Source organism: Megascapheus bottae, chromosome 12 (genome assembly GCF_031878675.1).
Source record: "Megascapheus bottae isolate mThoBot1 chromosome 12, mThoBot2.hap1, whole genome shotgun sequence".
NCBI classification, from domain to species: Eukaryota; Metazoa; Chordata; class Mammalia; order Rodentia; family Geomyidae; genus Megascapheus; species Megascapheus bottae.
Window position 1 is genome coordinate 7,968,708 of NC_143520.1, and position 136,293 is coordinate 8,105,000.

Sequence of the window (136,293 nt, forward strand, 5' to 3'; positions counted from 1 at the left end):
ATAGAATTTACTCTCATTCAAGACCAAATGAGGTAATACGGAAAAGATGCTCTTTAGAGTTAGTCTTTCCCAAAGTTGACATTTCCAGATTGGCTATAGAAAGTCCTCAGGAAAGTGAGAGAAGAATGATAAAATTAGAAAGGAGTAAACAGCAAGAGCCACAACTTTTTCCCCTCTTGCTACCAATGTTAGTTCATGTCATGGTTGGATAGCCTCTCACAAAGGCACCTAATGAATGTGTTTTTCTTAGCAGAGACTGGAGGTGGAGGCCTCCTGCATTCATCTGAGGTCTCATACCTCCATTTATAGGTAGGGTTGGGAGTCATAAAGGAAATCTAGGATCAGCTTGAATGATGAGAGCAGTAATAACTGCTTCCATTTATTGAGTGCTCACCATATGCCAGGCAAATGGTGCTTTGCATCAAGTAGCTCATTTATCATCATAACATCCTTTGGAGGTACAATTATTAGTCTCTGTTTTACAGGAAGGGAAAATGAGGCAGAAAGAGGTACCTTCACTAAGTTTGACTGGTAGGGTCAGTATTGTACACAAGTAATCATGTTCAGAACTCTGATAAAAATCACCACACCATTATGCTTCCCAAGCTCTCTAATAGCCTGGTATATGGTCCTGTTGTACTATGGAACAGCATAAGCTAAGTCCGTGGCTGCTAGGGCTGTCCACCTCGGCTGACATAAGAAGCTGGGCCAGTGGATTCTCTTTTATGCTACTGGTTAGACATGGTGCTTCCCCTCTAAAGGTCCTTTCTCTTCCTAGCACTGCCCTCACCGTGGGATTGCTTGAATTAGATAGGTAGCCACATACAATATGGCAAATGAAACCTATTTAGAGAATAGTAGTGATTTGTAAAGCCCTTTATCTTTTTAAATTTACTTATTTACTTTTATTACTTTTTCTGCATGTATTGAGTCTCAAAACCAGCTTGGGCATGTCCCTTAATTTTATCACCCAAACGGGTGCTCTGCGCTTGAGCCACACCTTCCACTTCCAACAGTTACCTTTTATCCAGGCTTTTTTCCCCATTTTTATTTTTATTGTAATTAATAGAAAGGTTACATTATATTTGTCAGATAGAAGGTGCATTATTTCACAAACATTGATTCCCTTTCTCATGTTTGGTCTCCATTTCCCTCCCCCTCCCTCCACCCCTCATCTTTTTTCCCCCCTTCCCTATCCTATTTCAAACCACTTTTTTATGGAAAATTTATAATTAAAATTATAATAACTGGGACTGGGAGTTTGGCCTGGTGGTAGAGTGCTTGCCTAGCATGCACGAAGACCCAGGTTAGATTCCTCAGTACCACTACCTAGAAAAAAGCCAGAAGTGGTGCTGAGGCTCAAGTGGTAGATCTCTAGCCTTGAGAAAGTCCAAGGACAGTGCTCAGGCCTTGAGTGTCAGTTCTGGCACAGGACTGACAAAAAAAATAATAACTACAAAGGATTCAGATACACCACATTTTAGCTGCATGAATTTATTTTAATAATACAGAAAAATTCCAAACGAATGGGTCACCACTGAAGAATGTTAGAGAAGCCATTATTTTACAATTTGGCAAAGATTTAAGCATTGGTCTCGCCTTTTAGAAAGCACCTTAATTGAGAAACCAAAAATTGCATATGTTCAGTGCGCATAATTTGGTGAGTTTAAACATATATATAAATACTGTGAGGACAACCAAAGTAATATATGAACTATCTCTCCAGGTTTTCTTATATGAGAACACTTAAAACCTCTAAAACCTTTCTGAGTGATGCTGAGGATTGAATTGGGGCTTCATACCTGCTACATCATCATCCTACCACTGAGATATGTTACTCCAGCTTCTCTTTAAACAAATTTTGTCAATATACAATATGGTGACAGAAACTATCTTTTAAGCAGATCTGTAGAAGCTACATAAAACTAAAACCTCATGACTGTGAACATTTCACTGTTTCTTCCACCTTGAGTTCATGACAACTGCTATTTGTGTTCTATGCCTCTATGAGTTTGACTGTTATAGGTCACTCAGGTAAAAAGCAAATTCATGCAATTTTTGTCCTCTTGTGATAATTTATTTCACTTAGTATAATGTCCTCCAGATTAACTCATATTGTTGTAAGTGGCAAGATATGCTTTTTTTCCCCCTTAAAGCTGAGTAATTCATTATGTGTATCCAGATTTTCTTTATCTATCCATTAGTGGATGATGGAGTTGTATCTATATAGCTTACCATGAACAATGGTGCAGTGAACATGACTATTCAGACATGTCTTTGAAAAATGGGCTTGCTAGATCATTTAATAATTGTTTTTAATTTTCTGATGAAACTGCATTCTGTTTTCCAAAATTTCTAAGCCATTTTGCATTCTTTTTTTTCTCTTTTTTTTAATTGTAATTAGTAAAAGGGTTACATGATATTTGCCAGATAGAAGGTGCATTAATTCACATACATTGATACCCTTTCACTTGTCTTGGTACCCATTACCCTCCCCCCTGCTCCCCCCACCGCTCTTGGTTTTCCCCCCTTCCCTATCAAATTTCAAATAACCAAATACAAATAAATTCAATATATCAGATAACAAAGTGAGATACTGTAACAATATGAGATAACCAAGGGACAGCAAAGGAGAGGAGAGACAACATAGTACATTAAGGACAACAATCATTCGTTATGCCATTTTGCATTCTTATCAACCATTTTTTTTAAAACAAGGGTTCCATTTTCTGCATTTCATGACTCCACCAGCACTTATTTTAAGTGATTGCCATCAAACAGATATAAAGTGATACCTTATTGATTTTGATTTGTACTTTCCTGATAATTATATTGAGCATTAATCTTTTAAAGGCTCAAATGGTAGAGTGTCAGCCCTGAGTAAAAACATGAGCAATCAAGGTCCTAAGTTCAAGCTTCAGTATTGGCACAAAACTAAAACAAAAAAAAATACAGATCTTTTGATCAGGCAGATATCTTTAGATAATATGTGTTCAAATTCTTTGTCCTTTTTAAAAATGAATTATTCTTAGTTTTGCTATTGATTTTCAGGTATTTCCTTCATAGTTTGGGCTTAAACTCTGGGCCTGGGCACTGTCCCTGAGCTCTTCAGCTCAAGGCTACCACCCTCCCCCTTGAGTCACAGCACCACTTCCTGTTTCCTGGTGGTTAATTGGAGAAAGGAGTCTCACAGACTTTAGTGCTGGGGCTGGCTTTGAACTATGGTCCTCAGATCTCAGCCTCCTGAGTAGCTAGGATTACAGGCATGAGCCACTGCACCTGGCTGATTCTTCTTTTTTTTGTTCTTGTCGTTTGCTATATGAATGGGGGTAATCTCTTGATGTAAGTATCCTTACATATACATGAATATAGAATATATTTGGATTGTCATTATTTTGGAACTCAATGTGAATTGACGATTTAGGCATTGAACATCAACATTAAAGAGAGAGACAGCAATCCAGTTTGCTTCCTGATGGAAGAACATAGTAATTATCAGATTTGAACTTGAACATGATTACAGTCATAGATCCATGTAACAATTACAGAAAATATGGTGAAATATTTAAAATTATCATTGAAAGTGCTAGCGTAAGTCCTGTAATTGATTTCTCATGAAATGTACTGATAGCGCATTATTGGTGAGAATATGAAGCTGTTGTCAATCTCATACATCACTGATGGACATACATAACCACATACCACTTTGGAAAACTCAATGGCATTTTCTTAAAGTATTAAACATGTATTAGCTCTAGTAACCAGACATTAAAGGGATATGTATTCCCCCCGCACCCCTGCCCCCCCGGCACTGGTGGCTCACGTTTGTAATCCTAGCTACTCAGGAGGCTGAGGTCTGAGGATTGAGGTTTAAAGCCAGCCTGAACATAAAAGTCCATGAGACTATTATCTACAATTAAACCTCCAAAAAACCTGAAGTGGCACTGTGGTTCAAGTGGTAGAGTGATAGCCTTGAGCTGAAGAGCTCAGGGACAGGGGCCAGGCCCAGAGTTCAAGCTCCATGACAGACAAGAAAAAAAAAAAAAAAAAGGATATATTTTGGGTGCTGGCATTGAATTGAGGGTTGCTCTGTTGCTAAGTAGCATCTTCAGTCCCAGCCTTAATTTCAAGAATGTTTTATTCATCTTTGTCTTCTCATAGATACAGCACTATTTAGAATGCTCTTATCTTCTGGAACATGTCAGTCTAAGTATTATTTTCAGGCCATTTTAGGGATCACTTCTGGATACTGTTCAAATCCTTCATTCTGTACCAGATAGACTGAATGTCCCTGCGCTATGGTTACCAGCTTGCTTGTCACAGAGTTCTAGAATGGACTGGAATGGTTCTATGCCTTCACGATGAACTTTCTGAGTACAGGATCAAGTCTCATTCATTTTGTGTCATGGCTGCAAGAAGCAAACAGGCAATGATTGGAAATGGGGGAGAGTAATAAAAAGGACAAGTCTGATCAAGGCACATTTTATGCATATGTCAAAAAGAAATTCCCATCTGGGTGGCCGTGGCTTTTGCCTGTTATCCTAGCTACTCAAGAGGCTTAGATCTGTGCATTGAAGTTTGAAGCCAGCCTAGGCAAGAAAGTCTGAGACTTATCTCCAACTACCTACCAAGCTAGAAGTGGAGCTGTGGCTCAAGTGATAGAGCTCTAGCCTTGAGTAATTAAGCTCAGAGATAGCACTCAAGCCCTGAGTTCAAGCTCCAGGACAGTCACAGAAAAAGGAAAGAAATCCCTTTCCTCTTGCACCAATAATTTTGCAACTAATGAAATGTAAGAAAAATAGTGATTTTGTCTGTGTTTTGATCTATTTTCTTCCCTCATTGATCTCAGAGGGCCAATCAGCATGATTTATAACTTATGCCTGAAAGACAAATATGGGAAATTTAAAGGCTGATTTCCAGTTGTTATTCATCATAGTTACACTTTTTTTTTCCTTTTTGGTGCTGGTCTTGGGATTTGAACTCAGGCCCTAGGTGCTGTCCCTGAGTAAAAAGCTAACACTCAAGCTGGGCACGGTGGCTCATGACTGTAATCCTAGCTACTCAGGAGACTGAGATCTGAGGACCAAGGTTCAAAGCAGCCCTGGCACTAAAGTCCATGACACTTTTACCTCCAGTTAACCACTAGAAAACAGGAAGTGTCCCAGTGGCTCCAGGAGTAGGATGGTAGCTTTGAGCTGAAGAGCTCAGGGACAGTGCCCAGGCCTAGAGTTCAAGCCCCCAAAAAACAAAAACCCAAACTAAAAAGCTAATATTCATTACCAGAGCCACAGCTCTGCTTATATCATTTTGGTTGTTACTTGGAGGTAAGAGTCTCACGAATTTCCCTGCCTGGACTAACTTTGAACCATGATCCTTAGATCTCAGCCTCCTGATTGATTAAGGTTACAGGCATGAGCTACTAGCACTTGGATTAGAAATGATTAAATTTGGGAACAAAAATTACAGGTGATCTAATTTGACTCCCCATCTGATGCTTGGAGATTCTTCAAACATCCTTCAAGTTATGTTCTGGAATCGTTCAAGTATGCTATAGAGGTGATAGAAGTAAAAGATGTGTTAATAGTATGGGAGCTTTGCCTTCTCCATTCTCCCTGATTTAGGATGTTGTATGTGAAAATATTGGGGCAGGAAGCTATTTGAAATAGAGCACATGTGTTTATATACAGGTGTATATACCAACATACTCTAAGTTTAAATCTGTAAGGTGTTCAAGATGTGTTCAGCAGGCTATTATCTAAAATGTTCATTCTGAACTGGGGACTAAGATAGTACCCAGAGAGACAATTATTTGTAATTTGAAGTTTAAACCATCTGTCAAAGCAAGGAACTGAGATAGAAATGTGCATGGATTGGTAGATTTCATGAATAGATGACAGGGGACAAGAAGCTGCCCTGGAAAGTGCCTCTCAGCTGCACCAGCAGTCTGGACACCATGATCAGAAGGAGAGACTACAAACTTCTGGTCAGCCATCCCCACCAGAGCAGATTCAAACAGGACATAAATTTCAGGAGTTTATGAGGTTCTGGTGATGAATCTATTAGGATGTGTTGAAATGTTATAAAAGAGGAATTTTACTCTGTTTAGAGACAATTCACTATATTATTGTAGATTCACTTTTGTTGCTTTTCTGAGTTGAGCTGACTCATGAGACCCCAGTTGTAACCCAGGGTCACATAGAACCAATTCAAATTATCTGCTATTATAATGTCCCTTTAATAGTCCAAGGCAACTTGGATTGTGTAATCAGAAGCTGCTGAGCAAGCTGAATGAGGTGACTCATTTTTATAAATCCAACTATTGGAAAGACATAGGCATGAGGATTATGGTCTGATGTTGGCCTGGGATCCTTTATGAAAAATAACTAAAGCAAAAAGAGCTGGAAGTATGGCTCAAGCAGCTGAGTGCTTGCCTAGCAAGCACAGGGCCCTGAGTTCAAACCCTAGTACTGTAAACAAAGAAAAGAGTTAGAACTCCATAGAGTCTATAATGATCTGACATTGGTTAATAGTATACCTTTGGTTAGAAATGCACATGACAGCGGGGTGCTTATGGCTCATACCTGTAGTCCCGCCTACTTAGGAGGCTGAGCTCTGAGGATTATGGTCAGAAGCCAGCCCAGGCAGAAAAGTGAAATTCTTACCTCCAGTTAATTACTTAAAACCTGGAAGTAGAGTTGTGACTCAAAGTGATAGAGTGCTAGCTTTGAACAAAAGAACTTAGGTACAGGGGCCGGAAGTTTGGCCTAGTGGTAGAGTGCTTGCCTAGCATGCATGAAGACCCAGGTTCGATTCCTTGGTACCACATACATAGAAAAGCCAGAAGTGGTGCTGAGGCTCAAGTGGTAGAGCACTAAGCATTGAGGAAAGCCCAAGGACAATGCTCAGGCCCTGAGTTCAAGCCCCAGGACTGGCAAAAAAGCAAACTCAGCTAAGTGTCCAGGCCCTGAGTTCAAGCCTCACAACTGCAAAATGTACATAACAAACTGCAGGGATTTTTCTGGATTTCTGAAATCCTTTAAGGTCTGGCTGTGGCCACAATGTAACACCTATGCTGAGTTATATTCTGTATGGAGCAGTAATCTGCATAGGTTCCTTTACCTCAAACAGGAATCCTTCAAATCATGGATCCTTGAGACTCTTGGAGTCACTCATATATCTAGTCCAGTTTTTCAAATCCATTCCACATCAGTGACATTAGATATATTTGTGGTACAGAGAGTCTATCATTGATGGCACAAAGTTCAGTTTACTTCTTTTTTTACATTTTATTTTATTATAAATGTAATGTACAGAGGAGTTACAGTTACATAAGGAAGAGCATGAGGACATTTCTTTTGGAACAGTGTTACTCTTAGTTTCCTTTTATGGAAAAGTTGTAAAGTTGAGGTTAGTGGGGCCCAGCTATGTATTATACTAGTAGAACATTTTCCATTCTTTATTTCTGTTGAGGTTTTCATTATTTTCTTTAAATCTCTGATCCCTCAGAGTCTCTCAGAGACTAAGTATCTTCTTTACGGCTACATACTTCCTTTCTATTGCTTTCCATGCTCCTGAATGGATGATAATAACTGGGAGATTATTTTTCTGCTTCTTCTTTCCTTCCTACCACCACTACCACTACCTCCTTTGCCTCCTCTTTTTCTTTAACTTCTATCTATCTACAAAGATGCTAGCATAATTGTTCTGGAATGTAGACTGGAGGACAAAAATTGTAAATATCCTGTCTTGGGTTGCAGAATCCAATGTGCAATCAAAGTAGAGGAATTGCTTCTGGTGAGGAAGGAGACTTCTGGAGAGCTCATGTGTCCTGCCCATGTGAATGGGTGAAAATGAGCATTTGTCTTTGGGTTCCTGCCACCTAAATGGTAATATTATTTATTTTTGCTTCAAAGGGACATGTTTCTCCCCTGGGTCATTAAGGACCAGCCCCTTATTCACAAAAACCCCAAAATTTCCTCACTTTTCAGTTTTAGGTCAAAAGGCTAAAAGGGAACAATCATAATTCTGCATGAAAAGTATCACCAAGTGGTATTTTGTATGTGTATATAAACACAATCACACATTCCTGCTTTTCATTTAAATTAATGCAATAATTTTGCTTTTTATGATATTTCTCATCTAGGGCTTATTAAAATGTTATTTTTAGAGAAAAAAAATACCTTCTGTAAACATTGTGATTTATGGCTGAATTGGCCTTTGTATGTCATGAGTATGTACCACCAATTGGGATGAAAGCAGTTTCTTGTTACTTCTGCCTAGATGAGGTAGACCAGTGTTGTATATACTCCAAATACTTCTTGAAAACTCCAAAAGTGTGTTTAAGCTATCATAATCCATGCCACTCTTCTACATATGGAGGAATCACAGGGCCAATTTATAGAGAATAGATGGAATAAATTTGGAATAAGTATATGACAAGAGTATTCCACACCTAGCAGTTCAAAATAGCAAGTATTTTATGTGTCATGATTTTGAGAGACAGACAGGTCTCATATGAGCCAGCCCAGGGAAAACATAAAAAGCTCAGGTCAACCTGGGCAAAAAGTAAGACCTATCTCAAAAATACCTGGAGAGCAGGGTACTGGTAATCTTAGCTACACAGGAGGCTGAGATCTAAAGACCATGGTTCAAAGGTAGCCTGTGTAGGAAAGTCCATGAGACTCTTATCTCCAGTTAACTACTAAGAAAGCAAGAAGTGGAGCTGTGACCCAAGTGGTAGAGCACCAGCCTTGAGCAAAAAAGGTCAAGGACAGTGCCAAGGCCCTGAGTTCAAGCCCCAGGACTAGCATCTTCCAACATAAAAACAAACAAACAAAAACAGAGACAAAAGGAATAAAAGTATAGTTCAAGCAGTAGGTTACGAGGTTAGCAAGCCCAAATCCTCAAGTTCAGATTCTAGTCCCACCAAAAAATATTAAAATGTAGAAAAATGTCTGAATGTAGAATTGATTGTTGCTAAGACATATTCCTATGTGTTTTTATTCATTATTCAGTGGTGTTTATTATAACGCAAATGAACACACACATAGCTGTGAGAGGAGACAAAAGTAGGGTGAAGAGATATCTTAAAGGCCACTGAGGTAGATGGACAAAGCATGAGAAACAGCTCACAGATTACACAGAAGCAATAAAATCAACCAAGGTCATTTTCTGCCTGGATCTGGTATTATATAGCAACAGAACCTCAAATAGTGGTCCAAGAGATACAGCAAAGTGTGTAGCAGGGGTGCAGTGGTGGTGTGAGGATAGAGGATCTGTAGCATATTTGTTATATGATTTTCATAGATCAGACACAGGACCATTTTTCACCTACTGGGCTCATTTGATTCTAACAGGCAACCACAGCCTGGGGTTACTTCTTTGTCCTTCTCATTTTACAGATGGGAAGACTGATGCTCAGAGTCTCATAGTTATACTTTGGGGATACCAAAGCTCATGCTTTTCCTCTCAGCTACCTTCATAAGCCTCGAAACCACATTTACAGGAGAACTATTTGCAAAGGATCCTTTTTAAATGAATTAGTCCTTCAAATTCTGGGACACAATCAGTTTGTCAGGTCCTCTTTGAAAATAAAGAGAAGATACCTTGTCAAGTTTCACTTAGAGTTGCTCATTAGTTGCTTTCAGCTACTCCCCAAATTCCAAAAAATAGAGAAAAATAACCCTTGGTGGAAGAGATAATTAGAGTAATTTAAGTAAATTAGTTAAGAATCAGGCCGGAAGTTTGGCCTAGTGGTAGAGTGCTTGCCTAGCATGCACGAAGACCCGGGTTCGATTCCTCGGTACCCCACATACATAGCAAAAAGCTGGAGGTGGTGCTGAGGCTCAAGTGGTAGAGCTCTAGCCTTGAGAAAGTCCAAGGACAGTGCTCAGGCCCTGAGCTCAAGCCCAGGACTGGCAAAAAAAAAAAGAATCATATAGATGGTCAGCATCTGGAGGTACAACTACGTCATTAAGAGGATGCTAATGCTCAAGTTCAAATATCCTGTCTCTCTCTGTCTCTCTGTCTCTCTGACTCTCTCTCTCTCTCTCTCTCTCTCTCTCTCTCTCTCTCACTTACACACACACACACACACACACACACACACACACACACGGAGACCTTCAGCTTTTTTCCATTGGCCTCAGACTAAGAATTCCTCTCACTATCATCCACATAGCTGTGCCACCACTGCCCAGCTACATTTGCATATTTTGATGAGGTGCTATAACATACTTCAAATCCTGGTAAGAGACAAAATAACTATGATATCAGAATTTCTTTGATGTCCTAAAGACATTCAGGCAACTGGCGCTGATGAGTCATTAAAGAAGGTGTAGACACTTCTTGGTAAGCCCAGAATCAGAATCCAGTATTTCTTTGCTCTATGACCTTGGAAGTTTGCCTGCACCCAAGGATTCCATTATGCATCAGGCTTATATGGTGAAACAAATTTGTTTTGCCTGTTTTTGAGGAATGCATCCAATTCCAAGTATAGGGAAGTAACTCACTATAGCGATAACGAGACCATGCATGTTTAATGTAGAAGGGTCAGACTTACCATAGAACTCAGGAGAGTGTTTAAAGATGACAACAATGTGGTCATTGGAAAAGTGTTCATGGAGGAGTTCAAAGAAGGAAACAGGCATCCAAACTGCCCCTCCAGCCCCTTTTAGCCACAGGGAACCTCTTCTGGAGATGCGAAAGATCAAGGTGCTGCCATGGGCAACCACACTGGCTATGTTCCCTTCAACACTGGCTATGTTCCCTTCATTCGCTTTGAGCTGTTCCCTCCCCATGCCAATGCAGCTGTTGGAGACAGTGTTAACCGGACCATATGTCCTCAGACTACTGGCATTGCCACATCAAGTGCTATATGGCTATGTTCACATATTTAATGTGGGGAAAAGCATGCGATTTTCTTAATAGTTCCTAAAAATGTTTTAAATGAAAGAACTCCACTTAATCAACCTTTCTTCTTTTTACCATCCATCCTCCATTCATTTTCCCCTTCCACTGTCTTTCTGAGACGTTTGCTTGGCAATGTGTTGGTAATGAGTTTCAGGGTAATATAATCTTGTTTTCTTCTTAGTATTAGAGTTTTGGACTCTAATATGGTTGGAGCCAGGTGTTGGCGGCACATGCCTCTAATCCTAGCTACTGAGCTCTGAGGATCACAGTTCAAAGCCAGCCTGAGTACTAAAGTCTTCGAGACCCTTATATCCAAATAATCAGCAGAAGAAAAAAAAAACTGGAAGTGGTGCTGTGCCTTAAGTGGTAGAGCATTAGCCTTGAGCTGAAGCACTCGGGGATAGCATTCAGGCTCAAAGTTCAAGCTCCACCACCAAAATAAATAAATAAATGTGGTTGGAGTCATTAACAAAGAAAATTTATTTTAAAAATAAATTATTGGCAGATCTCAAGGTCATTTTACTGAGTGAAAAAAAAACCCTAAGATTGTATATATGTCTCAGAATAACACCATTGTAAAGATGGGGAAAAAAACCCAGCATTTTCCAGGGATGAAAAACAACGAAGTTTAGGCAAAGGAAGGCTATTATGATGCTAAAAGCATACCATGAAGATGTTTGTAGTGCTGGGATAGCTGTAACTGCTGATTTTGATGGTGATTCCATTCATGTACATGTGATGGATTGCATAGATGTCTATAATACATACATTCCCTGTGTTGTTGTAATACAGTTATTTAAAATGTGAGACTGGCACAGTGGCACACATTTGTAATCTTAGTACCTGGGAGGCTTTGACAAGAGGATCTTGAGTTCCAGGCCAGCGGAAGCTATAGAGTGACACACTCTTTCTTTCTTGTTTTACTCTTCTTTGTTTCCGTGTCTGTCTGTCTTTGTGTCTCTCTGTCTGTCTCTCAGTCTTTTTTTCTCTCTCTACTAATGATTCAACCAGAGTCTTCAGATGACACTAAGCACTGAGGTAAACACTCTATAACTAGAGCCATTCCTCCAGTCTTCTCTTAAGATATTCTCAATTCTGGACAGAAGTAGAGCTCTTGATGACATTTTATAAATCTTTTATTTTGGGAATCTTCAAACATTCAAAAAAGTAGAAAGAACAGTAAGTGCTCACCGTTCAACTTCTGCAAGAATTAATCTGACATTCTTTCATAATAATAAATCATAGAGTCACTTCATTCTATTTAGTTGCAATGCAACATCTGAAATATAAAAAAACTTTACCTAATGTAATCATTTCCATATAGGTGAGTTTCTGCGTTATTTTTACCCAGTAACAAAAGATGGCATAATTTTTTCGAGTAGGGTATCACCATATAGAATAGTCTAATCTCAAGCCTAAGCTCCTCCTGCTGTTGACTCTACTTCCTGCCTGCAGAGGGCTGAGATTTCAGAGGTGTGCTATTATGCTTGGGTATTTTTTTTTTTCAGTGTGGGGGATTGAGCCCAGGGCCTTATGCATCCCAGGTAAGCATTTTACCATTGAGTAACACCCCAACCTTGGATGAACATGTTTTGTGCGTATTTCTTTGTACTCTTGCGTGAGTTATTTGGAATGGGTTTCTAAATATGGCTTACTGAATCAAAAGTTAAAACTAGTTTACATTTTGATAGTCCTAAACTGTCCTTCAAAAAGTTTGTATCATTTATATTCCAATCAGCATTGTACAGGTCACATAAAAAAAAATCTTAGCCTGCTAGGTGCTTGTGTTTCACACCTGTAATCTTAGTTACTGTGATCTGAGGATCACAGTTCAAAGCCAGCCTGGGCAGAATAGTGAGACTCTTAACTCCAATACACTACTTTTAAAAGCTGGATGTGGCACTGCTGTTCAAGTGGCAGAGCACTAGACTTGAGTAAAAGAGGTTTAAGGACAATACCCAGGCTCAGAGTTCAAGCCCTAGGACCAGAAAAAAAAAGATTATCTTAGCCTCGGCGGGGGGATGGGGAGGAGTGGGGAGTGGAGGGTGGGTCTCCCTTCCAAATGAAAGGGAGATTGACTCTGACCCCTTTGGAGGTAAGTAAGGAACAGAGAATAAGGTATTACTGCTGATTTGTTTGGAAATTTAAATATAACATTCTCAAAGAGAAATGGCCATTGGATGCTTTGCGGTCAGGTTAAATCTCACATTGTGGAAGAAGCTGAATATAGTATCCTAATTAATATTTAACGAGTGCACGCATGGACATCAAACTGAAAACTTTATTTCATTTTGAAAAAAGCAGTGCCACATAGTGACCTGGGTATGTGGAGCTCCAGATGAGATTCTCTCTTCTTTCTTATGGCTTAGAAACCATTCCCGTAGTTTTGAGACTTACTGAAATCTGATTTATAGAGTGAACACATTCTAGGTCGTAAACTGACTATTCTATAAAGTTGAAGTTAAGTGAAAGTGACTCCAGCTCCATTGTGACTAGCAAAGGTATTCTTTGTGTCTCAAACAAAATCAAAGCCACAACGACCTAGGAGACAGACCAATGGAGAATATTTGACCTATTAGGTTATTCTCAAGAAACAGTACAACTAAGCAAGTTTATAGCTTCACTGATTTATTTTTAATTAAATTAAAACATTTAGTTTTATTTTGGCTTATTAATTAAGAGCTCACTAAGTAGACCTCAAATTCTGAATCTTCCTATCTTAGCCACCTTAGTGTAGGTTACCTGAATGTGCCACCTGGCCCAGATCAATGTGTGTGTGTTGTGTTGGTCCTAGGGCTTGAACTCAGGGATTGGGCACTGTCCTTGAGCTTTTCTTACTCAAGACTATTGTTCTATCACTTGAGTCACAGCTCCATTTCTGGCTTTTTGGGTGGTTAACTAAAATTAAAGTCTCATAGACTTGGACTTTCCTTCCCAGGCTGGCTTTGATTAGCTAGGATTTTAGGCTTAAGCCATGCATGCCCAGCTTCTGATTCTTAAATGAAAGAGGTAGATAGGTTGAAAAGAAGGCAGCAGAAAAGCTATCTCAGTGAAGAAGGGATCACCACAACGTTAAGACTACAAAGAAAATAAAGGAAATGGAATTTTGGTGTTTTCTTAGAACAAAAAAAAATGTATATAGTGTTCCATAAACATTTAAAAGACATAAAAACATAGAAGACATTTTAAATTCTCTTTCCCCGCTTTCTTCAAAAAAGAAAAAGAAAGAGAAGAAAGAAATCCTGCGATTCAAGCCAGTAGGCAGCAAAATACTAGGTTAATCCAGGAAGCCTCTCATATGTTATCTTAACACAACTGCGGTTTCAATGGCTCTCAACACACCTTATGGCTCCTTAGCATTGGATGACAGTACCTTTCTGGCTTAATTCTGTCTTCTTTGCTTCTTTAAGTTTCTATATGTGAGAATAGAAATAGTTTAGTGCTGATGTATACAAATTTATAAACCTTACTAGTTAATGAACTAGTTAATGATACAAAAATTCAACATGCTTTAAATATTTATATATTTATTCTTGCAGTGCTGGGGTTCATACAAAGACCTTTCACATACTAGTCAAGTAAGTGATTTACTATACAGCCCAAGCCTTGAAAACTCCAAGCCAAGCACATAGGAACATCTACATAGCAATTTATTTTTTATTGTAATGTGTAGAGGGGTTACAGTTACATTTGCCAGATGGCAGGTGCATTACTTCTTACACATTGATACCCCTTCTCATGTTTTTGTCCCCATTTCTACATAGCAATTTCTATGAAATAATTTGCCTCCTAAACTAGAATCAGAGACAGAGGTTTTAAAAGTTATTCAGGCTACTTACGGTTAATCTCATATTGTTACTGTATCTGACTTTTGTTACTTGGTATATAGTATGTGTTTATTTCATTGAAATAGAAAAGGGAAAGGGGAAAACAAGATGATTAGGAGGGGGTGGGAGAAGGAAATAGGGAGAATGTGCGAGAAGTAATGCACCTACTACCTGATGAATGTAACTAGAACTCCTATACATTATCCTGACAATTAAAAAAAAGTGATTCAGGCTATGGATTATGCATCATTTATCAAAACATGTGAAAATGGAAAAAACTAGATCTGAAGAGATTAAAAATATTATATCAAAATGAATAGTATTAAATTGTTAATTCATAAGACTGATTTAAGAATTCAATGTATACTTATGATGGCTCAGCAAAATCACTTTTATTCACTGGAAAGTATTTCTTTCTTGTACAATAACACTTACACTTATTTCAAATCATTGTATCTACTGAACGTACAATGTCCACAGAATAAAACTCTATTCAGAAAATGTTTGAGGCCGGGAGTTTGGCCTAGTGGTTGAGTGCTTACCTCGCATGCACGAAGACCCGGGTTCGATTCCTCGGTACCACATACATAGAAAAAAGCCAGAAGTGGTGCTGAGGCTCAAGTGGTGGAGCTCGAGCCTTGAGAAAGTCCAAGGACAGTGCTCAGGCCCTGAGCTCAAGGCCAGGACTGGCAAAAACAAACAAACAAACAAAAAAACAAAAACAAAAACAACAACAACAGAAAATGTTTGAGGGGTTGAGAATGTGGCTTAGTGTCAGAGTGCTTGCCTAGCATGCACAAAGTCTTGGGTTAGATTCCTTAGTACTACACAAACAGAAAAAGCTGAAAGTGGCCCTGTGGCTCAAGTGGTAGAGTGTTAGTCTTCACTAAAAAGAAGCTCAGGGACAGTATCAAGGCCCTGAGTTCAAACCCTAGAATTGACATACAAAAGAACAAAAACAAAAACAAAGTATTTGACATTAGATGGTATTTTTGAAATTAGGAAAACTGAGATTATGATAAATAGCTTATACTTTATACTTTAAACCAATATAAATTCTACTATGCTTAAGAATGAGAACAAAGTGATTTGTTTCTTATAAACTTAGACAACCCAGACAAGACCTATAAATTTTCATTACAAGTCCTCTTATTTCTATCTTAACCTGAAAGGAAAGTTTTGGAGGAATTTAAAGGTAATGAAGTAGTATGATTGATTTCACATTCTGAGTAACTAAAAAAAAGTCACATGTATGAAATGTTCAGTTGAGGGACATGCATTCAGGAAGTACAATATGACAAGATGACCTTAATATCAATATCATGGCAGACTTGACTTTCTGCTCTGAGGCAGAAGCACTCTTCATCCCCTAGGTTCCTCACGCTCTCCACAGGAATTCCAATAATTTGGGTCTCATTTGATAGAAACTTTTGGTTTTTACTGTTTGCTTCATATATATGTGGCACCTTCAAACAAAATGCTTTGGAACTCATAACAACCGTTTTATCACCTAGTACACCCCTCATACTGGGTATTACCTTAAAAAATAGTGAAAATCACAAGCTAAAAATCATAGTAATTTATTACCTACTTCTAATCTAAGACTAGAACATGAAATGTAGTATGAAATAGTATTATCTATATTAAAGTAAAAGTAAAAATACCTGTCTCTCTTTCTAAGGCTTGATGTCGATATAAACCATGAGAAGTTACATTTATATTGTGGTGACTGAATAGTGCTTTTACAGTTAAGAATCATTTAATTGGAAGATTAGTGAAGGAGCAATATCCTTTGGAACTTTTTAATCTTTGAAAATAAATTCATATAATACTATTTCAAAAAGTGACAGCAAACGAGCCTTTTACTAGGTTCAAAAAGAGGCAGTAATGTTCTATTTGTTTTCAGATGGTTCATTTTGTTTAAGATGTCTATTGTAAGATGGTGCATTTTAGAAAAGTATCTTGAAGAATCAGAATTTTAATTTCTCTCAATTCTCTCTCATTGCTTTTTTCCACTGGTAATGTTATTTGACTTACAACAACTACAGATTGAGTATGCCTAAAAATAGATTAAAATCATCTCAGAGGAATGTTATGACTAAGATTAGAGATTTCAGAAAAAGTACCTTATGTTTTTGGAAAAGCACAGAGCAGATAAGAAAACAACATTATGCTTAGGAAAACCAGCACTATGTTTAGGAAAATGTACTTTGAGGCCAGTATCACAGTGATCCTTTTAAAGGAATCTATATTTTCTTTACTAAAGTATGGAGAAAACAGGTGTGTGGCTGCAGGGGAGTTTATTTTCCCAGTTGACCTAATAAAACTACAAGTAATAGTTTAAGTTTAATTCTTAGAAACACATAAGACATGTATACTATTGTTGATTTTAACTCAGAATAGTTTAGGACAAAAGGAAGAACCAGTAGTCTGGTATTTCAGTGGAGTTATGAAGACAAAATTATTTTAAATATTTAGATCTTTTTGTTACAAGTTGAGATTTGGAAACCGGTAGCATCTTATTTATTATTTTGAATTTCTGGCTAGATAGTGTAAGTTAAATGCCAAGTCCCACAATTCTATGTAATTATGTTTCTAAGTTTATTAGTGACTTATAGTAAAAATAGTACATTGACTTCTCTAAAATATTAGTTTATAAGATGACTTTATGTTCTGAGTCTTCTAAATGTTCATTTGAGAATACATCATCTCAATAGTTCATTTTTAAGTAAATATAGTGTACAAAACTTTTTACGTAGATTCAATCCACAGAAAAGCTTTATAAGCTAAGCATTATTAATATTTGTACTTTATCAATAAGGAAACAGACTCAGAAGTAAAAAAATCTTTTTGGACCTCTTCATAAAGTCACAAATGTAATTAAGTCAAGTCTGCCCAAATTTAAAATCAGAGCTCTTTCTATTATGCCACTGTCTAGACAGTAAATTCATAACCCGTTAGTCAGCCATGCTAAAGCATACATGTTTATTCAAGATTTGACATCCTAAATGCTCTGACACATTGTCCTTAATTCACTGTGCTAACTGGGCCACATGTTTCTTTTGAGGATTTTTTTCTGACCATTATTGTTTATAGTTCTTTATATTATATATTTTATATTTATATATATATATATTTTGCCAGTCCTGGGGCTTGAACTCAGGGCCTGAGCACTGTCCTTGGGCTTTCTCAAGGCTAGAGCTCTACCACTTGAACCACAGCACCACTTCCAATTTTTTCTATGTGGGCGATACTGAGGAATGAAACCCAGGTCATTGTGTATGCTAGGCAATCACTCTACCAATAGGCCAAACTCCTGGTCCCAGTTCTTTATATTTTTACAATGCTGCTCCAGATTTGTGTGTGTGTGTGTGTGTGTGTGTGTGTGTGTGTGTGTGTGTGTGTGTGTGTGTGTGTGCGTGCGCATGGGTGCATGTGCATGCGTGCCTTGTTCCTGGACTTGAGTTCAGGGCCTGAGCTGCTGTCCCCTAGCTGCTGCATTCAAGGCTAGTGCCGTACCACTTGAGCCATAGCTCTATTTCTGACCCTTTTGGAGTTGCGTTGGAGATAAGAGTCTCCTGGGTTGACTTTGAACTGCAATTCTCAGATCTCAATGTCTTAAGTAGCTAGGATTACAGGTGTGAGCCGTCTGTGCCCAGCAATGCTCCAGATTTTCTTTAAAAATTGACTGACCATGGTAGTTTCTTTCCTCCTCACATAGGATCTAGAATTTCATCCATTTGCCTTTCCAAAATTCCACCCACTACTTCAAGATGCCATTCACATAAAAAGAATTAAAATCTGCATTTGTTTTCACAATAAATCCACTAGCAACATGGAGAAAATGTTTCTAATGTAAGAAGTAAATGAAGAAAATAAAGCAATAGCTAAGGTTTATGAACATCATGATTTACCCTCTTGTACAGTCCCTAGACACTTGCAGTTTCTGTTGCATTCTTTTCTATTGATTCAGTCTTTGGTTTTCACCATTCCATAATTTCCTAGTTTATTTTATTTTTTTGTAATCTCATCTATTTTAATTCAATTGGATTAAGATTCTATCATTGAGTTTTTGTGTATTTTAAAAATATGATCCTGAAGATCTTGTAAAACAAGTCAGTTCTCAATGTCATCTGAGGCATATTGCAACTATCTTTCCCGTATAAAAAAAGACAAATAAACTCCAAGAAGAAGAAATAGTGTTTGTTTACTTTTGATTTTGAGTAACAAGGTGAAATTTAGCATATAAGTGTGTGTGTGTGTGTGTATACAAATAAAATCATGGTATATTTAAATACGTGTGCTTTCTCAAGAGCAAAAACAAAAGGATTAGGCTATCCACAAAGTTAGTTTCTCATGGAAAAGTTTCAAGGGAGAAAATATTTATTAAATTTTATATTAATAGTGGGTATTTTGGTGTGCTGTAGTGGATTGTTACAGAGAATAGTAATGAGTCATATACTTAAAAATGCTAGAAGTCTGAATATTTTTACTATGAAGAAATGACAAATAGTTGAGAAGATAGATTTTTTTACTCTGATTTATATACACAGGCATGTGCTACATAGATATTTACACATTTCATGATTTTATCTATCAGTTTAAAATAAATTTAGATAAAAGTCAAAAGAATTTTTTGAAAAATAAATATGATGCCTCAAGCTGTAGGTTAGTAGGCATTCATGAACCTTGGATAGAGTCTTAAAAGAGGAAACAGCACTGTGCCTGGCTTAGCATAATTTACTTCTATGGGGGAAAAAAAAAAGAGGAAATAGAAAAAACATAGAATATTATTGTCTTGTCTTGTGGTCCTGAGCAGCAGACTGGCTGCCTGCCTGCAGAGTTATTAGAGTGTTGCTTTGTAGGCATATTTCTCAGCCTATTATTCTTTCATTAGCAATTGAGGAAAAATGGTTTCAGTATGTAGTTTGTCTTTATGTATTAGATTTATCAGTGATTATTAGCAAATTATTTTAGATCTATTTAAATCTAGAAAAATCTGTACTAAATCTTTTTTTTACATGAGAAAAAAAACCTGTGTATATAAATGATGAGTGACTTTCCTGATTCATAGAATTGGAATGGAATCTTTATTAGTTTCAAACTTATACCTCTCTTACTATTTATATTACTTATATGCTTTCTGTTTTAAAGTAGCTATGTAAAGAACTGGAAGTTCTTTCTGGTGATACTAATTTAGGTTGGCAGAACTATCTAAGAAGTAGTTTGGTGTTTGCCTCATATGTGGATAGAATTTCTATGTGACAGAATAAGTAGATGAAATTGTTTTAAACAACTTGTGATTATACCTCAACATTTCTACAAGTATGGGATATGCTATTCTGATTTTTTTTGTGTGCGTCATGGGACTTGAACTCTGCCTGGGCACTGTCCCTGAGCTCTTCAGCTCAAGGCTACTGCCCTACCCTTGGGCTTGGACATTGTCCCTGAGCTCTCCAGCTCAAGGCTACTGCCCTACCTTTGAGTCAAGCCCCACTTCCTGTTTTCTAGAGGTTAATTGGAGATAAGAGTCTCAGGTCCTTTTGTACCCCAGCTTTCTTTGAACCCTGATCTTCAGATCTCAGCCTCCTGAGTAGCTAGGATTACAGTGTTACTTATAAAGGGAACCAATCATTAATTTTTGATGACAAAATCGGATCTTTTCTTCTCACTGAAGAAAGATATAAAGTGACCTGCTTGTTGGAATTTCATTTGCTCACTGAATATAGAAATAATTTTGACAGTAAGACCATCAGATGTCTGTTTTTCCCTGGAAGAAAAAGTGATTTTTTTTTCCTTTACAAGTTCTCTGGCTCCCAGTAGCTGAATTTCTTTGTTTAAATTTGATCTTTTTCTTCAAGATAAACATCAGGTACAGTTAGAAAAAAATATGACTCTTAAGGCCACAAGATGCATGGTTTCTGTAGGTGTGTGTATAATTTATAACTGGGTCATCGTTCCAGTTTTGGATATCAATGGGAATGAGGTCTTCTGAAATTTCCCAGGTTATTCTTAACTCTTTTGAAGATCCCTTACCCCACACCTCAACAAAATACTTGCTAGATTTCCTGGAGCTGGGACAGCAATTAGGCTCATAAAAAGGAAGTTCATTAATGAAAACTAATTGAAAATTAATTCACCATGACTCCAGGGAAGAGCTTGCATTTCAAATGTTGTGTTGTTAGCAAGGGAGTCGCTAATCAACAGAGCATGGCAAAATACTTCATAATGACACATAGGTTAATGAGGTGGTGAAGCATCAAAAAAACTAAGTCTTGTAATATTAAAATAGTCACCATGCTTAAAATGCTGCCCTGCTCCTCTCTTCGGCTTCCCTTTTTGCCTCATACTATTTTCTTATTGCATCATCACCAGATAGACCAGATGCCACCCTTCTCTGGGTAATCCTTTCTTTTTCTTTTCTCTTAGTAATCTTTTCTAGAGAAGAAATTCTGCAATAACTCCCAAAGTTTTGACTACAAAATACAAACTTTGCAAAGTATATCTAGACTCCAAGCCTTAAGAAAATCTGTCTCATTTCTATTGACACTTGATCTTAGTCAAAAGCCTGAGAAGTCATCCATTTATTTTGATACTTTTGTCGAACTGAGAATTGAACCCAGGGTCTTCCAAATGCTAGGAAAGGACTCTATAGCCCCACCCAATTTGTCTTTTTTTTTGGCGGAGGGAGTCGTGGGGCTTGAAATCTGAGCCAGGGAGCTGTCCTTGAGCTCTTCAGCTCAAGGCTACCACTCTACTACTTGAGCCACAGCACCACTTCTGATTTTCTGGTGATTAATTGGAAATAAGAGTTTCATGGACTTTTGTGCCCATGCTGGCTTTGAAATACGATCCTCATATCTCAGCCTCCTGAGTAGATAGGATTACAGACATGAGTAATAAAGTATATACAGAAGAGAGAATGGTACATTTTCTTAGTTACTTTTCAGGAAGGTATTGTAGACTATATTTTAGCAAATAGATACTGCTTCATGGTTCCCTCTATTTTCTTCTGTTTCAGTCATCTAAAATTATTTATTGGGCTGGGGTTGTAGCTCAGTTGACAGAGTATTTGCCTAGTATGCCTAAAGTCTTGGATTTATCTCCAGCACCATAAAATGAAAAGTAAAAAGAATTAGAGCTATACAAGTTGGAATGTAAGAGCAATGGAACATTTATTCTTTTGAAAGATCACTTATCCTGACTTCAAGCCCCACTACTGACCATAAGAGAAAGAAAGAAAGAGAAAGAGCGAGCGAGTGAGAGAGAGAGAGAGAGTGAGCGAGCTCACCTATATCTTCCCAAAGCTTATCTAAGGTCCATTAAAAGTCTCATTATATCTACACATATGGATTTAAATCTTTTGTCATTAAAGTTTTACTGTTTTGGTCATTTGGAGTATGATTTTTTCATGGAGATATGAAAACATTCATTTTTAAATTTTGCTCAACACAATTTATAGTAATATATGATATGAAAATGTTGGTATTGCTCATCTGTGAAAGAATTTGATGCGTTATCATTGTTCCTCTTTATCTTACTATTTTTACTACTAAAATTGAGAAATTAAGAAAGAATTTTGAAGACAAATCTTTATTGCTGTTATTTCCTTTATCATCATATTCATCTCTCAACACGTCCAAAACATATTAAATGTTCAAGCTTCGATCTCAGTTCCGAAAAAGTATATACATTCTTTTTGCTATATTTTTATTTGTTATTGTAATTAATAGAGGGGCTATGGTTACATTCACCAGATAGAAGGAGCATTACTTCTCACATATCAATATCCCTTCTCATGTTTTTGTCCCCATTTCCCTACCCACCATCCCCTTCTTTGCTATATTTTTATAAGGTTTTATAAAATTATCCTGGAATTTTTTTGTATCATTTTTAAAGTACATAGTTTTTTTTCTTTTTTTCCATGCTGGAGTTTGAGCCCACAGGTATAGAGTTTAGGCAGAACTTCAGGATAGAGTCAGAATGTCTTAAGACTCCTTTCTTTACATTTATCTTCTGTCTGTGAATTTAATTCTCTACTTATTTTTGAAAATAATTTTAGAACAATCATGCTTTTATATCTTTTTAAACTTTTCTGATTTTTTAAAGGCGTTCCTCCAAATGACATCATTTCGATTTTTCAACTAAGCTATTAGACAAACACGTATTGAGGTTATTTCTGTACTGTTACAATGTTTTGAAACAAAGCATTTTAAAACAGAAAGTTTAAAAACCTGGCAAAGCAAACAGTTAAATAGTTGATGTAAACACCTAGCACCGTCCCAGATGGGTAAGAGATTAGTGTTGGGGCTCAAATTGTGATACTTGTTTTAAGAAAAGTTCCTGTGAAGTTCAATTTTTAGAAGACTGCTGTAATAAAAAAGGACTAGCACCAGTTCCACAGGGGAAACTGATACATGAAAAGGATGTGTGAACCACATCAATGAGCAAGCTGTCTATTAAGTTTATCTGATATTATTGGCCAGACATTTCCCTCCCCACTTTTCCCCTCCAATTTACACTTGTAAGGAATATGATGCCGTCTATTTTGGGGTCCTTTGTTGTCCTATTCTGGAATGTACAAGAATGCTATACTAACTATAAAGCATAACTGGTGAGTTAGCAGAAATCAGGAACAGGAAAGAGACTTATTAAGAGTCCAAGACTGAGTGCAAGCAGCCATGCAGAAAGCTGTCTTCTTCTCCTTTGTATAACTATTCAAAGATAATAAAACTATAATAATAAAAGAAAGTTGTCAGGGTGGGGGAGGGAAATGGGGACAAAAACATGAGAAGGGGTATCAATGTATGAGAAGTAATGCACCTACTACCTGGTGAATGTAACTGTAACCTCTCTATACGTTATCCCGACAATTAAAAAAATGTTGTCTTCTTTATAGAAATACAAGCATAAACAGAGGACAAGTGGCCCCCCAAGCTTTGCCAAATGAAATACATGTTCACAGCATTTAAGTCACTTCATGAATCTTTTTATTCTGAATGTCATACTCATTTTCTGTGCATTAGAGTCCTTGGCAGTTCCCAATATGAGGAATTTCAGAACATGAATGACAGTAGGAAAAAAAATATAATATTTTCCTTTGCTTAAATTCAACAATAGTTAAAAAAGTATTCTCATTTTCCTTAGATAAGTGACTATGGAACTTATAGTTGAGACTGGGTCTTGTAAAAAATTTTTAACTCATAAAATTATGAAAAAATTCTTTACTTAATGTGAGTTTGAACATTTCAAAGCTGGTATTTGCAAACTAAAAAAAAAGGAACTTTTCATTAATTCATGATTTTGGAAACAGTTACTCTTAACCCATAACCACATACAAATACAAAAATCCTAATGGGACTATTTTCTTTCTAAGCCTGTAACAGTTTACATTCGCCTAATGGCCTCAGGTTATGAGCAAACTACTCAATTAGAGAATTTCGGCTGGTTGCCCACATATTTTAGAGCAAATTATCCTTTCACAAATGCAGAACCCCCTATATAAAACGCCTAACCAGTATTTCCTGTAAAAAAAATACTATTCCCTAAATTCCCACCTTGAACCTACTAAGAATTTCTCTTTTTGCTAGGCAAAGATTTTATGGAAATATTTGTTTTTATATCGCATACCTTACTGTTGGTCTTCCTGCTGGCTTGTGTCTTGACCTTAAAGCAACTAAGAAATTATAATCAACACACTCCTAAATAAGATATTTCTTTCCTAGGTACTTTTGCTCTGTACCTACACTGAGAATCTTAAATTGGAGGGAATAGGTTCCTGCCAATTCTTTGATAACAGATTCTTCTGCTTGGTGGGGAGGGGGGGCGGGTTCAATGAATTTCATGGTTGTCCTTAACACTTACTATTTCTTCTTAGGCGTCTTTCATTTAAAAAGAGAGTCGGTGCTTCCAATCTATAAACACCCATTAAAAGTTCTCCACCCTTTTATACTTGGCTGCTGGTTTAATTGTCTGCAGATGGGTGGATCACTGTATTTTTGTTTCAAAGGTAGAGATTTGCAAAATGTAAACGGACCTATTAAGTGGTCTAAATTAAGACTCACAACATCCATTAAGGGCATTCATGTGTAAATGGGAGAACTCAATGGGACAGTGTCTTTTGCTAGCAAACATTTTCACTTCCACCTATGAAAAAGTGAATATCATTACTAATACACTGTATCTGTAGTCAACACAAACAGTACTCTATTTTAAAAATGTCAAGATGGAAATAAGAAAAACAAGTGTTTACAGAACAGTGTTTTTATGACAACTGATAGATTAGAGATGCTATGCAACTTGTGCTATCTGATAAATTATATATACTACATTTTACATAGTGAGTTAAATGTCAATGTGGTATAGACTGTAGAACGGTTGCATTTTATTGTATTTAATACAAATCTTAAAAATGTGACTCTTCAGTTTGCCAACTGTGTTTTTTCCTATCTTGATAAAATACCTTTTCAAGACACAAATTTCAATCCACTGGTCTACTTGTGACTGAGAACTGAACCCAACTACTGTTCCTGTATCTGGTGTTCTGGTTTGTCTTGCCTAAGGGATTGACAGTTTATCTCAGCTTCTACAGTTTCTTCCAATCCTTCTTTCACTAGTTTTTCCCCTTGGTCTTCCTTTCATTAGCCCACCCTGATGGCTGATGACTTCTAATCCATAAATTAAACTGATGGAAAACCACAAAGCCTGCTTCTTTTATCTTTGGAACTCAAACCCATCACAAATTTAATTTAGTTAGATATTCCTGGGTCTAAAATAAAATATCTCAAGTAACATAGTATAATGCTAGAATCTTTTGCTTTTAAATATCAGCCATTTATATAGTCATTTTACAGCAAAGGATGTAATGAAATTGCATCTTTTTATTGACATTGACTTTGAGCTCCATATGTACACAGTAGTCAAATTGAGATTTGAACATCCGACATCCCTCACCCTTCCTCTAAACATATCTGCACAATTTATTTAATTATAGGAAAACTGTGTTTTCCCAAATCCAACAGTGACAGTATTCCAGTCTTTGAGGCAGTATTTTCTTTGTTTGTGTCCTCCTCCCCTCATCCCCACATACTTAATTTGTTTGGGTGTGTCAAAAAGAGAAGTAGAAAATGGGTATCTTAGCAAAAACAAACAACAACCAATTTAAATTACTCTCCTTCAGCTTGCAAAAATACTTGGACAATCTCTCAACAAAATTTTAATTTTAAAAGACACTTTCCTATCTATTATCTTTTTAAGGCTAAAATATGTTGATACTCTTACATGTGGATTGTATTATGTGAATAGCTGTCTATGCTTGCCATTGAGCATAATCATATGAGTTATGAACTGTGACTTTATTTCTTTTATAATCTTTGTAGTTTTTGCCATTACTTTTACATGTCTATGTCTGGCATTATGTAGCTTTGAAACTAGGCCAAAATATTTATTGTGGTATATCTGGCGTTTTCATACTATGTGGTTGAGTTTGGTTTCCAAACTGGCTAAATATTAGCAGATATAGTTCTTGGCATTTGTGTGAAAAAAATTTAAAGGTAATTTTAGTATTCCACTAAACTAAAACCTTTTGCACTCCTTGAAATACGTATGGAGTAAAATTTCGATATCTGAGTTATCTCTTCTAGTTTAGGTAATCCAAATTCAGTTAGAAAGTAAGAGAATAGAACAAAATAAAAGCAACAAAAGGAAAGAAAGTAAAAGAGCAGATTTAACTACAAATGGGAACATTTGAAATATTTGCATGGGTGGTCTGGGTAAAATATTTTGCTTTATACACCATCCCAGAGACTTGGCCAGGTACTGTGTCTTGTTAGTACTTGGTTCATCGAACCAAGAATAATGAAAAAAAAAAAAAGCAAAATGCCCACAAATAATCTTTGCTGATTTTTTTATAACCTGACCAGTAAAATGTTTTGTAAAAGTATTATGAAGATACCCAGTTCCTGCCTGTGGTTTTATAGCCCATACTGCATCACCAAATTGCTGTTTATTCTGTTCAGGCACAACACAGGGCTCTTCGTGCAGTTCACTCTCAATATACTTCTGTGTACAGGGACTCAGTGACTAATTACTTAAGGTATTATTAACGGTTAATAGTTATTTTTGGAAGAAGATAAAGTAGGGCTCTTATAGAAATACACAGCGAGCCATATCAAATATTTCAAAGAATAATGAATACACCAGCATAATGTTAATTCAATTCAAAGAAAAATTCTAAATGCCATATATCTATGGGCAATAAGGAATACTGAAAATGAATGCAAGAATGTTATTAACAGATGCGAAATTGATCTATTCATATTGTAATAATTGCATTATGCTGGATACAATTTACTTGCATGTTTATAGATAAGAATCATTGCATTATTCATTTTCTATAGTTTACAGAGAATTAACATAATATTCCATATACTTTAGGTGGTAAACACTATTATTTTGAGAATTAATATAAAATTTCCTATATTTATATGCTCATTAATTTATTTCAGTCATCAATTTGTTTTTGAATATGGATATCAACACTGTATTCAATACAGGGAAAATAAAATGATCCTCCAAAATAGATGTACAATTGCAACTAGGAATAGAGTCATATAGAAATCTTCAAAACTCTTGAGAAGATATACTGTAATTTCAATGTAACCGGAATTCTACTTATTTATTCTATTTGATTTGTATTTCTTGCTAATAATCTATTGTACTAGCTCAATAACATAAAGAAAACTTTTTAACTGCATAACACACAGATGAGTCTAAAATCAACATATTTCAATACTATTTTAGATAATGTGAGACAAGAATTGGAGATGTGGCTTAATGGGAGAGCCTTTCTGATCATGTATACTAGCCCCCAATTTGATGTCCAGTGCTGCAAGAAACAAAAGCAAAAGCCAAAACAAAAACAGAAATTCTGATACTGTAAAATATAAACTCGTGCTAATTTCTTTGTATTCTAGATGGTAATTCCATTGATTCGAATTAGTGATGTTCATGTGTAATCAGCTAATTTTTGCCCATTGTTTCTTCCAGTTTTACTCACCTCTCCCATCTCTTTTCAGGTTTCATTATGGTTCAGTAGTTAGTAATGCCAAACACCTGTGGTGTGATATCCTGAACCACAGGAAGGTGTGACAGTTCAGTGTTTCACACACTTCAGAACCCAGGATAGCCTGCATTCTGAAATGTCCTAGGTACTTGAGATTCACATTTGCTTGGTTATCTACTCCTTCCTGTCTTGCTTCCCACATTCCTTCACTGGTTCCCCCAAGAAAGTTTTCTCCCTCCTCTTTTTTTTTTCTCTTTTTTTTCCCAATGCTGAGAATTGAATCTAGGGCCTCTTATTTGCTATAGCTACCACTGAGCTACACCCAACTCTTAATATGTCAATTGCACATAAATGCTCATCTGATGGTATGCTCCTAAAAAAAATAAGACAAAAGATAAAACAAAAGAGGTTAAAGGTTCTGAATTCTACGACTTACACATAAGATCAAAGGGATTCATGCTTATATCTACATATTCAACAGTCTGATATACTTAGGATTGCAGTTCAAAGTCAGCGTGGCCAAAAAAGTCTCAGAGACTTTTGGTACCAAGTGTTACCAAGTGATCCCTGCCTTAGTCTGCAGGGATCTCTAGAATAAAATTCATTGTGTCAAGCTCTCTTGACCAGAGAGTAAGGAAGCTGGTCTTTCCTACTCTGTACCCATCAATCCTCTTGCAGGAAAGTAATTCTTGAGAAATTTCCAGTATTGACAAATTGGGATCCAGGATCTCAAAGGCAGCTTATGAAAAACAATGTAGTGTTTGTGGCTAGAAGCAGAAACACACTAAGAGGTAAAAATGTTACTGAAGTTATTGCAAAGAAATCTTACATTTTTGCAATAGTCTGTCTGGGTCCCCTGGATCCATTGTTTCTTTGGGGCTAAGATTAGAATACATTGTCCAGGCTTCCCTGCCCCATGTAGCCCCATCACTGTTCTTTCCTCCTTCTCCTTTCCCTCTTTCTTTTGTGGTGGTGGTACTGGGGCTTGAACTCAGGGCTTAGCACATGATTTACCTTACTGGTTTTTTTTTTTTTACCTTACTGATTGATTTCCCTCCCACCACAGCCATGTTTGCTCTATTTTTGAGATAGAGTCTTACTTTTCTCCCTGGCTATTCATCCTTCAGACTGATGCCTCCAGATGAGCTTTGATAAGAAATGTTGGTCATTGGTGCCTGGTCTGTCTTCTCTTGTCATGTGGAGTGGAAATGATGGGGGAGCCACTTCTGAGCCTGGGTAGCTTCATCTGTATTTCCTTTCTCCTCTCTTCTGGCTAGTACTCAGGGTGACTGCTCAACTTATGACACCTTACCTTAGAAATAATGATGTGGTTTAATGCACACACTGGCCTCCTTGAATTCTTCATAAAGTGGAGTTTCTTTTATTTTATTAAAAGACTTTCTAACACTGATTTTTTTTACATCATATTTCAAATGTCACTTTTTTTGTCAGTCATGGGGCTAGAACTCTGGGCTTGGGTGCTTTCCCTGAGCTCTTTAGCTCAAGGTTACTGTCTACCTCTGAGCCACAGCCCCATTCCCCATTTTCTAGCCATTAATTGGAGATAAGAGTCTCATGTTCTTTAGTGGTTCTTTAGTGCCCTGGCTGGGTTTGAACCGTGATCCTCACATCTCAGGCTCCTGAGTAGCTAGGATTACAGGCATGAGCCACCATGCCAAGCTCAAATGTCATGTTTAACAAACAAATATTCAAGAACTGGATCTCTATATGTATTCATTGGCACATAAATTTAAGAATATAATTAATATTAAGCTGAGTCTTTGTATATCATAGATACATATCTATCCATATAATATATCAATATGTTGATAGAATATCTATCCCATCATAGACTTATATGTCTATATAGATGTATTTGTATCTCCAAGTTCATGTCAGTGACCTTGAGTACCCAAGTATTCATCATCGCTCTTGTACGGTTTAGATCTAATATCCACATATCAAGGAGACCATGTGCCTTTTGTTCCTTTGATTTTGGCTTATCTCACTCAACATAATTTGCTCTCGTTCCATCTACTTCCCAGCAAATACCATTATTTTAACTTGTATGGTAGAATTCCATTGCATGTATGTACCACATTTTTTGTATCCATTCATCTATAGTGGGACATCTGGTTTGTTTCCATCGCTTGGCTATTGTGAATAATGCAGAAATGAACATGGCTGAGCATGTGTCCTTATCATATCCTGGGTTATGGTGCTCAGGGTAAATGCCTAGGAGTGGTAAGGATGGGTCATAGGGAAGGCAAACCTCCAGTTTGCCTTCCAGAGTGGTTGTACTAGTTTACATTCCCACCAGCAGTGCAGTAGGGTTCCTCTTTCTCCATATCCCTGCCAGCATTTATTGTTGTCTGAATTCAGAATATTGACCATTCTGATTGAAGTAAGATGGTATCTTAGGGTTGTTTTTATTTGCATTTCTTTTATGACCATGTATGATGAGCATTTTCTCATGTTTCTTTGCCGTTTTTCTCTCTTTCTCTGATAAGTCTCTCTTTAGTTCCCTTGCCTATTTAGCGATTGGTTTCTTAAGTTTTCTGTAGACACTGGATATTAAGCTTTTTGTGTGATATATTGTTGGTAAATATCTTTTCCCAGTTGGTTGGCTGTGTTTCTATTTTAGTAGCTATGACTTTAGCTGTGCAGAAACTTTTTATTTTTTTGGTAGTCCCACTTGTTGAGCCTCTCTCCAATCTGTTGTGATCCTGGGACTCTTTTCAGGAAGTTTCTGTGTGAGCCTATGAGTGTCTCTCAGGTCTGATATTAAGGTCTTTGAGCCATGTTGATTTAATGTTCTTACATGGTGACAGACTGGGCTCAATTTTTATTTTTCTGCATATGGCTGCCCAGTTTTTTTTTAAGGATGAAATTTCCACATTTATTTTTCTTTCATGTGCATAGAAAATGGCAGTGATGTGTCCTGTGAAAGAGGCAGGGAATGGGCATGGTGCTGCAATACCAGCCTAGACTTTGTGCTTCCAAAGTACGCTATTCATTGTGAAAACAAAGGATGTCCATGTTTGTCTTAAACTGTTAACTGTTCCTTGAGTTACCCATTTGGTTTTAAGCTGTCATTTTCCTTCAACTCTTTTCAAATGACACACTCATTACAAATGATGGCTGCCTAGTTTTTTCAGCACCAATACTTGAAGAGGCTTTGTGTATTCCGAAGTGGAGTTTTTTTTTTCTCTAGCCCTTGGGCTTGAACTCAGGGCCTGAGTACTGTCCTTAGGTTTTTTTCCTCAAAGCTAGCACTCTGCCACTTGAGCCACAGCACCACTTCTGACTTTTTCTATATATGTGGTACTGAGGAATCGAACTTGGATCTTTGTGCATGCTAGGCAAGCACTCTACCACTAGACCAAACTCCCAGCCCTCGAAGTGGAGTTTTTTGATGGTCCAAAACATCCAACTTAGGCTATTAGGAGAGATACAACTCTCTTTTCTCAAACCACTGCATTAGTTTTGGGACTTTGTTGCACCATCTTAGCTTTTTTATAGTTACTATTTTGATATTTTATTTTACTGTAGCATTATATTATAGATTCCTTTTAATAGTTTATTATTTCTTCTCCTAGAGTACACACAACAGTATGAGATTTGCATAATACATATTTCTGGCATCAAGTAAGTATTTATTGAGTGACTTAATGGAAGTATAAAGCTGAACATGTAGGTCAGTGGTGAAGGGCTTGGTTAGCACAGAGGCCTGAGTTAGCTATCCCACATCCCAAAACACAAATCCCCCAAAGTGTAGCTCTACCTTGCTCTGCACTAATGGAAATAAAATACAGGATGAATACAGAACTTACTATAATGCCATGGTATGAGTGATAATAAGTGAAAAACAATGAAAATTAACACAAATGATTGAGACATTAAAAAATGGAAAGGAGATACATGCTCTAGGGGGAAAAAAAGGTGGAAGAGCACCTTGGAAGGTGTCTGGATATATTGGAAAGGTGATTAGAGACAACTTGATGGCTGTTTTCTATGTCCAAAGAGAGGAAGAAAATACTAGCAGGAAAGAGCTTAACCTGACCTGACAGTAATAGTGGTTAAACATTAGAAAAGGCTCTAGAATAATACTGTAGAATCTGTGCCTGGTGAATTTTAAGGTCAGCCCATCCATCTTAGACATTTATGGTAGGGTCTTGCAGGAAGAGAAGAGTGAATTAATTACCCCTTAAGCCAGTTTTCTTTCAATTCCAAGAGTCTGTGATGCTATATGGAGCATCCAGGATATCTGGTGCACATCTTTCACTTCATTGACCAGTATCAATGAATAAATCTAGAACTTGAGAGCCTTATTTCTCTGCGACAGACTGGTGAGTTTAAAAGTAGGTACAAGGAAGACTGATTGCTAGGTGCTATTCACTCACACCTGTAATCCTAGCTACTCGGGAGGCTGACATCGGAGGATCAAGGTTCAAAGCCACCCTGGGTAGGAAAGTCCATGAGATTCTTATTTCCAGTTAACCACCAGCAAACTAGAAGTGGCTGGGGCTCAAAGTGGCAGAGCAATAGCCCTGAGAGAAAAGCTCAGGGACAGCACCCAGGTGTTGAATTCAAGCCCCATTACTGAAAAAAGAAAAAAGAAAGATCAGTTCAAATAAAATATTAAAAACTATCCTTCATATCTAAAATTCTTAAGATGCCACATAACCAATAAAAAACAACCTGGAGAACTAGGAGTATGGCTCCAAGAGTAGAGCCCTTGCCTATCACATACTTACTGAAAGCATAATTGCATGTGTCTTTTCAGTCAACAACCCTAGTTCTACCAATTCTTTGTTATTAATGATGTGTGTGTGTATGTGTGTGTGCGTGTGTGCAAAACTCTGAGTTCAATCCCTTGTACCATAAACAATAAGACAAACAAAATAAAACAAACAACAAACCCCAACTGGAAATGTCCTAAGCCTTTTCCAGGATCCTCCAGATTTTAGCCTCCTGAATAGCTAGGATTAATGTAAGTGTGAGCCACCTGAACTCAGCTTCAGTGTTGGAATTATTAAGTGAAATTTAATAAAACAGAAAAAATATATCTGTCAATAGACATTTTCAAAACTTATTTACATGGATGTTGAAATTTATCAACAATATAATAATGTTATTTATGGACACTATTTATGGACAAATTACATTATTTGTGTTCTGTTAATAATCCCAGTTTAGATTTTACATTTCTTTTTTAATTTTATATTGTCGGGGTAATAGATAGAGGGGTTACTTACAGTTGCATTTGCCAGGTAGTAGATGCATTACTTCTCACACACTGATATGCCTTTTCATGTAGATTTTACATTTCCATAAGTATAAGAGAACAACTTAAAAGGAAGAAAGATTTCTTTTGGCTCATGCTTTTAGATATTTCAGTTTGCAGATATCTGGCTCCGTTGTGGACCTGTGGGGAGGAAAACATCATGTCTGCAGGAAACATAAAGAGACAGGAAGACTCCAGGGAAAAAGTATGTATTTGCAGACAAGCTTTCCTAAACTACTTCCTTCCACTTGGCCTTCCTTCCTACTTCCCACCACCTCTCAAGCCTGACGACATATTCTGAATCCATCCATCAGGGGATCAATCCACGTGTGAAGTTAGAGCTCTTATGATCACTTCCCCAAAGTCCCATTGCTGTGTTGGGAACCAATTGTACAAAATATGAGCTTTTTTTTTTTTTTTTTTTTTTTTTTTTTTTTTTTGCCAGTCCTGGGCTTGAACTCAGGGCCTGAGCACTGTCCTTGGACTTTCTCAAGACTAGAGCTCTACCACTTGAGCCTCAGCACCACTTCCGGCTTTTTTCTATGTATGTGGTACCAAGGAATCGAACCCGGGTCTCGTGTATGCTAGGCAAGCACTTTAACCACTAGGCCAAACTCCCGGCCAGAATATGAGGCTTTTAAGGGGATACCTAATATTCACACCTTAAAAATTATGTTAGACACTCCCTAATGAAATTTTGTTAGAGAAATTTCCTGGATCTTAGAAGCTTGCTTTTTATTACTGAATAATACCACAGCAATTGTGCTGAAAGCAAATATTTTTTTGATCAGTATGTTTATATTTTGACATCTTGTTGTGGGAAAAATTAAACCTGAATATTTATATATTGAAGTGATTTCCAATTGTATTAATATATAATTCCCCCAGAAATGGTGGGGAAGTGATCTAGCTTTTATACTCTTCTTCTTCTTCTTCTTCTTCTTCTTCTTCTTCTTCTTCTTCTTCTTCTTCTTCTTCTTCCTCCTCTTCCTCCTCCTCTTCCTCCTCCTCTTCCCCCTCCTTTTCTCCTTCTCCTCCTCCTCCTCTTCCTCCTCTTCCTCCTTTTTTTCCTTTTCTTCTCCTCCTCCTCCTCCTCCTCCTCCTCCTCCTCCTCCTCCTCCTCCTCCTCCTCCTCCTCCTCCTCCTCCTCCTCCTCCTCCTTCTTCTTTCTTCTGGGTCCCGGGCCTTGTCCCTTAGCTCTTCAGTTCAAGGCTACCACCCTACCCCCTCAGCCACAGCCCCACTTCCTGTTTTCTAGTGACTAATTAGAGATGAGTCTCACATTCTTTAGTGTCCTGGCTTGCTTTAAACTGTGATCACCAGATCTCAGACTCTTGAGTAGCTGTGAGCCACTGCACCTGGCTTAGCCTAAATATTCTTTGTCTGTCTGTCTGTCTGTCTGTCTCTAGTAGATGCTATAAAGTTACAATCCAGTAGGAAGTTTTATTCATTGGGAAGGAAAACAAATTCATTGACTACTCATCAGGCAATGAAGCTTGAAAGTAAGTACTACATGTTTAAATTCACAAAGTGTTCAATCTTACTCATAATTTCAAAATGCAAATTAAGAGCTGGGTGTTAGTGGCTCATGCTTGTAATCTTAGCAATTCAGGAGGCTGAGATTTGAGGATTGTGATTTAAAAGTCTGTGAGACTCTTAATAAACTACTCTGAAAAATTTGAAAATGGCACTGTCGTTTCACTGGTAGACCACTGAGCAAAAGAAGCTCAGAGATAGCACTCAAACCTTGTGTTCAAGCCCCAGAACCAGCATGCACGGGCGTGCACATGCACACACACACACACACACACACACACACACACACACACACACCCCTATAGGATTTTTTTTTTTTAAATCTGCTATTGAGTAAGAAAAAAAATGTAAATTGTCTTACCCAGAGTAGAGACAGAGACACATCTATCTGTGTTAGGAATGTTAATTTAGTATGACATCTATGTATGGCAGTATTTGCTGAAACCATAATTGCACTTATCTTTTAAGCCAAGAATCCTAGTAGTTCTCGATTTTTTTTGCTACTAATTTATATGTGTGTATGTGTGTGGATATGCACACGCACATGTGCATGTGTGAGCATGTGCATGCATGTTGGGTTTTAAACACATGTCCATACACTTGTTAGGCAATCAACCATTTGAGACACACAATAGATTTGGACATATAAGAAATGGCATATGAACAAGGTTACAGTCTTGTATTATTTCTAGTAGTAAAAGACCAGGATTAAGTTTATTGCTCATTAGCAGGAAATGAGCTAAAAAATACTACCTCCTTTCAGTTGGATGTAGTTGAATTACTACAAAGAATGAAAATAATTCTTAAGATATTTTCAAAACAGTGCAAAGGATGAACTGTGTTAAAAATTAAAGAAGTAAGAGGCTGGGAGCTTGACTTAGTGATAGAGTGCTTGCCTAACATGCATGAATACCTGGGTTCGATTCCTTGGTACCACATACATAAAAATAGCTGGAAGTGGTACTGTGGCTCAAGTGGTAGAGCTCTGGCTTTGAGAAAGCCCAAGGACAGTGCTCAAGTCCTGAGTTCAAGCTCCAGCACTGGCAAAAAAAATTAAGTGTTGGGAACGTAGGTCAATGGTGCTAGGAGTGTTTACTTAGCATATAAGAAGTGCTGGACTTTATCCTTAGCACCTCCCCAGTCCCGTCGTCCCCCCCCCATGCCCACTTGTTTCTCTGAAAAGTTCTCAAGAAGTAGGAATGTTCACTGCCTCCATGGAGGGGAACTGTGAGCCACAACGTGGGAATATGAGTCAATTTTCACTTACACACAACTTTTGCAACTTTGGTATTTTGTGTCAATATGAATGTAATACTCATTCAAAAATAAATGATTTAGGGCCGGGACTTTGGCCTAGTGGTAGAGTGCTTGCCTAGCATGCATGAAGACCTGGATTCAATTCCTCAGTACCACATACGTAGAAAAAAGCCAGAAGTGGTGCTGTGGTTCAAGTGGTAGAGTTCTAGCCTTGGGAAAGCCCAAGGAGTGCTCAGACCCTGAGCTCAAGGCCCAGGACTGGCAAAATAAATAAATAAATAAATAAATAAATAAATAAATAAATTTAAAAATAACATGATGGATAGTATGATAGCTTATTTGTTCTTTGAGGTATTATTTACACTTAATATTATGTATAAAATGTCTTTGCTGGGCACTGGTGGCTCATGTCTGAAATCTTAGCCACTCAGACGGCTGAGATAATTTCAAAGCCAACCCAGGCAGAAAAGTCCAGGAGACTGTTACCTCCAGTAACTACCAAAAAGCTGGAAGTAGAGCTGTGGCTCAAATGTCACAGCTGGAGCCTTGTGCACAAAAGCTCATTGACAGAGCCTGGTCCTGTGTTTAACCTCCAAGACTGACACACCCATACATAAATTATCTTCAATTTCAAAGTGCACAATTTAGACAATTCTAAACAAGACAGTGATAACTCTTTCTGTATGGGTTACAATTGGCATTTAAAATATGGCAGCACATCTAACCTTGAGAAAAATCCAAGGACAGTGCTCAGGCCCTGAGCTCAAGCCCACGACTGGCAAAAAAAAAAAAAAAATATATGGCAGCACATCTCAAAACATTAAGAAAATGCCCATTATAAATAATAGTCATTCTGTTTTCCTTTCCTTTTAACATGACTCAAGTAGAAGAATATGTGCCTAGCATGGGAAAAGTCCTCTGTTCAACCAGGAACACCACTCCTCACCACAAAAAGTAAAATGCAAGGTCTTTGAAACTAGGGACACTGTATGCTTTCACCTAGATGAAAGACCAGAAAAATGAATACTTTAATATAATTCAAATTGTTAAAGCAATATGTGCTCTGTCACTGAGCCTATCCTCAGCAGAGTTTACCTCTCCGCTCTCTACCTTGTTCCTCCTCTCTTCTTCCATCACTCCTTACCCTCCCTCCCTCCCTTCTTCCCTTTCTTCCTTCCTTTCTTTTCTCCTTTCTTTCATCTTTTTTCTTTCTTTCTCTCCTTCTTCGCCCTCCTTCCCCCTTTCTTTCTTCTTTTCTTTCCCTCCCTTTCCCTTCTATCTCTTCCTTCTTCTTTCCTCTCCTCTCCCCACCCCCGCCCCCACTCACACTAGCTAGCAATCATTCTACTATTTAGACCATGCTCCCAGTCCTGTTTTCCATAAAGCTAAATTAATAGTTTATTCTTTCAGCAACAGTGTATCAGAGTACTATAGATAGTATTTAAAGTAAAACATTCTAATTGTCTTATTCCATTATCTCAGGAAGTCATAAATAAATTTGTCTAAATAATTTATATCGAAAATAGGAATGACATGATATATAAGTGGAATGTCTAAAAGAGATCACAAACTCTCTGAAATATGCTGAACAAGCCATTTTATGAAAGGCTGAAAATGGAATTTAAATTGCTTCAGTGTAAATAAAAATGGAGCAGATCATTTTTAGAGTGATTTTGTCTCCAATAGAAACTGAAAGCTACTTTTCCATACCAACAATAATTTGTGAGATAAAAATAAAGATAATACGTTCAGATTCATCTGTTGAAAGGTTGTAAGATTAACCTTATGCTACAAAATTAATACTAGAATTGTTGAAAGATGACATCAATAAGATCATCTGAAAACAAAGAAAATAATTTAAGTACTTTTCTGATAAAAGGAGAAAAATGATTCTAATTTTTTCCACCAATTCTTGATTGCTACTAGCAAACCAACTCATATCAAAGCTTGAGGCAAAGAAAAAATGGTCATAATATAAAACTTTTATACAGTTGGTTTCCTGGTTTTTTTTTTTGCATTGGTTTAAACACATTGAATTGTACTAGTATTTATATTGATGACTAAATGTTTAAATACCCTTCTATTTTGTGCCTGAGGCAAATGCCTCACCTGCTTCATCCTACCAAGTATGAGTCTTTTTTGTTACTCAAATAAAATCATTGGGAGAGAAACAAAGCTTCTTAAGCATTTTTTATCAATACTATCAGTGTATTTTTGAAATTAAAGTGACAAAATATTGCATTTCTAAAATACCAAATTTAAAAATTTCTGACAATACAGAAAAAGTATTATCATTTATATTTTGTAGATGCAGAAGGGGAGACTCAGAGAAATTAGTAATTTGCTTATGACTCGTAATAGATGTCATACAGTCAACATTGAAATCCTAGATTTATCTTTTATCAAAGCTCTAAATATACTATCCTTCCTTGGGGAATTATTGACATCTTAATGAAACTCTGAAAGAAGTTGTTAAATGTGCCAGAAAGAGAAAAAATAAACAAACAAAAAACCCTGGGACATTCTAGGCACATATAGATAATGTAACTAACGACTGGAAATAATCTCCTGAAGCAGATTTACCCAGAAGTTAAAAGGTGGTTAAAAGCTTTGAAGCAGGAACTATAATGTGTTTAAGGATCTTGCATTTTGCAAAATTTGCAAAAAAGGAACTTTAAGTACAATGAAATAAAGATTGCTGTCTCTTGCCACTTTGTATTTCCTGTCATCATATTTTTCCGTGTGTGGGGGTAGATTTGGAATGGTTCAGGTGATGTGTAAGAGGTAGCTAATTTGGAGATAATGATATTTGATAATGATATTTGCTTTGAGGAAAGCATTTGTATGGTTTATAGTCACTTCGGTAACTACCACCTTGCTTTGGTTAAATGTAACTCCTAGGGATACTTGAATTGCACATTTTACCAACTTACCTGGCATTGTGATGTGCTATGATTGGTACCTAGAAAACAGGAATAGGTTGGTAGTGGATAAAATCAATGTCTGCAATGTGTGGAGCTAGAAGCCGGCTTGTGAAGAATTCTTTTAATCATAGATGAGTAAAAGTATAAATAATAGACTGAGTTTCCATTAACACCTAGGGAAGTCAGGTTTATTATTGTCTTGATAATACTTGATAATAAAACATATTCAATTATTTTTACATTTTAATAGAAACAATATAATATACTTTATATTTCCTGTGTTTGTAGGACAAATGCTCGAAAAAGCATTTAAAAACTGAACAGCCAATATGATCTATGTATCCTAATGAGGTATTCAAACCTGTCTAATATATATATATGTATATATATATATACACACATATATATATATATATATAAATGCTGAGAAATTCTGGTAGTTCAGGGAACCGGCATACAAAACTGCCACCAATAGAGTAAAATAGCCACAGTTTTCCATGAACGAGATTTCTGCACATATTCATCAATAAATCAATATATGTAATATGGGTGTATGGTAACACCATTCTCTAGTTTATCACAATTCTGGAACAAATTAAATATTTTTCCTTTTCATGTTTTAATTGTATTTTTTTTTTTTTTTTGCCAGTCCTGGGCTTGAGCTCAGGGCCTGAGCTCTGTCCTTGGATTTTCTCAAGGCTAGAGCTCTACCACTTGAGCCTCAGCACCACTTCTAACTTTTTTCTATGTATGTGGTACCAAGGAATTGAACCTGGGTCTTCGTGCATGCTAGGCAAGCACTTTAACTACTAGGCCAGACTCCCGGCCCCTTAATTGTATATTTTTATTTTATATAATTGTATATGTTTTATTTGTATATTTTTCCAGTTAACAATTATAGTAAGATTCAGATACATCTAGAAGAAAGTATCCTTTTGGAAGTCAAAAATTTAAACTGAAATTAAGAAAACTCACAAAAAGATTTAAAATAAAAACAAACTATTAGATTATACACTAAGACTCTATTAAAATAATAAAGAAACCATTAATGATGGCCAAGAAAATATAATTAAAGCAATAAGGATTGGAGAATCAATATACACCTAAAGAGGAAATGAAAAAAGCCAAAGAAGTATCAAATTAACTAAAATTAATTAAAAATTAAAGTTAAGCTGGGCAAGGTGGCTCACGCCTGTACTCCTAGCTGTTCAGGAGACTGAGGTCTGAGGATTGAGGTTCAAAGCCAGGAACTAAAGAATGGGAGACTCTTATCTCCAATTAATCACTAGAAAATGGGAAGCCAGGCTGTGGCTCAAGGGGTAGGGTGAAGAGCTGAAGAGCTCAGGGACAATGCCCAGGCCCAGAGTTCAAGCCCCATGACTGACAAAAAAAATAAAATAAATAGAATAAAGTTAATTAAAAAGAACAAGCAGTAAGGATGAGAGAATCAAGATGCCACTGAAGATGAAGTGAAAAGCAAAAGAAGTTTCAAAGCATAAGAAACTATAACACAATTTGTGTGGTTCAAAGGTAAATATCAGTTTTACATAGAACTTTTTCAATTTTCAAAAGGCTTTTCATGATAACCAGATGCAAAAAGCAATAATATCATTCAACATTTACATTGTAGAGAATATTTTTCTTTAAACCTATGATTTTGGTTATATAGAGAAAGTAATATACAATCTATATATTGATCTTCTATGGCTACTGTAATGTAAAGCCACTGATTAAGTGGCTTAAAAACAGAAAGTCATTGCCATCCATTCTGGGGACCAGAAGTCCAACACAGACACTGTATAGACTGTTAATTCATTTTTTAGGGGGAGATATAATTTAGTCCATAACAGTGAGCAATACAGGTGTTTTCCAAAAGATATTTTAAAAATAATCACTATGGGGGGGGGGGGAAATGGGTACCAAGACATGTGAAAGGGTATCAATGTATGTGAATTAATGCACCTTCTATCTGGCAAATATCATGTAACCCTTTTACTAATTACAATAAAAAAATTAAAAAAAAACAAAACAAACAAACAAAAATAATCACTATCAAGGGATTCTACCTAATGTATTCCAAGACAAAAATGTTTACAAATACTGCTTTATTAGTAAATTATTTTCAAGACAGATGTTACATACATTTGTTGGGTTTTCAGACTAAAATAATATTGAGAATTCTCCAAATCTTTTGACTATTGTATGGAGCACAAGAAAACTATGCTTTTTTAGACTATACAGAAATTAAAAAATATGGAATGTTATCTGTTCTTTAAAGTACTGAAAATAATACTTGAGGTGATTACATTTAAAGAGAACTATTAGAGATTGATGAAAATATGTTTCAGATAAAAATTTTGATTACAGGGCCGGGAGTTTGGCCTATGGTAGAGTGCTTGCTTAGCATGCATGAAGACCCGGGTTCGATTCCTCATACCACATATACATAGAAAAAGCCAGAAATGGTGCTGTGGCTAAGTGGCAGAGCTCTAGCCTTGAGAAAGCCCGAGGACAGTGCTCAGGCCCTGAGATCAAGGCCTAGGAGTGGCAAAAATTTTTTTTCTTGATTACAATCTTAGAATCAGTTAATGAATTTAACTCATTTATTATGTGAAAACTTGGAAAAATGTGCTGATTTTTTAAAATATTTTTTATTGAAATTAATAAAAGGGTTACATGATATTTGCCAGATAGAAGGTGCATTAATTCACATACATTGATACCCTTTCACATGTCTTGGTCCTCATTACCCTCCCCCCCACCCCCACCCCTCATCTTGTTTTCCCCACTTCCCTATCCAATTTCAAATAACCAAATATAAATATATCCAATATATCAGATATCAAAGTGAGATACTGTAACAATATGAGATAACCAAGGGATAGCAAAGGAGATGAGAGACAACATAGTACATTAAGGACAACAATCATTTGTTATATGGCTTTTGTTTCAATATCCTGGAGGTCCTTTCAATTAGCTTCACATTATATGGCCTTATGTATCAAGGTTTTGCTCTATTGCAAATCTCTGCTAGTAGAGCCCAAGGTTTCTACAGATTATGACAAATGAGGGAAACCATTGAGCCTAAGTTCCTTTGAGTCTGGCTTACTTCACTTAATATGATTTTTTCTAAGTCTTTCCATTTCCTAACAAATGGGTTGATATCGTTTTTTCTGACAGCAGCATAGAATTCCACTGTGTACAAATACCACATCTTGTTGATCCACTCATCAACTGAGGGACATCTAGGTTGGTTCCACATCTTTGCTATGGTGAATAATGCTGCAATGAACATTGTTGTGCTAGTGGATTTAGTATGCCCTTAAAACAAGCTTATGAATGAATGAATGAAACAATGGGAAATGTATACATATTGAAAGAGCTAGCAAAATGAAAGCCACTAAATATTATTTATTATTGTAGGGTCTATGTCAGATGTGACCAACATGATTAGTTTTCTCCTATGATGCTCCATTAATTTTCTATTATGATGCTTTTTGTTATGATAAAAAAAAGCTTTCAGGCCTGGCACGGTGGCTCACACCTATGAACCACCTACTACTAACTACTAATCCTAACTAACTACTAACTAATCCTACTAGCACCAAATCCCAAATACTCAGGAGGCTGAGATCTGAGGATCGTGGTTCAAAGCCAGCCTGGGCACCAAAGTCTGTGAGACTCTTATCTCCAATTAACCACTAGAAAATAAGAAGTGGTGCTGTGGCTACAGGGGCAGGACAGTAGCCTTGACCTGAAGAGCTCAGGGAAAGAGCCCAGGCCCAGAGTTCAAGCCCCACAAACAATGAACAAACAAAACAAAACACTGTTCTTTAATTGAAACTAACATATAGTTTTATTTAATAATTTGATAAAAATTTTGGATAATAGTTGCTGCTAGTGGAAGTTATTCATGAAGAATCATCTAATAAACTGACTGCTAGGAAGGAAAAGAGCTCCCAGCACACTTTAAAGATATTAATATGTGTGTAGGATGTACACCATGTACAGTGAATTCCTTTAGAGTGGTGAGAGGAAAAGCTGTGTCAAGTTATTAAATATATATTTTACCGCAAATATTTTTTCCTGTTTCCTCTCATAAATGGTATATCTTAAATGTGTGTGTATACTTGGATTTTTATTTTTTTATTTGTTTTATTTTATTTTTTAATATATTTTTATTGTAATTAATAAAAGGGTTACATGATATTTGCCAGATAGAAGGTGCATTAATTCACATACATTGATACCCTTTCACATGTCTTGGTACCCATTACCCTCCCCCCACTCCCCCACCCCCATCTTGTTTTTCCCCCCTTCCCTATCAAATTTCAAATAACCAAATACAAATAAATTCAATATATCAGATAACAAAGTGAGATGCTGTAACAATATGAGATAACCAAGGGACAGCAAAGGAGATGATAACATAGTACATTAAGGACAACAATCATTCGTTATATGGCTTTTGTTTCAATATCCTGGAGGATATTAGCTTCATACTATATGGCCTTATGTATCAAGATTTTGCTCTATTGCAGATCTCTGCTAGTAGAGCCCAAGGTTTCTACTGATTATGACAAATGAGGGAAACCATTGAGCCTAAGTTCCTTTGAGTCTGGCTTACTTCACTTAATACGATTTTTTCTAAGTCTTTCCATTTCCTAACAAATGGGGCGATGTCATTCTTTCTGACAGCAGCATAGAATTCCATTGTGTACAAATACCACAACTTGTTGATCCACTCATCAACTGAGGGACATCTAGGTTGGTTCCATATCTTTGCTATGGTGAATAATGCTGCAATGAACATTGTTGTGCTAGTGGATTTAGTATGCCCTAGATTCTGGATGGTTGGGTAAATGCCAAGTAGTGGGATTGCTGGGTTATAGGGGAGTGCCTTTTGAGGCACTGCCATACTGCTTTCCATAGTGGTTGAATGAGTTTGCACTCCCACCAACAATATACTTGGATTTTTAAAAACAGTTTAAGTATAATCTAAAGCTGATCAAACCTTACAACTGGGTTTGAATATATTTTAAAGACTCTAAAATGCATTTTTTGAAAGCTTGTATTAAAAAGCCCAATATGAAAAAGCAAAGTTTATTTGAAAGTTGGTAAAATCCATAGCTAAGATATGAAACCAACCTAGATGTCCCTCAGTAGATGAATGGATTACGAAGATGTGGTATATTTACACCAAGGAATTCTATGCTGCCATCAGAAAGAATGGCATTGTTTAATTTGTAAGGAAATGGAAAGACTTGGAAAAAAATATCTCATTAAATGAAATAAGCCAGACCCAAAGAAACGTAGGCTTCATGGTTTCCCTCATTCGTAACCCATTAGTATACATTTAGGATTCTGCCAACAGAGGATTATAATAGCTCGAAAGCTACGTACATATAGGATGAGGATATGTGAAATGAATTCCAGGACAGGGAAAACAAGAGGTTTAGCTTTGTGATAGTTCTTAATGTATTATGTGAAGCTATTTCTTTCTTCTTCTTTTCCCCTTAAGGTTTATCTCATGTTGTTACTGTATCTGACTTTGGTACCTGGTATATTGTATGTATGTTTTATTTGTTCATTTGAAAAAGGAAAGGGAAGGGGGAAAACAAGATGAGTGGGAGGGGGTGGAGGGGAGGAGAAGTGGGAGAAAAACATGGGAAGGGGTAACAATGTTCAAGAAGTAATGTACCCACTGCCTGTACACTACCCGAACAATAAAATTAAAAAAAAAAAAAGAAAAATTTTAAAAGTTGGTAAAATTGGGGCTGGGAGTTTGGCCTAGTGGTAGAGTTCATGCCTAGCATGCATGAAGACCCAGGTTCAATTCCTTGGTACCACATACATAGAGAAAAAAAGCTGGAAGTGGTGCTGAGGCTCAAGAGCCTTGAGAAAGTCCAAGGACAGGGCTCAGGCCCTGAGCGCAAGCCCAAGACTGGCAAGAAAAAAAACAAAGTTGATAAAATCAAATATGCAATCTTGGTAGCAACCCAGAGAAGCATTTTGGAATTTTTTCAGTGAGACAGTTAAGATATTAAAATCAATTTACTCGGAATTATATGAAGTGGATTTTCCTTTGTCATCTTTAAGTGTATTTGTAAGAAAAATTTGATTATAATTAATCGAATATGAAATAGCAGTAGGCAATGTAAATAAGGACTTCAATAGAAACAGGATAAAAGGAAATGTTGAAGACAGGTGATGACTATTGAAGTGTTTCATATAAATATGTAAAAAGAGAAGAATTACCCAAAAAGAGAGATCGCAACAGCAAGTGTAAATTTGATCAAAGTACATTATTTTTGTATATATTGATATTTCACAATGACATCTTTTTGTATAATTTAAATATAGTTTTAAATGGGGAGAAATAAAGTTAGGAACATTGGTGTCAAAGAAAAAAGGAAGTAAATTTCAAACTGTAAGGTTTGCTGAAAGGAAACTCCACGCAGTTCAGGAGAAGAGGATTTGTTCTATGAGGAAAGACCAGTCTCCTGCCACCCAAGATGGCGTCAGGCAAACAAAGAGAGCTTATGGCGGGAAGTGAGAGATTATATAGGGGGAGAGGTACAGCCACAGCGGAACTGGATGTGATCTCAGAGGATGGGGACCTCGCATTGCCCCCCAGGCATGCTGGTTGCCAGGGTTACAGGTGCTGGGCGGGGATTTCCAGGGTGCAGGAGGAGAGAGCCAAGGACAGAAGTCTTTTGTTCCAGGCAGACCTAACCTTCCCACCTGATAGTTGTAAAGGGGCACCGACTCTTTCTGGCTACTTCCTCCTGACAAGGGGTGTTGACATTGAGGGGAGAAGGTGGGGATGATGTCCATCCAGAAGGAGCAGTAACAGTTCCATGGTAGTGAACGTGCATATGTGTCCTTGGAAGAAATTCAAAAGAAGTCTTAAGAGGCAGGGGTCTCATCTTCTTCAGGGATGTGAGACACCTTGGAGTCATAGAAGGGGCAAGAGCAGGAGCCTTTTTCACTCTTGGCAGAAGAAACCCATATATTTGGATATTTCATAACATAACCCAATTTCTAAATCAACCACGTGTAAAAGAGTAAGTTACAAAGAAAATTAGAAATTTCCTTCTTTCCTTCTTTCCTTCCTTCCTTTCTTGTAGTAGAGGGGATGGGAGTCAGGATCTTGAATAGATTAAGCAAGTGCTTTACTACTGAACTGTATCTTCAGTCCTATGTTTTTGTTTTGAGACAGGGTCTTACTAATTACTTAAATTGATGTTGAATTTGACTTTGATCTTAGCCCTTATCAGGCTTCAAATTTGTCAGACTCCCATTTTAGATTTTGAGTAGTTTAGGATTATACCATTATGCCTGGGTTGAAAGTATTTTTACTGAAGCAAAATGCTTATTAAAAATAAGAAGATGAGGGGCCAGGAGCTGATATAGTAAAATACTGTCAACAACTTTATGCTTACAATAAACTGATACAACTTAGATGAAAGGGATCAATTCCATTGAATAAACTACTAATGCTTACTAAAAAACTAGATCTTCTAAATTGTCTTAAATCTTTGAAGAATTTGAATATTCATTAAAAACTTTCCAATAATGAATTTGGTTTTACAATGAATTCTACTAACCATAATGATAATATTTCATGGTGTCTGCCAGAATAAAAAATAACAGGGAAGATTTCCCAACTCATTTATCAAATAAAAACATTTAAAACAGGAAATAAGAGCAACAGAATTATGAACAAGAATGCAAAACTAGGATCCCAACATTATATAAAAATGATACCATCGGGGCCGGGAGTTTGGCCTAGTGGTTAAAGTGCTTGCCTAGCATGCATGAAGACCCGGGTTCGATTCCTCGGTACCACATATATAGAAAAAAGCCGGAAGTGGTGCTGAAGCTCAAGTGGTAGAGCTCTAGCCTTGAGAAAGTCCAAGGACAGTGCTCAGGCCCTGAGCTCAAGCCCAGGACTGGCACACAAAAAAAAATGATACCATGTCCTGATCACATAAGCTAATTAGGATTTATCTTAGAAACTCAAAGCTGGTTTAAAATTTGAAAGTTAGTATCAATCATTCATTATATTAGCTCACCAAAACATACATTCTCTTCTATCATCTATTTTTTTTCTGTCAGTGTTAGGACTTGAACTCTGGGCCTTGGCATTGTCCCTGAGCTCTTCAGCTCAAGGCTACCACCCTACCCCTCAAGCCACAGTGCCACTTCCAGTTTTCTGGTGGTTAATTGGAGATGAGTCTCAAACTTTAACGTCCTTGCTGGCTTTGAACGGCGTTCTTCAGATCTCAGCCTCCTGAGGACTACAGGGCTGAGCCACCATGCCTGGCCACCATCTTCTTTTTTGAGTTTTCTTTTGGGGCTTGAACTAAGGACATTGTACTTGCTAAGCAGGCATTCTAGTACTTGAACTATACTTCCATCCTTTTACACGTTATTTTTCAGGTGGGATCTTGTAGTTTTGCCAAGGGCCAGTTTCCAATCTGTGCTTTTGCTTAGCATTTTTGCTCAAGGCTGGTACTCTATCATATGAGCCATGTCTCCATTTCTAGCTTTTTCGGGGTTAATTGAAGATAATAAAAGGTCTCAAAGACTTTTCTTCCTGTGCTGGCTTTGAATTGCGATCCTCAAATTTCAACCTTCTTAATAGCTAGGATTACAGGTATGAGCCACCATCACCAAGTTCGTTCCACTTCTTCACCCAAATAAGTTAATGAATGTCTGTAGACTATTGTTGTGAAAAAGAAAGAGGAACTGTTAGATAAAGATGAAAAGTGGGAGGCATAAAACATGGCAGACAAAAGGCTTGTGGCTCACACCTATAATCCTAGCTACTCAGGAGGCTGAGATCTGAGCATGGAGGTTCAAAGCCAGACACTAAAACCTGTGAGACTCTTTTGCCTAATTAATTACTAGAAAATGGAAGTGGTGCTGTGGTTCAAGAGGTAGGGCAGTAGCCTTGAGTTGAAGAGCTCAGGTATAGTGCCTAGGCTCAGAGTTCAAGTCCTTTGACAAAAAAAAAAAAAAGGCAGATAATCCTAATCATGCTTCTTGTTTCTATACTATCTCAGGTTCCCACAGTGACCTGAGTGCCTGCTCAACTAATGAAAAGTGCCAGCGTGTCACATGCATAAGCCAGCAGGCAATCAGTGCAAAGTGTAGTGGAAGGCATATGGAGGAGCTCCATACTACAGTAACTGCTCTCTAAGAGGACTCCACTGGACTCCTTTTGGGGGATCTTCTCTTTGGAGAGTCTACTTTCTCATAATTTTCCTTTCATTTTCAAATAAATTTGCTCTGCTTTAAACACTTAAAAAACAAAACGAAACAAAAACACTTTCCTGCCTTTTACATCTTGAATGGGAAAAGAAACAAATCCATGCCCTAGTCAGCATCAGTGTCAAGTAATACACTTCTGTTCTATGAAATTTTCTGTATGTTTGCTACCACAAGTAATAATTCTAATTTGTTTTCTATATTCATCTTATTTTTTTCCCCTAGTAAGCATCTACAGGGCCTCCTAAAGATTTATGAGTTGTTACAGCAAGGCTGCAAGGAGAAAAAATGAAGGGATGCAGAATAAGCTACTGTGGCATAAAAATTTGGGTTCTTAAAACCCTTTATCTGCTTAAAAGTAAAGCTTTTTAAAAGAACTTAATTGTCGTCCTAAATTCCCTCGTGGGAGCTGCTCTAATATGCTCTTCTTTGATACCTCACCTAGACATTGTTCCAGTATTATCATACGTTTTTTTTCAGAAAGTCACTCTTCTTAAGTTTCATTTCTATTCCTCCCCCCTGAACAAGTCATTTGTTTACCTGTAAGTGTTCCTCTGTCTTATTCCAAGCTCTGTGAAGATGGCATATAAGCCTTGTATTAACTCTGGAGTTACATTTTTTGTGACTATGTGTATGTAATTAAAGATAATTTCCCTCTCCCATCTGTCTTTTGTCAATTTAATGTGTAGTCCCCTAAAAATGGTAGAGACAGTTTTTCTTCCACATACAGCTAGTATTTAAAAGCTAGTAAGTAGGTTCTCAAGAATATAAAGTTGGTTGGGTGAGGTGGCTCATGCCTGTAATCCTAGCTACTCAAGAGCCTGAGATCTGAGGATTTTGATTCAAAGCCAGACTGGGTACTAAAGACCATGAGACTCTCATCTCCAATTAACCGGAAGTGGTGCTGTGGCTCAGGGGTAAGGCGATAGCCTTGAGCTGAAGAGCTCAGGGACAGTGCCCAGGCCCAAAGTCTAAGCCAAAAGAAATAAAAAAAGAAAAAGAAAGAATATAAAGGCATTGAATAGAAAGACAATTGCTGTACCATAACCATGAAAGTACAGGAAGGAAGAATAGGTCATAACGGGAGTGGTGAAGAGAATATGTGAGTGATCTCAATGTCATTTTAGTGGATGGGGCAAGAGGTCTGCTGCTTAAATATAGTACATATCCAGCCAAAGATACTTTCCTTGTGAGCTACCTAGTATAGAGGGCCTAGGAAGCCTTTGTCAATGAAAAATGGGAAAATCTTGGGCCACTTGGTATGACACCATCTTCCTTTCCCCATCCCTTTTAACTTATTCTTATGAGATTTTAGTGTGTAAGGCATAAGAATCTTAATAAGCACCATGGAGACATTCATGTTGCTAGCCTCTGAAGCTGGACTAAAAGCAAAGTTAGCGATAAGAATCACCTGTGGCACCTGTTAAAAATCTGAATTAATAGATCCCCATAGAGGAACCTGTCACTTTGGATCTTTTTAGTAAGGGCCTCAATTAATCTCAGAGTTATGGAGGTCTGGAAAACTGCTCTAGAAATGTCCACTTTTTGTTTTCTGCTCTTATAATAAAGCTAGTTACATTTGAGAAAAATAAGTATCTTGTAGAATATGACAGATTATAAGTTCCTAACATCTTTTATCTCCAGCACAGACTTTAATGCTTAAGACCCATAAATTGGAGTGTTTATACTTCCTCTTGAAGTCATAAAAATATCTTAAACTCAATATGTTCATGCCAAAATGATCATTCCTCCTTCAAACTGCCCTCCTCAGTGTTCCTCAGATCTCATTACTGACATTAGTATCTGTCTACTTGATCCAGCAGAAATCCTGAGTCATCTTTGATTCTTTTCTTTCCTTCAATTCCTTATCTATTTTGAAATTCATCACTAATATCTCCTATTTACTTTTTTTTTTTTTTGCCAGTCCTGGGCTTGAGCTCAGGGCATGAGCACTGTCCTTGGACTTTCTCAAGGCTAGAGCTCTACCACTTGAGCCTCAGCACCACTTCCGGCTTTTTTTTTTCTATGTATGTGGTACCGAGGAATCGAACCTGGGTCTTCGTGCATGCTAGGCAAGCATTTTAACCACTAGGCCAGACTCCAGGCCCTCCTATTTACTTTTGAAGTTATTTCTCTCCTTGCTCCAATACCAATTCACTTGAAGTACATCCAACACATCTCCAGTTTAAATCCGATCTGGGTCTAACACTAGCCATGGTTGTGTTTTCACACTGTAGCTAGAATGGAAAAAAAAAATTAACTTCCTTTCCAATCCTTTGGCCTGAAGGATTAAGCTTTTCAGTATGGCCAATGAAGATCTTGCTTAGTCTAGGCTGTAGCTTCCCACTGCACCCTTTCCCTGCAATCTATGCTTAGGTCACAAGGGCCTCCTTTCACTGCCTTAGGCTTGACCGTGCTTCCTCCCGACAAAAGGCCTTACAAGATCCTCTTTCCCTTTTTTACATTCAGATCTCTATTTGAATGAGATATGCTTAAGGAGGCCTTTCCTAACCCCTGTGATCAGGTCAATTAATGTCTTCCTATAAGCTCTCAATGCATCTACATCAATTAAATGTGTTGAATCAGACCATTTAAGATTAGTTTGGCTACAGCAGTTTACTATCTCAAGCCTGACCTTAGCTATTTCAGGATCAGCAGGGCATAATTCTTAACATTTGCATGTTCATTGACTTTCCTGAATCTCCCAATGGCTGCTGTGTTAAAAAAAATCTTGAATATATTAACCCTGTAGTTTTTTTTTTTTAAAGGTTTTCTTTCACTCTTGTCAGATGCTCTTTTGTGTTATGAACACTTAACAAAATATTTGTCTTTTTTTTTTTTGCCAGTCCTGGGCTTGAGCTCAGGGCCTGAGCACTGTCCTTGGACTTTCTCAAGGCCAGAGCTCTACCACTTGAGCCTCAGCACCACTTCCGGCTTTTTTCTATGTATGTGGTACCGAGGAATCGAACCCCAGTCTTCATGCATGCTAGGCAGGCACTTTAACCACTAGGCCAAACTCCCGGCCCCTTAACAAAATATTTGGAATCAACGTATACTTCATAGTCAGCCATTTAGAACATTTTGATTTTGTTTTGTTTTCTTTTGGTGCTAAGGTTTGAATCCTGAGACCTGCTAGGCCAGTACACTGAGCTATAACCTCAGCCTCAACTCTTACTTCTTGTTATACAAGAAACAGTGGTATAGTGTCACCTTTAACAATCTTTGTATTATCAGTTTCCTCATTTGAAAAATGTTTATGATTAAGACAATGCTTCTTTCCAGCTCCTGGTCAGATTCTCTCTTTCTTAGAATAATTCCTTAGGGACTGTAACTCAGGATGATTATTTCTGTTTTGGAATCTCTTGCATCCCACTATCTCTTCTTAGTCTCCCTATCCCGTTTTTCACCCATTTACAATAGACCTTAATGTGCCAATTAAAAAAAAAAAAACAATATACAACAGTAGCAAGTGTTAAAACCACTCCTTCTTCTTTAAGGAAAGACCTTCCCAAAGTGAATGTTAGTGTGCAGAAGCCCAGGATTTTAACCCTTGAAACAAGAAATGAAAACGAAATGGTTAAATTTCCATATTAAAACAGGTGAAACGTTTCTGTCCATTTTTCCTACTTCAACCCACAATTCTTTTTGAGTCATTCAAGTTTACTGAACTATAACTGGGGCAATTGTCAGTGAATCATCTGGTAACTTCTAGTATAATAAATTCTACCTACTGACTAGAAACTATGTGAAGTACTTGCTTCTTCCCTCTTGGCCCAATCTTTTTTTTATGGGTCTTGGGGCTTGAACTCTAGCCTGGGGCTGTCCCTGAGCTCTTCAGGTCAAGGCTACCACCCTACCCTTGAGTCAAGCCCCACTTCCTGTTTTTTCTAGAAGTTGATAGGAGATAAGAGTCTCAGGTCCTTTTGTGCTCAGGCTGGCTTTGAACCTTGATCCTCAGATCTCAGCCTCCTGAGTAGCTAGTATTACAGGAATGAGCCACCGAGCCCAGGTTTTGGCCCAATCTTTTTATGTATCTAAAGATAGAAAATGAAGGATTGGCTCCTGCCTAATCAAGCAAAGCACCAGGTAGGTGCCCATGTGCTAGTTCACTGGCAGGTCATTCTGATCCTGGCCCAGGAGACAACGGTTCTTCACCCGAGGTGGAACATTGCACAGTGGGCCTGGCCAAGGACATGGCCCTTGGTCCCAAAGAAACTACAGCCAGTTTTTTTTTTTAATGTTTCCTTGTTAAGACCTATATAAGCCCACTCCCAAATCCAGTCACCCACAGGACGTCCAGACACCATTTGGAGGTTGTGTTCCCCTAGCTGACAACGAACCACCCAAGCTTGTGGACAATGGAGTCTGGCCCATTCTTTTTCCTTTCTCCTCCATTTTCCTAACACTGTATCTTTTTCTTTTTCATTACTTTTTATTGTCAGGGTAATAGAGGAGTTACAGTTACATTTGTCAGGTAATGGGTGCATTACTTCTGGAGACTTGATACCCCTTCTCATGTTTTTGTCCCCCTTTCTGTATCTTTTTCTTGTTCTTGACATTTTAGCAGCATATTAAACACTAACAAGCTCTTTGACAAAGAAACTTTTTATTTAGAAATATGTGCAACGTACCCATAAAAACTGCTAAAGGGGCAAAATGTCATAGGGGCAAAACATGATAAAAGCCTTCACTGAAGTTTCTCTACCCCTTCAGGTAATCATGTGCACATCACTAGATTTTATTTTTCCCTGTCTTTTAACTACCATTTTGTTATTGAGACTTGTCCTTTCTCCAGGCGATCAGGAATCCTAACTTTCTTTAGGCAATGTTTCAAATAAGCCCAGGTGGTCCTCTCTCCCCTGCGAAGTAATCAGGGCCTGTGGAGAAAATTTTTGAGTTTTTAAGAGAAAAAGTCCAGTTTTTTTTTTTTTTTATTTACCACAGGTGTGCAATTACCAGCCTTTGGGAGTTTAAAACTTACTTCAATGAGATAGGTGTGCAATCACCAAAGGACCCTTTATGACGTCCATGAGAGAGAGAAGTTTCTAGCACAGCTCTACCTCCAGGCTGCCAATCCGGACTGACCCGCTGGGGAGCTGTGTAAGGTGAACCCGCCCGAGGTAGCACCGAGACTGCGTAGCGCGGCGCCGACTCCTCTCCGGACACACCTCTCCTCTGCACCCCACTTTTTATCCAGTCTTGCCGCCCACCGAGACCCATGTCAGGGTGTTTCTCCCACGAGATGTGGAAGAAGAGGTTTTTAAAAGGAAAAGAGACGAGGAAAAGTAGGTTCGTGATGATGGTGGGCTACTTCTACAACCCTATAACGCCTACCTAGGGCGCAGAGGCCAACAGGGCCTGAGGTCCCCGGGAAAAACGCGGAGCTCCTCCGTCCCAACCGCCGGCCCGCCCCGGCCCCGTCACGTGACAAGGGAGCGGCGCGCGCCGGCTGCGGCGCTGATTGGCTGGCGACAGGAGCGCGGGGTTTGATGGGAAGGAATTGTCGGGGCCCTGCGTTCTGTCAGTGGCGGCCGCAGTCTGCTTGTGAGAAGCCAGCTGCGCGGCCGCCCGCCGAGGCTGGCAGGGTGAGCGCCCGGGCCGGGCAGTGCCCGCGTCAAGCAGGTAGAGCGCTCCAAACGGAGGGTAGCTGGGAGGGTTCCGCGGTGGGGCGGCTCGCTGGGCTCTGCCAGCGTCCCGGGTGCCCGCGCTCCTGGCCTCGGTGGCCTAGGCGCCCTGCGGCGCCGCCTGTTAGACTCCTGCGGCGGTGCGCGCCGACCCGCGGGCGCCGCTCCCCCTGCTCGGTTCCACAGCCGCGGGGCCGGGGCGGCTCCGGAGGGCTTGCCCTGACTCTTCAGAACTCCATTCTGAGAGGTTCCGGGGAGCGACCGGCTTGAGCCTCACCCCTTGGCCCACGGGTGTTGAAGAGAGCAAGAACGGGTTCCACACTAGCACATCCTTCGCAAAGTCCTAGCCGCCTGAGTGTTCGAGTTGTCCTGTGATGCCCGCGTGAGGAGGGCGGGAGGGGCACCGAAAACTGTCAGTGTCATTCTGCTCGGCCCGCGTGTGGGCCAGGGTTCCGGGCTACCTGGAGAGGCTACTCTGCGCCCATTGTCCTTATTTGTAAGGAGACTGGGCAGCGTGCGGGCGGAGGGGAAAGGGGCGCTGGGTCCTAGGCTCAGCAGGAGGAAAGCAAATCTCAACTGCATTTGCCTTCATCCTGGATGTGCGAACCGACCGAGGAGGCACTGGGATTGGTGAACTTGCAGTTTTGCTAATTGTGATCCAAACAGTCCCGAGCAAGACCCGTGTGTGACTCACCGAGTTTTCCACGTTCCACACTTCCCTCCTGGCTTCCAGTTGGTAGGCCTTCGTCTACTGTTTTGACCTTTTTCTGTGGCCTGGATCGCATTATAGACACAATTGATCAGGCACGTGTTCAGACTGGCAAGGAAGGCTAATCCTTAGTTCTCAGTAATGCCCATAGTATTTTCTTAGAACCAGGTAATACAAGAATGATACATTTAAACTTAGAAATTTTAAATTCCCTTGTTCACTGTTGATGGTGATGCTCTTCATGGATTTATGTCATATTTATATGTTAACTTCAAAGAATGTAAGAAAGGAAAGAAGTTAGATGGATACCCAAAAGATGAAGGATTTCTATATGAAATATAGAAAGTCTATATGAAATAGAAACAGTCATTTTTGGGTGGTATTTGTTTCAGTTGAACATTGACTATGAAAATAAACACTTCATTATCACGCCTTTAGAAATGTGCTTTTATTGTGGGGCAACAAATGTGGCTTGTGATTATCTCTCTTTTTTTTTTTTTTGCCAGTCCTGGGGCCTGAACTCAGCTGACTGTCCCTCAGCATTCTCAAGGCTAGTGCTTTACCACTTGAACCACAGCACCACTTCTGGCTTTTTTTCTGGGTGTGAGGTATTGAAGAATTGAACTTGGGTTCGTGTTTGATAAGCGAGTACTCTTACCACTAGGCCATACTCCCAGGCCCCTGATTGTGGTATTTCTGAATTACCTTTTCAACTAAGGACATTGAGTGCTAGAGTTATAGAAGAAATTGCTTTTAATTATAAATTGAACAGTGATGATATTTTGAAGGTGCTGTTAAGGATGATTCATATAAGTTTGGGACCTGATAAACATAAAATAAATGTTTCCTTGTTCTCTGAACACTACAGGTTTATTTTTTAAGTTTATTATTATTTTATTTATTTATTTTTAACCAGTCCTGGGCTTGGGCTCAGGGCCTGAGCACTGTCCCTGGATTTTCTCAAGGCTAGAGCTCTGCCACTTGAGCCTCAGCAGCACTTTTGGCTTTTTGCTATGTATGTGGTACCAAGGAATCGAACCCAGGTCTTTGTGCATGCTAGGCATGCACTCTACCACTAGGCCAAACTCCCAACCCCTATTATTTATTATTATTATTTTGCCAGTCCTAGGCTTTGAACCCAGGGTCTGGGCACTGTCCTTGGGCTTTCTCTACCACTTGAGCCACAGCTCCACTTCTGGCTTTTTCTGTGTACTGAGGAATCAAACTCAGTGCTTCATGTGTGCTAGGCAGGCACTCTACCACTAGGCCATATTCTTGACCCCTACAGGTTTATTTTAATGGAACTATCTGCAGAATATTTTGCTGTATTTTTTCATGCTAGAGTAAATGAAAGTGATGAAGTATCTGTAAAAACATGAACTATCATTTAAAAATTTAAATTGCAGTGTAGGTCTTTTACAAGAAGTTAAAGAAATAGGCTTATTTAACTACTACATGGGTTTTCTGATGGTAGACCAATAATGGTTACAATTTATTACGGATGTATTGTCTGTTGGACACTGTGCCAAGTGATAATTACATTGAATCCAAACAATAGTTATCTGAAATGTAGGTAGTTTTGCCACTTTTTACAGACTGCTGCTTAGAAAGTTTAATTTGGCCAAGATCATGTAGTGAATTTGTGGTTGAGTTATGTTTTGAATTCAGGTCAATGTAAGTAATGTGTTTTTTTGTGGGTCATGGGGCTTGCTTCTCGGCCAGGGCACCGTCCCTGAGCTCTTCAGCTCAAGGCTACCACCCTACCCCTGGGCTTGGGCGTTGTCCCTGAGCTCTTCAGCTAAGGCTACGGCCATACTCTGGAGCCAAGCCCCAATTCCTGTCTTCTAGAGGTTCATTGGAGATAAGAGTCCTCAGGTTCTTTTATGCCTGGGCTGGTTTTGAACCTTGATCCTCAGATTTCAGCCTCCTCAGTAGCTAGGATTATAAGCATGAGCCCGGGTGTCCAACTTCAGTGCTTTTTTCTTTCTTGTGCTGGTCCTGATACTTGAACTCAGGACCTGAATGCGGTCTTTCGACTTCTTTGCTCAATGCTAGTACTCTATTACTTGAGCCACAGGACCATTCCTGGCCTTTTTTGGTGCTAAGTGTATCATAGACTTTCCTGCCCAGGCTGGCTTCTAAATGTGATCCTTAGATCTCAGTCTCTTGAGTAGCTAGTATTATGGACATGAGCAATCAGTGCATTTAATTTCTGATGCTCAGATCTGAGTGTGAATAGCATTTAGTGGGTAGCCTTCAAGTAATATGGTGGACATTATTGCTCATTACAAAACACATTATAATGTACCCAGCTCTTAAGGTCATGTAGTTCCCATTGTGAGTGGGAAGAGACTGTACATGTTCATGGAAGCCACTTGAGGATGAGCCTCTTGCTTACTCTAAGACAAATGAATTCAATGCTTCAGAGAGAAATGTTGAGGAAATTGTATAACAGAAAGGTTAAGTAATTTGTCTGCTTCATAGTAAGTGATGGGCCATTAAAATTGTTAACATGTTTAAATAGAAAGGGGAGCCAGTGGTTGAAAGTAAAACTGTGAAACTAAAGCTATAGAATCATTTATTTAATTTTGTTGTGCTTTTATGTCTGTTGAATTATCTACTCATGTGGATTATAGTAAATCACTTCCTTTAATAAATAGTATTTGATAACAAAATCACTGCAACAATGAAGGTTGGGTATCTCTTTGATTATGAATATGAAAGCATCAGTGGCATTTAATGACATCATTCTAAAGTTTTAGAGGACAAATTTTAAAGACAAATTCCTTGTTTTGGGGGACTTGGAGGTTTTTCTTTCACCAAAACATTGTCCATGCAAATAATTCATGCCAATTAGTGTTAATTGCAGCAGTATACATGTATTTCATATGCTCATATAAAAAAGTAATGTGGCTAAATAAAGGCTATATTTCCAGACTTATAGTACCTGTTGTTGTTCTAGCTGGAGTTGATGATTTTAAGTGAATGTTTTAGCATTTCTTTAATGTAGATTTAAGCATTGAAATTTAGTCAAATAAAGAATTTGGGGTACTGACTCTTGTGTTTATAATGCCGACTCTTGTGTTTATAACTCCCTTTTCATTTTATTCTGTTTTCCAAGTATCTGAGAGAATCAGAGGTATGTTTATATATTTTAAGTATTCACACCTAAATGATATAAAACAGCCTCAATTTCTGACTTTTAAGTTGGAAAATGTGTCACTTTTTTAACCTTCAAACTAAACTAGTAAAACTAGCTACTCAGGAGGCTGAGATCTGAAAACTAATCAAAGGTAGTGTGGACTGAAAAGTCTACCAGATTCTTTTCTACAGTTAACCAGTGGGAGGCCAGAAGTAGATAAGGCTCACCAAGCTGTGCTTCAGCCTCTAGTGAAAAAGCCTAGCTAGAATGATAGGACTAGAATTCAGTCTTCGATGACAGCACAAAATCAAACAAAAACACTAAAATGCTTTGTCTGTTCCTGCTACTTAAATGCCTTTGGGGCTTGGCATATTTCTAAAGTCCTCTCTAGGAATCATTATTGATAGTCTAGAAGGATCATATTCAAATGATAAAGTTTACAAAACAAGTGTGCCTTAGGAACCTGTTTACTAAATGATATGGTGATTAATTTCAAATATTAAAAATTTAAGCTAGTTAGGATAAGCTGGGAGTCATGGCCTAAACCTTAATTTTAGTATTCAGGATCTGACCTAGGAGTAGTTAGAATTGAGACCATTCTAGGTTAAAGCAAAACAAACAAAAATTTACAGTCTCTGGATGTGATAGCTAAAAGCTTGACTTGGAAAAATACATATTTTCTTACACATGAAAATGTGCATACTTTGTATATGGAATATTCTACTAAATACTATACATAATATCCCAGGTAGTGGGATAATACATTTTGAGAATACCAAGTTAATTGATTCATCTGAATCTACACCTTTCTTGATTATTTTTAGCATCTTACAATGCTTTGAGATTTATTTAATATTATGGCCAGAAATTTATATTTTTGTTCATTAGAGTTCCTGGTTATCCTACAACTTTTAGAAATTGGAATACTGAGCTAATGTTGGATTAATAATATTTAGTTTCCAACTGAAACGTGGCCTATAATGTTTGCTATATTGGTATATATATATATATATATTCATGCCAGTATTCCCAGCTACTTGGGAGGTATAGATTGTGGTTCATTACAAGCTAATCTGGAAAAAATGAGATCTCAAAGAACAAGCCTGGTATGGCAGTTCATTTCTGTAATCCCAGGTACTTGGGAATTAGAGATTGGAGAATCATGGTCTGAAGCCAATCCTTAAAGTGCAGTTTCCTGTTTGAAAGATAACAAAAGCAAAAATGGAGGTATGACTCAAGTGATATAGCACTTTAATGTAGCCAGTATAAGACATTGAGTTCAAATTCTAGTGTCACCCAAACAAAAGCAAAACATTATATTTATAAACTGTACTGTTTCAGACTAGATTATAGATTTTTATAACTAGGCTTTTTAATTTCAAACAAACTCTTTAAGATATTGTTTATGTTAATTCCAGTATACTAATAATATTGTAGTTCTTGCTTGTTTCTGATATTATTTAATGATGATATTTATGGCTAAAAATGTGTTCAGCAAGTGTGTGAATATAAAAGAAAGCCTCACAAAATGCCAAGTATATTCCTGTAACTTGGCAAAAATAGATTAATTTGAAAGTATACTCTTACCATTTGAAGTAAAAAAGACAAACATTGATGTAGTATTGACTGATAAATTGACTTAGAATACAATATTGCTTAATCTACAAAGTATTTGAGAATCATAAATAAAATGATGCACAATTAGCTAGTTGACATGAAGATCAACTAGTGACAGAAACTTAGACAAAATTTCAGACAGATAGAAATGTAAATTTGGAGTGTTGAGCATAGTAGTGTTTGTAGGGATTAGGAACCTGAAGGTGGAAGGGCTCAAGGCTAATTTTTTTTTTTTCTGTACTATTGGGCAGATCATTAAATATCTTTTCTATTAAGCTTCCTTATTTATAAGTGATACTAAAGGCTATGCTGTGAGAAAGGGCTGATATTAACTCTCGATTTACAAAAATAAAAAGACTCAAAGTTATTAAATGATGTGTTCAAAGCCATCATCGAGGCTTGTGCCTTTTTTTTTTTTCCTATTTAGAATTCAGTTGGTCTAAGGTTACTTATAAGATGATGTTATTCTGAGCATTATAGAAACTCCCCTTATTCTAAATGACTAGGGTAGATGAGAGATAGTTGAATGATAGAAATTGTTTGAAGTATATGTGTATATATATATATATATAGTGAAAGTAGTGTAGTAAAAGTTATGTTACAAGGATGCATAGAAAAACAACTTTAAAAGACCAAACCATTCAATTGCCTATATACTTTGAAAAGGTTTGTCATTTGTAAAACTGTTTAAATTTCATTCTTTCTATTGAAGAGAGAATTGTAAAAAGGTGGATGGACTCTCCCAATTGTAGGAACCTGAATGCTGAGCAATGAGGTCTAACAAAGAGAACTGAACTAAAAAGAAAAAAAAAATTGGACAAGTTAAAAGCCAGTAATAACTGGGGCCTTCCAGATTGGCTTTCCTGGCTTTGGCCCCTTCTGGACCTGATAGCTTCCATTGTAAGAATTGCTCTGCTGGCTCCTTGCTTATTTCAATATTTGTCCACTAGCATCTTGCATATACTAGCTCAGACAGAAATAAATTATGCTATCATAATAAAGAAGGGAGAATTGGGGGAACCTGAGGTAAAACCATGAGGTCCAACAGAGAGAATTGGAACACCATTCTCTTGACTCCCAGAAAGCTGGGAGTGGCCTGAGAAAGAGCAATTGCTCTTAGCATTACAGGGACCCAAAATTCTGCCCTTAATGTGAGTTAATCAAAATCTAACAAGCCTAAACTCAGAATGAGTCTCCTAAGTCTGTCATTCAGTCCTGACTTGAAGGACCTCAGATTCCTATCCTAGGTGTAGGCTAATCCCATACCTAACCTTTTGGGAAGTTAGTGAAAGACTTAAGCCTGTGCTAATTGTTCCTGCTCCTTAAAGTAAGTGTTCCTGGAATATATCACTTGATTGTTGCTGTAACTTCAAGGTTGCCGTGACCTCACTCTTTCTGTGTGCACACTTGTGTATCCTTCTCAATAAATACTTGGCATTATGGAGCCAGGACACCTAAAGCCAGAAGAAGACATAGGCCCCAGGTTCCCCAAACATTAATTCCACTGTCTGGTGTCTGTTATTGTCTGTTCCCCAGTCGCCACGATTTGCAACACCCAGTGGCTATCTTAATTCAAATGCCATGTAAGTACAGTCCAATGAAAATATTTTAGAGTATTTTGAGATAGAATACAGTGTAGGCATTTTATAATGGATATACTGGTTGGTTAATTTAAAATTTCCCATACTTTATTTCTAGCTGTGGCTTCCTGTGAACAACTGATGATTTATATCCTTGTGCCAAGTTTCTCCAAATAAAGATGGGTGGATTATTTTCTCGTTGGAGGGTAAGGAATACTTATTTTATTGGTAGTTCTTAAGTCCAACATAAATGTATTACATAAAGCTATTTGTAAAAGTCTCCTTTGTATGGTGTAGCCTTTTTTGTTATTATTGTAGTTTGATATCTATTAATTTCTCTTTAATTTTTTTCACTTTTCTGTCAAGATTACTTTTTACTTTGGATATTAGTTTAGTACTACTTGTAGTAGTGTGTATGTCTTTTTGCGTGTGTGTGTGTGTGTGTGTGTGTGTGTGTGCGTGTGTGCAAGCGCACGCGTGCCAGTATGAAGACTTGAGAGAGAGAGAGATCAGGGCCTGAATGTGTTGTTCCTTATCTTTTTTGCTCAAGGCTGGCACTCTACCACCTGAACCACAGCTGTACTTTCATTTTTTATTTTTTTGTGGGTCATGGGGCTTGAAGTTGGGCTGGTCACTGTCCCTCAGCTCTTCAGCTCAAGGCTACTGCCCTACCCCTAGGTCTGGGTGGTGTCCCTGAGCTCTTCAGCTCAAGGCTACCACCCTACCCTAAGCCACAGCTGCATTTCCCATTTTCTAGAGGTTATTGGAGATAAGAGTCTCAGGTCCTTTTGTGCTCAGGTTGGCTTTGATCCTCAGATCTCAACCTTGTGAGTAGCTAGGATCGCAGGTGTGAGCCACTACACAGGCTTTTTTTTTTTTTTTTGTGGCTAATTGGAAGTTAAGAGTCTTGTGGACAATTCTACCTGGTCTGGCTTCAAACTAAGATCCTCAGAGCTTAGCCTCCTGAATAGTTAGGATTACAGGCATGAACCACTGATGGTCTAATGTGTGTATAAATGGTTATTTTAATTTTTTTCTTTCATACTACCAAAATTTCAAACTTCATTCAAAGATGATTAAAATTTGAGTGTTCTAGGAATTACTGTGGCTTGAACTCAAGGCCTCATATTCTTGGTTGGTTTCTAATTGCTCACAGCTGGTCGTCTATCACTTAAGCCATACTGCTAGCTCAGCTTTTTGCTAGTTAATTGGAGATGGAATATGAAGGACTCCATCTGCGTTTTTTGCCCCAGTTGGCTTGGAACTGAGATCCTCTTATCTCAGCCTCTTAAGAAGCTAGTATTACTGGTATAAGCTACTCCGAGCTGGCCATACTTACTTCTTTTTTTTTTTTGGCCAGTCCTGGGCTTGAGCTCAGGGCCTGAGTACTGTCCTTGGGCTTTCTCAGAGCGAGAGCTTTACCACTTGAGCCATAGCACCATTTCCAGCTCTTTCTGTGTATGCGGTATTGAGGAATTGAACCCTGTCTTCATGGATGCTAGATAAGCACTATACCACTTGGCCAAACTCCTGGCCTTTTTTTTTTTTTTGTAAGCAGAAATCACTCAGCTATATTTATTGACTTCATTCCACTAACCTCAAGTCTTTCTAAGCTCAGAAAAAGTTTAATAGTTTACTTCTTTTTAAAATTATCTGTCTTGGGCCGGGAGTTTGGCCTAGTGGTTAAAGTGCTTGCCTAGCATGCACGAAGACCCGGGTTCAATTCCTCGGTACCACATACATAGAAAAAAGCCAGAAGTGGTGCTGAGGCTCACGTGGTAGAGCTCTAGCCTTGAGAAAGTCCAAGGACAGTGCTCAGGCCCTGAGCTCAAGCCCAGGACTGGCAAAAAAAAAAAAAAAAAGAAAAGAAAATTATCTGTCTTAATAAAAATATAATTTTGTTAATTAAAGTTTTTTGTTCACTGAGTTTTAGCTCCAGTAAACTCCACAGCATAATCAAGACTATAGTCTCTCTGTCCCAAGATTTTGGTTGTGATGGTATACTCCTGCTCAATAAATCCCTGTCTCTCCTAACAGACTTAAGTGGTCCTGATGAGAGCCAAGAAACAGTACTGTACACATCTAACCATGTGCTTGCCAATTCTACACTTATTTATTTATTTATTTTTGGCCAGTCCTGGGCTTGAGCTCAGGGCCTGAGCACTGTCCTTGGGCTTTCTCAAGGCTAGAGCTCTACCACTTGAGCCTCAGCACCACTTCTGGCCTTTTTCTATGTATGTGATAGTGAGGAATTGAACCCAGGCCTTCGTGCATGCTAGGCAAGTACTCTACCACTAGGCCAAATTCCTGGCCCCCATACTTACTTTTTAAACAGATTATACCCTTTTACTAGATCTTGTCACAGATGTTTACTGAATTCATACTGAATATTCTTTTAGGAATTATATATTAAGCAGAATTAGAAATTAGTGTAATTATATAGGATAAGTTCAAAACTAGACAAATACAAATTTTATTGTATTCTTTTTTTTAGAGACTTTGTTTTCTATGTATGTGGTACCGAGGAATCCAACCCTGGTTTTCGTGCATGCTAGGCAAGCACTCTACCACTAAGCCAAACTCCTGATTCCTAAATTTTATTGTATTTTTTAATCTCTAAAATAAGAGATAATGACTTATCTCTTAACTCCTTATTACTATAATAATGAAATCTAGTATTACTTAGTACATAGTTTAGATTTTGACTGTTAATCAAATAATCCATATTTTAGATTGGTGTTATATTGATTTCCTTCTTTATTCGTTTAAATCAGCAGATGAAACTGCATGCATGCATGCGCACGTGTATGTGTGTGTGTCTGTGTGTGTTTTGCCAGTCCTGGGGCTTGAACTCATGGCCTGGAACTGTCCTTGGACACTTTTGCTCAAGGTTAGTGCTCTGCTACTTGAACCACAGCCCCACTTCCAGTTTTCTGGTGGCAATTGGAGATAAGAGTCTCATGGACTTCCGTGCCCAGGCTGGCTTTGAACCACGATCCTCAGATCTCAACCTCCTGAGTATCTAGGGTTACAGGCATGAGCCACCAGCACTGGACTTGGTTGTCATTTTTATGGTGAGAACACACTAATGTGCACACTCTCAGCAGTTTTCTCTTTTCTTTTTGTAGGTCATGGGCTTTGAACTCGGCCTGGGTGCTGTCCCTGAGCTCTTCAGCTCAAGGCTTTCAACCTACCCCTGGGCCTGGATGGTGTCCCTGAGCTCTTCTGCTCAAGGCTACTGCCCTATCCTGGAGCCAAGTCCCATTTCCCATTTTTAGAGGTTAATTGGAGATGAGTCTCAGGTCCTTTTGTGCCCAGGCTGACTTTGAACCTTGATCCTCAGATTGCAGCCTCCTGAGTAGCTAAGATTTCAGATGTGAGCCACTCTGCCCAGCTTCAGCAGTTTTGAAAAATACAGTATATCACCCGGTGCTGATGACTGTAATCCTAGTTACTCAGGATGCGGATATCTGAGGGTTGCGTTTGAAGCCAGCCTAGGTAGGAAAGTCTCTTATCCCCAATTAACCATCAGAAAACCTGGTCTGTGGCTTGAAGAGGTAGAGTGTTAGCTTTGAGTGGAAAAAGCTTAAGGGTAGTGCCCAGGCCTTGAGTTCAAGTTCCATGACTAAGCAATAATAATACTAATAAAATACAATATATTATTAGCTATAGTCACCATAGGTATGAGCCATTTTGGCTGATGTTTGTTATAGGTGGTATAAAATACCTTTGGGAAGTGAGCTATGCCATAATAAAATATTCTTTAATGTATTTTTTAAAAAAATCTGATCTTCTGGCCCAGAGTATTGTATAGTGGTAGAGTACTTGAGCAGCATGTACAAAGCCCAGATTTAATTCCTCAGTACCACGTACACAGAAAAAGCTGGAAGTGGTGCTGTGGCTCCAGTGACTGAGCACTAGCCTTGAGAAAATTCAAAGACTGTGTCCAGGCCCTGAGTTCAAGCTCCAGGACTGATCTTCAGAAAAAAATACATACTTTTAGGAATTCAGAATGAGGGTAACCTATTGATTTTGGCCTCCAAGCTTTTAGGTGAACTTTTAGAATACTGAATTAGACCATCCTTAGTCCATGAATATAGGTGAATTTTTTTTAAAGTAGTCTTAAAAATTCTTGGAGCCAAGTTAGTTTCTGCCTATAAAGTATGTTTTCTTGAGGTTGAGAATGGTAAAAGTTAGCCTGGTCACTGATGCTCACATCTGTATCTTAGCTACTCAAGAGGCTGAGACTTGAAGGATTGAGGTTTGAACACAGCCTGGGCAGAGAAGTCTGCAAGACTTCATCTCTAGTTAAAAAACAAAATGCCAGACTGGAGGCATGGCTCAAATGGTACAGTGCCCACTATAAGCAAGCAAGCTGTGAGAGATACCCTGAGTTCATGCTCTGGTACTGGCACAAAATAGAAAACAAAGAATGTCAAAACAGTAGTAAAATCCTAACATGCAGTCAAATAGAGAAAGGCTTATGTAGGCTGGGAGCATGGCCTAGTGTTAGAGTGATTGCCTACATGAAGGAAACCCTGGGTTCTATTCCTCAGTACCACATACACAGAAAAAGCTGGAAGTGATGCTGTGGCTCAAGCAGTTCAGGACAGTTCAAGTGAGTTCAAGTGCTGTGATGGGAAAAAAAAGAAAAGAAAAGAAAGAAGGCTTAGGTTTTAAATGTCATTTTATTCGTAATTAAATCTTCAGTTACAAAAGATGCATAGTTTGACATTTGGTAAAAACTGATTTTGAATTGAAATGTTCTTTTATGATTATATACATCAAAGTATTTCTAAGTTTGCAGCAATGAGTTTAAATGCTGTCTCATTTGTTTCCATAATAGGCAAAACCTTCAACGGTAGAAGTTCTAGAAAGTATAGATAAGGTATGTTTTGGCATACTTGAATTCATTTTATGTGTTAATATTTTAGTAATTGTTATTTTGATGAATAGATGTAATATAGGAATTTAGAGATGGTATAGAATATACCTGAGAACTTTAAAATAATGTATTATTTTCCTGAGAATATTGGAACTGTTCAAGAGATAGAAAGAGATGGAGTACAGATTGCTTGTTTTATTTTTTATTTAATTTTAAAATTAATTAGTTTATTTATTTTGGGTCATGGGGCTTGAACTCTGGCCTGGGCACTGTTCCTGAACTCTTCAGTGCAAGGCTGCTGCCCTAACCTTGAGCCACACTTCCTGTTTTTTAGTGATTAATGAAAGATGAGAGTCTCTGGGCTTTGTAATGCCTGGGCTGGCTTTGAAGCGTGATCCTCAGATCTCAGCCTCCTGAGTAGCTCGGAATACAGGCGTGAGCCATCCACAGCCGGCTTATTTAATTTTTGTGTGTGGGTCCTGGAGCTTGAATTTCTGGTCTGGATACTGTCCTTGAGTTTTTTTGTTTGTTTTTTTGCTAGTGCTCTGTCATTTTGTCCTTTCTGGTGCTTAATTGGACTTAATAGTTTCAAATATGTTCCTGCTTGTGCTGGCTTCGAACTGTGGTCTTCAGATCTCAGCCTCCTGAATAGCTAGGATATAGGCATGAAGCACTGGCTCCCAGTGATTACTTTTTGTTAGTTGTTAGAGTTTTGAAGGGCCATATATATGCAGAAATTACTTGATTGATTCAATAAATATTAGCTGATGCCAGTTTCATTCCTTTAATTTTTGCTAATTTGATAGCAAATAGTATTTAATTTTTATTTTAAAAATGTTTCTTTTTTAATATTAGGCATAAAATTTTATCTTTCTTTCCATGTTCTGTTTTAAAATATTAGGATATTACTTTTACTAACTTTTAAATAATTCTACAATTGTTTTTCCATTATCTGTAAAAAGCATTTTTTAACCTTTTAAATTTTACAGAAATTTGAGATTTAATAAGGTGGGTTATTTTTCTTTTTAACAGGAAATTCAAGCATTGGAAGAATTTAGGGAAAAAAATCAGAGATTACAAAAATTATGGGTTGGAAGATTAATTCTCTATTCTTCAGTTCTGTATCTGTTTACATGCTTAATTGTGTACTTGTGGTATCTACCTGAAGAATTTACAGCAAGACTTGTCATGACACTCCCATTTTTTGCTTTTCCATTGATGTAAGTAAATTATTCTTTTTACTGATGTTTTCCTTTTCTTACCAGATAGGTTTAATGCATTCAGTCTTCTTATTATAAAATAGTAATATCTTAGATTGGTGAAATTTGATTTACTTTTGCAGCTTTTTAAAGCATTTTTTAAATTAGTAGAGAAATTGTTTTATAGCTTTATAATCCAGTATACCTAAAAATGTTACCTAGTGTTAGTAATGGTAGCTCTATATGGCAATGTTTTGTTAGTCTCTAGTAGATGGCCATAATATTGTAAAGGCTTTAGGTATGGAGCAGGGAGAAGTAGTATGTGGGGGGAGGGTTTGTAAAGTGAAAGTAACTATGGAAATAGATCTGAACATGTATTTCATACATCAATTTTCTTGTTTTCCTCCCTTTTTTAGTCACTGCCATAGTGACTAAAAGTAAGTTGATCCTTAAGTATTTTATAATTTAGCACTTTACAAAAGGTATCTCAAGACTGAGAATTTTGGAGACAATTGAACAAACGTTTATTTATTTGGTCAAACATTTATGGTTACTAATTGTGTAGATACTGGATTATAGTGTGTATAGTGCAGAGATCCACAAAATCATTGTCTAGAGGTCTTAGACTGCCTACATTAAGTAATAACTATGATGAATGTCCTGTCATCGGAAAAAGTGCAGAATGCTATGGGAGCATTTAACAAGGATCATAACCTTGTCTGGGGTGAGACAAGGGGTCAAGGAAGAGCCTTGATGTTAGTTTTTCATTGCTGCTACAACTTAAGCAGCTTAAAACAACTATATTATCTTAGAATTTGGAAGGCTGTAAGTATAGGCAGCTTGACTAGCTGGATCTCTGTATAGAGTCTTATAAGCCTAACTTATGTATCAGCTGGCCCATGTTCTGGAATCTGCTTCAGCTTTAGGTTGTTTGCTAACTTATATATCTCTGACTTACTTATATTATACCTTCCAGAATAATTCAGGAGAATCTTATTTTACAATCAACAAATAGCTAATTACATCTGAAAATTTTCTTCACATCAGTGTTAGATAACTATGTGATTATAAAACTAGAAATCCCTTTGAGACTAGAGGAAATGCATCTTTAAACTCTATTTACGGCAAATTGCTGAAAAAGTGTTTGGATTTGATCCTCTGAATAAGTTCATTTACAGTTTTGTGACATGACAGAATATTTTAGGCCAGAGGAACAGCATACTTACGGGGAGGCTCTGAGATAGGCTAGAACATGGTGGATTTAAAAAGTTGAAAGCAGGACACAGAAAGTCCGGATTAGAAATAAAAATCTTGGGTAGCTAGGGCAATGATGTTTTATGTGGCTGTTATAGTCTATGGAAAAAATTTTAGGTTTTATTCTGAAAATAGAGGGGAGCCATTGTGACCACTGAGCGTATAGCAGAAGAATAAATTAGAGGAGAATAAGATTGGATCTAGAGTAGGAAGTTAGGAAGTTAGTGTAGTTGATGAGAAAAATGATGAAATATAGAGTGATAGGGTTTAAAACAAGCAGGAAAATTGAATGAAGAGGATAGAATGAAAAAATTTAGGAGATAGAACTGATGTGATACGGAGAGGCTTTTGGTGACTGGTTTAATATGGGTAAGAAAGAGGAATCGCCTTAAAGATAAAGTTCAAGTTTATGTCTTAGCATATTCACACATTCATCTAAATAGGGAAGGAAACAACATGAGCAGGTTTAGTGACCTAGTAATAGTAAAATACCCATGGGTTTTCTAGATCCATCAGTCAAATGAATGGTCAAATAGAAGTATGAAGCTTAGGATAAAAATTTGAGAAAGATTTAAGATCTTCTAGTTTATAAATGTTAAGAATGAAGCCCTCTTTTAATGGATTACCATTAGGCATCTGCAATGAGTTAGATATTGGGCTAGATGCTTGTGATGGCACCATCCTTGGGCTTTCTCAAGGCTAGTGCTCTGCCACTTGAACAACAGCACCACTTCTGGCTTTTTCTGTGTGTGGTAATGAGGAATCAAACCCAGGGCTTTGTGCGTGTGAGGCCAGAACTCTACCACCAGAATACGCTCCTGGCCAAGATACACATTTTTACTAAAGTGGTTTCAAGTTAGTGTACTGGAGTCCCAGCCACTTTCATACCTCAGCCCATTTTTAGGGAGAGTAAAAGCCTTTCTTCATATGTTATGCTGGGGGAGGGGCAAGAAGGGGGGAGGTCATCCTGGCTGACCCTTCAAAAGAAAACAAAGTAAATGTTAAGGTGATTAAAGAAGTTTTTGTATTACATCATGTACATGAAAGGAAGTTGTTTCTCCCCTGGGTAGACTTGGCGAGGGTAATCCATTCTCCTTCCTCAGAGGGAATAGGGTAAAGGCCACTTACTCACCTTCCTAAGAGGGAGAAGGCTGAAGTGGGTTTTGAGAGGGTGAGACTTTCTGTAACAACATATCTACAGTATTTCGAATGACTTAAAGGAAAAGAACTTTGTGATCAATCTGGTGGCAATGCAAAAAAAAAAAGAAACGAACAATGTACTATAAATTTACTATCATGAAATTTGGGATCAGAAACATAAACAAGTAGATACAAAAAAACTATTTATTTGCAGTAGGTGATGTGATTAAAAAAATGGCTACTTTAGTTTGGTCCTGTTAGACCTCTTTTGAGCAGGTTTTGAGTTGAGAAAAAAAGCTTAGTGCGGCAAAAGTTAGAATTGATGAACATTATATAATATACAGTATTTAATGACATATATTCATGGAGATATTGTGGGAAAGAATCCTTAATGTAATCCTGTGTAGTAGTTTTTTCCCCCCTGTTGTTCATGAGGCTTGAACTCTGGGCCTGGGAGTTGTCCCTGATCTCTTCAGCTCAAGGCTACTGCTCTCCCCCCTAGAACCACAGCACTACTTCCAGTTTTCTAGTGGTTAATTGGAGATTAGAGTCTCACTTTAGTGCCCACGCTGGCTTTGAACTGTGATCCTCAGATCTTAGTCTCCTGAGTAGCTTGGGTTACAGGCATGAGTCATCAGCCTGGCCAGTTGACGGTTTTTTAAATTAGGTATTTCATTCCATACATTTTGGGCATCATTTGAATTTTTTGTTTCATTCTTCATATCCTTTGTATCAGGAGTTGAGGGAACATCTATGAACCTGACGAAAATATGATTTGCTTGGGAAAAAGAAAAATTTCATTTCCTTAATTGTGTAATTTCTCCTTTTTTTTGGGGGGGGGGGTTGGTTGTTGGTGTTGAACTCTAAGCCCAGGTGCTGTTTCTGAGTTCTTCAGCTCAAGGCTACTGCTTTACCACTTGAGCCATAGTATCACCACTTTCTGTTTTCTGGTGGTTAATTAGAGTGAATTCTGGTGGTTAATTGGAGTCTCATGGATGGGGCTGGCTTTGAATCGAGATCCTCAAATCTCAACCTCTGAGTAGCTAGGATTGTAGGTGTGAGCCACTGTGCCTGCTTCCTCAAGCTTTTTTTTCTTTTTCTTTTTTTTTTTTTTGCAGGGGACAAGGCTACCACCCTGCCCCCGGGCCTGGGCGCTGTCCCTGAGCTCTTCAACTCAAGGCTACTACTGTTCTACCCTTGAGCCAAGCCCCAGTTCACATTTTCTAGAGGTTAATTGCAGATAAAAGTCTTAGGTCTTTTGTGCCCAGACTGGCTTTGAACCTTGATCCTCAGATCTTAGCCTCCTGAGTAGCCAGGATTTCAGGCCTCTGATCTGGCTTTCTCAAGCTTTTGACCATGTGTCCTCTAATTTTTGTCCCTTCTTCCCTCCCTTCCTTCTTTCCTTCCTTCCTTCCTCTCCTCTTTCTTGTTGCCAGTCCTGGGGCTTAAATTCAGGGCCTTATTTACATTTGTGACCTTGTTCTCAGCTATTGCAATTTGCATTACATTGAGCTGTTTATTTTTGAAGTCACAGATCAGTTACCCAACAAATAATAAAATTGTCCTGGTCAATGATAGTCAAAAAGCATAAAATAAAATAAATATAAAAGTAGATGTGGTAATAACTAGAATGAAGACAACTACAAGATATTTTCTTATTTATTTATTTATTTATGTATTTATAGATTTATAGATCATGAGGCTTGACCTCGTCTGGGCACTGTCCCTGAGCTCTTCAGCTCAAGGCTATTGCCCTACCCTTGAGTCAACCACTTCCCATTTTCTAGAAGTTAATTGGAGATAAGAGTCTCAGGTCCTTTTGTGCTTTGGCTGGCTTTGACTCTTAATCCTCAGATCTCAGCCTCTTGAGTAGCTAGGATTACTGTCATAAGCCACCCGGCCGGGCTTATTTTCTTTTTTATGTAATGTGCTATTATTTGAGCTTACCCTTGACTTTGTTCTTTGGAAAATAGTTTTATGTACCTGGCCAGGATTAAAGTATTAAAGGTAGAGAGAGTCATGAAACATATAGTTTTATTCTTCACAGTTTGCATTGATTTTTTTAGTTTAGAAATATATCTGATGTTTCTACAATGTGGCAGCTATCTCTATATTTTCATTTCCTAAATACTTTGGAAGTTGTTTCAATTTTTTTTTCTTATAAAATTTTATTTTGAGATAAGATGTCTTGTTTTTCAGGCTGGCCTTGAACTTATGAGCCTTCTGCCTCCCACAGGTGTGCTTCACCAGGAACTAAGTTGGCTTATTTATTTATTTAGCCAGTCCTGAGGCTTGAACTCAGGGCCTGAACAATGGCCTTGGGCTTTCTCAAGGCTAGAGCCCTATCATTTGAGCCACAGCACCTCTTCCAGCTTTTTCTTTGTACCAAGGAATCAAACCCAGATATTTGTGCATGGTAAGCAAACACTCTACACTAGGCCAAACTCCTGGCCCTGTTTTTCTTTTTTTGCCAGTCCTGGGCTTGGGCTCAGGGCCTAAGCATTGTCCTTGGGTTTTCTCAAGGCTAGACCTCTACTACTTGAGCCACAGCATCACTTCTGGATCTTTTCTATGTATATGGTACCGAGGAATTGAATCTGGGTCTTTGTGCATGGAAGGCAAGCATTCTACCAGTAGGCCAAACTCCCAGCCCTATTTTTTTTAAGTGAAGAACCTTTAAATTTTATCTCTACCATTAACTTTTTTTCCTCCCCTAGGGATTGGATCCAGGGCCTTACACATACTAGGCAAGTGCTCTACCAGCCCATTCTAGGATTAACGTTATGTTTTTTTTTTAGACTTTACTAATTTTTAACAAATTATAATTTCATTTTTTGTAGTTCTTGAAATAAGTTATAAAATGCTAACCATCCTAAAGACAACTGTATTTTTCTGTTTTCTTTCCCCCCTTTTGATTTCTTTTTGTTTTCCTCTTATAGTGGGAGAGAAATTTAAGCCTCTAAGGATATGACTTTGTGGATAGACCATTTCTGTGCTTAGTTTTGTTTCTCATTACAACTACCATGTAGTAGATATTTCCTCATTCCACCTAGAAGGTTAGAAAACAACATTTTGAGGGAACTTCTCAATGGGCCAGCTGGGTATCATTGTATACCTGCCTCATTATGTTTGTGAGATCCATCTACATTGTATAGTATATTAATAGCTTCTTCCTTTTTATTGCTGAATAGTGTTGCTTAATCTATCACTTTGTTTGGCCACTCACCTGCTGAAAGACATTGGATTGTTTCTGGTTTTTGGTTATTTTAGATGGTGTTGTTTTGTAGGTTTTTGTATGAAAATGGTTTCACTTCTCTGATATAGAAGTACAGATGCTGAGGTGTAAGGTCTGTGCATGTTTAATTTTGTTAAGACATTGCTATAACTTTTTCACAGTAAGTATACCATTTTATATTTTTACTAAAGAGTACAGAAGTGAACTAGTTTTCAGCCTTATGAGCATTATCACAAATATTATCACTCTTTTCTATTTTGACTGTGTGTATGGGCTGGTACTGGGACTTAAACTCAGGACCTTTGAGCTCTTGCTTGTTTTTTTTCTCAGATGGTACTCAACCACTTGAACCATACCTGTAGTTCCAGCTTTATGCTAGCTAATTGGAGTGTCCAAATTTTATCAGCCTGGGCTAGATTCAAACTGAAGTAATCAGATCCCATCTTTCCTAGAAACTAGAATCATAAGCATGATCTGTCTGGTGCCTAATGATTATTCTGGGTAGTTATAGTGTGTGTGGTTTCAGGCATCCACCAAGGTCAGGGATGGTATATATTTTGGAACTTTTGAATAAAGGGGGACTACTTAATGATTTTTCATTAATAAAGGATCTTGAGGAACATAAACACTATGCTTAACTTCTCTCCTTACTTTCTTTCCCTTGACTAGGTAATGTTAGTATCTTTACTGCTTAGGTAATTGACCAAATACCATGTAGGAATCTGGTGCTAATTATTTGTTTTCATATTATAAAAATGAAGCATCAGGGCAGGGAGTGTGGCATAGTGGTAGAGTGCCTGCCTAGCATGCACAAGGTCCTGGTTGTATTCCTCAATACTGTATACATAAATAAAACCAGAAGTGGTGCTGTGGTTCAAGTGGAAGAGCTCTTGCCTTGAGAAAGCCCAAGGACAGTGCTCAGGCCCCAAGTTCAAGTCTAGAACTGAAAAATTAAAAAAACAAATGAGGGACCAGACTTAAAAAATTATACTAATTATTGCCATGCAACAAATTTCTCTAGAATTTGACATAAAGCAACAAGTATCTGTTATGTCTTTACTGTTTTTGCTCAGAGGCAGGAGGCAGTGGGAGTAGCTTAGCTGAGTGACTTAGAGCTACTGTTATGTAAATTGTAGTTTAGCAGTTGGCTTTAAGGTATTAAAGGCCTACCCAAATCTACACACTCCTAGAAGATAGTCATTGCTGTAACCTTTATTACCCCTGTTATCTAATTCCAGTTTACTGTTAAATACTTCATTTCTTTTATCTCAGGATATGTCTTTTTAAGTCTTATGTTGGACTTATGTTTCTTTATATAATCCAAAGAGTCATAAATTGTGCCAAAGTCAGTTGATTTGCCACCTCCAAAGTGGGTTCTGAATCCAAATACAAAGATAAAATCTGACTTAGTAGTATGTAGTTTTTTTACATATAATTTATATGATTTTTTTTTTCTAAGCTACCATCTGTATACAGTTAGCAAGTTTCAGGCTTTTTTTTTTTTTTTTTTTTTTCTGAGTGTTTACACTAGCTCTTTGTTTCTTACCACACAAACCTTCTCTGATTGTTGTCATATTATCCCAGCTAACTTCTCTCAGAGTGGGTAAGCCAAGGAAAAGAAAGTCTGAGTAAAAGGAAGAGGCTGTAAATGGATGCTGTAGTCTTTTATAACTTTGCTTTGAAGTGACATTCTATCATTTCCGACTGTATTATTGGTTGTATAGACTAATATTGTTTATGAGAGAAGAAAACTTGAAGGTCTACATATGAGGAGACAAGCATTGCTGGTTGTCTGCCTTGCAGATTGACTCCCTAAAATAGCAATGCTAGTTTCAGGGTGAAAAACTTATTTTCAGGCTTATATTCTGAACTTTTATCCAGATACAATGTTTTTTATTTAAAATGGTGAGTAATGTTTGTAATGCTTGTGTATTTTTGCCATTTTTTATGGGGGGAAAAAGTATATTGTTATATTTACATTGAATTTGAGATGACTTTAATAAGCTTGTAGTTAAGATTATTTTTTTGTTTTCCTTCTTTTTTTTTTTTTTTTCCAGTTCTGGGGCTTGAATTCAGGGCCTGAGCGCTGTTGTTAGGCTTACTCAAGACTAGAGCTCTACCATTTGAGCCATCGCACCATTTCTAGCTTTTTTTTTTTTTTTTTTTTTTTTGTGTGCCAGTCCTGGCGCTTGAACTCAGCTCCTGAGCATTGTCCTTGGGCTTTCCTCAAGGCAAGTGCTCTCTCTACCACTTGAGCCACAGCACTACTTCTGGCTTTTCTATGTATGTGAAAGAAATCAAACCTGGGTCTTCATGCATGCTAGGCAAGCACTCTATCACTAGGCCAAACTCCCGGCCTGTTTTCCTTAATTATTTTAATATGATTTGCTATCTTACTAATAGAGAAAGCATACAGAATTATTCTAATAAAATCTGTAAAAATTATATTTTATTAGTTGAACTAAGGAATTGCCATTCAATAAATTCATAAAATATTGAAAAGGAGGTATGTAAGAAAATTTTCATATCAGATTGTTTGAAGATGAGATTTAAAAAAAAATTGTTCATGTCCCAAGATGAGTTATCTGGTAAGTAGGTTAAGACTCCTTAAGTAAGGAGGGGGATACATTATATTTTATAACGCTGTTACATTTGTAATAGCATTGTGCTTGTCCATTGATGCATGAGAGTACATAAGAAAACTTTTTGGAATTGATATATAGTAAGCGAGGATTCCATAATGTTGTTTTTAGCCCTCTGGTGTCAGTGAAAGCATTGGTTTTTGTAGAGAATTGTACTAATGTACACAAAGGCAATTTTGCAATTTAAAGGACCCTCAACAGCTTAATGGCTTTTAAGTGGAGAGCTTCTCCTTTAAGAGTTCAGGTATACTTTTGAGTTCTCTGGCATGAAAAAATTGGTTTAAAATATTTATAATAAAATAATGTGCTTAATTTTAATTTAATCTTTTAATATCCTTTAATTCATCTATTGTAATGATGGTTTTGTTTTAAATTTTCCTTCCCTTTCAGCATCTGGAGCATAAGAACAATGCTTATTTTCTTCTTTTCGAAGAGAACAGAAAGAAATAGTAAGTTTAAGTTCCAAATTTTAAAGTAAACGTGAATACTAAAATATCTTACATCTTTGGTTTTGTTTTTTTTTTGTCAGTCACAGGGCCTGAACTCTGGGCCTGGGAGCTGTCCCTGAGCTTTCCAGCTCAAGGCTACCACTTTACCACTTGAGCCACAGTGCCACTTCTGGTTCTGATGGTTTATTGGAGATGAGTTTCATAGACTTTTGTGCCCAGGCTAGCTTTGAACCATGATCCTCAGATCTCAGCCTCCTGAGTAGCTAGGATTATAGGCGGGAGCTACTGGAGCCTGGCACAGCTTTGTATCTTTATGGCATGGTGTATTGAAATGACAATGTGTGATGTGGTAAATATGAAGATTTTCTCATGATAAAGTATGTGTGAAGGGTTATGAAAACAGGATAGAATTATTTTTAACTTCTGTTTTTTTCTGACTTTTTAAAAATTTTTTCCTTTCCTGTTTTTTTGTCAGTCATGGGATTTGAATTCTGGACCTGGGCGCTGTCCCTGAGCTCTTCAGCTCAAGACTACTGCTTTATCCCTTGAGCCACAGTGCCACTACTGGTTCTCTGGTGGTTAATTGGGAATAAGAGTCTCAGGGACTTTGTGCCTGGGCTGGCTTTGAACCACAATCCTCAGATCTCAGCCTCCTGAGTAGCTAGGATTACAGGCATGAGCCGTCGTGCCCTGGCTAAAGTTTTTTCACGGGAAAGCATTTGTTTAAATTAAGATGTCATTTGGTAAATTTATCTTTATGCAGAACATTACACAGAGGAAAATATGGTACACATCTTTTGATTGTTTTTGCTAGTTGTATCAAATTCTTTAACTTCATAGCCCCATGGTTTTTATTTTGAAAGGAAAATCATGGTAAAATCTATTTTTGTATAAGTTCTAAAAATTTTGGGATTTTAAAATTATGAATTCTAATTAACCAGAGATGTACACACTTCATTTTAACTGAACTTTCTATATGGTACAGTTTCTTCTTGCTTTAATTTTTCACTATTTACGAGTATAACGAACTGTCATATACCTATTACTTAACTAAACAATTAATCTTTGTTTGATATTTACCTTCACCGATATTTAAATTTTTTTCTCACTTATTTTGAAATATATACCAGATGTTATGTATTTACAACAGCAACAAATATTTAAAAAAAAATTTTTTTTTTTTTGCCAGTCCTGGGCTTGAGCTCAGGGCCTGAGCACTGTCCTTGGGCTTTCTCAAGGCTAGAGCTCTACCACTTGAGCCACAGCACCGCTTCCAGCTTTTTTTCTTTATATATGGTACCAAGGAATCGAACCTGGGTCTTTGTGCATGCTAGGCAAGCACTCTACCACTAGGCCAAACTCCCGGCCCCACCATTCATTTTTATAGAGTTCTTTTTTTGTTTTGGTGTGTTTTTTTGGTCAGTCTTGGTGTTTGAAGTCAGGGCCTAGGCACTGTACCTGAGTATTTTTTTGCTCAAGGCTAGTAGCGTTCTACTACTTGGGCTACAGTGCCACTTTTGCCTTTTTCTATTTGTGTGGTACTGAGGAATTGAAACCAGGGCTTCATGCCTGCTAGGCAAGTACTCTACTAGTAAGCTACATTCCCAGCCCACTTAGAATTCTTATATCAAGTACTATAATATTACACTGGTGTCATTTGCCTTTTTTTTTAGTTGGGGGTAGGTGGGTTCTGACTCATTATCCAAATAAAGTTTGTGCTACATATACATGTCTTTCAAACTGACAACCTTTTTCTGTGTATGTGGTAACGAGGAATAGAACCTGAGTCTTTGTGTATGCTAGGTAAGCACTTTACCACTAAGCCAAATTCTGGCCCAGTATGCCCTTTTTTTTAATGATATTCTGGAAGACTGGCCTTGATCCTGTCTCGGGCTAGATCTCATTTATGCTGTACTTTTTAGGTATTCTGGCCATCTGAAGTTTTCTTTTTCAATTACTCCCTGTAGTAACTTTTTCTTCTCTGTTTCTATTGAATTATTCCTACTGACAAGTATTTTTGCCATAATAAAACCATGGTAGATGGGGGACACCTAACTCTAAACACTCTTATTTTTCTCTCTTTCAAATTAAAAGTTGTCTAGCTGGGCTCAGGTGGCTCATGCTTGTATTCTTAGCTCCTCAGGAGGCTGAGAACTGAGGATCGAAGTTCAAAGCTAGCCCAGGCACTAAAAAGCCCACGAGACTTTTATCTCCAATTAACCACTAGAAAACAGAAGTGATGTTGTGGCTCAAGGGGTAGGGCCGTAGCCTTGAGCTGAAGAGCTCAGAGCCAACGTCCAGGCCCATAGTTCAAGTCCCATGACCGACAAAAAAAAAAAAAAAAAAAAGATTGTCTAAAGCTGGGTTCCTCTGAATCATGCCTGTCATCCTTAGCTACTCAGGAGGCTGAGATCTGAGGATCATTGTTCAAAGCCAGCCTGAGCAGAAAAGTTTTTGTGAGACTCATATTTCCATTAATCATTCAAAAACTGGAAATGATGCTGTGGCTCAAGTGTCTTGAGCACAGAGAATCTCAGGGACAGCTCTCAGGCCCTGAGTTCAAGCCCCACAATCAATTTTAAAACATCTCTCCCCTTGCAACTTCAACTTCATCTTCTGCTCTTTCTGTCCATTTCTTTCCAGCTTGCTTTGTTTAAGTTTGTTTCTACCATTTTTACTACAGTGGTACATTTTAAATGATCTTTCTTATTAAAGCTAATGGTGAGTTCTCATCCAAGTTTCATTTCTTAACATTTAAATCTATACTTGTTCTCTAAACATTCGCATTTTTAAACTTCCATATTTCACTGGACTTTTAAAAAGCAGGGTTTTGTTTATACACCTACTAGAATTCTGCCTTCTTTTGAGAATCATTTAGAGCTATGTTGTCCTACTAGAACTACCTATGATATGAAAAAAGAAGTCTGTATTTACTAATATATCATTTTTTAACTATTGAACCTCTGAAATATGGCTAATACACCTGGATTGTAAATTTAATTTGGAGTTAAATTAGATTTCCAGTATAGCTGAAGGCTACTGTACATCTCTGAATGATTTTATTCGCCGCTCTCCATTAAAATATGTTTGTTTTTTTTTAAGGCCAGGAGTTTGGCCTAGTGGTAGAGTGCTTGCCTGGCATGCACAAAGACCCGGGTTCAATTCCTTGGTACCATATACATGGAAAAAAAGCCTCAAGTGGTGCTGTGGCTCAAGTGGTATAGCCCTATCCTTGAGAAAGCTGAAGGACAGTGCTCAGGCCCTGAGCCTAAGCCTAGGACTGGCAAAAAAACAAAAATAAAAATCAGATTAAGGAAATTAATTTAGATAATGGGAGAATAGGAAGAAATTTAAAATAAAGTGCTGTCTGACTTCCAGGAATAATAAAATAGTAAAACATTATTTCCAAATAATCCTTAGAAATGTTTCCATAAGGAAATTATGTATATGAGTATTTTAACTTGTAAATAGGCAAGTCTAGGTGTGGTTATATAAGTTTGTTTGTTGGTTTATTTTTTATTTTCTTGGTTGTGGAACTTGAACTCTGGGCCTGGGTGTTGTCCCTGAGCTCTGCTCAAGGCTTCTGCCCTACCCCTTGAGCCACAGGGACACTTCCAGTTTTTTGGAGAGTAATTGGAGATGAGTCTCATAGGCTTTGTAGTGCCCATGCTGGCTTTGAACCTCGATCCTCAGATCTCAACCTCCTGAGTACCTAGGATTACAAGTGTGAGCCACTGCGCTCCAGCATATAAGTTTATTTTTATGTTTGTTTCAAGCTAGTGCTGGTGGCTCCTACCTATAATCCTAGCTATTTGGGAGGCTGAGATCTGAGGATCACTGTTTGAAGCTAGCCCAGTCAGAATAGTCCCTAGGAAACTTTTATCTTCAATTAACCATTCAAAAACCAGAAGTGGCCCTGTGTCTCAAATGGTAGAGCACTAGCCTTGAGCACAGAGAGGCTCAGGGATAGCACTTAGGCCCTGAGTTCAAGTCCAACAACAACAAAAATCCATGATACTTGATGCTGTTAAATAAAATTCAAATTTCAGTTTTTATTTGGTGCACAGCCGTGATATTCACTTCTGTATTGTCTTATATATGTATTTTCATTCTATAATGGTAGAGTGTTAAGTAGCTATTGCCATGATAGTTATAATTTTACAATATTTGAAATGCCATGTATATTGTGTTTCATTGATTTTTTTTTTTTTTTTTTTTTTTTGCCAGTCCTGGGCTTGAGCTCAGGGCCTGAGCACTGTCCTTGGACTTTCTCAAGGCTAGAGCTCTACCACTTGAGCCTCAGCACCACTGCCGGCTTTTTTCTATGTATGTGGTACTGAGGAATCGAACCCGGGTCTTCATGCATGCTAGGCAAGCACTTTAACCACTAGGCCAAACTCCCGGCCCCAGTTTCATTGATTTTTATTTCCAGTATAACTGAAGGAAAAACAACAAGAAAAAAAGTGAATTTTATATGTTGCTCTTTTAGGATACAATGAAGTGCAGATCACTTTGTTATCAGAATAGAAATATACTAAAATAATAATATCCATGCATATGTGTATACAACATATGTAGAGAAGACAGAGAGGAAAAGTATTAGTGAGGCCCAACTCACCAAAAAATAAGGGTCTTAAAAATCAGAAAATTGCTTGACACTGGGGTCTCACCACTGGAATCCTAGCTACTCAGGAGGCCAAGATCTGAAAATTGCAGCTCAAAGCTAGCCCAGGAAGCAAAGTCCGTTATCTCCATTTAATCACAGAAAAAGCCAGATGTGCCAGAAGTGGCGCTGTGGCTGAAATGATAGAATAAAAGTGCTCATAGAGCACCCAGACCCAGAGTTTAAGCCCCATAACCTAAAAACAAACCCCCTCAGAAATTTAAAGTCGAATATGTCATCATTGTAGAAAAGCTAAAAAAGTGAAAATGAGACTTCATCCCAAAAAAGTTTTTGTGTGGCTTGTTTGTGAAGCAAATGAAGGCTGTATCAAAGATAAGTTAAATTGTATTTGTTTGTTTATTTTGTGCCAATCCTGAGAATTGAACTCAGAACCTGAGCACTGTCCCTGAGCTTCTGTGCTTAAGGTGCTTAAAGCTGTTGCTCTACAAGCCACAGCGCCATTTTGGGCTTTTTTTTTTTTCTTTGTGCTTAATTGGAGGTAGGAGCTTCATGGACTTGATTCTCTGGTTGGCTTTGTGTTGTGATCTTCAGATCTTAGCCTCCCAAATAGCTAGGTTTTAAATAATATTGGATTGAAGCTTTAGAAAAGGTATTCTGAGGGAACATATTCATTTAGTATAAGTAGTCTTTCAGTAAGAATATTTGCTTGAAGAATTGAGTAATGCTTGAAGAATTTAGGAGTAATGTGAATAATAATGTAAATGATTTCAAGTTGTCTTTTTTGGTTCTCAATGAGTTGATAGTTATTGATACTGTTCATTTAGAATCTGCCAAATCTCAGCTTGAAATAACTGAATAATTAGCTTTTGAAAAATTATTTATGGAACAATTTCTACTGAGAATGTTTTCAAAGTTGAGAAGACACTTGAATTCCGTTCATCCTGAGTGTAACAATTGTGGTAAAAATATTTGTGAAGCAGAAAATGGTTTAGCTAAACAAAGTTTATGAAACTACGAATTATTTATTTATTCATTCTATTACTTAACAGCATGTTCTGTGCAGAGCTTATTCAAATCTGTCAGCATCATTAAATTAATAGTTCATTTGTTGTCATAGACTTTACAATCAGCAGTTGTTTCAACCTTTATCAGAAAATAGAAGCTGAACGTCTTGACTTGCTTCATTACATAGCTTTATAGAATAGTGGTGGGTGCTGGTAAGGCTTTATTGTGATAGCTTGAACTTAGAATCAGATTTCCGTTTTTTTTTTTTTTTTTTTGCCAGTCCTGGGCTTGAGCTCAGGGCCTGAGCACTGTCCTTGGGCTTTCTCAAGGCTAGAGCTCTACCACTTGAGCCTCAGCACCACTTTCGGCTTTTTTCTATGTATGTGGTACCGAGGAATTGAACCCGGGTCTTCATGCATGCTAGGCAAGTACTTTAACCACTAGGCCAAACTCCTGACCCCCCCCCCCTTTTTTTTTTAAATAGTCTCATTTTGTAGCTTATGCCTTGAAAACTCTTGGTCTTTTTGCTATCATCTCTGTGCTGTGTGTCACCATGCTGTGAGCCCAGCTTCTGAATGAATAGCACCAGTTTCAAACATTGTGTTTTTGAAAATTAATTTTTGCTGCCTGGATTTGGGAATTAGCTTTTGCTGATAATGATTCTTTCTTTCTTCTTCTTTTTTTTTGTAGGGGGCGGGATGGGTCATGGGGGTTGAACTCGGCCTGGGCGCTGTCCCAGAGCTCTACAGCTCAAGGCTACCGCCCTACCTTGAGCCAAGCCCCACTTCCCATTTTCTGGAGATTGATTGGAGATGAGTTTCAGGTCCTTTTGTGCCCGGGTTGGCTTTGAACCTCCATCCTCAGATCTCAGCCTCCTGAGTAGGGTTATAGGTGTGAGCCACCGCCACCTGGCGTGATAATGGTTCTTAATGAATTTAGCTGAATATTTACAAGGCAAAATACTGCATATAGGCAAGCCCTATACTGTGGCAAAATCATGTAGGAAAAGAGACCATTATAATGACAAAAAATAAATTTTAAAAGTGCTAGAAAAGTTCAAAGGCACAGTTTCTGTTCCCTTGCTAATTTTGCAGTAAATGCTAAGCTCAAACTTCAGTTCTGCCAGCATTTTTCAGATCTTGGTGCCTGTGTAATTGAGGAGCTCCTACTGATATTCTGTTGGAAGTGGATTAATTTGAAATATAATGACATGGTAAATGGCAACTGTTTAGGAGAATTGAATCTGCATTTATAAATGTATTCTAAATGGTAAGTATACTCATGTGTTTATGGATTGATATCCATATATACATTACCAATCTTTGGGGACTTTTTGTTTCATGATTTTAGAGCTGAGAAAGTTTTCTTAAGGTTGTGTAATGAATATCATTTGACATGGTTTTTAAGTATTTTGATATCTGACTTAGTTTTGACTTTAAGTTTTGTTTTCTAGATGAAGCATTGGATGAGTTAAAATCACAGAAGAAAAAAATAGTAAGTTTAATTAAAAAATATATATTTTTTTCTTTTCTTGTGGGACATGGGGCTTAAACTTAGCCTGGGTACTATCCCTGAGTTCTTTTGTTTAGGACTACAGTTTTACCACTTTGAGCCACAGCTCCAGGGACTGTTCTGCTTTGGCTGGCTTCAAACCATGATCCTCAGATTTCTGCCTCCTCAGTAGCCAAGATTACAGGTGTAGCCACCAGTGCCTGGCTTAAGAGTCTCTTGATGTGACAGCATTTGAGAATTTCAGTTGAGGATCAAGTCTGTCTTATCCACACTGATTAAAATACTTAGTTAAACAACTCAAAATATATGAGTAATTGTGCAAGTTGCTAGTGTGAGAAACTTTTTATTACAAATAAATGCAAATGAAAAAGATAATAGACTTTATGTCTTTTAGGGCTTTTATAAATGATCCTCTTTAAGCCAAATAAAACATGAGTATACACACAAGTATTCACTGAATAATTTATGCATTGCCATAATTTGTTAAAGTAGTGCTTTGATTTTTGAGTTCTATTTTTTTAAAACTTTCTATTTTTTTAATTGTTGGGATAATGTATAGAGGGGTTACAGTTAAATTCATCAGGTAGTAGATACATTACTTCTTGCACATTGGTACCCATTCTTATGTTTTTGTCTCCGTTTGAGTTCTATTTCTTAAAGATCATACTTATATCTTATTTTTTTTTTACTTTAACAGTAGTCTTACTTTAGAGTTGTGCTGTCCATATCAGTAGTCACTAACCCTATGTGTAAATTTTAAAGAAATTTGCATTATTTAAAATGAGTTAAAGTTATAAGTTTACTGTTTCAGATACAAAAAAACACTATAAGTATTCATTAATCACTATATATATATAATTTTTATTTATTTAATTTAATTTTTTTTACCAGTCCTGGACTTGGACTCAGGGCCTGAGCACTATCCTTGGGTTCTTTTTTTTCCTCAAGGCTAGAGCTCTATCACTTGAGCCTCAGCATCATTTCTGGCTTTTTTTTCTATGTATGTGGTACCGAGGAATTGAACCCGGGTCTTTGTGCATGTTAGGTAAACACTCTATCACTAGGCAAAACTCCCGGCCCCCAGCCCTATATTTTTAACTCTAAATTGAAATTACAAACATTTCTTGGAGATCAGAAAATTCAACTTGCTATACTTGAGAATTTGTTGTAATTTTGAAATAATTACGATAATTTTTAGTTTTACTAAATTGAAGTTAGTAAATCTAAGCCCTTTTTAAATGTTGAATTGAGTGTTTAATGAGGAAGCTATTAACTTCTATTGTAGCAGCATGTTCTTAACAGTTTTAGTTTAATAAATGTGCTGTGGGTTGTGTTTTAAAATAATATCCTTTAGATTGAATGACATTTAATGAAGAAAAGGGATAAGGGTTATCAGTAGTCATTTAGAAGGAAAAGGTTTTATTATTCATACTATAACTGTCTTGTACTGAAGTTTAACTTTTCAGTTGTTATGCCATAACTGCTAAAAATGATACTCTACACGTGATTACTTTTAAAACTAAACCCATGTCTTAAGCTATAAAGTGACTTGGTACATTGTAAATAGAGTGCTACAATTATGAAGTATTTTAATTATAGTCCCTCACGTGAGAATAGAACTCAGTAAAATTTTTACCTAATTCTGTGTTAAAAATTTTCCTCTGAAGTTGTTTGAGTGTAAGTAAAAAAAAAGGGAAGGAGGAGGGAACTAGCATTTAAAGTCATTTGAACAAATTCTGTGGCTGTTCTCCCAGTTACATGTTTTCACTGCATTTGCAGCAAGCTAATTGCTTCTGCTAATAAATAATCTAAAATCGATGCTGACAGCAGTTAATTGGCACAGAGATTTTATTCTGTAAAGCTCTTGGCTAACGACCTTCTTTAAATTAATAGCATTAAGTGCTATGAGGAAATAAATCTCAGAAATTGCCTGTCATTTGCTTGTCATGTCTAATAACTTCCAATAATGATGGCTGATAGATTTTTGCACATTCCATTATTGAAGTTGGTGCATGTAATTATTCTCCTCATTATATGTAAACAATTAGCAATATTTGGTATTTCCTTGCAGTAAAGCTGTTAAATAAAAGTAACATATTAGAGGTTAGAAGCCATTTTAAAATCTGAATTTTAATTATCTGATTGAAGGAGTCCTATTAATATATTTTATATGTGCTAAATAAGAGAACTAAACCTTTGTGTTCTTAAATATTAATACTTTAATACTTTTTGAATAGAATTTATGAATAAGTTTGTATTTTAAAAAGTGACAATTTGTGGAATTTTTGTTTGTAGCTTGAAGAAGTAATGGAAAAGGAAACTTACAAAACAGCTAAATTAATTCTTGAAAGGTTTGATCCAGATTCGAAGAAAGCAAAGGTAAACCTGGTATGACTATAGTTTTTATTGTAGTTTATACCATTTTCTTGTAATACACCATTATAATTTAAGCATTATTGTGATTGACAGGAGTTTGAGCCGCCATCTGCTGGAGCAGCTGTAACTACAAGACCTGGACAAGGTAAATAACTTTGTAGAAACTGATGCTGCTGTTGGGAAGATCCATTTTTACCCAAGTGAGTTTATGAGTGTGGTGATAGTGTGTAAAAACTTAGGTAGAATGTCTCTGTATTAACTTATATTTGGTAATTTGAGATAGGATTTAGGGTAGATGAAATTTTCATTTTATTGGAATATACTGGTAAGTTAGGTCTGTTGATATGAAAGCATAAAACTGGTTTTAATCTCTTGAAATTTAAATAATTTTACCAATATTTTATAAGCTTCCCCCCAGCCCTGTGAAGTAATAGTTTCTTAGATTATTCACTATGAAAGTCTTTATATTTTTTTATGATGCATTTTCGGGAATATAATGAAGATTTCTATCAAATTGATGTAGTCTATAAAATATCACTTTTATTTAAGAAAAGAATAAAATTTACAAATGAGAAAAATAATTCAATCCTACATAGTAATAACATTTGAGGCTTTGTTATATTGTCAGTATTGTGTCAAAATACTGTGTAAAATTTTAGAAGTCAGTTTGTCGTTACATAAAATATTTACAAGACTAGCAAGTGAATACTTTTTTCAGTTTGTATTGGTTTTCATCTTGTTGCAATATATATTACTTAAAAATTTAAATTCCATTCTTATAATTCATTAGAATTGTAACCTGGTTTGTAAAGTTATAATGACATATTTCTGAAATATGATTATGGATATGAAAAAAGCCGTAATTTTAGATTTTCTAATTTGCTTGGCTGTTTGGGAAGAATACCATCCTCTCAATAAGAAGGATTTGGGCCTATAGCAATACTAACTTTAATTTTTTTTTTTTTTTGCCAGTACTGGGGCTTGAACTCGGCCTGAGCACTGTCCTTGGGCATTCTCAAGGCTAGAGCTCTATCATTTGAGCCACACTACCACTTCAGGCTTTTTTTTTTTTTTTTTGGTGGGTCATGGGGCTTGAACTTGGCCTGAGCACTGTCCCTGAGCTCTTCAGCTCAAGGCTACTGTCCTACCTTTGAGTCAAGCCCCACTTCCCATTTTCTAGAGGTTTATTGGTGATAAGAGTCTCAGGTCGTTTTGTGCCTGGGCTGGCTTTTGAACCTTGATGCTCAGATCTCAGCCTCCTGAGTAGTTAGGATTATAGGTGTGAGCCACCATACCTGGTCAGGCCTTTTCTGTGTATGTGGTACCAAGGAATCGAACCCAGGGTTTTGTGCATGCTAGGGAAGCACTCTACCAAGTAGGCCATGTTCCTGGCCTAGACTGCTCTTTCAATAAAAATTCACAATTAAAATAAATTTTGTATGTGTGCCTATAGGGAAATTCCTATTTTCATAATCTGTAAATATTCTACAATTTGTGCCTTTTTCAAGCAGATATTTAAGGAAGTATTTTGGCCTATAGACCAGGAAGGATGAGTGAAATAAAGATAATTTTCCAAGTATACAAAGTCTTAGTTTTAGATGTGAATATAACTTGTAGAGATCTAATGTACAGCTTGTAGAGATCTAATGTGTAGCTTGCTATGATTAACAATATAATAGATTGTTTTGGGTTAGTTGTAGAGCTAGAACTTAGGGCCTGAGTGCTATCGCTGAGCAGCTTTTGCCCAATGACAGTGTTCTACCACTTTGAATCACAGCTTACTTCTGTTTTTTTCTGATGGTTAATTAGAGATGAGTCTCCTAGATGACTTGCCCTGCCTGGTTTTGAACTGTGATCCTCAGATCTTAGCCTCCTGAGCAGCTAGTATTACAGGCATGAGCAACCAGCACCTGGCTAAAATAGACTCCCCTCCCCCTGGGATTGAGATCAGGACCTGAGCACTGTCCTTGGACTTTCTCAAGGCTAGAGCTCTACCACTTGAGCCTTAACACCACTTCCGGCTTTTTTCTATGTATGTGGTACTGAGGAATTGAACTGGGGTCCACTAGGCCAAACTCCTGGCCCCCCCTCTGTTTTTCTTTATTTTAAATAGAGTCTTGGTATCCACTAACATATGGTTCCAAGGAGACTACCACTGAGGAAAAACTATAAATGCTCAGAATGTGTATAGCTCAGTATGATTTTTTTTAAGGTGTCAATTTTCCACAATGATTTTAAAAGACTAGTCATGAATTAGATATTGTAAATAATTACTTAAAAGATCTTTTTCTAACAAGACAAATGCATACATGCTGTGAAACAGAATGTAAATACACTTACAAAGAAACTTATAAGCACAGAGCTTTGATGTTTGCACTCAAGACTAGTCTCCTCCTGCATGCCTTCACACAAAGAGAAAATACAAAGGCAAGTTGGAGGAGCATTACCTTATGGAAAATGAATTCTAAAATTCTAGGGTGAATCGCAACTTTGAGTCAATGTACCAGAATTCATGGTCAGATATTCCTGCATTTCAAGACTTTTTTTTTTCTTACGTATATAGTCCCGAGGAATTGAACCCAGGGCTTCGTGCATGCTAAGCAGGCACTCTACCCCTAGGCCACATTCCCGGCCTCTCAAGTCTTTTAGCTAGTTAACATGTGTGTAAGGGAACACTTAGAATAGCTCATATTTATGAATTCCCAGCAGTGTATGTACCTTATCCTTATGTTTAATAAGTTGATGTGGATAACATTCAAACTCCACACATCTTCAGTACAATATTTTGAGGGTAATTATTTTTCTTATAATGCTGTCTAACTTATGCTAAAGACATGCTGCCTTTCAACAAATGTAAAATTTTTATTTTACATTTAAAATTAAATTGATTCCTTACCTTTTTGGGTACCATTTGCATTTTTGGGACATATATTTTCACAAATTTAAGGGCAGGGAAACACTCAGTAGATCACATGATTTTAAAAAAGTTGAGTACTTGGGGCTGACAGGAGGCTTCTTTGAATTTACTGGGTTGCATAAGTTTGTGCATGAAAATTAAAAAACCTTTGTTTTTGAAATGCTTGCATTTGTTTATTATTTGATCACCTTGGTCAAATTTGTGAATAAGTGTAATATTTCCTTGAATTTTGCAGAGAATATGTCCTAAGTATAAAAAAGGTAATATAATGATGGGATGTTAGTTTTACTTTATGAATTTTACAGCGATACATTGAATAAAAAAAACCTAATGAATGTTTTAAAATATTCTCTTTTGCAGAAAGCTATTGCTGTTACTTAAAACAAATCGGCACTAAAATAGAACAGTTCTGTGATTCTTTTACTAATATTATTCTTAAATGTTACTCCTTAGTATGTAGGAATTGTAATTTATCTTAAGAATCTAAACTTGTTCTCAGAAATCCTCAGATCTCAGCCTCCTAAGTAGCTAGGATTACAGGGGTGAGCCATTGCGCCCGGCTTAAAATGCTGTTTTGTGCCCGGTTTAAAATGCTTCCCTCCCACCCCCCAAGTCATGGGGCTTGAACTCAGGGCCTGAGCACTGTCCTTGGACTTTCTCAAGACTACAGCTCTACCACTTGAGCCACAGCACCACTTCCAGCTTTTTTCTATGTATGTGGTACCAATGAATCAAACTCGGGTCTTCCTCCATGCTATGTGAGCACTCTACCACTAGGCCAAACTCCCAGCCCACCCTTAAAATGCTTTTTGATGTTAAGAATTTTTTTGTTGTTGTTGGGGCGGGGTGGGAGGGGGTTCATGGGGCTTGAACTCTGGGCCTGGGTGCTGCTCCTAAGCTCTTCAGCTCAAGGCTACTGCCTGACCCCTTGAGCCACAGTGCCAGTTCTGTTTTTTTAGTGGTTAATTGGAGATAAAAGTCTCACTGTCTTTAGTGCTTGGGCTGGCTTCAACTCTGGAAAAAGTATCCCAGTTTACCGTGTTGAGTTGGCATTGTACAGAAATTAATAGCCATATTGGTCTAGAAATGTTAAACTTATTTTTTTTTTCATTTGTGCAGGGGTAAACACACAGTATTGAAAATGTAAGGTCTTATCTATGTGGGTTTAATTACAGAAACTAATAAAGTATTCTCTAAATAAAAGAAAAGAGAAATTCAAAAAACAGGGAGTAAATAAATGGGTGGCTATAGAGGGGTACATTTGTAAGCATAGTATGTGAAAGAAATGATAGCACATTTGTGTGTTTGTAGAAATATCCCAGCAGACCGGAAATAGGTGATGATACAGAAGGCAGTGGGTACAATTAATTGAGAGCTAGCCATAAATAGGTTAGGTAAGGGGGATGTGATTTATTTTTTAAGTTAAAAAGCTGGCCTTTGTTACAAGTGTGACATGTATAAGTAACAAGGCAGACAGAGAAAATGGTCACATATAGGTAGAGAGTGGGAGTTATCTTCTGATTACATACAATTTCACAGAGGAGTTGAGATTAAAGGAGATGTAGTTAGAAATTTAGTATGGCTATGAAACAATCCTTTAGGCAAATGAAAGAATTAACATTATAGGAATGGCAGAATATCGGGCACAGATCACAGATGATCTACCACTTGTGCCACATCTCCAGTCCTTCATTTTTTTTAGTTATTTTATAGATAGATGAGGTCTAACATTTTTGTTCCAAAGCTTTTCACCATGATCCTTCTACCTATGGCATCCCACAGGTATGTGCCCTTATTGATAAAGACGGATCTTGGTAACTTATTGTCCAGACTGACCTTGAACTGTGATCCTGTGATCTGTACCTCCTCATTAGCTAGGATTATAAGTATAAGCCACTGTGTCCATGTGTTTTTTTTTTTTTTTGCCAGTCCTAGGCCTTGAACTCAGGGCCTGAACACTGTCCTTGGGCTTTCTCAGGACTAGAGCTCTACCACTTGAGCCACAGCACCACTTTCAGCTTTTTTCTATGTCTGTGGTACTGAGGAATTGAACCGGGTCTTTTTGCATGCTAGGCAAGCACTCTACCACTAGGCCAAACTTCCAGCCTCTGTTTTTGTTTTAAATATTAATCTATATGGATACACACAGCATGGATAGTGTGTTTCAGATAGGGTTGAATTTTCAACTAATGAATCAGGTAAAGTGATAATGGGACCAAGAGATGATGAAGTTGTATACAGTAGAGAGATTGTAACAAAGGATTGTGGAATCTGAGATGATCATGAAGGAAATAAGGACCTGAGAGAGGGTTGGTAGTGTTAATATTGGGGCCTACATACTGCAGCCTGCAAATGTGGGCCATGACCTATTTTTTTTTATGGCTCTTCAGCTTAGAATAATTTTTATATTTTTAAGCATTCCTAAAAATAGCAAATAGCAATATTCAATAGAGACCTTGTGTGGTCTCCAAGTGAAGTTTGATGACCCTTTATAATTATTAATGAATTACTGACTCCATAGTTAAAATAATTGGCAAGGCAAATGAGGTTTGAAAATGCGATGCTGAAACTTAGTAGTGATCAGTTCTTGTTAATTCCAAGGTTCTAGGACTCGATGAGGACCATAGGATTAAGTGAAGTGGGAATAACAGATTACTTGAAAATGCCATTACAATGTATATATGTATATTTAAAGATAGCACCAATTTATTTTTTTACCTGTATACAACAAACCTATACTTTTACTAATGAGATTAACAGAAGTCAGTTGTTTAAGTCTGTCTAGTCAATTAGCTTAGTGTTGTAGAAATTTCATGGTATGGCTTAGTGGTAAAGTGCTTGTCTAGCATGCATGAAGCCCTGGGTTTGATTCCTTGGTACCACATACTTAGAAAAAGCCAGAAGAGGTGCTGTGGCTCAAGTGGTAAAGCTCTAGCCTTGAGAAAGCTCAAGGTCAGTGCCCACATCCTGAGCTCAAGCCCAGGATTGGCACAAAATGAAAAACAGGATCACAACTTCTTATGTAAAAGTAGAGTTTTAGAGTTTACTCAATTATGTTCTAGTGTCATGTAAGGTCAAGTAAAATTTAAAAAATGAAAGAAGTCATGGCGTTTTTGCTCTTCATAGCAAGTACAGGATTTCTTTATATTTTGCTGTTTTGTTGATGTGAGTGTCTAGGATTATCTTGTAAAATAAAAGTGACAAATGTGCATTATTACTCCACCTTTCCCCCATTCATGGGGCTTGAACTCTGGGCCTGGGCACTGTCCGTGAGCTCTTCAGCTTAATACTACTGCCCTACCCTTGAACCACAGCACCATTTCCAGTTTTCTAGCAGTTAATTGGAAATAAAGAGTCTCACAGACTTTAGTGCCCAGGCTTGCTTTGAACCTTGATCATCAGATCTCAGCCTTCTGAGTAGCTAGGATTACAGACATGAGCCACTATACACTCCTCATTATTACCTTTTTCCTTTCTAAAGGAAAGGAAAAGGGGGTTTTTCTCCCCCTCTCCCCCACAAGTCCTAGGCTTGAATGCAGTCTTGAGTGCTATCACTGAATTTTGTTTTGTTTTGCTTTATTTTTGCTTGAGATTAGTGCTCTAATACTGGAGATAGAGTACCAAAGATTTTTCTGCCCAGGGCAGGCTTTGAACTGCTATCCTCAGATCTCAGTTTAGGGGAAGTGGCTTATTTTATGGGACTGTAGTTTGTTCTAATGGTTTATTTCTCTTAACATGGTTCTCTCTATGGAGCCCTTGAGCTTCTCCACATGGTGGCTAGGTTCTCAGACCAAGTTTCCTGAGAGACTTTAATTTGGGAAATTTATATAGTTGTATTTTTTTTGGTCAAGCAGTTACAAAATAGATTCAAGGAAAGACTATAGGCATACTCTGCTTCCATATGTTGGGTGCTATATCAGATTATGAAATTCTATTTTAAAACTACCACATGTTCCTTAAGATATATTAGAAAGATTACAGTGACATTTCCATCCTTATTAATTTCTGAATTTTCATCTTAAATGCTACTATTGCCATGAATCCTTTCTCAATCTCATCAGTGAATTTAATTTCCCTCTTTTGGACTCTCCATAATAGTTTCTTGGCTTCCTTAGGGCTTGCTTTTCATTTTAGAGTAGATAATTATTTGTCTTTTGCTAGCTTGACACCTCTGTGTATAAATCTGAATCTTACACAGTGATGCTTATATAGTATCTTAGTCATAGAGCCATATATTGACTTGAAGAAAGAGGAAATTGATTTTTTTAGAACTCTTGACTTTTATGTAAAATTTCAAAAATAGTCATTTACCAATGGGATTTGGGTGAATGACAAGGTGTAGGTTGTTTAAAGTTGAGAGAAGACAAACCACACCAGAAATAAATCATTAAGGTGACAAAACAACAAATGTTAAAATAACTGGAATTTTGAGATGTAGAATAAGAATAATAAAAAGATGGGGCTTAAAATGTGGCCTAATGGAAGAGTGCTTGCCTAGCGTACATGAAGCCCTGGGTTTGATTCCTTGACTGCCACATAAACAGAAAAGGCTGGAAAAATGGTGCTGTGGCTGAAGTGGTAGAGCGCTAGCCTTGAGCCTTGAGCTCAAGGACAGTGCCCAGGCACTGAGTTCAAGCCTTAGGACTGACAAAAAAAAAGCAAAAACAAAAACAAAAACCTAATGACAAGCTATATTTAGAGATGTTAAGGTAGGATTATTCCAGATAGTATCTGATTTTTTTTCTTACATAAATCATATGGAAAATGTCAAGAGTTTTGCTTATGCAATGAGATGTGCTTGTATTGTATTATTAAAGTGACTGAATTATGAACCAGAAAATTTGTTGGTCTCAATAATTTCAGCTGAAGCAGTTTGAAAAGACTTGGTATGAACTGTGGATATACTTTAGTACTTTTAGTACTTTAGCTTTTGTACTCAAAGCTAGCACTCCACCACTTCTGGCTTTTTTTCATGGACTTTCTTGCCTAGGTTGGCTTAGAAGCTCAATCTTTAAATTTCTCATCTTCCTTAGTAGCTAGGATTACAGATGTGAGCCACCAGCGCCTATCTTCCAATGAACTTCAATGAAAAATTTTAGCTGTTAAATGGAGTCAAAATCTGATGTGTTTTACTCTTCTACAAGGATACATTTTTACCATGTATGCCCACTAGTGGGTTTCAGCCCACTAATTCAGAAATTTTGAAAAGTTAAGTTGTGCATATTATTAAAAAGTTTTGAAGGTCCTTTTATGATATTCAGGGAGATTATGGTGAGATGTTAAAATTTTATGTTACTGAGTAGGAATCATGAAATACTTTCTTGAAAGGGCCATGATGGCCGTATGGTCTCAACCCTTTGAAATCAGGCACAGACAATATATAAAAACAAAGGAGCGGGGCCGGGAGTTTGGCCTAGTGGTTAAAGTGCTTGCCCAGCATGCACGATGGCCCGGGTTTGATTCCTTGGTACCACAGACATAGAAAAAAGCTGGAAGTGGTGCTGAGGCTCAAGTGGTAGAGCTCTTACCTTGAGAAAGTCCAAGGACAGTGCTCAGGCCCTGAGCTCAAGCCCAGGACTGGCAAAAAAAAAAAAAAAAAGAACAGGACTGTGTTCTAATACAACTATGAAAACAAACAGCAGCCTTGTTCCAAAAAAAATCTTGTGATTTCTACATTGTTTATGAAGAGTGAAAGTTTTCCTCTATTAAACATATTGACAAAAAGAAATTTTTCAAAAAGATAGTCATAGTATAAGGGACAATAGAAATGGTACCTCTATAGTATAGAAGAACTTTTTAGTGTTTTAATGACAAGTATCATAATTGGAGGATATATATTCATTTATTTCTTGAATTATCACTTTTAATCTTAAAGAGTTATGCTAATTCCAATAAACTTTGCCTTTATTGTAATTAAATAGGCTTACTATAAAAAGGCATTATACATAGTTGAATATTGTATTTCTTTGGTTTTATTATATAGATACTGAGTTTATCTGAAAAATGATATTAGGTGATTGTTTGTCCTATAAACATGTACAATTATGGGTTCCAGAAACAAGAGTTCTCTGTTTTTAGTATTAGATTTTATAGATTTCTCATTACAAGATATTTTGACCCTACAATCTCTTTTGGTGCGACAATTTTAAATGTCAGTTGGACATTGGCTAATATGGTATATTGGATACTAAATACAGTATATGCTTATTCTTCTTAGAGATTCGTCAGCGATCTGCAGCTCAAAGAAACCTTTCACCAACACCCACAAGCTCTAATCAGGGACCTCCTCCTCCACAAGTTCCAGTATCTCCTGGACCACCAAAGGATGCTTCAGCTCCTGGTGGACCACCAGAAAGAACTGTTACTTCCGCCCTACCATCAAATGCTTTACCGAGACGTCTTGGATCCCCTGCTACTTCAGTGCCTGGAATGGGTAAACAGAGCACTTAATGTTATTTACAGTTTATATTGTTTTCTCTAGTTACCAATAAAACGGGCCATTTTCAGACAATATGGAAATGGCATTTCATTTGGAAATAGCATTGCGGTTATCTGATTAAGCAGGACTTCCATATCCAATTAGCCATAACTCTTTACAGCTGGCACCTTGTGATACTGAAACCTATTTCTTGAGCTCATTTAACTGTTACAGCTTCTTTGTTTAAATGGTAATAAAACTTTGTAGTATTCTGTAGTCAATAGTATAGTATATCTTTTTATAGTCAACTTCAAAATAGTTCCAGATTTATGTATAATAGAGATTGAAAAGAATGATTTTACAAAATATTCATTTTTTTGCTAATCCCTTTACATGATGATTTTAAACATGACAATGAATATATATTAGGGAGTTTGTATTTTGTACCCCATATTGATTTTGCTAATATGGGCTAGTAGTAGATTTTTTTTTCTAAGTCATGGAATCTTAATACTAGTAGACACTTTATAAAGATCTGTTATTGGCCCTTTTGATGTTTCGCCCCCTTCTTATAATCTCTCTTTTTAGTGTGCTGGATCTTAGGAAGAAATTCTATTCTAGAGTGTTAATACATAGCATCAAATGCTCAGTTCCTTTTGGAATTTGAGCGAAGTTCACTGCTTTAGCACATTATATCATTTTTACATATATTTCTATGACAGATTTACTAAGTATGATACTCTAAGTTGGATTTTTGTGTTTTTATAACTAGATATTAACATGTAAATCTAATTTATAATATTTTGAGGTTAAGGAGAAGTTATCAACATTTATTACAACTTTTCTGTAATAAATCAGTAAAAAAACCTATATGTTACTATCTGGCAGATTTTTTTTCTTCATATATTTTTTATTTTAATTAATAGAAGGGTTACATTATATTTGCCAGATAGAAGGTACATTAATTCACATACATTGATACCCTTTCTCATGTCTTGGTCCCCATTTCCCTCCCTCCCACCCCCACTCATCTTGTTTTCCCCCCTTCCCTATCTAATTTCAAATAACCAAATACAAATATATCCAATATATCCGATAACAGAGTGAGATACTGTAATGTTTTCCATTAAAAAACACAGCTTAAAGTTCAAGAAAACTAGAAAACTTTATGAACAGAGCAGCAAAGCTAACTATTGATGAAATGTGCACAAATCTTAATACTTTTAAATAAATAACATAAAAATGTTTTTAAATTTACTATATAATAATACTCTACAGACACCATTTATTTTGTGAAATTGATCGAAAATGAATCATTATTTGTTATCTAGTTAATTTGAGATAACTGTAATTTTAAGTGATGATTTAAATTTCTGGCTTAAAGTTCTGTTTATTTGGTGAGAATACATGAATTTTCATTTGTATCTTGTATAGATATAAAGGTTTAGCAACTTATATTAATAAGAATTGTATTTGTAAGGACAGGGTTATAAAGTGATGATGGCCTAATTTCATGTGTGTGTAAATAAAACATTTTGGTAAGCTTGCTAATTAATATGTTTGGAAACTGCTTAGATTATACACTGCCAAAAATATAAATGAATTACATGATTTATTATATAGAAGATTAATAATTCATTTTCTTTATAATACCATTTGTGGAAAAGAATCAATTTAATGTGTATTACCACAGGGCTCCCATATGTTTGAAAATTAATAACCCGCAGGTACTTGATAATTTGCCAACTTGTGTAAAAATGATCAGTTTTCCTGCAATGATTGCTTTTGATGCTTGCCGCTAATTACTGTTGTCCATAACAGCATGAGAACGAAGATGCATTATTTTAAAAATTAGTGTGAAGGAAGTTTTATGAAATGTTAAACTTTATGTACTTATGTATTTAGTTTGCTTTGTGGATACATCCACTTTAAATAGAAGTAAAATAATCTATCAAAAGTTGTTGGCTTACATGCTTTCAAAATTTGTGGGCTGGTGATGTGGCTCAGCTCTAAAATTTGCTGAGTGTGTGAAACACCCTTGTTTCAATCCTCAGCATGCCAAAACTAATTTGGCATGTTTCTTCAAGGTGAAAATAGAGTAAGAGGGATGACAATATCTATATTAAAATTTATTTTTCAGTGATATTTGGATGTTGTTAGTACAAAGAACTAATAACTTACCTCATGATATCTTAAAAAAATATGCTGATTTGAAATACTAAGAACTTGTTCTAGACACCCAGGTTTCATGTCTAAATAACTTCTGTATTGTCAGTTGCCCCTACTTTTGTGACAGTATTTAAGTGTTAAGTAAGACAATAAAGAATTGTAACTGTAAAGCTAGACTTTACAGTTTTAATAACTTCAGAGCATTTGTCACAGCCATTTTTGAAAACTTTGAATTCCTATATTGTAAAGCTTATTCCATCCAACAGGACCCCATTTCAGTTCAATCTTTTATGAAATCTCCATTTCCACATATTCTACCCTTTACCCTCTTGTTATACAAAGGCAAACATCAGGCTTTTAAATTTTTATTCTTGCTTTTCATCTCCTCCTGTGTTGTCTCAATTAAGCATATATCTTGCTTAATTAATCTCTTATCAAAGAGTTAACAATTTATGAAGTGTGAATGGTATCTATTATTTGTTAAGTAGATGAAAAACTAAATCATATATATTATCTTCATACACATGGGAGCCACATATAAAGTATGTTTATATCTTAGTACTTTTTTTGTTTTGCTTGAAAAAAACATATTCTGTTTCTGTTGAACAACTATGAGGGGCAATTTTATAAACTTGATAGTAGAGAGTATTGTTAAAGTTTTCTATGTTATTATTTGTGTGTACTTATTTTATAAATTCAGAAAGAATGTTGACTTTTTCTTGATAAATATCTTTGTCACTAGGAAGTTAATCAGTTTTACCTATTATGTTAATTTTGCTCTGAATATAGCTACTTCAGATATTTTGATTAATCATGGCATCCTTTTACACTTTAGCCAGCATATCTCCCATTTTTTGTTTTGCTTTATTTTGTTTTTGTTTGTTTTGGTAGGAAAGGATAAGGGAGTATGTTGAAGTCTACTTCAAAATAATTTTTTTGTATCCAGTCTAATGATCTTTACTTGTGAAGAATATTCAGGTCATATAAATTTAGTATAATAACTTGTACATTCAAGTTTGAACTTTGAATGCTTTATGCCTTTTCCTTCCATGTTTGTTCCATGTATTGTTCCCTGTGTTGCCAAGGCATTGGGGCTTGAACTCAGGTCTAATCACTGTTCCTGAGATTTTTTTTGCTCAAGGCTAGCACTCTACCATTTAGGAGACAGGTTCATTTCCACCTTTTTGGTTGTTAATTGAACATAAGACTTCAGAACTTTCCTGCTCAAGTTGGCTTTGAGCCTTGTTTCTCAGCTATTAGCTTCCTGAGTAGCTATGATTGCAGGTGTAAAGCATAGATGCCTGGCACTTTTTCTTAGTTTCTTCCTTCTTTTGCATCTATATCTTTTATGATTAATCTTTTGCTACCTTATTGTTTGTAATTTTTCTTAGTAATTTTTTCTTCTTTCCTTCCTTCCTTCCTTCCTTCCTTCCTTCCTTCCTTCCTTCCTTCCTTCTTTCCTTCCTTTCTTTCTTTCTTTTTTTGCCAGTCATGGGGATGGAACTCAGGGCCTGAGCACTGTCCTTGGACTTTCTCAAGTCTAGAACTCTACCACTTGAGCCACAGCACCATTTCTGGCTTTTTGCTATGTATGTGGTATGGAGGAATCGAACCTGGGTCTTCATGCACGCTAGGCAAGCACTCTTTACCACTAGGCCAAACTCCCAGCCCCTTTTCTTAGTTATTTTAATAGTTATTTTGGGACTTAATAGTTTGTATCTTAAATTTACCACAGTTCCTTTTGAGTAATTATCATTTTACATACAATTCTAAGACTCTAAGAACATACTTATATTTCTTTTCTTCTGCCCTTTGTGTTGTGGTCATTTCCTTTGACATTGTCATCCATTTTACTGCTACATATGTTAAACCAATGCAAATTACATTTTTTAAAGTGATTTAGAAAGTATTTTTTTAGTTTGCACAGAACTGAGCTTGTATTTATTTCTTAATAAACTATATTGATAGTTTTTTGTTGTTGTTGTTTACTAATGGGGCTTGAACTCTGGTCCTGGGCACTATCCCTGAGTTCTTCAGCTCAAGGCTACCATGATATCCCTGGGCCTGGATGTTGTCCCTGAGCTCTTCAGCTCAAGGCTATGGCCCTACTGGTTGAGCTACAAGCCACTTCCAGTTTTCTAGAGGTTATTTGGAGATGAGTCTCACGTTTTTTTGTTGGTTCTTTATTGCCCAAACTGACTTTGAACCTTGATCCTCAGATCTCAGCCTCCTGAGTAGCTAAATTACAGGCGTGATCCACTACTCCTGGCCTGTACAGTAATTTTAATGAAAATGTAAATGTTAGCTAGGTGTGGTGGTTCATGCCTGTAATCCTAGCTACTCAGTAATCCTAGCTGCTCAGGAGGCTAAGATCTGAGGATCAAGGTTCAAAGCCAACCTGGGCACAAAAAGACCTGAGACAGGAAGTGGGGCTTGGCTCAAGGGTAGGACAGTAGCCTTAGCTGAAAAGCTCACAGACAAGGAGCAGGCCCAAGGGTAGGGTAGTGGCCTTGAGCTGAAGAGCTCAGGGACAGAGCCCAAGTCAAGTTCAAACCCCAAGACCCACCAAAAAAAAAAGTAAATATTTTAGAAATATTAAGAATATTTTACTGTTTCATTAAAATGTTTTAACAGATCCAACACATTTATCTTGTTTCTGTATTCATATATAATATATGTAAATCTTATGTAGATTTATTTATTTAATAGGTCTTCATCCTCCAGGTCCACCCTTAGCAAGACCTATTCTTCCCCGAGAACGAGGTGCTCTGGACAGAATTGTTGAATATTTGGTTGGTGATGGTCCACAGAACAGGTAATGTTTACTATGTGTATAAATATAGGAAAATGAGAATGTTTATTGATCAGAGAGAGAATGTGTGTGTGTATGTATATATATATATAAAATATATGTGTGTGTGTGTGTGTGTATGTGAGTGCCCATGTGCACATATCCCTGTCCTTATGAGTACAAAGGCACATCTACACTGTATGTTCTAATTTTTTGGCTCTTGTTTCCTGATTATTAGGACATACTAGAATGTTGTAGACCACTGAAAAGTAATACATATTCATGTTTTTTAGCAAAAATTGGATAAAATAATCTACATACTATCTATTTTGATAAAATAAGACTACTTTGGTTATAAGATTAATTTTAGAGAAATTATTTCACTGTGGCTTTTAAACTTGGAAAGCATAAAATAGTGAAAATTGGTAGATTGTAAGAAATGAACTTTGATAAGTGTCAATTCTGAATTTCATGAGAGTAATACTTTTAATAGTGATAAGAACAATTTACATGTCCTTGCCATAATTCTAGGAAGATAGGTATGATAAGTGCAGAGCACTTTCATAGTGTAGGCTTTTAAAAAGTTCATTGGGTAGCAAAGAAGATATCTGACAGCTTTACTTAATACTACTTTCATAAAGAGAGTAAAAAATGATGATAATGTGTAACTGGGAAAAATAGGCACAGGAAACACAATGCATAGAAATTTAATTGTCTTTTTTATTGCAAATTTTCTCAGGTTTGAATAATATTCATTGATAATCTCCTAAAAGGGTTCCATCTTTCTGATACATTTGACCACAGATTTTGGGAGCCATCACCACAAGAAAGACACATTGAGAAACCAAAATTTTAAGTGTTCTATATTGAATATGCTTAAGGATATATTCAACTTTTTCTTAGTTTTTTTTTTAATATGATGTACAAATTTCAAAATAGTTTAAACCCAGCACCACTGGCTCATGTTTACAATCCTAACTACTCAGGAGGCTGAGATACAGGCATAATTCAGAGCCAACCCAGGCAGAGAAGTACCCGTGAGATTCTTTCAATTAACCACTCAACCAGAAGTGGTGCCGTGGCTCCGAATGACAGAGTGCTATCCTTGGGTGAAAGAGCTCAGAGAGAGTGCCCAGGGCCTGAGTTCAAGCTCTGATTAAAAAAAAAAAAAAAGTTGAAGTTTTGTTTGTTTGTGGCTAACCTTGGCTTTTAAGGATTTCCCAAAATACATCATTTAGTACTGCATACTGAGCTATGTTGTAATACAAATAAGCTTTGGTGTTCAAATAACCTCTTTTATGAACTTTGTCCACAATTGTATCTGTTGGGTTAATAATTTTTCTTTTTGTGTAGGTATGCCCTTATTTGTCAGCAGTGTTTTTCTCATAATGGTATGGCTTTGAAGGAAGAATTTGAATACATTGGTAAGAATTATTGAACAAATATATTTACATACTTTACGCTTAAATATTTTATTCTATGGCACTTTCCATGGAATGCCAGTTCTTTTAGATACTGTATACATTGGCCAGACACACTGCCCTTACTTAAAATGCACTGCGAAGTACTGTGACTAGTGAAGAACTTGGCTTATCTTGTAGTGAGTTGTTCTCAAACTTACTGCACACCAAAATCACCTGGAGTGCCTAAAAAAATTATCATATACATACCTACAAACAGTCTTGATTTAATTTTCAGTGAGGTTTAAGGATGAACATTGTCTTTTAAACTCACAGGTGATTGTGTCACACAGCCGCTATTAAATATGTTAAATAGTACTTTGGAAATAAAACACAGGCAAGGTTCTTGATATTAAAATAATGATTCCGCTAACTGCAAGCTTAATAATATATTTAAATTAAATATGGTATTTGTTCACCACCATCTAACTTGTTATATCTTCTGCTTTAAAATTAATATAATTTTAATAACTAGAAAATATACTTTGAAATTAACTTTAGTTAATACATATACCATAATATTATAAAATGAATATCGCAAAATGTAAATAACCTTTGAGAGGTTCTTTGACTTTGAAAAAGTAGTTTTTTAAGTTATTTGATTAGTCTTGATTTTTGCTTTTCTTTATTTAAAAAAATTCTCCACAGCCTTTCGATGTGCCTACTGTTTTTTCTTGAATCCTGCAAGAAAAACTAGACCACAGGCTCCACGACTTCCAGAGTTTAATTTTGAGAAGAGGCAGGCAGTTGAAGGCTCAAGTTTTGTTGAGGCCTTGACATCAGAAAGTATGCTTTCATCTGAGAACCAATTTAGTGAAGGTATGAGTATGTTAATTAAATTTGCTTTTCTCTTAATGTGTGCTATTAGTAATAATAGAAGCATAATGCCTATAGGTAATAGTACATTAATTTTACCAATATTTGCAGTATGCACGTCAGTTATTGCTCTTGATGGCTTTCCTGTGTGACTGGTAAGATGTGTTTCATTCAGTTTTAAAATGCAGATTATGTTTTGATGAGCAGCATTTATCAGTCAGCTAAACATTGCTTATGGAGTGAACTCTTCTGAAATCTTGTGAAATTTTATAGTCATTTTTTAAAAATTTATCTGAATGAAACATTGACTATGAAAGTCATTCATAAATTTATTAGAAAATTTGTGATTGACATAATGGTATGATGTGTATTTTTTTTACTGTTTGCATGCAAATACAAAATGTAAAAGAGGCATAAGAACAATCTTTCCAGACACAAAACAGAGAATCAAAAGTACTGAATGGAATTACCACAAGCTCCATGACAGCCAGTTAATATACACATTCTCATTACTGTTTCTTGAAAAATTATTTAAATAAAATATTTAATATTTATCACCAAATTTAATTTACTTAAATCTATGCAACTTCCATCCATATTAAAAAAGAAAATTTGTGATTGATATTAATAAAATAAGTATGTTCCAACTTTGGTGGTTAGTTACAGATAAAGGTCTCATGGACTTTCTTGCTTGTGCTGGATTCGAACCTTGGTCCCCAGATCCTCCTGAGTAGCTAGGATATTATAGGTGTCAGCCTCTAGACCCCTATAATAGTCAGTATTACTCCTTTTAATTCCTAGGAATTATCATTTACTACATACATTTGATTTCTTCCTTTCTTTTTTTCTTTTTTTTTTTGTTTTTTTGGTTAATCATGGGACTTGAACTCTGGTCCTGGGCATTGTTTCTGAGCTCTTCAGCTCAAGGCTACTGCACTATCCCTTGACCCACAGCACCACTTCTGGTCTTTTGGTGGTTAATTGGAGATAAGAGTCTCATGGACTTTAGTGTCCAGGCTGGCCCCTGATCCTTAGATCTTAGCCTCCTGAGGAGCTAGGATTACAGGTGTGACCCACTGAACCTGGCTACATTTGATTTCTTTACAAAAGCAAAAGCTGGAAGTGGAGTTGTGGCTCAGATGGTAGGGCCTTAACCTTGAGAACAAAAGCTCAATCAAGGACAGTGGCCAGGCCCTAAGTTCAAGACTCAGAATTAACCCCACCAACCAAAAAGCATTAATATTGAAAACAATATTTCTTTAACAGAGAATATATTCTATGAGGCAGTAAACTTTTAAATATTAGAAACTTAGTATGAGATTTAAGGATTTCTTTTTTAGACTGAAGAGTGAACCTAAAAAATATATATGCTGAATTGGGCTTTGCTTTTGGCTTACTAACATAAAAATAAATTTGACAGAGGCCTGTATACTTCCAACACTGATGAATGCATTCATCTTCTCCAAGTCTGCAACAACTTCAAACTGTGTCATAATTTTTCTTTTGCTTAAGTCATGCTCTGAGTTGCATACTTTTGCATGCAGACCACCTACATTAGCATTGCAGCCTCTCGGAACTGAGAATTAAAGGATTTCATACTGAAGATGCCTAGAGGAAAAATTGAAGTCTGCAATGAATAACCTTGCTTATGAAAGCTAAAGTCAGTATTTGAAAGCTAAATAGGTGAGAGTTTTTTTTTAAAAAAAAAAAAGCAAAAGAAAAGGAAAAAAACAGCCAGCAAAATAAAAATCTTGATAATGGGTCCTTTGCTTTATTTCTTTTGCTAAGGTCAAGATGGATAGTTAGCAAACAACACCCAGCTATACTTTTCCTTCTCATCTAATCTAGGCGGAGCAATACCTCAGATGTCTCATTTTCTGTCTGAAATCTCTGGAATGAAGTCTAACTGGCTCAAACTCAACCCCAGTAAGGTAATGTTAATAGGCAAAGACTAAACTTGAGGCAGGATCTGCAGACTCTATAGTAGTAAAAGTAGAAACAACAATTTTATTTGGTTGTTGTTTCCAGGACAGTAACTTCTTCATACTTCTTTTTTGATTCATCAAATTGGCCATGGACATCTTTTTCTCTTTGGCTCTCCAGAAGACTGAAGCTTTTCTCCAGAACTCCTAGTACCACACTATAAAACAGTTATCAATTCAAATCTGGATTTCTTCAGTGAACAATGGGGAAATATTTCTGATGATCTGATGAAGCTGAGTATGATTTGGATACCAATGGAGTACCCTTAACAACTAAACTGAACTGTTAAACAAGACCAGATCATCTTAATCATCTGCTCTGCTAACAGGCAATGCTGATGGGAATGTAGGTTTCTAGATTCTAAATTCTTCAGTGATACAGAAAATTGAGAACTGAACAAAAACTTTCTTGTTTCAATTTCTGTTTTTTTGTTTGTTTGTTTTTTTGCTAGTTTTGGGCTTGAGCTCAGGGCCTGAATACTGTCCTTGGGATTTTTCAAGACTAGAGCTCTACCACTTGATCCTCAGCCCCACTTCTGCCTTTTTTCTATGTATGTGGTACCAGTGAATTGAACCCAGGTCTTCATGCATGGTAGGCAAGCACTCTACCACCAGGTCAAACTCCTGGCCCGAATTTCTGTATTTTTTAACATTGAAATAGTTTATTGGTATTGAAGAATTGTACAGATTAGGTTATAGAATTTGCAGATATCCTCAAAAGTTAACTTTCACCTAAAGTTTTCTTTGAACAAATATCAGTAGCTTCTTTTTTTTTTTCTGGTCTATGACACAATTTTTAAAATCAAATTTGTCTGGATTCTGATATTAGAAGAATTTACATTTAGGATGAGGAATCAGGCTTTTAAAATTTCTGGATAATTCTTTAAAACTCTTGAAATTTTGTACAGATTGCATCAAAGATCTTGAAGAAATTTCTTTCATTAAAATTTAAATTCTTCACATTCTCCTTCCTCTGTTGTATATCTATGTGCTTTGATGACAGATAATTAAGAGAAAAACAAGGAATGAGGGAAATGGATTATCTTATGTCCGAAATCACACTGGACATGGAATACAAAAAATGACCTGCTTTGAAATCCTCACTTTATCATTAATCCTAGCTACTCAGGAGGCCATATCTGATGACCCAAGGTTCAAAGCCAGCCCAGACTCTTTCCCTCCCTTTCTGCTTTCCTACCTTCTGGTTGTGGGACCTGGATGCAATCCTTGTGCTTCTATGAGTCTTATTTCCAATTAACCGCACTTAAAAAGCCAGAGAAGGCAGCGTGCTAGACATTGAACAGAAATGCTCAGGAACAAGTTTAAGCCTCAGGATTGGCACAAAATAAACACGCAAATAAATAAAATGGGTATGTTGGTACATGCTTGCAAAAACTAGCACTTTGATGACTGATCCTGAGTTCAAGGCCACCTTGAGCTTACTTAATAAGACTGTCTCAAAAGGTGAAAAAAAAACTTTCTAAAATACGCAAGGTATCGCATTTTTTTTTATTGAATGTAGTAACTTAATCATTACAAAGTGGGTCTCTGCATTGTTATTTTACTAGTACTATGTTTTGTGATTTTCGCTACCATGTTCTAAAAAGTGTTAATATCATGTCTTCATTGGTCTAATGTTTGTCTAGGTCTCATGTAATATATTTTTGCAGATAATAGTTTTTATTGAATGAATACAATAATAAACATGACATCTAATACTAGTAAAAATAGAAAACTTTAGATAAGTTTATTTTGCTAATCTGATTTCTGTCTACTCTTTTATACAAAATAGGTATATTTAGGTTATATTGAATGGGAGAAAATTTGGCTTTTAGCATATTTGCTGTTAATCATGAAAATTATTCCAAAATGCATCACCATTTATATTCAGTTTCATTGAGATGCTCTGTGGCATGTTGTTTTGAGCTTGCTTGAGCTATAGATATACCTTTTGACTAACAGAAACTGTTTTCTTTTTTTAAAAATATTTTTATTGTAATTAATAAAAGGGTTACATGATATTTGCCAGATAGAAGATGCATTAATTCACATACATTGATACCCTTTCACATGTCTTGGTCCCCATTTCCCTCCCCTCCACCCCCACCCCTCATCTTGTTTTCCCCCCTTCCCTATCCACTTTCAAATAACCAAATACAAATATATACAATATATTAGATAACAAAGTGAGATACTGTAACAATATGAGATAACCAAGGGACAGCAAAAGAGATGAGAGATAACATAGTACATTAAGGACAACAATCATTCATTATATGGCTTTTGTTTCAATATCCCGGAGGTCCTTTCAATTAGCTTCATACTATGTGGCCTTATGTATCAAGGTTTTGCTCTATTGCAGATCTCTGCTAGTAGAGCCCAAGGTCAGAAACTGTTTTCTAAGCCACTTTCAGCTTTCTAAACCACATTGTTTTCAAACCACCATCAGCTTGATCATTGTTTGATAGTAAAACTCAGTATGATTTATTTCCTAGTAGTAAATAATTCAGTGATTTTTTTTTTTGGCTGTTGAATTCTAGCTATTTTCTCATAAGTGGTTGTAACTTAACTTTATTCATTGGGTTATCTGGTTAAATTAGGATAAAATACATGCCTTGTTCTGTAAACTATTTTTTGTAAGACATGAAAGTTGTCAATTTAATGACATTCTTTGGGTATACTAATAGTGTGCACATACAATGGGCAAATGAAGTTGTTCATTATTCTTTCAAGAGCTGAGTAGAAACCTACAGGTAGGGTGAAATTATTATTATTTTTGTCAGCTGTGGGGCTTGAACTCTGGGCCTGGATGCCATCCCTGAGTTCTTCAGCTCAAGGCTACTGCCCTACTGCTCAAGGAGATGAGTCTCAGACTTTAGTGCCCGAGCTGGCTTTGAACCGCAATCCTCAGATCTCAGGCTCCCAAGCAGCTAGGATTACAGCCATGAGCCACTATGCCTGGCCAACGTGAAATTCTTGTTTTTGTATGTGTGTGGTTTATAGGTGAAACAGTGGTTTCATTATATTGTTATACTCAGTTTTATGAGTTTGAGTTGTCTGATTTGAGTCTTAGCTGTACAAACTGCATACCAATTTGTTATTATTTGGTAAGAAATATTGGAATGTAGTGTAAGCGAAGTAAAAGTAGGTAGTAAATATCATGGATTTTTGTCAGTATAAAATTTTATTGGGATTGCTGGGCATGGTGGCTCATGCCTATAATCCTACCTATACTCAGGAGGCTGAGATCTGAGGATCAAGGTTCAAAGCCCGCCCAGACACAAAAGGACCTGAGACTCTTATGTCTAGTTAACTTCTAGAAAATGCGAAGTGGGGCTTAGCTCTAGGGTAGGGTGGTAGCCTTGAGCTAAAGAGCTCAAGGACAGCGCCTAGGCTGAGTTCAAGCCCCATGACCCCCCCCCCCACACAAATTATTGGGATTATAGATGCTATAATTAATGTTTTTTGTTTTCTATTTTTCTTTTTTTCCAGTCCTGGGCTTGAACTCAGAGCCTGAGCACTGTCCTTGGACTTTGTCAAGGCTAGAGCTCTATCACTTGAGCCTCAGCACCACTTCTGGCTTTTTTTCTACATATGTGGTACCGAGGAATTGTACCCTGGTCTTTGTGCATGCCAGGCAAGCACTCTACCACTAGGTCAAACTTACAGCCCCTATAATGTTTTTTCTTATACATAGTTAAGCTAGGCTTTTCAGGTAACTGTTTTGACTTATAAATTGGACCATATAGGGAAACATAGGTTTGTTTAAATTGTGAACAAACCGTCTGGCTTTTTATTTTTTGTTTGTCTTGTGTCTCAAACTCAGGGCCTGGGTGCTGTCTGAGTCTCTTCGTGTTCAATGCTACTTACTACTCTACCACTTGAGCCACAGTGCCACCTCTGGCTTTTTCTGAGTGATTTATTGGAGATAAAGAGTCTCATGGATTCTCTTCCTAGGCTGACTTTGAACAAATTTTTTTAGATCTCAACCTCCCGAGTAGCTTGGATTACAGGTGCTAGCCACCAGCACTCAGCATGGTTTCTTTTGAATATTGTGTGGCTAAGTATTCATATCTTTCTTTCTTTTTTTATATTTTTGGTCAGTTGTGAGACTTGAACTCTGGGCCTGGACACTGTCCCTGAGCTCTTCAGTTCAAGGCTACCGCCCTACCCCTTGAGACACAGCGCCACTTCTGTTTTTTTGGTGTTTAATTGGAGAGGAGTCTCATGCCCAGGCTAGCCTCTCGAGTAGCTAGGATTACAGGTGTGAGCCACTGAACCTGGCTAGTATTTATGTCTTCTAAAATGTATTTTGTACCACCAAGCTGTTTTAACTTTCAATTAAACAGAAAAGATAAAAAAAGTTTTGTTTTTTTGTTTTGTTTTTAATTAGAATAGGCATATGAGTGGTGGGGAGTTTGGCCTAGTGGTAAAGTGCTTGCCTAGCGTGCACGAAGACCCGGTATTGATTCCTCAGTACCATATACGTAGGAAAAAGCTAGGAGTGGTGCTGTGGTTCGAGTGGCAGAGCTCTAGCCTTGAGAAAGTCCAAGGACAGTGCTCAGGACCTGAATTCAAGGCCCAGGCTTTGTTATAGGATATTTTTATCTGTACTTATGTTATATTTTGTGTAATTTCATTCAAAATGAAATTAGCCTCTAAATATCAAATACTGGCTCATTTAGACTAATGTCTGCATAATAAATACGTCATATACTAATTTTTTGTAGTGTTGCCACTATTGAGATTTCTCCAAACCAACCAACCAAAAGTAGTTATTAATAGATTCTGATTATTTTTCAGCCCTTGCTATCATTTCAGTTTTTTTAGCTTTTTCATTTAGTCTCTGCAATAGCAATATTGATTAGAAACTTCATGTGTCATATTTTCTAAATATGTCAGCATACGATATTTCTTTGTATTTATTACATGATATTTAAAGTTTTTAGTTCTTGTATGAACTGCTTTTTTATGAACCCAGAATTCTAAAACTGGCTTGGCCTAGTAAGGTAATTTTTTAACCCTAGCTATTTAGGAGGCTGAAATCTGATGATCACAATTCTAAGCTAGCCCAGGCACACAAGCCCATGAAACTCCAGTTAACCACCAAAAAGACTTACATGTGTTAAAGCACTAACCTTGAACAAATAAGCTTAGAGACATCACTCAGGCCCTGAGTTCAAGTTCTAGGACCAGCACAAAACAACAAAAACTTTAATAAACCTTAAATTTTGATACCCCTTTTGTGTGAGAATAGTTTTGAGGCAATCTGTCAGATAAAGTATATGTATATGTTCTCTTAAACATGGATATTTGTAGTTGTATCCTAGATTTTGAACTATTTTTTTTCTGTTTTGTGTGGCTTTATTGTTTTGTTTCAGAAGACTTAAACAAATTATAAAGTTCCTGCCAAGTAAATACTGCTTAATGGCCAGAGAGTTGTGGAAAACTATGACTCCTAAAATTCTACCATGGATAAATTCTGTAATGGTAGAATTACAAATGGTTGGTATGTCCTAACATTTTTCATAGAACTTGCTTGTTTTTGCAGCAGGAATGACTTGTTTCATTTGCCCTTTTCTGCTTTTTTCTTTCTGCCCTGGGACATTCAAACAACAAAACTCAAGTGACATACTTTTTTTTTGGACTTTAGTTAAGGCCAAATGATGCAGCAATGCTAGTATAAGATCATTATTGAGAACAGTTGTCACAAATATGATTTGTGAATGTTACCCACTAATATTTATGATATGAGATTTTCCTACAGGAGGGTGTTATTAAGTATAATTTGGAATTTACTCTGTAAATCCAGAGGCTAGCATATTTAAGGAAATAATGTTTCTTGAAAATGTTCGAAATCCTGGCAAAGAATGTGGGAGAAATAAATAGTTTGTGTTTATTATAAAATCATGAAGGTCTTAGGCCTTGGAGCTAATATGTACCTATAATAGGTAATTTATTTGCAGAACTATTTTATATATTTAATTTGTTTGCAAAACTGTTTTATTTTGTAAAACTTTGACTCATACTCGGCAAGGAATTTAACTAGAGCTTTACCTTAAGTAGGTTGTTTTTCTTTTTAAATTTTCAGTCAGTAATACTGATCTCATAAAAGATCTGTTATGACAGCTTGGGCTAGGAATGTAGGTAGAGTGCTTGCCTAGCATATATGAAGACCCGGGTTCTATTCCCTGGTACCACATATACAGAAAAAGCTGGAAGTGGCACTGTAGCTCAGGTGGCAGAGCACTAGCCTTCAGCAGAAAGTGTCCAAGGACAGTGCCCAGGCCTTGAGTCAAGCCCCAAGACTGGCAAAAACAACAACAACAACAACAACAAAAACCCAATAACAACAACAAAACAAAACAAAAAAAGATGTTATGACAGTAGGAAAATCTGCTTTTTTTGCTTAGCAGATGGTTTAATTATTTTCCCTTGCAAACAATGCTTTTTGTTACAAAAACAAAAAGTAGTATCTCAAGGCTGTATTCTACAATTTACTTGGAAATTGGAGGGCTCCGAGCTTCTTCGCTCCTATTAGTTTCTCATTTATTTCATTCTTTAAAATTTGAAATATTAAGTACCATTTATTTAATAAAATTCTTACTGAGGCATTTAAATTTAATAAAACTTAAGAGTGTAAGAGGATAAATTTTTAGGTAGAGACCAAGATCTGTACTTAACTTTTGCTTTGAAAATAGGAAAAAGACCTTTTTCTTTTAGAACACTAGATCCAAAGCATATTCTGACCTGAAGTTTTAAAGTATGAGGATTTGTCTTACACTAGAGTGGGGGGGAATCATCATACTTCTGAAAAATATGGATTGTGACTTTCTTATTCCTTAATAATCAAGATGAACAAGTACGGGAAATCGCCTTCTAAACATACACATAAAAAATACACACACATTGCTTATAGGATTGCTTAGGTAAAAGGAGGAATAATTTCTTCTACTATAACCAAGGAGTTTATTGGATGTACAGTACCTAATTCTATTGGACTTGAGAGTTGGGTATCCAACTTATGAATGCCAGTCCCCCCACCTTGAAAACTTACAGTTTGCCTTATATCCTTCTAATAACTTTTTCTTCAGACATACTATGTCGTAAATATGCTTTTACAAAATACTAATTTAATGTATTTATTTATTTATTACCAATCTTGGGGCTTGAACTCAGGGCCTGGGCACTGTCCTTGAGCTTTCTCACAACTCGTATATTCTACTACTTGAGCCACAGCACCACTTGCAGCTTTTTCTGTGTAAGTGATACCAAGGAATTATACCCAGGGATTTGTGTATGCTAGGCAAGCACTCTACCACTAGGCCACACTCCTGGCCCCAAAAGTTCTAATTTTAAAAAAGATTTTAGAGTCCTATTAAAAATTCTATGGGACACAGTGGCTCACACCTGTAATCCTAACTACTGAGGAGGCTGTGATCTGAGGATCATGGTTCAAAGTCAGCCCGGCAGGAAAGAGCCTGAGTCTCTTATCTCCAATTAACCTCTAGAAAATGGGAAATGGGACTTGGTTTTAGGGTAGGTCCGTAGCCTTGAGTTGTAGAGCTCTGGGACCACACCCAGACCCAGTTCAAGCCCCATGACCCACTAAAAAATAAAAAAAATAATATTCTAGTGTTTCTTAGTCTGTTCCTGCCATATGTTTGTGTTGTTTTATTTAATAGTTTTAACATTTCTTGAAATCTTGAATCTGTATCTTTTCAGAATCTTTAGAAGAACAAGATGCTCTTGATAATGGCACAGAACAGACAGATGACAAAATACCAGCTACAGAGCAGACAAACCAAATGACAGAAAAGGCATCTGTCTTAGAGGAACAAGAGGAGAAACTAGAAGAAATAGAGAATGAAGAAAACTCAACAAATGAAGCCAAATCAACAGTTTTCAGAGCTGATTCTATTACTAATCTTGAACTAGGTGAAGAATCTTTGATGACAAAGTAGTAAATGTTTCCATGTGCCTTCAACTGGATATTTGTAGTCTTGTTGATGTCAGTTATTACTTTTTTGATGGTACTTAAACAATTTGTTTTTGCCCCTAAACATATATTCTTGATACCATTTAAATTCAGATTGCCTAGAAATTTCAGTATATCAAGCTAGTGGATATTAAGGTTAAAAGCAAGCAGTACCAGTGAAATAGGATACTTTGAATGCATAATGATCCACAATGTTAGATAGCTTTTAGATATTTTATCTATCCTAACCAAAAAATGAATAGTATTTTTGTTTTCTATATGTATCATTTATAAATAATACCTATTTTGACATAGGAAAACTTTTGGTTAGGAATAAGTTCTCTAGTTGTGTTTGTCTTAAGGAATGCAACACAATTAAGATTTTGAATATTTCATCATTAAAACCTGCTAGAATTTTAACTCGAGATATTTGCCAGTGGGGTGGAAATATCTGTTTAGGTGTTTACAGTAAGCGATATTGAAGTTATAGTCGTAACTACATAGGTATTGGTACGAATTCTCAGTAAGAATGCAATTAAACAGTCAAGTGCAGTGTTTCTATTGGTGTCTTTTATTTTGCAGCTGGGCCAAAGGCATATGATGTAAATAATTAGTTTATGTTTACATATTAACATATAGGAAATATGCCTTCACTTGACTGTACTTGAATTCTTAGTATTATTTATACTTGTAAAATAATGATGATGATACATAAATGAATTTTGTGCTCTTGTGTGTGTTTTGCTAAGGAAAATAAACATGACCTGGCAGCAATTTCTTTTTGTTAAATATCTAAATTTCTTTTAATCCTCTTACCTCTGATTCTTTGGATGTCTACTTTGTTTTTTGAGCTAGGTTTCAGTAACTTTTTCTTTCATTCTGGGAAGGCTCAAACTTCAATCCTCCTATGTTTACCTCCCACATAACTGGAATTACAGACTTGTAATAAAAGGTATTCTAAAAAATGTCTCTTGTTAGATTTTAAGATCTGCAGTCCAGGATTTTGTGAGAATGGGCCAAAATTCTAGCTGCCAAAGACTTTACCAGATCCCTGGTACTTGATTTAGGAAAATTGGATGGAATCGTTTGTTTTTATGAAAGTACTTTGAGTTGAATTTTGAAGGATGAAGAAAGTGGAGAATTCAGTGAACATATTCTGAGTACTTATTCTTGCTCATACACTGTGTTCTTTGTATTATATGTTCACTTACAATTCTCCCAGTGATTAAGGCGAAAATCTCAGTAAGCAGAAATTAAATTTCTTTCCCCAGATCATTTCATTTATGGATGATGATGATAGAATCTGAATGAAATCTGAATCTAGACTTCATGTTCGGTGCTTTTCACTATCTATGGAGCACTAACCTTTGGTAGCTAAAATAAATTGACTGTTGTTCCTTTTGATTTCTCATATTTCTGTGATATCACAAAAGTATTTTTGTTCTTTTTTAGAAGACTTTTTGTGTGCTTGTGGGTCAGTTGTGGGACTTGAACTCTGGGCCTGGACACTGTCCCTGAGCTCTTCAGCTCAAGTCTACCGCCCTGCTTGAGTCATACCACCACTTCTAGTTTTCTGATGATTAATTGGAGATAAGAGTCTCACAGGCTTTGTAGTAGTAATTGGCTGGCTTTGAACTGTGATTCTCAGATCTCAGCCTCTTGAGTAGCTAGGATTATAGGTGTGAGCCACCAGTGCCCAACTTATAAGCAGAATTTGTAATATGGAAACTACAAATTTGTAAGCATAAAAAGTTTTGAGTTAGGGAAAGTCCAGATAACTTGTCAATTTAAATCCTATCTGTTTCTCATTGAGGATCAGTTGTCCACAATGATGTTGGAGCTATCTAAAATGCAAATATTTAAAAATACTGATTTGTGTATAACAGACTTCACAGACAGTTTGCATGATGCCTTCTGGAATTTTAATTACTTTTCCAGGCTATTTCCCCTATTCTTTTTGCTCTGTCCACAGATGAGCATTTCATTCTTTTGGGATGATATGCACTGCTTTTTTGGATACTCCTCATTTAAAAATTCTCATTTAGACCTGGCTCCAGGGTTGGGAGTTTGGCCTTGTGGTAAAGCACTTGCCTAGCATGCACGAAGACCTGGGTTCGATTCCTTGGTACCACATACATAGAAAAAACTGGAAGTGGTGCTGTGGCCCAAGTGGTAGAGCTCTAGCCTTGAGAAAGCCCAAGGACAGTACTCAGGCCCTGAATTCAAGCCCCAGGACTGGCACACACAAAAAAATACACCTGGCTCCATCTGTAATCTGAGGCAACATCTTCCTTAGTTTTCCTTTAAAAATTACTGTGTTTTGTCTTGCTTATACATATGTGTGCTTTATACACTTATATAACTTGCAGTCTCTTGGCCTTTTGTTTTTTGTTGCATCTACCAGATTTCTCTGTGGACACTATACATAGTCATTTTTTCTACCTTTTCATTTCAAACAAAATACCAAATCAAATCAAACCAAACCAAAACCTGTCACGGGACCTGCAACATGTGTAGTTAAAGCATGCTGCTTCGTGTGCTACTTCTACCTGAAACTCCTACAAAAAATAGACTAGAAGGGCAACTAGCTCACAACACAAGAATGTAGAATTAGGGGAACGTGTATTTTGTTTTTTTAATGCTCTTGTGCCTAATAGGAGATGTCAATAACATGATCTAAGCTTAACAGTTAACAGTTGCAAGAGCTTACTTACACAATTTAGCATGTGGGTAGACTATAAATTGCACATGAAAAAAATCTGTGTTCAACCAACTCTTTAGGATATCCGTATTTCTTGTCCTTGCTCTTGTATTGTTCCCATGATGTATGAGCTATTTAAAAATATCTCTTTATATTGTTTTCCCCACATTATCTCTTAATCCTAGTTGATGTTATGATCAAATTCAACTTCGGATCTTTCTGGTTTAAATTGCTGCTTTTTTCTTTTTTCTTTTATTTTAATATATAGAGGAGTTACAGTTATATTTGCCAGATAGAAGGTGCATTACTTCTCACACATTGATACACTTCCTTATGTTTTTGTCCCCATTTCCCTCTCCCAGCCCCCTCCCTTCATCTTTTTTCCTTTCCTATTTCAAATAAACATATGTATATATATATATATATATATATAATATACCAGGTAACAAAGTCAGATATGTAACAATGTGAGATTAACCAAAGGGCAACAAAAGAGAAGAGAAAAAACATAGTACATTAAGAACAACAATCACTCGTATATAAGCACTTGTTTCCATGTCCTGGAGGTCCGTTAATTTAATCTCATCCTATATGGCCTTATGTACCTAGGTTTGGAGCTATTATAATCCTATGCTAGGAGAGTCCAAGGTTTGTACTAATTATTACAAATGAGGGGAATGAGCCTATGTTCCTTTGGGTCTGGCTCACTTCACTTAATATGATTTTTTCCAAGTCTTTGCATTTCTTACAAATGGGGCAATGTCAATCTTTCTGATGGCAGTATAGAATTCCATTGTGTATAAATACCAGTGGATCTTGTTGATCCAATCATCTACTGAGGGGCATCTGGGTAAGTTCCTTATCTTGTAAATTGCTGCTTTTTTACAATCTGTATCTGGTGGGACTTGGATACTCTTAGATACAAACATTGTAATTTAAGAGTATATAGGCCCTAAAATTTGTCCTTTTTTGCAGTATATAAGCCCTAAAAATTCAAATTTAAGTTTGAATATTTACCTCACAAAAAAGAAATTTACTGTACATGGCAAGTATAATTAAAACATTAATATGATGTATGAAGTTATTCATGTTTTTCCTCAAAACGAATCTTCTTATTGTCTAGAGCAAGAATGGCTTTGCCTACTACTACAAGTTGACACATCTAAAAAATTTGTAGTGGTTTGCTTTGTTAAAAAAAAACCAACAACAAAACCTTTGATTTTTTTTAGCATCAAAAAAGAATCAAACATTTGGAATGCATTTGTATTCTCAATGATGTTTTCATATAGCCAAACTATAAAATAGTACAGAATAAAATAAAACTGAGATGTTTGAGATATGCTTTGAAGACTTGGGTTCTATTTTGCATGTTTGTACAACATTTCTTTGATAATTCCTATAATAATTAAGTTACCTTATAGCTTATTTCAGAACCACAATCCTACTGAAAAAGATTAAGGATTTTTTTTCTGCTGTCCTCTTAGCCACCCATTCTGTAGCTACCAAAGAAGAATGGTTAAGGTTTTAGTGATTTCTGATAAGACCAATTTGTCCCCAACACCCTTAACCCAGCAAAAAATTGTAAGCAATAGTTTGATTGCAGCATGACTGTCTAGCACTCCTTTTGGATCAGAATAGCACACAAGTTCCAAATTGGGTGTCAGCACAGGATTGCTGAGTATATGGAATTGGAAAGGGAAGTTGAAGTGTATGAGTTTCAGATACAGACAGTGAACTTCAAGCTTCTGCATTCTAGCTGTGGAGCAAGAGGTATGATGGTTGACACTTCTGTTTCTAACAGTGCCTTTCATAGACATTAAATGGTTCACTTTTGTGCATTATAGGTTTTTATTGTCTTTAGAGAGTGATTTATGGTCTTAGTTTTACATTGTTGTCCTCAAGGGATACTACCCTGTCACCCTGTTTAATTTTTTAGATCTTTGTCTTCATTAGTACAGCAATTTTTGCTTGTAATCATTGTACTAGACCTCATTGATAAGCTAAGACAGTATGAGATTCATAGTGCTGGCATCTAACCTTTCTACTGGCTTCTTGACCCTTCTGCTTCCGAAACATGGGTTCATTTTTTTTTTTAATAAAAAAAACCACATACACACACAAGGTAAAACTCCATCTATTTTTCACGCACATTGTGGCAGTTTAAAGGTTGGTCAGAATCAAATATTGTACTTTCAAATTTGATAATGTATGAGTGCAGAAGGATGACCTTTGATACATGGTCATACATCAACATGACATGAGCAGTAAATGCAGCAATTACCTTTACTACATTAGAATGGAGTGTTAGTTTTCATCTTCAATGCAATTCTTACAAAAACAAAAATGAAAAAAAATGAAATTTATAAAGTATCTTTGGAAATAGTCCTAATCTATATATACTTACTTTCAACATGTTTAGTTTTCATACATTCTAGTTGTTCACTAAACAATGATGTTAATATCTGATGATACTGGGGCAGTTTGATAGAGAACTACTTTGTGTTTTATGAGCTTAGTTTTCAAGAAGATTAAACACTTTCAATACAAAAGAGTTTTACCTTTGTACTTATGGTCATCTAAAGATTGTTAAATGACGGATTTTTATTGGGGCTAGGAGTTTGGCCTAGTGGTAGAGTCCTTGCCTAACATGCACAAAAACCTGGGTTTGATTCCTCAATGATGCTGAGGCTTAAGTGGTGGAGCTCTAGCCTTGAGAAAGCTCAAGGACAGTGCTCAGGCCCAGGACTGGAAAACAAAAAACAAAACAAAACAACCCCCAAAGGATCTTTATGTTACGGCAACACATACTGCATATAGCTTCTGCTACTGTCATTCATATGTCTCTTAATGAATACTTCCTATGTGGTAGGCACTGGAGGCAGGTAATGAATTAAGACATGGGCCCTATTCTCAGAAAGTTCATAGTGCATGTATTTAGTAGTTACACGCAAACATAACCTTACTGAGTAAGTGCTAAGTGAATTTGACGTACAGTCAGGAGACCAAGTGTTTATTCTGGCTCTCAACAACAGTACAACCTTACGGAGCAGTTACAGGAACTTTTGAATATATAGAATGCATACTGCACAGAACTTCTATGAAAAGTAAGGGAGCATCTAGGCCAAGTGTGGCTCTGAATGGTAAAGTTCCTTTATCTGTTACTTCATTTTCTAGTTTACTATTTCTTTGTAAATTCCTTTTGCTGGTATAGACTCAAGGAGTTCTTTAGATATTTTCTGCAGAATTTTGTATGCATGCATATTGCTCTTGGAAGAGAGTATATAGATCTTATCTAATTTTCTAAGAGTCAACAGAGTAGGAATATTAATTTTTAAAAACAAGAAAAAAAGCTAAATATATTAACATTATTCTAATATTTGGATTAATGATAAAAAGGTATTACCATACCTTTTCTTCTGGCTTAGAAGAATCCTTCACACTACCTTCATGAACAGAAGCTGTCAGGTGCAAAACATACAATGCCATACATTAGTGATAAAATTAATATAAACATGAGAAGGGGTAGCAATGATTGTTAAGTAATGCACCTTCTATCTGGCGAATATAATGTAACCCTTCTATTAATTACAAAATTTTATTAATTAAAAAGATTAGTATAAGTGTGGGCTGGGAGTTTGGCCTAGTGGTAGAGTGCTTGCCTAGCATGCACTAATGTCTGGGTTCGATTCCTTGGTACCACATACACAGAAAAAAGCTGGAAGTGATGCTGTGGCTCAAGTGGTAGAGCTCTAGTCTTGAGAAAGCCCAGGAACAGTGTTGAGGCTCTGAGTTCAAGCCCTTAGGACTAGCAAAATAAACTGGTAAAAAAATTAGTTGTAAAAATGTATTCAGTGTCTTGACTGTTTTTAGATCTTTGATAACTTCAGTGATTATTTTCAGAGGTGAGGATAGCTTAAAATTTGCCATGCTTTTGACAATGAATTAGGAGGTCAGAGTATTGTGAGGAATCCTAAGATGTATTGGATTTCATATAAATATATTATTTCTACCTCCCCTTTTCCTAATTTCTTTATCAAAGGTCTTCCCCTCCTAAGAAGTTCCTGCTGTGATACAATGATACCATAAAAATAATTTTATTCACAAATGCCTGCCTATTTTTACCTGTTGGTTTTTTTAATACTGTAATACCCAATGACACAATATTTAAACAGCTATTTTACTGTATTTTATCATTGTAACACATTGATTTCTCTTGTTTTGTACTTAGATTATCCTATCTATGTATGTATCTCTCTCTACATGTGTGTTTATACGTATTGTGTGTATTATGTGTGTGTGTGTGTGTGTGCCTGTCATGAGGCTTGAACTCAGGGCCTGGGCTCTATCTCTAAGCCTCTTTATGCTCCACTACTTCCAGCTTTTTCTGGTTATGTAGTACTGAGGAATTGAGGACTTCATGCATGCTTGGCAAATGCTCTACCACTAAGCCATATTCCCAGTCCCCCCGTATGTATGTGTGTATGTATATATGCATCTATCTGTCTATCTGCCTACCTACCTACCTACATATGTACATTCATTTTTTTGCATGCAGGTATAAGGGCCTGAACAAGGGCCTTGAGCTCTTTTGCTCAAGGCAGGTGCTCTACTATTTGAGCACTCTTCTGGCTTTTTGGTGGTTAAAGTCTCACAGACCTTCCTTCCTTCCCTTCCTCCCTTTCTTTTTATTCTCTTTCTTTCCTTTTTTCCCTCTTCCTTTTTCTTTTTTCTTTCTCTCCTCTTTCTTTTCTCTCTCTCCTTCCTTCCTTCCTTCCTTCCTTCCTTCCTTCCTTCCTTCCTTCCTTCCTTCCTTCCTTCCTTTTTCCTTCCTTCCTTCCTTCCTTCCTTCCTTCCTTCCTTCCTTCCTTCCTTCCTTCCTTCCTTCCTTCCTTCCTTCCTTCCTTCCTTCTTTCCTTCTTTCCTTCCTTCCCCTCTGTTCTTTCTGTCTGGACTGACTTCTAATGGTGACCCTCAGATTTCAGCCTCCCTAAGTAGCTAGGATTACAGCTTTGGGATACCAGTGCTTGGCTTTTTTAAACCAAAACTTTCTCTGACTGTAATATTCTATGAGAGAATATCTCACCCTTGGTTCTTATAGCTCCTTTCACATGGTCTCAAATCTATTACTGCCCATTTGGTAGCAGCAGAAGTATGTAGATATTTATCCTCAGAAAAAGATAGGCATCCTTTGACTTAACCTTTTACACACACACACACACACACACACACACACACACACACACACACACGCAGAGAGCAGCTGTCAAATGATAATGAGTTTCCTCCTCATACACAAGCAGGCTGAGGGCGTGATGCCTAGTCTCCTTTCCTTTTCATCTCTGTTTCCCCTGAATATATATTTTGAACATATGTTTGTCTTGCAGGTCAAATCCTGTTGTTTGTAAAATGAGGTTTATAGAGTTGTTATAGAGAAAAAAGTGGGGGTGTCAATGTTCAAGAATGGATGGGAGAGGGTATTTAAATTAAATATATTTAATGTGTTAATGTGAGAAAATGTTTATGATTTATTAAAAGTAGATACAGTCTGGTCTCATGGGTAAGAATATAGCCTTATATGTGTGTATATGTATGCTTGAAAAAGCGAAAAAGTGGAAACCGAAGTGTTCTACTGATTACATTTCAATTACAGGATATAAATTTTTCTTATCTTTTTCTTCTGTTTTCTAAATTGACTGAAATGCATTATTTATCAACTTATTTCTAATTGGTTGTCTAAATTTACTGTTTTTAGATAAAAATTTAAAACTTGAAGGTATATTACAGGAAGATTTCTAAAATTAGTAGGTCAGCTAGTTCCAAATTAAAAACATTTATATGCATAAAGCTTTTGGGAAAGAGTTAAACAGCTTTGAAAGTGGGAATCAAAGCCTAAGGAGAAAGAAGGGGTTTATCTGAGCAATAAAGTATAGGGACCCTTGTTACCTTGGAAATAATGAAGAGGAATAAATGCTTTATGAATGTTATGGGCTTGAAAATAAGGAAAAAATAGGAGGAGCTCAGATCATTTTTATTCTTTCAGCAGCTTTTAATGCACTCTGTTTATAGAATACTATGAAAGCCCCCACACATTTGCATATTTTCTCTGCCTCTATATGTATATATATATAGACATTCACAGCTCATTAATTCCTTTAATTAAGAGAAATGAATCAAAGCCTTTGTCTCTAATAAGTACTCACTTTGTTATACTCAATATGGCACTATAATATTTGATCACTCCTTAATATATTTCTTTGGAAGTCATACAACTGAGTTTATATGGAAATTATTACTTACAGATACTAAAATACTTTCCTATACCCAGCTTCTGATACAAATGTAGAAATGATCACAAGTTTCTATGTAGTAATAACATTCTACTACTATTGTGTATAGAATTGTCTTGAACAAGCAGCAATTATAGCAAAGACAGAAGCTTTACAAATTAGGATTTTTGTGACAATAGAGAATGAATTTCATCAGATGACAATCTAGGTGGATTTATACCATGTAAAATAAAATGTTACAAAAATATTTACTTAAGATTTCACTTTTTAAATGTATAGCAGTTTAGGCTGTCTACACACAATTGATTAAATTGGTAAAATTGTTTAATTTACCCAGTTTGCTGTTATGACTATACACACACACACACACACACACACACACACACACATATATATATATATGATTTTCATTTTTATCTTACAAAGGAAGAAATTGATGTTCAAAATTTAGTAATTTAAGGTTATTCAGTAAGTGATAAAGGCAGGACTTGAACTTAGACTGATCAGGAGGATTGCTAATCAAGCTTATAAATATTTCATTGTTAACACACATCTCCCTTATGAACTAAAATATGCTAATGATTCATAATCATATTTTTGGTTCAATATTTTGAAAAAGTAAAGAACATTCTGAAAAATTCATTTAGTAAGAACTTCTTAGGTTAACCTGATTTTTTATGAGCTATTGTTGATTTCCTCATACAAAAATCAAATAGTAATATAAATTTTTAGTATGTAAATTCTTTGATTCTGTGTCATTTAAAAAGTTATTAACTGGTATAGTGGTACATACTTGTGATCATAACAGGAAGCTGAGGCAGAAGAATTGTGAGTTCAAGCTAACCTCAGATACATAGTATAACTTTGCCTTTTTTTCAGGAGAAAAAACCAAAACACAACAAAAAAATCCCCAAAAATCTCTCATAAGATTTTACCTGAAAGCAATGAAAAAGGATTTAGTATTTCTTGTTTCATAAAAGTATTCTTTTCTCAAATTCACATTAAATGTTGATTTGTCTTATACCAAGGTTGCAAGACTCTGCCTTGACTCTGTTCTGCTAATTGATTCTTAGGTATTTTCAACTTTCTACATAGAACAGTGCTTAGCAAACAGTAGTTCTGCATGCATGTTTGTCAAAGTGTTTCTTAGAAGGACACCGTGGACCAACATTAGATACTCACCTCCTCCGAGATTCAGGCTTCTCAGCTGTAATGAAGCAATCTTAATTTTGAGTTTCTGTGTGCCTTTACATCTTTAATGTGGCATAGTACTAGAAGTCGTGAACGGACATGGATGCTACCCCTACATACCATTTCTGTGAGTTGTACCTATAGGAACAGGCATTGATGACCAACTGCCTTTATCCTATTACTTTTTCATTATAAGTACTGGCCCCATGAAGGTCATATAAAAACTACCTTACTTCTTCACAGACCTTCCTTGTATGATCATTCTGTGCTGCTTAGCAACTTCTTTTCCAGACGACTTCACATGTTCCTCTATTAAATTTGGATTTTCACATTTCCTTTGTTCCTTATAGCTTTTCAGTGTAGCTCTATAACTGCTATTAATACACACACACACACACACACACACACACACACACACATTATGTGTAGAAAGCATCTTGATTGTGATGGTATTACTCAAATGGCACACTATTTACCAACTTCTATAAATGCATCTTTGTCCAGTATTGGCACGTGTTTGATAAGGTAGGTAAGGGAAATGTTCAATGTGATGAAATTGGCCCTGCCAGGAATGTCAGAAGAAGACTGAAGAAGTGGGTTTTCTTGCTTCCAGACCTTTCATAAATCTATGTGACAACTCAACAAGAGTCTGGGAACAGTGGTGCTGTGGCTCAAGTGGTAGAGTGATAGCCTTGAGCTAAAGAGCTCAAGGACAGTGCCCAGGCCCAGAGTTCAAGCCCCATGACTGACAAAAAAAAAGTCTTGGACCATCATAGTAATTTTGGAGGCATACTATCCTTTTAGCAGGATAGGAAGCTCTAGTTTTCATGTAGATCACAGAACTCCCAATTCTCATGAATCTTTCTGCGGGATTCAATTTTTCATGTGATTTTGTAGTAGCTTTAAATAATGCTAACACAAATGTATTTTATAGCAAATGTTGACACTGAGACCATTAATTTCCGTTCCCACTGATGGAAGTATTTCATAATATATAAATGTTATGAATTGGTATTTGTAAAATAAAATTTCTTTCCAACATAGGCATTGACTATTTCTAGTCTCACTCCATGCTGTCCAATGTGGGCAGTAGCTTTCCTTTCAAATCCAAGGTCCTTCCCTCTCTCATTTGGGTTATTACAGCAAGCGTTTTCCTTCCCTGCTTCCCTCATGGTATTCTCAAGAGCAACCAGAGCAGTCTTGTTCCCAGGCTTGATCATAGTCTCCTCCTAAATTGCCCTTAGGGTACTTAGAGTATAAGCCTGTCACTGCAATAGTCTACAAATTACCAGTCATCCTCACTCCTGCTTGCTATTGTTTTTACTCTCTAGCTTCATTAGTACTCTTGTTATTCCTCTAACATGCCAGGCACATTCTTGCCTCAGAATCTTTTTTTCTTGTTGGCTCCTTGGCCTTAAACCCATCTGCTAGGCTTGGCTTTCACCTCAGGCCTTATTTAGATATCAATTTTGCCTTCACTGACCTGATCAAAACCTCTTGCAAGTATTTCTTTATTCTCCTTTCCTGTTTTTCTAAACTCCATTAAAATTGTTAAATTTTGGTGTTACTTCTTGTGTTTATTATGGCCTCTCCTCTCTCCCCACAGTAGAAGCTAAAATACCTGCTGCTAGAAATCTCTGGATATTTTGTTCCTTGTTATGTTCCTGGTACCTGGAAAGGTAGTAAATTATCAATGAATGCTTGAAATTTCTAGCAACAGTCTATGAGCCTCTAAACACTAGTAAATAGGATGTATGTTCCTGGGACATTCAGGGAACAGGGATAAATGGCTTAATCCTTTCCTGAAAATTGATACAAAACCTTTTTGATGCATGGGAGTTGTTGTTCTAGTGCCTTGGATATCACTATAAACAGATCCCTTTTTAGGTTAGCACAGCATCTAATTAAAAAGACTATGTCTATGAGAATCTGAGATTAAGATATATAAAGAGTTAACTAGATTTCCTGGGGAAATTGAAAATGTATTACAATTTGATTGTTAATTTATTATAATTTATAAATATTAAAAATTTTCAATATTAACATCAAACAAAATGACCTATATAGGCCTAAACAAGCAACCAAAAAAACATTTCCACATTTCCCCTAGCCTCAAATCACCAACTATCACTGTCACTATCCACCAATGAGGAGATAAAACAGTCATTTCTTTCTTACCCCTTTTCTGCTTCTAGACTGTGGACGTTTTCTTGTTATTATTTCCCATTTGGGTAATAATAAAAGATAAAATTTAACATGGTTACTACTCTGTTAAAAAGCTGAATGAGGAAAGAAGAATAATTACTGACTGAAGGGAAATTTAGGGAGTCCAAACGCATCACAGCCTCATGGATTTCAGCAGTACACATAATTAATAGCAATGCTAATGCATTAAAATGATTATTTAATGCCCAGCTTGCATTATTAGCACACATGTATTTCATTAACATACATAAGCAAGAGCAATATACATGTAACAAATGAGCTTTCTTTGCTAACCGTTTTATAAAGCTAGTAAGTGGGTGTTTGTAAGGCTGATCTACTAGTTTATGTAAATGTAAACACCTCCGTATGGGATGGTGACATGTTTAAGTAATTGAAAGCTCACTATAGAAGTTGTGTGTCCAGCCTTAAGACCACTCTCAGTTAAAAGGTTATACCTTTTAATAGCCCAATGGGCTGCCCTCTCAGACACATTTCAGAGCAGAGAATTTATTACATAAAGTATATCTCATTGGGTATGCGAGGTAAATAACCTCATTAAGAATGGAATGTGAAGGAAATACAGTACTATTCAAATAGGGCAAAAAGGGGCCAACAAGGTAGAACAAAAGGCGATTCTGGAAGTCAACCACTGCTTTTATTTTGTGTTCCATTTTTCAGTACAAAATAGATTATATGACTAGCTATTTAAAATCAAGAAGGTCCCCAGAGGCCTAGAGAATATTCCTTCTTAATGAAAAGCAGAATAGAATATAGCCTGTTGGCTATGTGTTAACTGTAGAAAATGTTGACTACTAGACTGTAAATTGAAGAGATGCTCTTGGATCTAGAAGTCCCTATAGACCTTGGGCATATGTTTCTTAAACAAATGTGGGTATCTCCTGATGGATGACGTGATTAACCACTGTCTTACTAGAGTTTCTTTGTGCCCTTTTTATAGAAAACACTTCTTCTACTTGAGACAATAGGTAATAGCCTCCTATCAAAAGTTAAATTGCATTGAGGCCTTGATAATTAAATATTCCTAAATTGAAAGTGATACATAGATATTGAAGGTTCTTTGGATCAGGCTTCTGATTTCAGTCTTTTAAATGACTAATACTTTTTTTTTTAATTTTTTAAATTTTTTTATTGTAATTAGTAAAAGGGTTACATGATATTTGCCAGATAGAAGGTGCATTAATTCACATACATTGATACCCTTTCACATGTCTTGGTACCCGTTTCCCTCCCCCCCCACACCCCCCGCCCGTCTTGGTTTTCCCCCCTTCCCTATCAAATTTCAAATATCCAAATACAAATAAATTCAATTTATCATATAACAAAGCGAGATACTATACCAATATGAGATAACCAAGGGACAGCAAAGGAGATGAGAGACAACATAGTACATTAAGGACAACAATCATTCATTATATAGCTTTTGTTTCACTATCCTGGAGGTCCTTTCAATTAGCTTCACATTATATGTCCTTATGTATCAAGATTTTGCTCTATTGCAAATCTCTGCTAGTAGAGCCCAAGGTTTCTACTGATTATGACGAATGAGGGAAACCATTGAGCCTAAGTTCCTTTGAGTCTGGCTTACTTCACTTAATATGATTTTTTCTAAGCCTTTCCATTTCCTAACAAATGGGGCGATGTCATTCTTTCTGACAGCAGCATAAAATTCCATTGTGTACAAATACCACAACTTGTTGATCCACTCATCAACTGAGGGACATCTAGGTTGGTTCCATATCTTTGCTATGGTGAATAGTGCTGCAATGAACATCGTTGTGCTAGTGGGTTTAGTATGTCCTTGTTTCTGGGTGGTTGGGTAAATGCCAAGTAGTGGAATTGCTGGGTCATAGGGGAGTTCTATGTTTAGTCTTTTGAGGAACTGCCACACTGCTTTCCATAGTGGTTGAATGAGTTTGCACTCCCACCAACAGTGTAGTAGTGATCCCTCCTGGCCACATCCCCTCCAGCATCTGTTGTCTAAATGACTAATACTTATAGGATACTTACATATCTTCCCTTTTCCAAGAATACATTCAGGCAACTACTTTTCCAGTAGAAAAACGTTTCTATGTCTTATTTTTATGTAACTAGTAACTAGAAGGGGGCCAGTGTAACTCAGAAGTTATCTGTTGATTATACATGATTTTTCTCAGCTCATTTGTTTTATATCGCAGTGCAATAATACAGCCAACTGCCAAAGAATATAGAATTCAGACAACACAGTTAAACTAAGAGAGATCATGTTGTGAGGAGCATAGTCACACGCTTTGTCTCAAGGACTTACTGTGTCTTTCTGATCTTTGAATTTGTTCTTGCATCCTTGTCCCTTCCATCAAGTTATTTCTGTCACAGACCCATTACTGTGGCAAAATATTCACCAATTTTTAGGCAAAATGTTGTATTGTTCCTTTTAAACCAGGAAGTTACCATTTTTTGTGAGAATATTTTTCTTTTCTTTCTTTCTTTCTTTCTTTCTTTCTTTCTTTCTTTCTTTCTTTCTTTCTTTTTTTTTTCCAGTCCTGGGCTTGAGCTCAGGGCCTGAGCACTGTCCTTGAACTTTCTCAAGGCTGGAGCTCTACCACTTGAGCCTCAGCACCACTTCTGGCTTTTTTCTATGTATGTGGTATTGAAGGATTAAACTTGGGTCTTTATGCATGGTAGGCAAGCAGTCTACCACTAGGCCAAACTCCCGGCCCGAGAATATTTTTCTTTGATTTAATTTTATTGGCATTTTTTAATGGCAAAGTTGTTTATGTTTTCAGTGGTCTGCTCCTGCTTTTCCCAGTAAGCCCTGTAATTTTGTGCAAAGTATTTCTTGAAATACACATCTCTTATACCCGAGCTATAACTGTTAGTTAAAACTGGCCATCTTTATAACCTGTCCTAAAAAATCTAAACTAAGTTTGGAGTGGAATCATCCATAGGGAAGTTAGCAAACTTGACCCGGACACTTTGTTGAGTGTATTGGTCCTGAGACGTGGACTCGGGGCCTACCTGATCAAGGCTAGTGGTCAACCATTTGAGCCACAGCTCCACTTTTGGCTTTTTGGTGGTTAGTTGGAGGTAAGACTGTCAGGGACTTTTCTATCTGGGCTGGCATTGCAAAGTGCTCCTCAGATCTCAGCCTCCTGAGTAGCAAGGATTATAGGTGTGAGCCACCAAGCCTAGCAGAGACCTAAAACTTTTACAAACTTTGGTTTAGTTTGTGTGTCTAAGTTCAAAAGCTTCCCAGCCTGCAATTCTTACGGTAATTTTCCAGGCCTTTCCCACCTCCAATGAATGAGAACTTAGTGAGCCTTTCTTACTTACAGATTTGCTACAAATGTCAAAAGGTATTTAAGAAACAAACTTCTAAATACCTACCATGCTTTACACACCTCACACAGCTCAGCACCTGCAGAGAAGCATGGTCAGTTCTGTATTATTACCAGTTGTGCTTACATCAAGTTATCCACTATTTTCTTGCCCTTAATTTTGTGCAGATGCATCTCCAAAAGCAAATGATGCCCCCAAACAAGGTAGAAGTGAATGTGCTTAAAGTGATAAAGTAAAAAATTTTAAATTGTTGAAAGGTAATGTTTGCAGTGAAAGTTGGGGGCATCATGAGAAAAATGAATCTGCATCCATAGTACAATATGGAACTCTATGCATCCCAGATATTTTTGTGTTTTCCTCAATGGTGTCTTCTGGTAACAGGATATAATTTAATGACAGGTATGTTGTGGGTAAATATATGCATATATATATATATATATATTTGATTACTTAAGAAAAGATAAAGAAATCTCAAGTGATCTCAACTAAATTCCTTTGTTTGTTATTTTGAGACTGTATCTCCATATAATAGCCCAGACTGACCTTGAACTTACAACCTTTCTGCTTCTGGTACTAGTACTATTGCTGGTATTTTTAGGTGTTAATCACCATGCTTGGCACAGTTAAATTTCTTTATGTCACAAAGCCACAATGCCAGCCTGGAATAGCGAAATTCCCATGAAATTGAACTAATCTTCAAATTATTGCCTAAATGATAGGACAGTAGAAACTTAAGATCATATCAATGCTAATGGGAATTGCTTAGCTAATGCTATGCAAGGCCAGTTGAGAGGTTCACTAGGCATGCTACAAAAAAAGCCATTATGCTCATCTTTTCATAAATGCATGATTTGTTTTATTTTAAAAACATTTGAGGGTTAGAGTTTTTATGCCATGCTTTATGAATAGAAATGTAATGAGGTTGAAAACCAAAATAGTGCTTGCCGCTATGCAGACAGAAAAAAGAAGCTTTAGTTGAATGGTGCTCATTTGAATCCTGTTTTCTAAAAATCCAATTTAATTTTTTATTTGTTTCATTAACCCCAAGATTTAGAAATTTGAATTCTACTTGAGTAAAGTAACAATGCCAAAATGACAATGCCAAAATATTTTTAAAGGGTTTAGTTTTGTATCAATCTTTTCTGTAACATTTTAAGATTAAATGTTCTTATAAAACTATTTTGCAAGAGGTATGTGATTTATCCCTAAGTTTGAATCCACCTGTCTTAAATGTATACTGAGCTTTTATTTATGCTTTGAAAATATAGCAGATAAGAAGTGTAAGTGTTTCTGATATTATGTTTTGTCATCTCCAGCTAAGAAGATTGAAATCCTGAGAAACAATTTTCTGGAGAAATGAAATTGTATGCCCTTCTGAACCCTTTGGGGAAAATAGCCTCTCTTTTTCCTTAGAATGTGAAACAGTGAAACAGTATGAGAAAAACAGCCAGCCGTGCTGTACATGTGACATTTCTATTTGTAGTATTCGAAATGTTTTAGAAAAGTTTTTTGAGGTTTTATTTAAAAAATAAATATTTTTGAAGTTTAAGAAATAACCAGTAAAAATAATATTTGTATAATCTTAATCTCGTAGATGTAAAAGTTTTTGAATGAGATGTATTTATTTTCTGGGAAACTTCGGAGATTGCTTTGAAAGTTCTATGTGGTCTAACCTTCCAGAAAATATGTACAGAAGTTTGAGAAGTGCTCTATCACCTACTCAGTAGGCTGAGAACTGAGGATCGCAGTTCAAAGTCAGCCCAGGCAAAAAGACGGAGCAGGCCATGCTCCAGGCCCAAAGACAGAGAGATTCTTACCTCCAATTAATCGCTAGAAAACCAGAAGTAGCCCTGTGGCTCTAGGGGTAGGGCGGTAGCCTTAAGCTGAAAGCACAGCGTCAGCACCCAGGCCCAGAGTTGAAGCCCTACAACTAAAAAATAAAAGTGCTCTGCCACTTAATACTTCTAACAATATTAAGAATACCCACCAACATCCTTATATCCTAGACTCTTAGAATGCCCCCAGTGGAATCCTTAGTCTTAGAGGGTTACCTTGAAGAGGAAGAAAACATTTTAAAAGGGAAAAAAATTTAAGAAAAGATATTTTTTTGCATGTTTTAATTGCTCTTTGAGAGAAAATAATCACATTTAGCGAATCTATGTACATCACCTTGATGATAAAATAACAGCAACAACAACAACAAAAATCTATGTTGTTGCTTCTATTTTTCAGGTAATAAATTATTTCATGAGCTAGATGGTGGTCTAGAAAATTTGCTATTGTTGAGATTGAAAGTAAAAATTTCATTAAGTCAGAATTTGAATTTTTAAATATAAAGTTTATATAACAGATCCAAACACTTCAATGAGTATCTTACTTTTATCATAAGAAGTTAGACTTGCAGAGAAGCTTACTTTGTCCTTATTTATGAATCTGATTAGATAAGTTAGATAAGTCATATCAATAACATTAAAATTTTTACTTTGCAGGTAAACTGTATTATAAAATTGTAAGAGTATCTTATACTGTTGTAATTGAGTGAAACTATCTGTCAAAGGCAGTTTGTAAATAACGAAGGAAAAATCTATCTTCATATTTATATTATAATATTATTTTAGTCTCTCATTTCTAAGCTTGATTACTTACTTTAATCAACAAGTTTGGCTCCAAATATTTTGGCTCATTCCAAAGACTAGACTGGTATCTAGTAATAAAAATATTTGCTACTACTAAGAATATTTAGAAGATGAGATGGTATGCTATAAAGGCCAACCTCAAATAGAGTTCTGGTGCTGCTTTCAGAAATGTTTGCGACCTAAGATCAAATGTATTGACCTAGATTGGTGGCTTTCAAGGAAAAGTACACGTGGAGTCACGGGGAATGTATCGTTTTGATTAAGAATCTTTGGTTTGTAGCCATGAAAGTTCTGGCAGCAGAAAATAGTGCTATTCCTAAGAACTGCAGTTTTCATTTGTATGCTATTTGATAAAGGTTTATTTTCCTTTTTTTAGTATTTTGTATGTGAACATAAATCCTTTGTGTTCGTGTGGGTCTGGACCTTTTCAGCTCCAAATGTCAGAATGTCAACCAGCTTAATAAAAAGGATATTACTTTGGAAATCTTCAGGTTTATCTGATGTGACCTATATCCAGGCAGGAAGTGCACGTGGCTAGATGAGAGCCAACAGGATCGAGGCATTCAAATATCCTCAGAACTCTTCTCTGCAATTTTTTAGCTATATTTCTCTTGGTCTGTTGACTTCACCTCCAATAGCAATAGAGCAATGTTTTCTCCACATTGAGGAACACACAGGCAAAAATGGCAAGCTTACTGTTACAACATCTACATCTACATTTGTCAATGGCTATCCTTCCAGTCCTAGTTCACTGAAGCCCAGATAGACTCCTTAACTGTGGCCAAAGAGGATCACAGTTGACAAGGAAGGGAAGATGGGGGAGAAATTTTCTTTTTTAATGATTAATTTATGTCATTGTTATTATAGAGGTGATATAGAGAGGGATTACAATTATGTGAGTCAGGTAATGACTCATACATCATCTCCTGTTCCCTCACTCTCTTCAAGTCCCTCCTTTCTGTCCTCACTCATGAATTGTGTAGTTCACTTTCTTCAGTGTCTAGTGAGTTCCATTGCTGTACCTTTTTACTCTTTCATGGAAAGAAGTTTTCAAGAAAAGAAAGGCTTTGAGCAGAAAACTTAATAGAAGCCTACAGATTTCCATCTGCAAGTGAAGTTCCTCAGGCACAGCGAGCAGCATCTCAGTACAACACACGGGGCACTCAATGTGTGCTTAGAATGATTACTTCTGATCAGTTTCAGGGCTTGAAAAACCATTCTCCAAAATTGGTAGGAGCAAATCTCCCACAGTTCCTTGAGCTTATCCAGTACATTATCTGTGGTGAAATTTGAGTTAGGCACTACAGCCAGCCTTCCTGAGTTTTAAAAATGTTAGCTATTTTTTTTTATATTATCAGTCTCATAATTTCCCAGAGAAAAGAAGCACTGCAGGAAAAAAAAGTCTGTGCTTTTGCCTTTGTCAGTACTTTTGCTAGGATGTTTCTTCTACCCTATTCAAGTGCAAAGTTCCTATCTTGCTTCATGCTGGTTCCTCAAAGCATCTTTTTAAATATAATTTTTAAAATTTCAATGTATAGAGGGGTTACAGTTATATTTGCCAGATAGAGGGTGTATTTCTTCTCACACATTGATATCCCTTCTTATGTTTTTGTCCCCATTTCCTTCCCCCCACCTCCTCTGCTCCTCAAAACATCTTAAAGGTAGACATGCTACCTTCATCGAATTGTTCATGCCATTGTCCCCATATGCCACCAGAATGTAGCAAAGTGGATCAAGTTTTGATGGGATGACCAACAACATAAATATTTCAATTTTGTGTTCTTGATATTGCTTCTTTTTGTGGTTCCTTCCCTTAATCCTTCCCTTACTGACATCGGAAAGCCCTTCAAAGCCCAGCTCCAATGCTATATTTTATCTTTAAAATTAAGAATTCTCCAAATATCCAGCCAGGTGTCTGTAGTCTTCACTTATTCCACTGTTACATGGCACTATCATGTATTACAGAGGTGATTTACTGAAAAATAAAATTATTTGTTCTTATAGATGTATAAAGAAGCTTTGTAAGTTCAAATTAAAACACAATTTTTCTTGAATATGGGTAGAAAATACATTACTAACTCAGCTTTCATATCCTCAATGTAGTTTCCCGAATTCTGGGACTGGGGGCTGTCCCTGAGCTCTCCATTCCAAGGCTAATGCTCTACCACTTGAGCCACAACACTACTTCCAGTTTTCTGGTGGTTAATTGGAGATTAGAATCTCACGGACTTTTTGTACCCAGACTGGCTTTGAACCTTGATCCTCAGATCTCAGCCTCCTGAGTAACTAGGATTATAGGAATGAGGCACCAGTGCCTGGCATTTCTTAAATTCTTGTAATTTTAAAACTTGTCATACTCTTGGTAAAAAGATTGGACCTATTATGCTGGCCATGGTGGCTCATGCCTATAGTCCTACATATTCAGGAAGCTGAGATCTGAGGATGACAGTTCAAAGACAGCTGGGCACTAAAAAGTCCCCGAGACTCTTATCTCCAATTAATCACTAGAAAATGGGAAGTGGTGCTGGCACTGTGGCTCTAGGGGTAGGGGGTAGCCTAATGCTGAAGAGCTCGGGGGCAATGCCCAGGCCTAGTTCAAGTTGTACCACAGATAAAAAAAAAAATGGACCTATTGATAGATTTATCTTAAAAGATAAACTGGATATTCTGGTCTCCAAATATGCTAAATTTTAATTTAACTCAAAATGTTAAGACTGAAAGCCAAAAAATATTAAGAAGCCAAGAGAAAATTTGTCAAAAGAAAAATAAAACAAGTATATGAGAAGTTTGTGGGAAAATCCCAGTTGCCAATTTTGGAAATATGAGTTATAATTGACAATAACCAATGTCCTAGGTGCTCTTAATTGCGAAGAGTTCTGGAAGCACAATCTCAAGCTACATAAAAATGCTTTTTTTTTTTTGGCCCAGGTGGATTATTTTTCCCGAGAAGATATCATATTTGACAGATATAGAAAAACCTAGAGTTGGCTCTAGTTCTGTCTTTAGGTTACTTCCCTATACTGACAAAAGAAATCATCTGTCTTGGTTAGGATCAAAGGCTTGGGATCTTCCAAGTGCAAGCCTGGAGGCATAGCTGGGCGCAGTGGCTCACGCCTGTAATCCTAACTATTTAAGAGGCTGAGATCTGAGGTTCAAAGCAAGCCCAGGCACAAAAGGAAGGACCTGAGACTTTTATTTCCAGTTAACCTCCAGAAAATGGGAAGTAGGGCTTGATGCAAGGGTAGGGTGGTAGCTTTAAGCTTAAGAGCTGAGGGACAGTCCCCAGGCTGAGTTCAAGCCCCACGAATCACAAACAAACAAAACAAAACAAAAACAAAGTGCCCAAATTTCCTGTTTAATTGTTGGTAAGCCTTTATTTTTCTCATTCACCCAAATAGTAAGCACTTGGTCATATTTTTTATCTGAGTGTTTAAAACAATTGTCTTTTTAATACCTTTATGTTTACATTAAATTTTTTAAATTAAGGAAAGATAGGGGACAGGTCCCTTTTAAGTATGTTGAAGTTTCCCAGAATGATTTACTTCAAAACAAATGAAAATGTTTTTATGACACTTTCTATTGGTTAGCTTCGAAACAGACTACCACTGCAGGTCTCAAAGGAAAATAGAACAATTGGTATTTTTATATATATATATATATATATATATATATATTTTTTTTTTTTTTTGCCAGTCCTGGGCTTGGGCTCAGGGTTTGAGCACTGTCCTTGGACTTTCTCAATCTAGCACTCTACCACTTGAGTCTCAGCACCACTTCCGGCTTTTTTCTATGTATGTGGTACACGAGGAATCGAACCCAGGTCTTCGTGCATGCTAGGCAAGCACTCTACCACTAGGCCAAACTCCCAGCCCAACAACTGGTATTTTTAAAATGTAGGCATAGCCTGCTTCTTTTTGGTATTTTTAGTACAAAATACTGTGCTGGTCCTTCATCTCAGTGATATGGAAATGTACAGCGGAACTTTTCATCTGACTTTCTTTCCTAGCTCCTCTCCTAAGACCTCGTGGCTTGAGTTCCTCTTCCCAATTCCATCCCCCCTCTACCCTTTCCTGTTTGTTACCACTTCCCCATTAGCCTATCTGCTCAAGCTTTCATCCTCTCCAGAGAGGCTGGAAGAGAGGTTATTTCTGTTACTGTTTTTCTCCTTGCTCTTCCCAGGAAAGTATCTGACAAAGGAACCTATTCTTGCATCTTCCATTTTCACTAGATCTGACTTCTGCCTTTACTGTTTATTTCAGCTGCTCTTGCAAAAGTGACCAATGTCTCCCTATCTCAGGATAAGCACTGTTATCTCCTACAAGCTCTCTGCAAATTTAGTCTCCTTGTTTAGGATTATTTCTAGCTCTGGCATTCTTGTTTTCAGTCTCCTCTAATGGCGCACTCTCCTCTGTTCCATCATTAGTGCTTACATTGTTGTTGGGCCTCTTGCTTTAGTTTACTGGTAAATAATTTACCCTTTCCATGGTGGGGGTACAGACTGGCATTAACTTCTAGACCTCCAGATTCCCCTCTATTTGCATCTTTTGTGGTTAGCTTACTTGCCCGCTGTAACTCCTCCCACCTGTTCCCTGATCACAGGAGCAGAACCGAACAGTGCACATATCAGATAAATGAAATACCTGGTCAGAAAACAGTACAAAATGACAAATGTATATATTTTAGGTCACATGTCAAATTCATTGACATTGGTCTTTAATCTTTATTTACTAGAGAAGAATGATTGAGAATTCAAGCAGCAAACTCTTATCTCTTAAAAAATATAAATTTGGGGCTGGGAATTTGGCCTAGTGGCAGAGTGCTTACCTATTATGCACGAAGACGGGGGTTTGATTCCTTGGTACCATGTACATAGAAAAAAGCCGGAAATGGTGCTGTGGCTCAAGCAGTAAAGCTCTAGCCTTGAGAAAGTCCAAGGGCAGTGCTCCAGCCCTGAGTTCAAGCCTCAGGACTGGCCAACAAAAAAAATTAAAAATTTATAAATTCCAGATTTTGACTGGTTAAAACTTAATCCTTAGAGTATAAACTGACACTCTTGGGTCAGGAGTTTGGCCTAGTGGTAGAGTGCTTGCCTACCATGCACAAAGACTCAGGTTCGATTCCTCAGTGCCACATACATAGAAAAAGCCAGAAATGGTACTGTGGCTCAAGTGGCAGACTACTTGCCTTGAGAAAGTCCAAGGACAGTGCTCAGGCCCTGAGTTCAAGCCCCAGGACTGGCAAAAAAAATTAAATTGGCACTCTCTAGATTTATATGTTGCATTTAATAGGCAGTCTGGGCAGAAATTTAGAGCTAGTCTTCTTAGACTGAGGCCTTACTTGGAACTTTCATTGAAATGTTTCCTGTACATCTCAGCAGTCACCAACAGCTCTTAGGAAACGACACCTATTACAACTGTGGTTTGTGCTTCCTCATGCCTGTGGTTTTCTTTGGAATCCTTTGTGTTTCTTCTAGGGAAAATGGTGCATAGGCAACTTACTTTTTGGTCTTAAATATTATTAATTATTACTGTTAACTACTACTTACTAGAGCTGAGGTAGATTTTCTAATCCTGAAGTGTTTTGCGTGGGACCTACTGCTTTTCTGACAAGGCTCCAATGTGTTACTGAATCTCTTTCACCAGCTGTGGAAACTTAATCGGGAGACAGAGGATCTTTGGAGGGCTCTCTCTCTCTCTAAATAGAATCTCCCTGTCATGCCAAATGAGGCTTTGATGAAAAAAACAAGCAAAAAATCCCAAGACAGAGTAGAGTCCACAATGAGAAGGCTCCCATTCTTGACAGCTAGAGCCTCAGTTTGGCTTTAACAGAACTGCTAGAACAGCCATCATCCTTGAGTTCATTTCCCTGTAATGTTGTTTATAGCCTCTTCAGATAATTGCCACTAGTGACCTGAGCCCCAAGGTCAGCCATTTTCTCTATCAAACTCTGAAGTAGCCTTTCTAGCCTTAGTGGGACAACTGTCACATGGGTTCTGCTCTGGATTTTTTTTGGGGGGGGAGGTGATTTTGGAATTTTTACCTGAACTCAGTTTGGGGACCAAATTGTTATTTCTCCAAAACTGGCCTCACCACACTTTTTCTGTCTCCTATGGACTGGACAGTTTATATTCTCCCCTCTCCTCTCAGTGTTTGCCGGAGAAATGCAATGATCGTAATGAGAAACCTCCTTATTTGCTCCTTAAGCAAATAATCCTTCTGTTTTTGATAAGTAAACAACAAACAAGCCACTGTGAAACGCCTTTGACTTTCAGGAAAGGTGAGATGTTATGGGTTCATTAATATGTAAAGTGTAGTATGTAGATCTCAATGAAA

General features: G+C 36.9%; 1 protein-coding gene and 1 long non-coding RNA gene across 9 annotated transcripts; one reads left to right on the forward strand and one right to left on the reverse strand.

The window, feature by feature from the left end:
• Positions 1 to 52,780: 52,780 nt before the first annotated feature.
• LOC150056167 (uncharacterized) lies at positions 52,781 to 53,497 on the reverse strand. Of its 2 annotated transcripts, XR_016537247.1 has the most exons (3): positions 53,416 to 53,497; positions 53,063 to 53,177; positions 52,781 to 52,958 (listed from the first exon to the last, which is right to left on the reverse strand). It is a non-coding gene; the product is annotated as an uncharacterized LOC150056167 (long non-coding RNA). The 2 variants fall into 2 exon arrangements; XR_016537246.1 differs by lacking the exon at positions 53,416 to 53,497 and having other exon boundaries at positions 53,063 to 53,301.
• Lnpk (lunapark, ER junction formation factor) lies at positions 53,255 to 111,619 on the forward strand. 7 transcript variants are annotated; one of them, XM_090342596.1, is made up of 15 exons: positions 53,255 to 53,366; positions 60,872 to 60,959; positions 63,528 to 63,643; positions 65,600 to 65,641; positions 66,671 to 66,858; positions 75,499 to 75,557; positions 82,640 to 82,680; positions 84,994 to 85,077; positions 85,168 to 85,219; positions 94,209 to 94,424; positions 99,288 to 99,393; positions 100,723 to 100,793; positions 101,478 to 101,648; positions 103,494 to 103,576; positions 111,353 to 111,477. In XM_090342596.1, exons 3-15 carry the CDS (start codon positions 63,545 to 63,547, stop codon positions 111,359 to 111,361), a joined length of 1,221 nt encoding a protein of 406 aa, XP_090198722.1. In that variant the 5' UTR covers positions 53,255 to 53,366; positions 60,872 to 60,959; positions 63,528 to 63,544; the 3' UTR covers positions 111,362 to 111,477. The 7 variants fall into 7 exon arrangements, with proteins under 7 accessions (XP_090198722.1, XP_090198717.1, XP_090198718.1 ...); XM_090342591.1 differs by lacking the exon at positions 103,494 to 103,576 and having other exon boundaries at positions 111,353 to 111,619; XM_090342592.1 differs by lacking the exon at positions 103,494 to 103,576 and having other exon boundaries at positions 99,303 to 99,393; positions 111,353 to 111,619.
• The last annotated feature ends 24,674 nt before the right edge of the window (positions 111,620 to 136,293 follow it).

Coding starts and splice junctions, on each gene's coding strand:
- Lnpk (XM_090342591.1), top strand. CDS start 63,545: ATGCATGCGCACGTGTATGTGTGTGTGTCTGTGTGTGTTTTGCCAGTC. Junction 63,644..65,599: donor CTTGGACACTTTTGCTCAAG/GTTAGTGCTCTG, acceptor TTTCCATAATAG/GCAAAACCTTCAACGGTAGA. Junction 66,859..75,498: donor TTTTTTGCTTTTCCATTGAT/GTAAGTAAATTA, acceptor CTTCCCTTTCAG/CATCTGGAGCATAAGAACAA.